This window comes from Eublepharis macularius, chromosome 4 (assembly GCF_028583425.1).
Source record: "Eublepharis macularius isolate TG4126 chromosome 4, MPM_Emac_v1.0, whole genome shotgun sequence".
In the NCBI taxonomy this organism is placed as follows: Eukaryota; Metazoa; Chordata; class Lepidosauria; order Squamata; family Eublepharidae; genus Eublepharis; species Eublepharis macularius.
The window spans coordinates 144,061,497-144,205,675 of NC_072793.1; the positions used below are offsets into that span (position 1 = coordinate 144,061,497).

The following is a 144,179-nucleotide window of genomic DNA, read 5'->3' on the forward strand; positions in this document are numbered from 1 at the left end:
GGGGCCGACAGCAGGGTGACCGGGAGTCGAGGAGGCTCCTCGTCGACGCGTTGGGGCCCGACCTTGGAGACCCAGGGGGCTGCCCCGGCGCTCCCACCTGCCCTGTGCTAACCCGAGGGGCAGGGAGCTGTGGCCCGGGAGATGAGCGGCAAGGCGAGAGGCTCAGCTAGACCCCTTGGCCTCTGCCCGAGCTCCACGCAGCGGTCAGCTTCTGTCTTGCCTCGGAGCTCTTCTGCCTTCTTTCTGTCTTGCCTCGGAGCTCTTCTCCGCTTCCTCGTCGCCGCTCGTCGAACCGCACCGTTCCGTCGCCCGAGCCGAGTGAGCTGGGGCCGGGGCCGAGCCTGGATAAATACCCAGCCAGCGGACCAGAGGGAAGACTGCCTCCCTGTGGTCCGGTGGCTGGCCCCGCCCCGGCCCGCCTCCCGGCCGCCGCGGATTGGCCGGCTGGGATTCAAATCCCATTGGGCTGCTGGCCGCCCGACTACGGTCGGGACAGCCAGCATGCCGGCCGCCGCGCCTGCCCCGTCCCCCGCGCCTCCCGGCAGCAAACCGAGCGCCCGGTAAGTCGGGCGCTCGCGCTTCTCATTCAGCAATTTTACATCGAAGTCTCTATTCCTTCATAGGAGAACAGTAACTTTTGATCAGCAGCAGAATGCACTTGAAGATTAAAACATTCACCCAATTTTTAATGTCAGATTTCTGAACATTTATGCTTTTGTATAGGGAATGACCTGTATGTCTAAAGTAAAGAACAGAAGGGTGTTATCGACACATGAAGGACAAGCAAGTGAATGCCCCCAAGATGGTATAGCTGATGTTATTAGGTCCTGCTGCTTGAATGAATCTGACCTCCATTAATCTGGCCAACCCCTTTTTAAAGCCATTTATAGGAATGTGTTTTGCACATTTATTTGAGAATGACTCCACTGAGCACAGCTGGACAAGTTCCTGAGTAACTGTGCTTAGGGTCAGATTGCATTTCCTGTGGTTATTTACCATGTGGTGGCATTTGGGTATATTTTTGAATTATCCAGTCATCATATAGCAGAAGGCAGAGTCAAAGCATGGTCAGTAGTATTAAGATGACTTTGCCTGTCTTGTCCTAGTGGCACTTAATAATGTGCAGAAGGCAATTTCCTGGTCCTTGTATTCATGATTTTTGTGGTTTACAGTATATGTTACACATCATTATTCCTGTATAGTGCAAGCAGACCTGTGCTCAACTCTGATTGCTGCTTTGTTTCCTCTGCCGTGCTCTCAGCAGAAAAAGAAATTTCAGTCTTTTCATATGGTACGTGAGTATCTCATTAAAATACAGCCCAGGACATTTTATTGACTTTCAAAATATTATTAAAAGTAATGACGAAACAAGAGTAATGCGACTTTACAAAAAAGAAAGAACATCACATTTTGATGAATTAAGCGAATTTTTGTTTTTAGCATGCTGTGTTTGAATAGCTAGACAGAAACCGAGACCACTCAGATTATTTATTAGTAGCGAGAAGGAAAATAAGAACATTTAGTTGCAACAATCAAAGGCTTAGATCCTGTACCTTTGCTCCATGCACACTTCTCTCAAGGTGCTGTGGATGCAGTCCTCCATTGTGGCACTTGCACTAGGCATTTTCTGCTTGTGCAATTCCAGTGTTTTTCATTGCAAGAGGAGGTGAGCTCCACAGAAGACTACCTCCCCAGTGCCAGGAGAGAAACGTGCATAAAACAAAAGTATAAGATCCAAGCTTAAATTGACTTTCACTCCCATTCTAAGCAGAGTCAATAGGCTTAGAAAGGTGTAACTCTGTTTAGGATGGCACTGTGAATACACTGGAAGCCCTCTTGTTACTGTGAACCAAAAAGTTTCTATATACGATATCTAAGCCGGTGTTCTATACCATTTCCATATAAATTTCCTGGCCAATTCTTTATCTTTATCCATTTTAATTTTATTTATACATTTCATTATTTCTTGAATCGTTTCCTGATGAGATAAGCCTTCTCGCTCCCATGCTGGCATATGTGGTGGGATTGTAATGTGGTCAAGGAATATTGGCAAAAGATTATAAGAGTAATGTCTGGTTTATTTCAAGTTAATATAGAGGTTAATAGGGATCTGCTTATCTCCGGAATATTGGGAAATAAAAGAGTAGATGGAAATAAGCAAGATCTATATAAAATTATGATTTTAGCCGGAATGGCTGCAATAGCATTGGGATGGAAGGACAAGCATAAATAGACAATGGAAAAATGGAACAATTATGTCTTTGAACGTGTACAATTGGATATATTTGTACAGATTGCTGATGAGACATGGGAGGATAAGCATCAAAAGATTACAAGTAAATGGTCGTGTTATAGGCACTGGGTGGAAAGGGGGGAAGCCAACCCAAGCATTCAAGCCAGAATGAAGAATCTGTGCACATGGTTAAAGATATGAAGATATAATGGGGTGGGGGTGGGGGGTGGGAGGGAAGTGGTAAAAATGGATGTATACGGTTCAATGTATGATTATGTACATATGTTATAATAATAAAATTTAAAAATTTTTTAAAAAAGAAGGGCTGACAATAAACGCAGTAAAAAAATAAAGTCAATATTGCTACAAAAAAAACAAAAACAAAAAGTTTCTTCTTCTCATTATAAAGAATAAGCAGAGACCTATACAGGGATCTACATCACAGTTTACGTTCTCAGATTTCTTCCACCTTCTCTTTCAACTCTGCGGTTTTCAGTGGAGAACAACTGATTATATGTTCAAGGCTATTTAGGGAAATCAAATTGTAAATAACTGGCTGGCTGCCTCTGCTATGGCTCCATTGTAAAAAGCAGGGTTCAAAGAGAAGACTAATCCCAGTATCTACTACAAAGCCCTGGGAAAATCCAAGAATTCTATGAGTGGTTTTAATATACCCATTACAAAGCAAGAAAGATGGGTGTAAATATCTGTCCTGTTTTATTATTCTTTTGAGATTTCTAGATTGCTCCCATCTCTTTATCTCTCCCGAACTATCCCTTTCTCAGTTCCCTGTCGTTTCTTTGGATCTCCCTCAGTTTTGTTTCTCTCTCCTCCTTTTTACTATTAATACCCATCTTTGAGATCTCTTCCACCTACCCTCAATTTATTATGTCAACAGGACACCCAAATGTTGAGGGGGAAGTTCTCTCTTCCAAAAAGTCAGATGGGATTTTGACCACTCCCCTCACATCACTCTAGTTTCTAGGCTATGCCAGTAAATTGGATTGCCAGACTGGAAACAGCACTGGTATTCATTTACCCATATCATTAGAAAATGAAATCCTCAACTGTTGAACATAGGCAAGGATTTCTATATTTATTTGCATTTTTAACTTCATTTATTCCCCATCTTTCTCCCCAATGGGGTCCCAAAGTGGCTTACATCATTCTCCTCTCCTCCATTCTATCCTCACAACAACCTTGTGAGGTAGGTTAGTTTTAAATTGTATGACTGGCCCAAGGTCACCCAGTGAGCTTCCATGGCAGAGTGGAGGTCCGAACTTGGGTCTCCCTGATCCTAGTCCAACACTCTAACCACTACATTACACTGGGTCTTCTTATGCTTGCATAAGCAGTTCTCCACACCTACCAGAACCCTGACCTGGATAGCCCGGGTGAGCCTGATCTCACCAGATCTCAGAAGCTAAGCAGGGTGCGCCTTCGTTAGTAATTAGATGGGAAACCTCCAACGAAGACCAGGGTTGCAGAGGCAGGCAATGACAAACCACCTCTGTTAGTCTCTTGCCATGTAAACCCCACATGGGTCGCCATAAGTCAACTATGACTTGAGGGCACTCTCTACCACACATCTCCCAGAAGCTTCTCCATTTCTGTCCACATCTACACAGGAGAGTTAATAGGATATTTTGATTATACCAGGACTGAGGAGCTCTGGATTCTCCATTTAGCCATGATAGTTGCTGGACTAGTCACTCACAACCTAAGCTATTTCAACAGGATTGTTGTGAAGATAACAGAGGAGGAGAGAATGATACTTGCTTTCTTGAGCTCCCTGGAAGACAAGAAGAAAAATGTGATTGACCGATAATTTGGGGGCAAGATTCAAGCCGAGTAGCACCATAAAAGACCAACAAGGTTTCCAAGGTATGAGCTTTTAAAAGTGAAAGCTCCCTTTATCAGATAAAAGTTAGGAATGGAGAATCAAATAGAATAGAAGTATATGACCGAGGGAGCTTTGATTCTCAAAAGCTTATACCCTGGAAATCTTGTTGGACTTTAAGGTGCCATTGGACTCTAATCTTGCTCTTTTACTGCTGACCAGGGCTTTTTTTCAGCAGGAATGCGGTGGAACGGAGTTCCGGAACCTCTTGAAAATGGTCACATGGCTGGTGGCCCCGCCCCCTGATCTCCAGACAGAGGGGAGTTTTGATTGCCCTCCGCGCTGTGGCACGGATGGCAATCTAAACTCCCCACTGTCTGGAGATCAGGGGGCGGGGCCACCAGCCATGTGACCATTTTCTCCGAGGTCACCCCACTGAGTTCCACCACCTCTTTTCCCAGAAAAAAAGCCCTGCTGCTGACCAACACAGCTGTCCATCTGAAACTAAGATAATTTTTTTGTGCTGCACCTATATCTGTTTCTGAAGGATCCCCATGTTCTGAGAAATGCAGAGAATTCAGTGTGGAAATATGGGACTCCATCCTTGTGGGTCTGGAGATTCAAGTAATACAGGCTTTATTTTGCCATTCAAATTGCTTTGGTCCAGTAAAGAGCTGCTTCTGTTAACAGAAAAGTGTATTGTCATCTGCTTGTTTGTCAGTTACTTTGTCATCAATTATTTTTGTCTGATTCAGTCACAACAACACATGAAGAGGCACTCTGTTATTCTAAAAAACTAGAAAAAGCAGCTTTCAGCATTATCTCGACAGGAGGAGTTTGTTTAAATATTCTGTTCTTTAAACATCAGGTATTATCATAATTGTACCTAGCATTTCATTCAAGGTTTTCCAAGTGTTGAAACACATGAATAAATAAGACGGAGGAAACTTGCATATCTGAAGATGTATTCCGTGGCTGGCTGCTCAAAAGCAAACCTGCTGCAGCTGCATTTGAAACTCTTTATCTGTAGCATTATCCCACATAACACTATTGATCCATGCCTCAGATCTGTTTTTGTTAGCTAGAAACAGTAAAAAAAAAAGTCCCTGCTAACATGCAAGAATATATGCACATGTAAGAAAATCAGAGCTCTGTGTTTTCTGAGCTAAATTACTAAAGCTTTTGCTGAAGATTAAATAAATCAAAAGGTCTGGCAATAAATTCAAGACCCATCAATACAACTGAGGATTCTTTAAGAGCATTACGCAGGTTGCAAAAATGTGCTGGTTCTCTTATTAGACAGGATTGCCAACGGACTAGAAAAAAGCCAATCCTAGACTGCTTCTGTGTCCTACTAGGCAATTTGAATTGCAGGAATTAGTAGGCAAATCTTGTCAAGTTATGATCACCTGACAATGCCTGCAGATCAAGATTCTGTTAAAGGCACAGAAGTAGGCGCTGATTTAAATTTTTTTTACAAAATTATATTTTGCCTTACTTTCTGAGATTCAAGGTGTGTAACAATCCAAACAAGACAAAAACAACACTCCATTAGCGAGATTAAAAATGCAGTCACATCTTTCAAAACAGTTTACCCTCAACCAAATGCCAAATGTGAACTTCACAACAAAAACAATTCTTCTTCAAACTGGCTGTTCAAAAGATGGTTTAAGGAAATTTTTTTCTGGGAGGTTATCTGGTATGAAGCCTCATCTCTGTTTCAATCATGATGCAATCATGAAGGAAGGTTTGATTAGGTTAGGAGTGTGTCTTGGCCAAAACATCTCAGATGAGGATATGGAGAGGCATGCTGGGACAGAGAACTAAGTAGATATTATTATCGCTTTGGAAATAATGGGAGTGGGGTGGGGACAGAAGTCCTGGCAGTTATCTGAGTCTGGCTCTTCATCTAGCTGGAATTCACAGCTCACTTTTAATGTGGAGAACAAAATAAAAGAAAACTTTACAGCCTTTGTATTAGCAAATTCATTTTAATTTTAGAAAGCACGGCTGATGGAAAATCAATACAAGCTGAATTGCACAAGAGCGTCTTCTACAGTTGCAAATATTTTAGACAAGGTTTGTTCATATTAGACTCCTGAAGAATCCCTTCTGCAATAGACTAGGGTTGTCAACTGCCTGGAGAAAAAATAACCTCTGTCTCTTTAACTGAGGCTTAATGGGATGTTATTTACCAGATGATGTTATTTACCATGCCATGGAAAACTTCAGCTACCTGTTTCCACACTTTAAGCCTCTATTAAAAGGCGAAGATATTTTTTCCCTCCAGGCAGCTGATAATTCTACAATGGACATATTACCTGGTCAGTTGAGGATTTCTCACAGAGATAAATCAATGGCAGAATTTAGCTTTTGAAGGTCCATCTTATCTTAGGAAACGTTTGCCCAGCATGTGTGTATGTATGTATGTGAGCAGGGCCAGTTCCAGGTTTTAGAGCCCTGGGCACAGAGTGCCTAGGGAAGCCCTCCTCCCCTCTGCCCGCAACCAGTTCTGTCTGGCCTTCCTTGTTGCTCACCCACTTCACTCCTACTTGTTTACATGCCCTTCTTCCCACTTGAGTCCTTCTGCCACTCTCGGTCATACCTGCACACACACCTTTTCCATGATGATGCCAGGCAGTGCACAGCTGGGACACCTGATCTTGAACATAGGAAGCTGCCTTATACTGAATCAGACCACTGGTCCCTCAAAGTCAGTACTGTCTACTCAGACTGGCAGCAGCTCTCCAGGGTCTCAGGTAGAGGTCTTGGCATTACCCAAACTGATCCTTTTAAACTGGAGATGTAGAGGGTTGAGCCTGAAATTTTCTGCCTGACAAGCAGAGGCTGTACGACTGAGCCACATTCCCTCCCTCCCAGTGCTACCAAAAGTGCCATTTTCCCTCACCACCCACACACACCCAAATGATGCTAAGCAGTGAATGTGGCAATGAGTGCGTGTAGTGGACAAGGGAAGGGCAGGCATGTGAGATAGAAATCAGCAGCAATCGGCCTAGCAGTAGCCCTGGGTCCTCGCAGCTGCCCTACCTCATGGCACGCCTAAACTGCCTCATGTGCATGTTACCACCTCACTCAATTCACCAGATTGCCACCGGATGCCCAGATACTGCACATCCTGCGGGTCCACACAGCAGACAAGAAGGAGCCCACTTTACTGTAAATAGCCCTCATATATGTGCCAAAATATTGAACTGAAGGCAAAAGAAGCTGCAACAGGGACATTCCCTAAGAAATCACGGCAACTTCCCCTCTTTCCTGCACAACTTTCAAACACTTTCAGGGCTAGGACTAGCTTGAACAAGGAAAAGGCATCAATTGCGCCCAGCAGTGACAGAAACTTATTGAAGGTAGTTTGTACTGATTTGCAGGGGGTGTAGAAAGAAGCAAGACATATTTATCAGCTATTCATGCTGAGCTAGGCTTGGTATTTCCTTCTAGGCTTTTAGACCAAGCACAGAAACAATATAGCATATAAAGGCTGAAGAGAAATTTCACATGATTCATGTATAGTCATTTTAAGAAACAAACAGAAATGAGCCATTTCCTAGTCAGGAAAACAGACTTAGGACTAGTTTGTGCCACTGGCTTCTTCGTCTAAGCTTTTCTCTCCAGCTCTTAACGGGGTTGTTTCGGGGCCTTCCTGCTTCAGTTCCGTGCTCCATATATTGTCCTCTTTACTGTCTGTCCTTAGGTGCCACGTCATGCTTTTTCCTTTTCTCCTCTTTTGCAAGCTTCCGGTAATTGTAGTAATTCATGATGAACAGGAACAACCCAGCCAAGACCATCACTATGCCACATTTAATGAACATGTACTTGTAGTCCCCAAAAGCATCAATAAGAGTTCCTATGAATGTAGAAAGAGAACAGTTCACTTAGAAGCCATGGTATGTTAGAGGTCTGTTACTCAAGTAACAAAAAAATAGAACCAAAATACACATAGGATTGCCAACCTACCGGGGGGGGGGGGCGGGTGTCCTGAAGATCTCCCAGAATTAGAATTGATCTTCAGACTACAGAGATCAGTTCCCCTGGAGAAAACAGCTGCTTTGGAGGGTGTACTCTATGGCATTATACCCTGATAAGATCCCGCCCCTCACCAAACTCTGCCCTCCCTGGACTTCACCCCCCAAATTTCCAAGAATTCCCCAGGCCAGAGTTGGCAGCCCTAATTACACAAAATGCTAGAGTCATGCAACTAGATCTTGAGGTCTAAAGGCTGTTGTTGTTTTTTTAGAAGAGAAGGCACCTCTGCTAGCAGAGTAGAATTTTTCCACCTCTCCACTCCTGCCACATCCAATTTACCCATGTGTAGCCTACCATGAACAACGGCAAAAGAAAGCTGTTGTGAGCATGGAGCTATAGGTTTCCAAACTTAAAAAAAAACCATACCAATTAAAATCAGGGGAGGAAAATCTGTTTCATCAACCCAAGAGTAAAAACCCTTCATTATCATTCAGCGCCTCTTCCAAATTAATGATTTGCAATCACATATCCACATTGTCAAGTGGTCCCAGGAGTATGTTATTTCAAAATACCAAGCTGAAATTTATTGCCCATAATGTTTCTCTGGAGCAAACCTTGAGTAAGGACTGTGGCATATGTTCACAAACTGGCCCTAGAAATGCTACATGGATGACAATTTCTGTTTTTTGTTTTCCTATTTAAACACTAAAAAAACCCCTGTGGAAGCAGAATCAATAAACATACACCAGTTACCCAGTGGGCAGAGAATACCATTGGTTTCACTACTGTATAACATAAAGTGAAAGAAACTTTGGAGGCTGGGCAGGGAATCATCCAACACAAGATGTTGGATCCAGTAATCTCTCAGTGGAAGAGGCATGGACAGTCAGATACAGATTTCTCTCCAATTCTCTTCCCCTATAGCAGCCTCAACCCAGGAAAGATGATGCAGGTCAAAACCAATTGCCATGTAGAGGGGACAAGGGTCAGAAGAATTACCCTTCCTGCGTCTTTTGCAATTTATCCCCTTCTCCCTCCTTAACACAGTTCCCCCCACCCCAACCTATTAGTCCGAATGGATTCTACAATCCCAGGAATCAATTTCTTAGGGTAAAAAGGACTTTTGTGGGGATCCTTGAGCCCACATGATCCTTGAGCCCACAGATGGCTGAAGCCAACCCAAGGAGTACTGGAAAGGAAGAGCCTCTCCCACTAGAAGAAGGCTTCACATTTAATGGAGCAGAATTGCAGAAGTATCCCTTCAGATGCATAGTGGGATATACAAAGAAGGAGGGATCCATGGACTTGAAGCACTGTGATATATTTGCCCAACAAGGCTTTGAGCCAAGATTACTAATATATGGGAACAAAAACATATGCACCTGATTTGAGAAGGTGTTAAATCTTGAAATATAAGGGCAAAAGAAAAGGTAAATCTTCAACTTCTAGGCTGAAATCAAGGCAGCATTTGGGGGGGGGGGGGTTGCGGTGTATGCATTACCACCTTCCAATTAGCATGTCACCAATGTGTTATTTGGCTCCCTAGAACTATTTTCTTCTCAAGATATACTGCCTCTAATGATCTGCTCTGCGACAATCTATTGAATGTGTGGTGAGTAATTATCCCAGCGTCTACTTGTATGAACTAAGAACTTTATGGAATGGGTTCCCACTTTGGGGGCGGGGGGAGATATCATTTCATGTGACCCAACTGAAAAAATATTGTTGTTGCTTCTAGAGCAACCAGGTCTACATTCATGATTTTTATGCAGCCCTATTAACGGAACATCAACCAGAGGCTAATTACTGCAATTCTCACTTTCTGCTAATCAGGATGACCTGGAGGTCTGCAAAATACATTTCACTGAGAGTTTTAATGAGGAGAATACTGGGAAATTCAACAACAGAAGAGTCTTGCCACTTCCCCCTTTGAGAATAAGACAAAGCCATAAAACATCCCAGGAACAATTTACTTAGTTCATTAAAACAAAACCCAGACGTGGGTTATTAAATGCCAAAGAACCAATCAATTTACTGTTTATTAAAATGGAAGAAGGAATGCTGCAGAATTCATATTGCAAACTATTACACAGCACTTTCTGGTCTCATTACCAATCTTTAGCAATTAGCCTAATCTGCTTCATAAAATGGTATATAAACTTGGGAAATGGCTTCTTGGTTAAAGCACTATATATATGATGTTCTGAAAAAAATAAAGATTATCACAACAGGAAGGTAATGTGCAGCTGTTCTTTTTATAGGGGGTGTCAAAAAGGAAAAATGTGGATTGTTCTTGAGAGTAAGAGGGACTGGGTAATAAAATGCTGGCCTGCATTTTTCATTTTTGCAAATCTTATGTAACAGGATATGTTTGGTTCATTTGCCTTCTTTCTTTGGTTTGGGATTAGCCACAGTATTACGCAACAAACAGCTGCATTTTAATGTTTATATAATCCAATTCATAAACCAGTTACAAAGTAGTATTTGGTCTAAAACCATTTTAGTGCTACCAAACTCAATGGGGCTAAATCAAATGAATTCCAAGTGCAGCTGTTTTGCTGTTTTTCAGATCCCAGTCTCAAGATTCAACAGCAAACCTGGACAGTGAAAGGGATAATACTGATTCAGCTTCCCTAAATACACTCTGCGCTCATGCCGGAGGCCACCAGAAGGAGCTGAGCACACCTGCAGCAGCCAGAGGGAGCCGAGAGGACTATGCTCCAGCCCTCAATCCTAGGGAGGCAGCGGAGTGTGTGTGACGTTTGCTCAGACCCCAAGCGGGAACTGGTGGCTGGGGCTGCCATAAGCACTCCTGGCTGGAGTGGGAGGAGGTGGGAGTGCTGGGCACCACTGCTGCATGGCGAGGCGGGCATGTGAAGGGCTGGCTATTGGCTTCCTGGGCTGCCCTCCTCAATGTAGTCCTCAAGTGGTGAGAGGATTCTCTCCCTCGTCTCCCTTGTGGAGAATCGCATCGAGTGGCTATTCTTTCTCACTACACTTCCCATGGAAACTTGTGGGAAACAAACACATGAAGATGACGTGTCAGGCGTCTCGTGTAGTTTCCCTCTAAGGCTGCAATCCTAAGAACACTTTCCTGGGAGTAAGTCCTATTAAGGAGACTTTGGTAGGATTTTGAGCAGGCCATTTTAGGATAGCACTGAAAATAATCCTAGACTAAGGCTGAGCCCACAAAACTTGCTTTTCTTGAATGCACAAGCAGCAGCCTAATTTGATGTTGTATTCTGGCCTCAATACTCATTTCAAGATGCATCATCATCATCATGGGAAAAAATAACCACCATAATAGCTTATTTATGCCATGGGAGAGTTAGAGCATAAAACTGGATAGGGCCGGGACTCTGAGTAATTATGCACCTCCAAGAGGGAGAAAACATAAATCCTAATGTTTATTGGTATGATATGGTTAAATAATGCCAACAAATCATATGCCAGTTTGCATACATCCAATCTGTTGTTGACTGCACTGCAAGAAGTTCTGCAACCCAGCTACAACTTTCTTGCATATTGCAGGGAGAATGGAACTATCATTTTGGAATTCTAGTACTAGCAAATTCTCTGCAACATAATATACAAAGGAAAGCTACATAAGAGTAGGAATTACAACAACTAAAGGACTATTCCCCTACTTTGCACTATAATCTGAATTAAACCTAGAGTTACCAGGCCCATGTTGGGAAATTCCTGGAGATTTGGGGGGGGGGGTAAAACCTGGGAAGGACAGGGTTTGGGGAGGGGAGGGACCTCAGCTGGGTATAATGTCATAGAATCCACCTTCCAAGTCAGCCTTTTTCTCCATGGAACTAATTTTTGTCACCTGGAGATCATTTGTAATTCCGGGAGATCTCCAGCTACCACCTGGAGGCTGGCAACCCTAAACCTCTTCTCACTTTGGCATTAGAACCTCTGAATGGTTAAAGGGCTTTTATTCTGAAAACTAAACAAATACTATATCTAATTTCCACTTTCAAAAGTTCTGTCATACTGACAGAACTCCTGCAGAGCTGTCTTGTAGAGAGCAGATTTTGCTATCAGAGTGGTTTTCTGTTCTTTGAAGATAATGAGCTTTTGACTGAGCAGCTGTATCTCTGAGGAACAAAGAACAGGGATTATACAACAAAAACATGTGTGAATTCCAGAACCTGTGGCAGTCTCCTTCTCTTACCATCCAAGAAGGTTTCATATTTATTTAGAACAGCATAGTAAAGAGAGGCCTGTGAAGCTTCCTATCTAACTGACAACATTAAACAGTGGTTCCTTAATGTGCATTTTCAGATGGTGAGGGCAGTAACTGTAGTATTTCTGGGTCCACCTATAAAGGTTTAACAGGTGTAGTGGCTAAAAAGAACTCTAATATGAAGAAAAGTTAAAACGTCTTGCTCTGCAAATTGCTCTAGAACTAAGGTCATGTGATCTTAGGACAATTCCTCAAGCTACAAGTTCCCCAACAGTGTTTAATACAAGGGAATGTCTCCAAATTATAAATTAAATTGCTACCATAATGGTAACTAAATTAATAAGAATTACAGAAAATTAAAATGGCCACAAATGCTTTCACAAACAACACAGATGACAGCATTATCAATGGACTAGCATGTAGCCATGTAATTTTGTATCTATAAGCTCTATTTATGGCATGGAACCAGTCCTAAATGTAGTTGGGGAAAAAACACTTTTTGCTTTCCCACCATGAAACTGTTTTTTCTAACAACACAAAGTTCAACAACAACAACAACAACACACCCTAGATTCTAAAACGTGTCACTAACAACTTGCAGGCAAAGGGTATTCTAGTACCTAAGATCAAATGTAGCAAAACACCTGATTGAAAAAGCAGCTGTGATTTGATCTCATACTTCAGGTTCTGTAAAATCCATCTTAATTATTATTAAGAACAAAAACAAGAAAATCAGTAAGATTTTGTATTCTGCAATATTCCTTTTAATCCCAGGAAACTGCTGGCATTTTTCCCCACTTTGCTCTGGGAAGTGCAGCTCTTGAATGCTAATCTTAACTGCTATATAGAAACCTTAGTAAGAGGTATATTGACCTAAAGATCTACCGGCAGCCATATTTGCAGACCCATAAGTAGAAGAATAGAAATATTCCTACCTCCAATAGGTGGTCCAAGCAGTATGGTACAACATTCCATTATGGTGACCAGTCCTACGGCACTTGTGAATCGGCTGGCGCCAACAAGGTCCATGAGCGTTTCAAACAACATTGCACAAACCATACCAAAAGCCAAGCCAAAAAAGCCTGAATACACTGCGAGGCCTGAGTAGCTTGTTGCTAAAGGACACAGGAGATGACAGACACCATTGAAAATAATGGAGAAGCTGAAAAAATATTGAATCTTTGGTCTTACCCATCGGCTGTTAGCAATGAGTCCGGTAGCTGGTCTGGCTACCATATCAACAATGGCAAGAATAGAAAGGAGAAAAGCTGCAGAATATTCATCAATTTCAAGGCTCTTTGCATAAGGAGCCAAAAAGACCAATGGGGCAAAAAATCCCAGAAACATGAGCATATTTCCTACCAAATATATCAGGAAACCTCTATGCTTGAAAAGAGAGAGATCAAGGTACTTGTTAAAGTTTTCACAACAGTCTCTGTCCTTCTCCTCCTCTTCCTTGCCAGGCCCAGGCAGCTCAGCTGTTCCCGTTTCTGGCTGTTCTTCTAGAGTTTCGATAGCTGGTTTCTCTTTTTGACTCTTAGTGGGGCCTGTCGCTGCTCCAATGGGCCTGAAGAGAGCTCCAGCCACACAACAGTTCATCAAAATTCCCCCAAGAATAAGAAAGCTCCCCCTCCAGCCAAAGTTGTCAAAAAGCAACTGGTTCAGAGGGGCAAGTATAAACAGCATGACGGGGCTTCCTGCCATGGCAAGACCATTGGCGAGGGGTCGTCTTTTCAGGAAGTACTTTCCAATGATGATCACAGACGGTTGGAGATTAAAGGCAAGGCCAAGCCCTACACCAGAGAGGCAATGAGAAAGTAATGTTAATTCAGAAGGCAACAAGGGTTAATTTTAAACTAATGCGATGAAGTTGCATTAAAGTTAAATGAGATAAGGGCCGTTTCCAGACGGCTTACCTGCCTCCGGAACGTCGCGCCATGTTGCGGGGAAAACGCGAAATATCGCGTTTTCTCACGCGTGTTTTGCGCGATGTCGCGCAAAACTCGCGTGAGAAAACGCGATATTTCACGTTTTCCCCGCAACATGGCGTGACGTTCCGGAGGCAGGTAAGCCATCTGGAAACGGCCAAGAAATTAGTAAAGCAACATTTTGCCACCAAAGCTCCATTTACTGGTACAGATTCAGTGTCCTGGAGTTGTTTCATGCCTTATGTTTTTTACGTGTGTACCTTAGATTTGTTAAGTTTATACCTCAAAAGACATCAATTGTGAATGAGAGAATTAATGGTTACTTTGGAAACATGTGGCCCATGGTACGGTCTGAAGGTACATGATGCAAGAACCTTGTTGAAGGTATGCAGGTCTGAAACTGGTTAGTAGGGATTTGCCAATCAAAATTTCTTAGCCAAAAATATACTCCGAAATTCCTCTTTGGGTCATTCTGTGTATTTATGGAATGAAAAATGGAATTACAGAACTCTAGAATTACAAAAAAATGGGTGGACTAGGGAACCTTTCATGGGATCTGGCGATGTTTTCTTAATATATTCTAAGGTCCCTTGGGATAGCCATAGAGCTTAAATTTTTCTTCACTTTTGGCACAAAGTCACTTACCACCATTTGGTACCTGCCCATCTTATGCTGCAAAACTTCAGCATGATTACCAGGAAGCAAGAGTCATTAAAATCCATCACACTGATTTAACAGGATAACATGGTCAAGATGAGAATGTATGAGCTCGTTCTCTGCTTGTTTGCGTGTGAAGGTACAATTAAGGATTATAGTTGATTAAGGATCATAATTCCCTATGTTCACAGTTACACCCTTCTAAACCCACTGTCTTCAATAGACTAAGAGTCTCCCCACATCGGACATCTTACACAAGAATGTTCAAGCGTAGGAAGACGCAATGCTAGCCAGGAAGTATATTTTAAAAAGACAAAGATTCTGTCAATTTCACCTTTCTACAGAGCTTGCAAATATGGCTCCGGGGGTTGTTAATTTCCTCTTTGCCTTCCTGAGGGCTCTGTCAATTTCACCTCTCCTTCGGGGAGGCAAAGAGGAAATTAACAAACTCTCTGAGTTTTAAACTACGCTTCCGGGCTAACATTGCGTGTCTCTTACACTTGAGTGTTTTTGTGTAAGATGTCTCATGTAGAGAGACTCTACGAATAATATGATTCCACTTGGATTGCACAGTAAAACGCTGAACTCCCTGGCCAAAGTCTAACACTCAATCCACTATATACTAGCTCACATAAATTATTTATGGTTCAAGTAGAAAAGTTTTGCTTTCACAGTTAGTCTAGATTTAACCAGACATTTATTCATCTTGTGCAAAATTTATACACTTCTGAGTTTCTCTAGAATTACAGCTCTCCTGATTAAGAGAGACCTGCAGCTGTAATACCCAAGGAATATTCCACTTCCCTGATGAAATCACTGGCAAATCATTGTCAAAACTCGCTGTTGAATAATCAAGACCAAAATCTCATTTTATAGCAGTGAAACATCTGTTCTGCCTTATCTCCCCCCTTTTATAATCAGAACCACAAAAACTCTCCCAGCTATAGGTGGGTAGCCGTGTTGGTCTGCAGTAGAACAGCAGGGTTTGGGCCCAATGGCACTTTAGAGACCAGTAAGGTTTTCAGGGTATGAGCTTTGGAGAGTCAGAGCTCCCTTCTTCAGATACAAGGGTATTGAAAGTACGTACCGTGAAAATCTTGTTAGTCTCTAAGGTGCCATTGGACTCAAGTCCTGCTCTCTCAGCTATAGTTCCCACAAAAATAGACAGGCAATAGTCATAAAGATGCCTTTCTTTTTATAGGGGTAGCCATGTTAGTCTGCTGCAGCCAAAATAACAAGAGAATCTTCCCTCTGTGTGACTCATGAATTTAAATTTTTGTGACTCTGAGATGGATTGTCCAGGCAAGCCTAATATCAGCAGATCTCAGAAGGTAAGTAGGGTTGGTCTTAGTTAGTAATCAGATGGGAGACCTCCAAGGAAGACCAGGGTGCAGAGGCAGACAATGGCAAACCACCGCTGTTAGACTATTGCCTTGAAAATCCAACAGGGGTGGATATATGACTTGACGTCACTTTCTACCACCACCAAGCTTTTGTGAGCCCACTTTTTCAGATGCAGCTTAATTACAAAAGTCTGCATTCAGTATAAATGGTAAGGGGTTATCTAAATACTTCATAAAGACAGTGGTGCCACCTAGCTAATTCTACAATATCATTCTGGTTCTGCCACTATGCATTAACGCTGGCATGTTTGTTCCATCCGCCCAATTTTTTGAAGCTGCTCTCCAAGGCTATTCTTCTATCTACCATTTGCTGATGTGCTTTGCCTAACTGCAACCCTGCACATGCATTCACACATACATGCACACTGCAAATAATGTCTGTCAAAACATGTCTATAAAGGAAACATGCCCACTGATTTCATGGAATTCATCATCAACAAATCCAGACATCCATAACGATTCTGGAATTTCTGTGCAACAGAGCTAGTGATCCAAGAGGGTAAAAGCACACTTCAGGAAGGTCTAGCTGCAGCTCAGCTCAGGAACAATAAAGAAAGCCAGGGATACTCTAATTGCTGTGTGAGAACATGACACAATAATCAGATAAGAAACAGTCTTAAGGTTGAAATAGACAACTTGCTCAACACTGAGAGAAACGACAAAGACATATATTGGAAACCATAGGTCTTAAACTAATTTGAGTTTGTTAGTTGCATTTAATTGCAGTAATTTGATTCTCATTTTCATCAGAAAGGGAAAAAAGCTAGATCAAAATACCAACCCAAACACAAATAAATAAAACAATACCGCTCTACATGTGCCTAAATGATATTGTCAGGGCTTTTTTTCAGCTGGAACGTGGTGGAACGGAGTTCCAGCACCGCTTGAAAATGGTCACATGGCCGGTGGCCCCGCCCCCTGATCTCCAGACAGAGGGGAGTTTAGATTGCCCTCCGCACCGCTATCTAAACTCCCCTCTGTCTGGAGATCAGGGAGTAGGGCCACTGGCCATGTGACCATTTTCGCTGAGGGCAATTTAAGCTTTAAAAAACTTCCCCTTTGTTCCAGCTGACCTAAAGTGACGTCATTGTGCGGTCCTGAGTTCTACCACTGAGTTCCACCACCTCTTTTCCCAGAAAAAAAGCCCTGGATATGGTAAACATGGCATGCGTGGTAGAGAATTGTGACCTATACAAATAGCAAGATTTAAAAATACAGTGTGATCAGCGAATAGAATTTTAAGCATTTTGGGACCTATCATGGACAAAATAAGCAGTTTATACAGTTCTTAAGCTCTCTCTGTGTACGACTTTCCTTTGTTACCAGCATTTCTTTTGTTTCTTTTCTTTTTTTTGTAATCTGCAGGAGCACAATATAATTTTGGAATATTACAGTGCTAAGAATCTCTGAAGTCCCATTCACTTATTTTGGGCGAACACATGCCTAACCCACTGGCATTAATTGTTCTTAAAAGTGCTTACAATGGATATCAAACAAATCTATGCCTATTTTGGTGCAGTGGTTAAGAGTGCGGGACTCTAATCTGGAGAACCAAGTTTGATTCCCCACTCCTCCTCTTGAAGCCAGCTGGGTGTCCTTGGGTCAGTCACAGCTTCTAGGAGCTCTCTCAGCCCCACCCACCTCACAGGGTGTTTGTTGTGGGGATAATAATAACAACATAATTTGTAAACCGCTCTTTGTTGGCATTAAGTTGTCCTGAAGGGTGGTATATAAATCAAATATTATTATTATTATTTTGAATTTTAAACACTCTGGAACACTTGTCTATGTCAGTATTCACATCAATGCAACTGCATGTGCAATATGGATTATTAATACTTCAGTATTTTTATTTCATTTTTATTTATGTCATTTATAGTCTGCCTTTCTCACTGAGATTCAAGGTGGATTACACAGTATGAGATTAGTGCAGTCAATATCAAGGACATTTCCAATATTATCAATAATATTTATTGATAAATCGTTATTAATATTCCAGAAAGGGGACCCATGAAGACACACTGGGCAGGGAAATCTCATGAGTCCTCCCTGATAGCTTCTATTGTCACATTGATTTCACATCCCCCCATACTGGCTCCCACTTCCCCCCATCCTTGCCAATCTGCAGCCCCCCCCATTTCAAATGTATAGCATGTGTCAGCAACTCTTAGCATATGAGCTTATAAATCATGAATCAGAAATGTATAGATCTTTTTTCTTTTTTTAATTTTCTTCTAGCTCAGTCTAGCAGTGGGTCTTACACATTCAGAAGAAGCAGGGTTCTGCATGAATATCCATATGGTGAGGGGATAGTCAACAGTGGCCAAGGACATGCACGCCAAAAGTCCCAGGTTCGACCTCTAGTTAACGAATCTCAAGTAGCAAACCTGGGAAAAACTTTTCTCTGCCCAAGACCCCAATGCAGTCTTGTAACAGGCAGCTTCATATGGTTAAAGTAATGCATGTGCCCTTCACCTTACATAGCTTAGTTAGAAAAACTGTGGAACAAATGATACTGGGGGGAGCCATAGTACCTTCTAATAATAAACAATGTTGGGGTTCTTTAATGCCATTTTAGTACCCCACATTATAGAGTGGTTCAGACAACCACCATGGAACCCATCCTTGGTCTTGTAAGCCCACATCCAGTATATGAAAATAATCATCTCTGTTTATTATCAGTTCTTCACTTATTAAAATGTCTGTAACACCTTTCCATCTAAATAGTGCGCAAGGCTGTGGACTGCATAAAACAATATGTTAGAATGCAATGAAAGCAATTAGACAAATCAAATAATAAAAAAGCTGTCTAAGTAAGGAACAGGAAAAGGAACTCTGATACATGCCAATTAACCAGCAATTAAAGACTGCAGAGCTAAAAATAGACATAAGGCTGAAGAGCTAAATGGCCTGGCAAAATGAAACTGTTTTAGCCTGTTGCTGAGAACCATAAAGAGTTGTTAGCTGGCAAAGCTCCCAGGGAGAGAGAGTTGATGCTGCAGTATCACCACCACAGAAAAGACCCTGCTCCTCATACTCCTAGACAGAATTTTCTGTGGATGCTAGACTGGGAGCAGGAGCAGGAGAAGCAGCAGAGGGATCAGCCAGTGTTGGGTCCTTCCCAGGTACCTTGGTAATTACCTGAAGATGGCAATCCTTGATGACAACCACGTCAACAGCAAAGAAGTGCCTTCTATCACTATTACCTAATGCAAATGGCCATCAGTTTGTTTGAAATAGCCACATTTGATGACTATTTGACTATGCCACCTCCTGTTCAAGGCAGATTATGGTTAAATAATAAAGTCTTGATAGGGCCAACCCAGCTGTGATGCTCCCCAACGTAATTTTCTTTAGAGTAGGCACATGTGCACTCCATTTGCAATGGAAATACAACATGGGCCCAGCATTTCCCCAACCTGAAGGAAAATGGCATGAAGCAGAAAATCCCCCTTAATCTCAAGCCACAGTTCCAACCTGCTGCTTAAAGTAAGAGTAAAGGAACTGTGTTTATGGAACTTCCAGAGACACATCTGGTTTGGTCCTTACACTTGAGATCCTGAACTTTCGTGGGGTAACCTTGAAGTCCTTAATGACAGTAGGAAGAAGTATGATTCAAATAAAAAATATTTCAACGCCATCCTCTCAGCTGATTGGAATGCCATCACCAAGACAGAGAATAAGCCTACTAGCACCACAGCATGGGTGGTCCATCCTCTTGTCAGCTGAACTTTCCATACCATGCCAAATGGGAGCAGAGGATGGAAGAGTGGTGGAGCTCCCTGAAAGGAGGAGTTACACAAGAATGGCCTTCCTGGGTCTTGGCTGAGTTGGATGCCTGTGATAAAAGGGGAATCAGAATATAATATTTTCCTGTTTCACTAGCCTTCTGATGGTTCTCCTGCTCCGAACTAAAGTCACTCCCCCTTCCTCAAGCTTCCTTCAAGCAAGCAGCCCACCCCTTTCCCTCACGCTTCTGGCTTTGCCTCGGGTGCCCCAGTGCAACCATTTCTGAGACCTCCTGCCCTTCTCACTGCCTGGTTGCAGCACTGATGCCCAAGGCTTCTATCAACCTGAGGAACCATGATAGATTCTTTTGCTGCTTCTTCATGGTCTGAGAGACCACAAACCAGGCCTAAGCTGCCTCCATTGAGGCAACAGCAATTCCCACCTAGACTACAACAATTTTCCTCCAATCCCAGGCCGCATGCTGTTAAACAACCCTGTTTCTGGGTATTATGTGTGTGCAAGAGCAAACATGTGGCAGTGTACTACCTGGAGTATGCAACGAAAGGATCATTACGAGGCAACAGCTGAGTCAGATCTTTTGCAATGAGTATAAAGAATGCTTTTACTATTACCTGTGATAAGTCCTGCGCAAATGTAGAGCTGAAAAATGCTTGTGCAGAAGGCAGCGGAGACCATCCCTATGCCACATAGCAGCCCGCCGAATATGACCACTGGTCGGCTACCAAACCGGCTCACTAAAACACTGCTAATAGGACCTAAAGGGAAAGGGGGGAAATTAATTAATCCTTGTGACAGACGTTTCTGAAAGAAATATTTTTTCAAGACAAATTGGTTAAAACGTTTAATAATGCTTAAGCAGTTGGAAACGTTCTCAAGTTTAACGGATAGAAATATGGCTGCATAGAATCTAGCAAATCTCTTAAGGGCAATACAAAAACATGGTGCATCCATTTATGCATGCATGCATAGTAAAAGCAGGTGTATGTGGGGATTTTTTTGCAGTGACCATAAGATGATCTCCTCTCATCTACATTCCAGAAGAGGTGCAAATTGCACAGCTAGATATGATTTCAATGTAAGCCTGTCCTGCACATTATTTCTTGTACTCAGATAATTTTACCTTTTCCTCTTAATTTTGCATCTATGAAGCAATCGTTTCCAATTGGTAGGCATGTAAAGTGTACAGCCATGCCCAGACTTTTCTGGGGGATCCTAGTGGACTGCACAGTACTTCCTTGCACCATGCAAGAATAAGAATGTCCTCAGGTGCAAGTGAATTTATTACTGCCACCAAAACTGGCTGCCAATGAGAAGAATAGTTAGTGTTAATGTGATCAAACAAAAGCAAGAAAAGCTTTTACTGCTTACAGATTAGTTATGAAATAAGCTTGTGTAGACTACAGCCTTCTTATTTGCAGAATTAGCATCCTTAACGGCAGAGGTTAGCATGGCCAGGCATTTACTGGCTAGGGCCCACAGCCTAGCAAAGGACTGCCCACAAACCAGAAATGCTTGGCCTATCTACTTCCACCAGTCAAGGGAAATTGCCCCCAGAGACTCCTGGGATGTTACAGAGGCCGCTGGGATGATCTCCCAATTGCTTCTCAGAGTGGTGCCTGGAGGAGGCTATAGAACACAATGTTTTCTACCTCCTTTAAACCCTGTGAGTGCTAAGGTCAAAAGGAGTCACATTTTGCCCTCTCTAGAATTCCTTGCAGCAGGAAATAGGAGATTGTCCCACAGATCCCTGTAACATTATAGGGGCATCTGGGGACAGGAGCTCCCATTTCCTGTGGGAGGGGCACTTGAGAAGCCAAGAGAGAATCAGGGAGAAGGAGCAAAAACCCCTCCGACGGTTGGGAGGAACCAGGTGGGTGGCATGTGCCACCTAAAGACAAGGCCTGCCACTGGTTAATTCCCAGATGACTCAGAGGACAAGAGAGGACATTGCTCATAGATCAGTGGGGCTGTTCTGCCCAGTCCCCAAAGACTGCTGTTGTGAAGGTCACTGGCCTTATTTCATGCATTTTTGAGGCCTGCATAGAACTATTATGGAATATGCCTCTTGCAATTTTATGAGTAAGGTTCAAGTCCAGTAGCACCTTAAATGCCATCAAGAGCTTCCTGGGTATAAGCTTTTGAGAGTCAAGCTCCCTTTGTCAGATACAAGTAGGAATGGAAATCTCTGAGTCTTTTTATCCCAGTTAGAAAGTGGGGTGTTGTAAAGAAGATAGAATGTAGAAGTAAATTTGACTCAGTCAGGCTTGGATTGAATAGGAACTATGAATGGTTATCTCATTATCAGAAGTAACTGATTTCATTATCAAAAGCAAACTGATCCCATTATCAGAAGCTACTGATTGCATCTACTCCCCCCTTCCCTCTCCACCTATATATCTGACCAGTTTCTTCTTACCCTCCATGCATTTGAAGAAAAAAACCAGTGTTTCGCTTACCGTAAATGTTGTTCATCTAGGTCTTCCGTGCAGGCACACATGGGACTGCGCATGCGCAGGCCTGCCGATTCCGGAGATTTTCATAGCTCAACATCCATAGGGGGCACTCTCGCCTCTCAGCGTGCATGCGCGGCAACTTTCCCGCCGAAACGGCCCCTAAGAGGCGGAGCGCCCCTCACATACCCTCAGTCCTCTTTCGCCGCCCTACAGCAAGGTAAGTACCAAGAGAGTCAGCGGGGAAGGAGGGAGGGCATGTGTGCCTGCACGGAAGACCTAGATGAACAACAGTTACGGTAAGCAAAACACTGTTTTTCATCTACGGTCTTCCTGTGCAGTCCCACATGGGAAGATTACAAAGCTTAATACCTGGGTGGAGGTGTTGCAGATGCATCACATAAAAATTGAATGTAGAACTGCTGTGCCCACTGCTGTCTCCTTTCTATCTAGGATGTCCAGTGCGTAGTGCTTCACAAAAGTATCTACCGAGGCCCACGTCACCGCTCTGCAGATGTTGTGAAGAGGGACACCCTTGAGAAGAGCCGCTGATGATGCCTGAGACCTGGTGGAATGGGCATGCACCTCCAGAGGACAAGGTAGATTAGCAGCAGTATAACATGTCAATATAGTCTGGACCACCCATCTCGAAATAGTCTGAGATGTCGCCTTCCTACCCTTTTTATGTCCCGCAAAACAAACGAACAAGTTGGAGTCTAATCTAAAGGGCTTTACCTTATCTAAATAAAAAAGGATAGCCCTACGGACATCCAGGGAATGGAGGGCTTTCTCTGCCTCCGAGGCCTGAGCAGGAAAGAAAACCGGTAAGGCCAGTTCCTGTGACAGGTGAAACTGAGACACGACCTTTGGCAAAAAGTCAACCTTGGTTCTAAGAACAACCTTCTTGGGGTGGAGTTTCAAATAAGGAGGCTCGCAGGACAAAGCCGCTAACTCCCCCACCCTCCTAGCCAAGGCGACAGCCACCAGGAAAGCCACTTTCATGGAAAATAACTCAAGGGACACGTGGCCAAAGGCTCGAAAGGTCTAGAGTTAGCACCAATGGCAGGGACCACCGAGGGACAAGGGCCCGTACTGGGGGAAACAGGTTATTCAACCCTTTCAAAAATAATTTTGCAGAATAGTGGGGGGGAAACGACTTTCTGTCTATAGGTGGGTGAAAGGCAGAAATAGCCGCCAGATAAACTTTAACAGAACTGTTAGCTAACCCCTTCTGCTTGACCTCCCACAAAAATTCCAGTATGTCAGAAAGGGAGGAAAGAAAAGGGTCCAAATCCCTCTGCCAACACCAAGCAGAGAATTTGTCCCACTTAAAAGCATAGGACTGTCGAGTGGACAGACAACCATTCATGATTGTCCCTGTGAAGTCTGCTCAGATGATCTGCCATGGAATTCTCTACCCCCAGAATATGCACTGCTTGAAGCCATACTGAATGTTCTATGGCCCACTTCCAAAGTTTCAGTGCTTCAGTGCATAAAGCAACAGACGCCGTGCCACCCTGTTTGTTTATATAGAACATCGCCGTCGTGTTGTCCGTCAGGATCTGGACGGACTTGTTCCACACGACATCTGAAAAGGAGATCAGTGCATATAAAACAGCCCTTAACTCAAGAAGATTAATAAGCTCCTTGTGTTCTGACTTGGACCACACATCATCTGCATAAGACCCTTCACAATGAGCCCCCCAGCCGAATAGTGAGGCATCAGAAGTGACAGATAGGTGAGTTTGTCGATGACCAAATTCTACCCTTTTGAACAGGTTAGAATCATCCAACCACCACTCCAAAGTGGGCACAACCCCCCTAGGGACCGAGAGCCTCTTATTTTGGGAATCACGGCCAGGGAAAAAAGCTGAATTAAATCACAGTTGCAGTGGTCTCATAAACAGTCTAGCCAGTGGGATCACTGCAATTGTGGAGGCCATGCAACCTAAGAGAGTCTGGATAAACTGGACAGATTGGAAACGACACCTCCTAGGTCTATTAACAAGAGTCTTGATGCATGTTCAGCGGGCAAAAAGCCCGCATTCCTGACCCCATCCAAGACTACCCCTATAAATTGGATGGAACGCACAGGGACCAATTTTGACTTTTTTTGATTAACAAAAAGTCCCAAACGGAGACACAGGGTAAGAGTGATGGACACCTGTCTAGAGACATCTGCTGCAGAATCACCAACCAGTAGCCAATCATCTAGATACGGAAATATGCAGCAACCCTGGAGCCTCAAGTGGGCCACCACCACTGCCATGCACTTAGTGAACACCCTCGGGGCAGTGGCCAGTCCAAAAGGTAAGACTGTATTGAAACACCCGCTGATCATAAACAAAATGTAAAAAAAAATTATGTTCAGGGAAGATAGAAATATGAAAGTAAGCGTCCTTCAAGTCAAAGACCGCGAACCAGGAGTGTAGGGGCAATAAGGTCAACACCATCTGCAAAGTGACCATCTTAAATTTTCAAATTTGAATAAACTTGTTCAGGCCCCTAAGGTCTAGAATAGGCCTAAGCCCCTCATCCTTCTTCTCCACCAAAAAGAGGTTGGAGTAAAACCCCAACCCAGCGGAATCACTAGGGACTTCCTCTATCGCCCCTTTCTGTAAAAGAGCAGCAAGCTCTGTCAAGATCTCCATTCACGGAGGTTCTGAAGGAAAGACAGGGAGTCGTAAGTAAGGTAATTCCAAAGATTCAACTTTATAACCAAACTGAACTATAGGAGAAACCCAAACATCAGAACAAACAGAACACCATTCACTCCAGTATGCACTAAGCCTGGCCCCAAATGTGGGGTCAGGGCCCTGTAATTGTCAGAATTGCTTGTGCATCTGGGTTTGGTCCTTAGCTTGCTGTTGTTGGGAACCAGGCTTGGGACATTAGCCTTGCCTCCATCTGGAAAATGCAGACTGTGGGCTCTGGTAACTCCTCTGGGGCTGGTAAGCATACCCTTGATAGGGTTGGTATCGGTGCTGTCTGCCATCCTGAAATGACCTATAATACGGTCTAGAAGAATGTTGTGGAGCCTGATGGAGGACCCCATACGAGCGCGCAGTGAGACGATCAGTCCTCTTTTTTGAAAGATACTCATCGGTCTTCTCCAAAAAGAGTGTGGTTCCTTCAAAGGGTAGGTCTTCCACCCTGTTCCTCATCTCTGTTGGGAGAGCTGTGGTATGAAGCCAAGCATACCGGCATAGAACAACTGCCAAGAGGAGTGACCTAGCAGGGGTGTCTGTCATGCTCCTGCCAGCGTTGATCTGATGCTGGGAAAGGCGGGTAGCTTCTTCCTGTATCACCCTGAGAAGGGTTCTCTTCTCGTCAGGGAGCCTCGGAGGAAAGTTGCCACCTTCTTCCACAAGAAGAGCTGGTAGGCAGCCATCATAGCTGCATAATTCGCCACCTTGATGCCAAACGTGGCCGAAGTGTAGAGCTTCCTCCCCATGGCATCGATTTTCCTGCTGTCCTTGTCAGCAGGAGTAGACATTGATCCCTGTTTGGGCCGCGCTTGCATTTCCTCCATCACCAAAGAGGATGGAGGTGGATGGGTTGCAAGAAACAGATGAGCATCATCCTTGGTACGATAAAGGCTCTCCACTTTCCTGTTAGTGGCTGGAGCTGATGCGGGTCTAGTATTCAACTTGTTCCAGAGACCCGCGAAACCTTCAATCAAGGGAAAGGCCGCAGAGGGTGTAGACCCCGAGTAGATATGTTGTAGGATCTTATCCATAAATTTGGACTCTGTGGATGTAACTTCCAGGTCCAATGCCTTAGCCATACGCTGGAGAAGCTCGTTGTATGCTCTGAAATCATTGGTGGGCGATGCCTCCTCCAAGGGGCCCATTTCTCTCTCAGGCGAATCAGATAAAGGGGATTCGCTGTATCTGGTTCGGTTCCGATGAGACTCGACTTCAGACGGGTGTGGTGTTCGCTTAAACTCGGTATAGGAACCAGCCCTAGGAGAAGGAGATAGAGAGACCCTTCTATACGGGCGGTCCGAAAAATAGGAGCCTTCTCTCTCATAGTATGGGATGGCCGAGTCATCCCCATGCTGGTGTTCCCTGGAACGGCTCCGATAGGAGTAAGGGCTACAACGGCGCTCTGATCTGCTCCGATGGCTCCTAGCAGAGTGTATCGAGCCCAATTCATAAGATGCTGGCCTACCCGATGGAGTGGGGGGCTTATCGATCAGGATCACATCTTCCTCCTGTGTCACTGTTGAGGGGGGGGTCTTAGGAGAAGAACGTTCCGCAGACTCCTTCTGTCTCTTCTCTGGAGGATCGGAACCAACCGCCCCCATCGGAACCGATGGGGGAGCTGAGATCAGACTCTCTAGTACAGCTTTATCATGCTTTGCTGAATGTTTACACTTTTTCTTCTTCTTCTTCAGCTCGGTCGCTGTCTTAGAAGTCGAAGACGGATCCGAAGCTTTTGGATCCGACAAAGTGTCCTGGGAAGATGGCGGGGTCACTTTTGGAACCGAGGGTGTCTGACTCCGAGGGACAGTCCAGTCCAGTGAAGCAGGAGCGATGGATGAAACTGAAGGAGGTCAACTCCGAGAAACCATCAGAACTGAAGGAGCCGGTTCCGACAAACTCCGTGCCGACAGTAACTTTCCAGACCTCGACTACGAACGGCTCGGGGACGGCTGGGAATGCAGAGTCTTGGAACCCGAAGCCTCGGGAACAGGTCGAGAGGAAGAACTGGACGAGGCAGATGGTGGTGCCTTTGCCAGGGGATCCGTCACGGCCAAAGAGAGGCATGCAGACGACCCGCCCGTTCTGCTCTGGCCTTGGAAGTAAACGCGCGGCAATGTTTGCACACCTGGGTATTGTGAGTCTCTCCAAGGCAGTACAAACAATTGGAATGACCGTCTGACCTTGTCATTTTACGATTGCAGGTCTCGCATCGCTTAAACAAGGCTGTTTCCGACATCGCATATCGAAGAGAAGAACTGTAAACCTCAACCATCGGCGGCAAAAGAGAAACTGAGGGTATGTGAGGGGCGCTCCGCCTCTTCAGGGGCCGTTTCGGCGGGAAAGCGGCTGTGCATGTGCGCTGAGAGGCAAGAGCGCCCCCTATGGATATTGAGCTATGAAAATCTCCGGAATCGGCAGGCCTGCACGTGCGCAGTCCCATGTGGATAGAGCATGAATAGAGCATGGTTTCCAGTTCTGAAAAACACCAGGCTAACAAAAGACTCTACAACCCACAATAGCCCTGCAGAGAAGATTAGCATATCAAGCACCAATCCATATGCAATAGAACCTCCTCAGAATACAGTGAAGCATTAGCACTCCATTAGCATTCCACACCCTGGGAAACCCTTACAGGATGACACAACCCAACCCACCTTTCTGAGTAGATATAAATAACCTGCAAACATCTCCTCCACATGGTTGTGTCAGTGTCACAGAGAGATCTCTGTCTTTTGGTGCTACACCTCTGAAGATGCCAGCCACAGCTGCTGGCGAAACGTCAGGAACTACTATGCCAAGACAACGGCAATACAGCCCGGAAAACCCACAACAACCATCGTTCTCCGGCCGTGAAAGCCTTCGACAATACATCTCCTCCACAGTTTGACACTGAGAGATCCCTGTCTTTCGGTGCTACACCTCTGAAGATGCCAGCCACAGCTGCTGGCGAAACATCAGGAACTACAATGCCAAGACTAGGGCAATACAGCCCGGAAAATCCACAACAACCACCGTTCTCTGGCTGTGAAAGCCTTCGACAATATATTAAAATATCCTCCCGCTGATTTGTGAGTGTTGTGACACTTGGCTGTTTATGATATCTTCTGGCCACTTTAGATGGCAGACAGAGGGCAGAAAGGAAAATTAGGAACCTTCATCAGCCTTGCTTACTGCTTCTATCCTGAATCTACACAACTGGATCAAACTTTTGGGTTGTCCTTCATTTTAACCTGTGCTAAATCTCTTCTTTGTTATGTGACAGACTTTTTAAAAGGGAGAGAGAGAGAGGAAGCCCTTTATATTTCTGCTTCTTAATTAAGAGGACTAGGTGAGAATGAAGGTAGGTGAAACAGCTGGCAAGGATCTGGCACAGTCTCATAAAGCTGCCACTTACTTGCCTTGACCTTGCAGAGGAAGCAGCAGAAGTGTTGACAGATTTCCCCTGAAAAAAGCTTCAGAACCAAGGAAAGAGCCTCTGAGGTCTAGTCAACAGCTGCTGAAGGTTTTATCAATACAGCCTGCGGCTTTCAAAAATGAAAAAATGCCACCTGAGAACAGTCATTACCAGCCTGATGTGTGGAGTAGAATGGCCAATTGCCTTGCTTCTTTTAATGGAAAGAAAAGGGGAATGCTCTAGTTCCTCACTGCACCCAAGCCTACTAAGAGTTTGATCCCTGGTTTCAAGAACAGGATGCGAAATTAAACAGCACGCTTTCCTCTCAGTCAAGTCAGTAAGACAACCAATTATACGTCTGCTTCCTCTCAATGACCTTTTAGACTCCACGTATCTTATTAATCATCCAAAAGTGGGTGAAAGTGTTGAGGAAGCAGAGGGAAAACAAAAACCTTTTCTTACGATGGAATGAAATGTCAGGATCAATTTAGACCAGGGATAACCAGAGCCCAGCCCTGTAACACACACACAGCCATAATAAAACAGGGTCCCTCAGAGCATTATTTCCCTCACCAGTACACGAGTGTAATCCGCACACCCAGCACCTATGAGCTGTGTTATGCTGAGAGACAGTGACTGGTTTAAGATTACACAGTGAGTTTCCATAGCCGAGTGGGATTCTGACCCTGGATCTCCCACGTTCTAGTCTGACACTGTCGTTGAACAAAGCCTGCTTCATAGATGCAGAAGAAGGAGGTGGCAGAGCCCTGAGGTGGTAGAATGGACTGCAGCACTTCAGATAGCAGGCAGTGCATTTCTGCTCTGAATACGCTTTTGCACAAAAACAAATGCGAACAGAACATTAGCATAGCATGGAAAAAAGTTCTACCCGCTCTTTGCTTACTGTGCTGGTTTCTCAGTTTGGTGTGTGTGTGTGTGGGGGGGGGGGGTTCCTTCCATAGGGGGAACCTGAGAAAGATGGTTTATAGGTCAATCTGCAAACTAATTCAGATAATGAGCTAGGAATTAAACCCATGTACAGCCTTCCTGCTATAACCTCTGTATCATCAGTAACCCACGCATAAACACTGTACCTTCACAAAGTGCTTTTAAATGCTACACATTTCATCCATTTTCAAAACAGCCTTATTAATAGGACCTCTTCAGTTCTCTGGTGATAACCATTTAACTCAGTTTAACCTCTTTCTCTTTTTAACACATCAAAAAGTCAACTGTTTTCTGAAAGTAAGGCAAAAGAGACTCAAGAATCTTTGGCAAAATCAGAAACTCTCAGTTCACCTTTCTTGCACACCATCACATAAAGAATAGCAGAGGTTTCATATCTGCTAGGAAGAAGTGGGAAAAATGCAGAAATTCTATCAAAGAAATCACAACTGACCTACGAAGAAATAGTGAGCAATAAATATGAGCAATAAATGTGGCTTCTTTTAATGGAAAGAAAAGGGGGAATAGTAAGCAGAGATAATGAGCAATAAATGTGTGGCTGACTGGTGTTTTTTCACGTGGCCAAGGACTGTTAATCAGGACAGACTGGCTCTAACTTATGTGGCCCAGTACACTAAAGGGCCACTAGTGGACAGGAGCAAGCCCAGTTGAGCCCTGGTAGTGTTGGAAGTAAGCTCAGGCCTGGAAAGGAGCAATGGGCAATGGTATGCCTATCATCACCAGCATTCACTGACCCAATGTGCCTTTGTTTCTGATTCCGAATAACATATCCAAGTCAGCTATCTTTGAAGCTCAGAGAAATAGCATTTTTTGTCATAGGAACAATTCTCATACTCCTGACTATAAACTTGAGGCTGCCAAGTCAAAGGTCTTCCCTTTGCAACTTTGCACAAACTCAGGATCTTGTTAGACTGTGCTGTAACCCCATGCAAAGTAGTTACATGTGTTTCGTTTGTGCACCAGTTATATACAGCCATTGCAGAACTTGTGCTGGCATTCAAACTAAGCATGCACAGATGTTTTGCATGGCTTGCAGCAAAGATTAAATGAGATGCCCACATCACATCTAAGCATCCAGAGAATCATCTCTGAGTATTAAGAACTTGCTCTAAACGTGAGTTTCCTAATCTGTCCAGTGGATTTACTTGTTGTATCACCAAACATTAAAGGAAACAGTGACTTAGCAAAAGCAATTGGGAGCAGTTCTTTCACATCCTAAGATGAACTAATCTTGCTTATTCACTGATCTCTCACAAACATTTGGCTTGGTTCTCTGTATATTTGGAGGAGGAAGTGAAGACTTATCTTCTAACTTCTCCATCTATATAGGGCAGGCAGACTGCTTATCATGGGTGTCAAGTCTGGGCATCTGCCTCTATCTTCCCACTCTGTGTAGCTTGTCAGCTAATGGAAAAAAGAGTTCCTCTATCTCTCCCCCACCCCCCAGCAGCATAAGCAGGCTAATTTGCACTTCCAATCTATCACAGGGTGGACAAGTCATCGCTTTTCCTCTGCCTCTACCTGGCCCCCAGTCTGCAAACAAATACAATTGCCTATCCTTGAGGAGTGGGGGACAGCCTTTCCCTCTCACAGCCTGACCTGCCTTGTTCCTAGTGGGTACAACTACAGCTAGGATAACAGAATAACTCAGGTGAACAAGACCCACGTTCTTGTTCACCCCAATCCACCCCTTGGAAAGACTAGTATCTGCCCAAAAAGACCCACGTAAATCAGAAAGCCATCCCTAAGCCAGTGCGATGATGAAATGATTGGTGGAAAGTTGAAGTAGTATACACAGAAATGCCAACAGTAGGAGGATGAGTTAAATGTTCGGACTGGAGGACATCTATGTCATACACAATACTGGGAATAATTTTGTTCACATTTAGATATTTTCCTGCATTTCAAGTTATAATAATAATAACAACAACAACAATGTGCTTACATACTGCCCTTCTGGACAGATTAGTACCACAGTCAGAGCAGTGAACAAAGTCAGTATTATCATTATCCGCATAATACAGCTGTGGAGCTGGAGCTGAGAGGAGTGGCTTGCCTAAGGCCACCTGCAGAGTCCATGGCAGTAGTGGGAGTTGAACTAGCAGAGTGCTCATTCAAAGCCCAGCCACTTAACCACTGTGCTACAGTTTGAGGCATGGTTCAGACTGGATTGCAAATGTAAAGCTCTAACTATATACTCTCCATTGAGAGGATTATTGTCTGTATCTATGTATATACAATGAATCCATGTTCCAATAGCACAAAGTTGCTTCTACCAGTGGAGAATGGGTTGCTTTCAGCCTCTTCCTACACACCCCACATGGCACGCAGTGCTATTCCTGAAGATTCCCAACCCCTGAGGCTAGTGAGCTACACAGCAGGATGCCGAAGCAGGAAAGTTCCATTCTGCAAATGGAGTTTCTCTTCTGCACTATAAGATCCAATCCATCCCTTGGAAAGACTAGTATCTGCCCAAAACGACTATTAAGAAGATATACTGGTAGTAGCAGAAAGGAATTAAAACAGGATGCCTGGGACTAAGTAGTAATTTATTTATGACCTTTTCCAATACTTGTGAATGTGCTTTGTTTCTCAATTTCTTTACACCCAAACTGTTATTTAATATGCATGACACAGGACTAATCAGAGAGCTCACTTGATTGCAGCCGACTAAACTAGATGCTATGGTTTCCATGGATGGACTCATGGATGAGTCCATTTTACAGATGAATTTGGTGTGGAAGGTCCAGGCAATTTTGCCCCCCCCCCCACACACACACCTTTTCAAGTGCCAGATCAGCTGTGGGAGGGGAAATAAGCCTGGTCCTGCTGTGGCTGTGCCACAGGCCCAATTAGGGTTGCCAGCCTCCAGGTAGTGGCTGGAGATCTCCCAGAATTACAACTGGTCTCCAGGCCACAGAGATCAGTTCACCTGGAGAAAATGGCTACTTTGGGGGGTGGATTCTATGGAATTATGCCATGCCAAGGTCCTTTCCCTCCCCAAACCCCACTTTCTCCAGGTTTCACTCTCATGATCTCCAGGAATTTCCCAACTTGGAGCTGGCAACCTTAGGCCCAATCAGGATTGTGCCCTCACGACATTTTTTAAACAGTCAAATTCATTTCGGTCCTGTAGATACTGTAATGACTAGTTTGGTCATAGATCACAGGATAAAATAGCACTTAATGTTAGGTATTATCACACTGCATACCCATTTTTAAGTAAATTAAATCTATTAATATGTGTGTATGGGTAAACAAACCCTTTGTTAGCTGGATTATGTAATGAAGCTGAAATGGCTCCTACTTATTTTTAAGGTTTTTTTATTCCCACCTAAAATGTTTTCAGAGACATATGGTTAACATATTTACTAAAGATTTCAGTATCATATATATGAGGGTTAGCTTATTTTCTGTATGTAATTTCCTTTGTATACAAGGCCATATGGAGAAACTCCAGTGTGAACTAGGTTGTAAATGGATTCTGTTGGCAGCTATTTCCTGGATCACGGCAGTATTTTTTCCAACATTTATCATGAAGAAAACAACTGATGGTAATGAAGAAAACAACTGCTGTTAAATATCACGATGATATCGATATACAGTTCAGCTGACACTGAGGTGTCTTCACATGCTCCTCCCAATGTGTGAAGAAACTTCTCTGGAAAGCAAACTATAAATTGATTGCGGATACAGACCAACTAGGAAATGGATGATGGACTTGGTAAACATTATCTATGTGCAATGTGGTTCTTGTCAAGATATCTGTGGAAGCCTACAATGGGGTGGGGGAATGAGAGAGGCTTCTGAGGTAAACTGCCCTTTGGACTATCCACCCCCACGTGGTCCCTCCTTTTATTTTTTTAAACCCCAGGTGTCTACAATCAGAAAAAGGGGGGGCATAAGCTTTGATTAACTGGTTGATAGCATATTACGTTTTTGCTAACTAAAGGGCTCTCATTTGAACCCTACTAGAATAATGTACTTAATTGTAAGGTAAGTATAAACAGTCCTATTTCACAGCTATTTTGACTTGAGAGACAAGACACAGAGGGTTATGAACAACGAAGATTTAATTACAAAAAATTAGGTGTGTAACAAAGTAAAGGTTTTGTATGGAATACTTCAGTATACAATGTTCCACCGGCTTTCAACTGTACACCTATAGATTGTATATTTTCCTAATGGGAGTTAACACATTGAAACCTGACCTTCAGTGAACATACACAAACACTGAGGGGAGATTAGATTCCCCTTTCTCCAGATCTACACCCTTTCTCAAGGGTGTAGATCTACCTTTTCACCTCACAGTCTCTAGCTCTCAGAAACTGTCCAGGTAGATTTGATACTTTTGGCTTTAATCAGGGTGCTCATATATCACCTAAAAATAAGCTTTCTTCCCTAAGCCTAACCAAAAGCCAGATTAAAAACCCTGGCTAAACTGACGCTCTTGTCCAGAGTCACAATATCCTAGCTAAGAGGAAAAGTTTCTGTTCCCCCTTCTTAACTGAGGCTGGTTCCCCCTTCCTATCCAGGGGAGTTCCATGAGCTCAGATGGGCTGACAATCACTTGGATTTGCATGAGGCCAAAATCACAAGGATTGGTTCAGAGGCTGGAGGATAAGAGGGAATTTAGGGATAATTGCCACCGCATCTATATAAGATCCCACATAAAAAGGAAATCAGGTGAACCAGGCCAAAGTGCTGGTTACCATTTCAAAGATGTTCTTGGTAGCTATGATTCTAAAGAACATTAATATTCATTTCATGAAGGAAATAATAGGACGAGGAAACCTTAAATTTCCAAATATCTAGCTAAGTATTGTTCAACCAGACCATTGCTGTGGCCTGTTTTCAATGCTTTCCTCCCTTTTCTTCAGTAGTCTGACTTCTCTTTCAATAGACTGAGCTGAAGTAAATCACATATATATAAATCACATCAGTTTAGTGCCTGCTCTGTTCAATGCATTTTATCACAGCTGTGTGACAAAATTCCATTCATTGTTTGGTGATACATGAAAGGCCATGTCACAAAGTTAGATTTTTGGTGGCAGGCAAATATACACTAACCTGACTCAATACTAACTTGAAAATGGACTCATCTGTTACGGTGTCCAATTAATTTTCACCTTAATATCAGTTTTAACATTTTCAAAATTGACCTTTAATAATATATTTTCATGTGGCATCAAAGAGAGAATAAACATTATTTCCTCCTTTAAAAAGAACTAGAAAGAGTGTTTTAGCTGAAACCAATGACACTGAAACCAATGAAAATGCCTTCCACCTTCAGTCCTCTTCTACTGATGCCACACGATCCCTAGTGGCTCAGAGACTAAAGGCTCATCCAGTCTATTGTCTTATTTTTAACAATGAACAATCAAATGCTTCTTGGAAGCTCACCAACCAGGCATGAAGGAAAGGGTTTATTTCCTAATGACTGGCCTTTAGAAGTATACTACCCTGAAGTTCAATCTAGTCACTACTGATAACAGCAATGGATATACCTGTACTCCATAAATTTGTCTAATCTTCCTGTAAAGCCATATAAGCCACTGGTCACCAAATCATTTGACAGCATGATCTGTAAATGAATTTTATATGGTGTGTGACTATTTCCTTCTGTCCTGAATCCTTATATAAAAGATGTTCCAATCATTTGATTATTTTGGTTGCCCTCTTCTGAACCTGTTCCAGCACACTCTGATTGTACTGTTGCCTGGAGCAGCACTAAATATTACTAACAGAGGCCTCCTTTCAGGATTTTATTTTTTCTGTTAGGTTGCCTTTTACAGAGTTTCTTTCAGTGCCTTCTTTTTTCCAATGTTGTTCATCCTTCCACATTTCTCAATATGTATATATAGACACATCAGGCTTTGTTTAAATTTGGTATGATTTATTTTTAGCCACTAAACCTATCTTCCAAAAGAGAAAAACCAGGCTAGTTCTTATGAAAGTAGAAAATCTGAATGTATTTTAGACAGGGTGTCCTCAAAGCACAGTACATGGATGACAAGGAACAATCCATTGTTTTAAATGTTATTCTGAAGGACGCAGCTTGCATAGTTGCAATGTTCATAAGTATTAGTTTGACTCTGCCAAGTAAACCAAAACATGATGGATAGGTTAAAAAAAGAGATGTACCAAACAAAATTAACTTTGGATGATTCCTTGATTATACTGTACCATAATATAACATGACTGCCATTTTCTGTGACTATTTTTATGCCTTTCCTGATAACACTGGCCATTTCCATTTTGTTAGGGACGATTAAACTTTAAAGAACTGGTGCACCATGAACCAGCCAGGGCACGATTTCCCCCTCTCCTTCCTGCTTTTTTAGAGGCGGGGGGGGGGGGGCTTCAAAAATTATTTTGTATGTTCAGAAAGGTCATAATTACTGTTTTCACTAAATTGGGAGTATTGTTCCAATAGTTATTAAAAGTTTTGTGGTGTTTCTGATGCTAGCTGGAGGGTAGGTTTCAGAAGATGGTGCTGAGGGACTGCTGCTCAACCACTTGGCCCCACAAGGCTCCATCTTACAACCTATGCTTTTCAACATCTACATGAAATCACTGGGATTTGGGCTGGATTGTCACCAATATGCAGATGACACTCAGCTCTACCTTATACTTCTGGCCGATCCCAGGGAGGCTACAGAAACCCTGAATTGGTGCCTGGTGGGCAGTTTTGGAGTGGATGTGGGCTAATAACCTGAAACTTAAACCTGACCAGACAGAAGAGCTACTGATAAGTGGATGGTCTGCCAGGGATTTAAGGTGTCACTTGTTCTGGATTGGGTTGCACTCCCCTTGAAGAAATGGGTCCTTTGGGGGTGCTCCTGGACTCAGGCCTACTGCTGGATAAGCCGTTGTCAGCTGGATCAGGAATGCCTTTTATCAGCTTCATCTCATTAGCTAGCTGTGGCCTTTCCTGGGCAGAAAATAATGGTGGGCAGAAAATAATGGTGCATGGTCTGCCCAGGAAATGGTGGCCTGCCCAGGAAATGGTGCCCTTTCCTGGGCAGAAAATAATGGTGCATGGTCTGGTGTAACCTAGATTAAATCACTTCAAAGGCATTCTACTTGTGGCAGTCTTTGAAAAATATTCAAAAACATCAGTTTCTGGGCACAATTCAAGATGCTGCTGTTGACCTTTAAAGCCCTATGTGACCTGGGACCTGCATACCTGAAGAATCTTATGAACCTACATGACTGGTGACTGCTATGGTCATCCTCTGGGGCCATGCTTTGGATGCCCGAACCTTCTGAGATTAGGTGAGTGGCAACCCAGGAAAGGGCCTTCTCAGCATCAAAACACGAGATGTACAAGCATGTGTTGGATCCTGCAAGGATCCCTTGGAATTGTAGTTAAAAAAAACAGCTGCTCAATATGAAGACGAACTTTCTCTCTCACTCCCCTCTCTTTCTCTTTCAAACATCCTCCAGGAGCTCAAGATGGGTGGCAGGGGGGGAGGGGGGCAACGTAACAAGAGGCAGGAAAAAAGCCGAGGTGTTTTGCGAGCAAGAGAGAAACCAAGTCCCTCCTATTCTTCTTCTCCCGGCAGGGTCCTGTTATATCCTCCCCACCCCATATCTGAGCTCATTTCATTTCATTTATTCAATTTTTTGTGCGCTCTCCCCATGGTGGGCTCAGAGCTCTTAAGGGAAAACCAGCTGATTGGATTTTTGAAAGAGAATCTCTTTTAAAGATTGGCTAAGGCACAATGACTGGATCAAGATTACCCAGTAAGTTGCGTGATCACACGGAAACTTGAACACTGGTTTCCCTGACCTAGTTTAATATACTACAAACTATGCTACACATGAATCATAAAAGAAATCTCATGAATCTTTCTTTCTTTACTGAGATATTAGGATCACCCTAATCTAGTATTTTTGGTTTTGTATCTTAGCCTTCTCCCAACAAGAACTTTGTTGTAGCTTTGGAAACCTCTGGAGTGGGTTAGGATGAAAGACTGTCAGGATGAAAGACAGTCAGGACTGCTTCCACCGTTATAAAAGGGTGATGCACACTGCCTCAGGTGGCAGATTTTGGAATATTATTAAATGGCAGCAAACTGTCAACTGAGTAATTGGGTTTTTTTTTACCACTATATGTGGTAACTATCTTCTTTAAGCACCAAAATGTCTTGGGAGATCTCAGAAGAAAACGACTTCCCTAATGTTACACTAAACCTCAGCTTTGTAGCCAAGTGGGGAACTGAACCTATGTTTCCAACATTCAAAGCAGCTCTTGGTACGCTGCTTTACCCTCATCAAGTGGCAGCTGCTATTAGGACATGTATAGGAGTGATCAGTTCTGAGGTCAGCCACATTAATGTTTAGTAGAATGCCCAGCAGGCAGTCCCAGAATCATGCTTATTTCTGTGGATTCCTTTTGCACTCTATTTAATTAACTATAATGACTGAAACTAATTAGCAAGAGCATTTGAATGAGCAACACATAAGTAACACATATGACACCAGCATTGAAAAGTTAATGAGATACTGCCATCATTTCACTACCAGCACACTAACCAATAAATGTGGAGTAAAACAGGAATAAAAGCCATCTTTTCCTCAAAATATGAATGGAAATGTTACATGTGGGACTCACAATACCTAATTTTGAGGAGCTAATTTCTCTGAATCTATGATTTAGGTGATTAAAGGCTCTTTGGCTTTGAATGGAAATGCCAACCTGCCATTTTTACCCTTTATGTTAAAGAGGGAAAATTAAAAGAGGTGAATTGCCTGAGCTCCAATCAACTACAAACGTGAACTTGCCTTTCAGTTTCCAAGATAAGTGTCATGCAGATGAAATCTCATACAGGTTAATCAGGCATTAGGTGTCTGCATCCCTATCTGCTTCTTTCCTCTTTCTCATAGGTGAAAGCTACTGAAAAGCAATAGAGAAAATGACCAGACTGTCCCAGCAATGCCAAGTGCCTCCATCAAAGTCTAAAAGGAGGGGGAGCAGCTTGAGGATTGCTTTTGTTGACAATAATGTTTCTCCTGAATTGGGCAAGTCAAGTTCACATCTTTTAACAAATGAGAATTTTTTTAAGGGCCCTTTGTTTGTCCCAAGGAACTCCAGGGCTGCAGGTGTGAGGCCAATGAGAAAGCAAACTCTGGGTGTGCAAATTATTATATATAATATAAAGGCTTATATTCAGAATGTAATGGAAATTGCCTGCCTCCCACTGCAGCCTACTACACCGCTGAAATAATGTTTCGGGGGTCAGTGGATGCTCATGAACAGCTCAGGGCACATTGATGGTGTGCAATACCCCCTCCAATGGCAGAAGTGTTCATCCATCATCAGAAACATGATACATGTGAGTTCATACACACATAATAGCCATAGGTACCACCATTGCATGGATCAAAAACATTGCAGCAACCCCACAAGTCACCTGACACCTCATAGCTCCTACAGGAAGTGAGGGGGACCAGAACAGGAGATTTAAAAATGGGACATAGAGAAGACATGGGAACTGTGACGGGGACAGCAGAGATAGGACAGGAGAGGATGAAAAGCAGCAACCAAGTAAGGGGAGGGTAATGATGTGGTAAATACAAGTATGATGTGGCAAATGCAAATATGTAACACATAAAGAGGGGGTGAGACCAGCAAAGGCAAAGATGAGAGAAGCAAAGACAGCATGGGGTGGGGGAGGCTGGAAAATGGAGGAGGAATAGGCTTTCCTCTTTACCCTTTCTTGTTGGTCCATTGCTTTATGCATATATGTATATTATATCACAATCCTGAACAGTCCTGCAAACTCAATGAAGGCTGTAAGTCTGCTTAAGATTGCACTATACAGCATAAGTTTCATTGTAAGAAACGGGGATTATTGAGAAGTAGCATCAATAGGCAAGCCAGACTTCCTCCCAGCACCCTGTTCTCCACCAGTGTGTCCAAGAGTAGCAGAGGAAAAATAGGGGGAAATGAGGACAGCATGCTGGCATACAACAATACTTCCAACAGTGAAGTCATTACATTGGGAGGATGCTCTAGGCAATGTTGACATAGTGAGCCAAGAAGCATGTCTATGTCTTGCTGTTTGTATCTGTCATGTCACTACTGATGTAAAAGATCTATTTGACAGGTCCTTGGATGATGCAAGAGCAGAGAAACAACCTACGACACCTCACCAGATGTGTTATGATTGGACACTGGGGGATGCTGTGGGAGGATATAAGCCAGCAGTGTCTTGTGCTGGAGTGGAGCTTGTTCCATTAGGTGCTTGGCGAAGCACTTTGACACTGAGAACAAGATTCTGTATATAAGTCACTGTAAATAAACTGTACATACACTTGAATGCTATAAGTGTGTGAAAGCCTTATTTATAGCTCAGCTACAGTTCAAACCACACTGCGCCAACAGGGTTATGGGCCCAGAACCACGTGGCGGGCGTTGCAGGTTGGAGGAACTGTGAGCCGTGAAGTCCTGTGTGGCTTGGAGCTGGAGGCTGTGGACGGTGAAGTCCAGGAGTGACTGTTCTGCGTTGGTGGTGAGGAGTGCCCGGCAAGCTGTCCTCGCAGGGAAGCAGTGCAGAGTAGGAGGAGAAGGAAGATATTCTCCCGGGGCCAGTCCAGATAACAGAGATGGCTCAAGTCCAAACAGCCCTGCCGGTGGAGAAACTTATGGGTGAGAATTACCAGGTGTGGTCCCTCCGTATGTAGCATTATTTGAAGAGGGAAGGTCTTTGGGTCTGTGTTGACAACCCTCCAGACATCCCCACGCTGGCAGAGGTGGCAAGAGATGAGAGAGCGTTGGCTGCAATCGTGTTGAGTATAGCCGACTGCCAGCTAAACCATATAGCACACGAAACCACAGCTCAAGCGGCTTGGAAGGCACTCAAGGCCGTGCACCTGCGAGATTCGGCAGGAGTCCTGATAGCCTTGACGAGAGCCCTGTACCGGAGGGCAGCCTGGAGAACCAGTGCAAGACCACATAGCCGCATTGACGCAAAGCTTCAGGGACCTGGAGCTACGAGGGAAGATTTTCTCTGAACAAGACCGTGTGTATATTTTGCTCTCTAGCCTTGCACCATATTACGAGGTTCTTCTAACTACACTAGAGATGGTGAAAACTGATGATTGAACTTGGAGTTATGTTGTAGCAAAATTGCTGGACACAGAGAGAAGGCCAAAAGACAAGCCGTTATCTGAGTCTGGGCATGCAGCCAAGTCTGGGAATGCAGCCAAGTCTACAGTGTGTTCTGAGGGGGCCGACAGCAAGCTTCAAACAGACTACAAGTAAGCTGTACAGTCGTCTCCAGTCGTGTTGGCAACAAGGAAGTGCTGGACCTGTGGAAGCGAATCCCATTTCCGCAGAGAATGCCCACGTCGAAGGAAAGGAAGAAAGCCGGTAACCAGCAACAGCCGGGGTGATACCAGGAGCGGTGAAGCAAGGCTTGTGGTGTCTGCTGTTGCCAGGGAGTCCTGAGTCTTGGACTTGGGGGCATCGCAGATTATTTGTCAGGAGGAATCCATGTTGGAGGAAGCCCACAAGTCATCACTGCCTCACGTCAGGCTAGCTGACGGAAGGTGTGCCAAGGTGACTTGCCAGGGGCAGCTAACTTTTTCTTCCCTAGGTTATACCTTCTGAGACGTTTTATGTGTGCCTTCATTAGAAAGCAATCTGTCAAGTGTGTGTGCTCTAACAAAAGCAGGGTTTAGCGTTTCTTTTTCCCAGAATGCGGTACAATCTCTAAAGGGGGAAAGAATCTGCTGCAAGGTAAATTGCATAACAATGTATATTCAGTTGAGAATAGCCAGGCAGGAGCACAAGTTGTGTCCAACAGGTGTGACCATGAGGGGTGTGTGCATCTTTTACATCGCCGGCTTGGTCACATTGGGTTTGAAGCATTGAGAAAAACATTGGCTCTGTTACCAGGGGAGAGTGTGAAACCGTGTAAGCATTTTCTAGACTGTCAGGTCTGCAAACAAGTGAAAAGTAATGCTTATCCTGTGGCTAAGTCAAGTAGCCAGGTGTCAAACAAGCCCTTAGATTTGGTCCATATGGATCTGATAGGGCCATATCCTCAGAGTCATTCAGGAAAATGTTTTGCTTTGCTTATTTGTGATGATAAAAGTTGTTTTCTCTGGGCATATGTGCTGACGCACAAATCAGACACGTTTCAAACAGTAAAATACTGGTGCAAAAGAGCTGAATTACAGCTAGGTGAAAAAGTACATGCCATTCAAACTGACATGGGTGGAGAGTTCCAAACAAATGAATTACCTGAATGGTTAAATAAAAAGGGCATTGTTCACAGAATGGCAAACCCAGGGGTCCCAAGTGAGAATGGTGTGGTGGAACGCAGTGGTGGAAAAATTCAAACAATCATGAAAGCCATGCTGACAGATGCCAATTTGCCAGTGACTTATTGGGCTGAAGCTTTAGGGGCAGCCTGTTATGTCAGCAACAGGGTCTGGAGTAGGGCAATAAACAATATTCCCTACAAAGTGCTGTACAAGAAAGATCCAAAGCTTGGGTTTCTAAGAGTGTTTGGGGTTAAAGCATGGATAAATGTGCCTCTCAAGCAAAGGAGAAAAGGATCTGCTAGAGCAGTTCAGCACGTGTTTGTAGGTTATCAGTCTGGTATGAAATCCTACAGATTTGTTACATCTGACTGGAAGGTTTGTTTTAGTAGATCCGCTACATTTAATGAAAACAGCAGTTGGGCAAGACTCCATGGTTTGGAGGAGCACTCACAAGTGTTTTTGCCTCTAACAGAGCACAAAGAGGCTCAAAGTGACACAAGTCAGCCACAGAGTGTGATTTCTGAACAGGAGGTTAAAAGGGAGGTAAAGTCTCCTGGAGCTCAGTCTCAGAGTCCTGGTGTTCGAGTTCCAAGGGTGTCAGAACACTCCACGAAAGGAGTGCCTCCTGTGAAATATGGCTTTGAGCCAAATCAGCCGCAAGTGAATTTTGTATGGGTGCCAGAGCTGGCCAACTTTCAAGAGGTTTTGCGGCTTGATGGGTCTGAGAGAGAGGCTTGGTTTGCTGCTATGCAACAGGAATATGAGTCTCTCACAAATCAGCAAGATTTGATTAAATGGAATAGATTGAATTTGTCATGGTTGGGAAGAATTGCAGTAGTTAAGATGAATGTGCTGCCAAGAGTGATGTTTTTGTTACAAACAATACCAATTATTCAGGACTCTAAGCAGTTTGAAAAATGGCAGAGGAAAATATCGGACTTTGTCTGGGCAGGCAAGAAGCCTCGAGTGAAAATGAAAGTATTACAGGACGCAAAAGAGAGAGGTGGAATGCAACTGCCCAATCTAAGACTTTACTATGATGCAATTTGTTTGGTGTGGTTGAAAGACTGGATGACGCTGAAAAATTGCAAATTACTGGCCTTAGAGGGATATAAAAAAATATTCGGATGGCATGCATATCTGTGGTATGACAAAGTAAAAGCAGACTCTATGTTTTTACACCATTACATTCGGAGAAGCCTCTTCACAATTTGGAAGAAGTATAGAGATTACCTACAAGAAGGAATTCCCTCCTGGGTGGTTCCTTACGAAGTAATAGATCCGAGAACTGTCAATAATGAACAACAGTGCTTAATGTACAAGGAGATAACACGAATAGAATTTTCTAAACTAAGAATAAAGACGCAAGATGAGTTGTCTCCAAGCTACGATTGGTTTCAATATAGACAGATTAGAGATCTTTATAACTCGGACTGTGCGAAAGGAGGGGTAAGAATGGAGAATTCGGAATTAGAGGAGGTAATTCTACAAGAGGATAAAAAGGAAATCTCTAAGACATATAAAGTGTTGTTAAAATGGTACACAGAAGATGAGACAGTTAAAGTGCAAATGGTGACGTGGGCTATAAACTTTAATAATGAAATAACAATGGAGGCGTGGGAATACTTGTGGAAAAATACGTTGAAGATCACGACATGCACCAATATTAAAGAGAACGTCTACAAAATGATTTATCGTTGGTATTTGACACCAAAGAAAATTGCGCTAGGGAATTTGAACATGTCTAATAAATGCTGGAAATGTAAAAAGCATGAAGGATCTTTGTACCACATGTGGTGGACCTGTGAGGTAGCTAGGCAGTACTGGGGGGAAATAATAAGAGTGATAAGTGAGATTTTACAATTTCAAGTTAATAAGAACCCAGAACTCCTGCTACTGAACTTGGGAATGGAGGATATTCCAGCACAATACAGGACATTGTTATTTTACATGACAGCAGCGGCTAGACTTTTGTATGCGCAAAAGTGGAAAGTACAAGAAGTGCCAACTATCGAGGACTGGATTTACAAATTGCTGTACATGGCAGAAATGGACAAAATGACAAGGAAACTGAGAGACCTTGATCCAGGACAGTTCAACATGGATTGGGAAAAGTTGAAGCAATATTTGGTGAAAAAATGGGAGGTGGGAGGAGAACTGTGTCAGTTTGAAAATTACTGAAATACAACAAAAGAAGAGGGAAGTGACTTTACCGGGGGGAGGAAAGTTAAATGAGAAATTCTAAGCAACTATTTTATTTGACTACTATATATAGTATCAAGTAATAGAGGTGTTATTATAAGAATTATAAGGATAGAAACTAACTAATTTTATTTCTGGTAGATAATTGTATAGTGGAGAAATTATATAACTAAAACAGAATGAATATAAGAAAGGCGGAAAGAAATACATAGTAACATACAGAATATAAGTTAAATTGATTGATTTATGCCGAATGTATATTGAGTTTATAGAAGTACTTAGAAATATGTAGAGTATGGGTCAAATTGATTGATTATTTCTGGCAGACAACACATATAGAGTACAAGTTAAACTGATTGACTTAGATTGAATGTATACAATGTTTATAGAAGTACTTAAAGTTATGTAGAATAAGGGACAAATTGTTTGTCCCATATTGACGAGACTAGAATGAATAAGATAGAATATAGAGTACAAAAATTAGACAAATGATTGTTATTACTAAAGAATATATGCCAGGAATGTAATACTTAGTTGATAAATCAAGTGGGAAAGGGAATAGAGATAGCACTGTGTTATAATAGATAAGCTTAGAAGAGAGGGAAAGTATACGTTTAATAGAATAAAATAAGTTTGAAATGAGTAGGGGGAAAAATGGGTAAGGGGTTGGAAAACTGTTGGAAGTCAACAAAAGGGGGGGAAAGGGAGGGGGTTAGAACTGGAATATTTAAAGGAAATTGATTGTAATGGATATTACAGTGATTTCTAATCCAATAAAAAAAATTTAAAAAAATCATCAAGTGTTTTCTCTATCTGAAATGCCAGATGGGAAGAGCCCAGTGGGCTGCAAATGGTTGTATAAAGTTAAATACAGTCCTAATGGAGAGTTTAAGCGCAAGGCTCGCCTTGTGGCCAAGGGATACTCTCAAATACACGGGCAGGATTATGATCTGGTGTTTTCTCCAACCATGAGGGGGGAAACCTTTAGAGCAGCTCTTTGCAAAGCAAGTGCAGAGGGTTTGTCGGTCTTTCATTTCGACATTGAAACTGCCTTTCTGCATGCAGACTTGGAGGAAGAAGTCTACATGGAACAGATTCCAGGGTTTGAATCTAAGCAACAAAGTCGAATTAAAATTGCATACGTCCATTTATGGGTTAAAACAGGCAGCATGGTGCTGGAATTTGTGTCTATCAAAAACACTGGCTAGCCTTGGATTTAAGCAGGCAAAGGCTGATCCATGTTTATATACAAAGGAGAATGGTGGTAAACAGTGTTACCTGCTTTGCTATGTGGATGACCTCTGTTTTCTGTGTGGGTCACCTGAGGAATTGGCTGAATTCCAGCAAGCCATAACCAGAGTGTTTAAAACCAGGTTTTTGGGACCTATTTCAAACTACCTAGGTATGCAAATGACCAAAAACAGCTCAGGGTGTTTTGAGCTGAGTCAGAGCAATAAAGTGAAGCAATTGCTGAAGCAGTATGGGATGGCAGAGGCACGAGAAGTACAAACCCCCATGTCTGCTGGGTGTCTCAAGGAGCCAAGAAACACTCCTTTAGAAAACAAAACTAAGTACCAGTCTCTAGTTGGGTCACTGCTGTACTTGTCCTGCTGGAGCCGCCCTGATCTGGGCTATGTGGTGCAGTGGCTGTGTAGGCAGCGTACAGATCCCTGTGAAAGAGACTGGCAGGCAGCAAAAAGGGTGCTGCGCTATCTGAAGGGTACTTCAGACTATAAGCTGGTGTTGGATACTACAAAAGGTACTGAAGTGTTAGCCTTTAGTGATGAATCATGGGGAGATGATGAGGGGAGATCTACCTCTGGTTATCTTATCCAAGTTCTGGGAGCACTGGTGTTCTGGAAGTCTCAGAGGCAAACGTTAGTCGCAACTAGTTCGTGTGAAGCCGAATATGCCTCGCTAAGCGACTGTGTATTACAACTGGAGTGGGTAATAAAGTTGTTGGAAGATCTTAATATGCAGTGTCCATTACAAGTGGAAATAAAATGTGACAGTTCTGCTGCAGAGCAATTGGCACAGCACCAAAGCATCCGTGCCAGGAGCAAACATATTGTGATCCATTATCAAAATGTGCGTGATGCTATTCACAGAGGTATGATATGTTTGTCTCATTTTAAATCAAATGAGAATGTTGCAGATTTGTTAACCAAAGGACAAAGCCAGGAAATGTTGGTTAAATGCAGAGAAGTGTTGGGTATATATGCCTCTTGTCTCAAGGAGGAGTGTTGACATAGTGAGCCAAGAAGCATGTCTATGTCTTGCTGTTTGTATCTGTCATGTCACTACTGATGTAAAAGATCTATTTGACAGGTCCTTGGATGATGCAAGAGCAGAGAAACAACCTACGACACCTCACCAGATGTGTTATGATTGGACACTGGGGGATGCTGTGGGAGGATATAAGCCAGCAGTGTCTTGTGCTGGAGTGGAGCTTGTTCCATTAGGTGCTTGGTGAAGCACTTTGACACTGAGAACAAGATTCTGTATATAAGTCACTGTAAATAAACTGTACATACACTTGAATGCTGTAAGTGTGTGAAAGCCTTATTTATAGCTCAGCTACAGTTCAAACCACGCTGCGCCAACAGGCAAATCCTAGAGTGTCACCCCCCCCATGTAATGACATCACTTACCATTTTGCCAGAAGTGAATTTGTATACCCCCAGCACCTCAAGGGAGGGAGTGCTGTTCCCCAGTTCCTCGAGGGTGGGGGGGTGCTAGCTGTGTCTGGCACATCTAACTATGAATGTGGATTCACATACCTACCACCTAATAACCTTATCATCAACCTGTAGCTACAACACTTGTTAAAAGAGAAGCCATAATGTTTCACATAAGCAGGCAGCTGTATCAATAGGGAGCAAAATGTCATCAAGATATATTTATTTTTTATTCCACTTAGACAAGAACTATTGAAAAGTCACATAGGTGGGCTGTTCTCCAATGACTCATTCCTCTGTCTGACCCTCTCAGTTCAAAGCTGTGTGGCCCAAACCACTGTTCCTGCACATTCATCTTCTTAACTCAAAGCACCAGTACGGTGGCACCAGACCTCACTGCAGATCAAATAATTGTACCCCTTTCCAAAGGTTTCATTAGCAAACACCACATTCAATATAAGGAAACTGAACATAAATCTGCAACACATTTCTAAATGGTGACAGAGATAAATAATCAGAAATTGGATTAACTTTCACAGGTATGTAACAACCCTGGTTTTCCTTCTAGGTCTCCCAACCTTACTTAGCTTCCGAGAACTGACAAGGGAGGGCTAGCCTGGGCCAGGTCGTACATGTGAGAAACATAGAACTAGAAGGTACACCAATGGTCATCTAGTCCAGCCACATGTACAATGCAGGAAATTCACAGCTATCCTCCCCTCTTACATCCCTCAGTGACACTTTCCTATACCTCACCTCTCTTAATAACATCTGGTCTATGAACAGAAGAAGGCCAAAAACCTCCAGGACCCTTGGCCAATCTGGCCTGGAGGAAAATTCCTTTCTGACCCCAAAGTTGTGATCAGCATTACCCTGGCCATATAAGAAAGGGCAACAAGAGCCAAGCACTGGCTCACCTCTTCATGCACTCTCTCTTGATCTGTGTACATTCATATTAAGTCAGAGAATCATCATAGCTATCAGGTGACCATCTAGCCTATTCTTAAATACCTCCAAGGAAAGAGAGCCCACCATCTCCCAAGGAATCCTGTTCCACTGAGGAACAGCTGAACTGCCAGGAAATTCTTCCTAATGCTTAGCCAAAAAGTTTTTTGACTTAATTTTAACCTGTTGTTTCAACTCTGTTCCATCCTCTATGTGACAGCCTTCAAAGAGGGCCTTGAAGAGGACTGTCATATCACCTCTCAGTCACCTCCTCTCCAGACTAAACATACCCAGCTCCTTTAACCTTTCCTCATAAGATCTGGTCTCCAGAGCCCTCGCTATCTTCATTACCGTCCTTCGGACACAATTACAAGCTTCTGATTTACTGCTCAGATGTGACAGAAATTTCATATGATAGCTGCAACCATTCTATGAAGCTGGGATGGGCAACTTAGTTTGTGGGATGACTTTACAGTCAACTTTAAACAGTTAACCTAAAACAGCCTTGTTTCCTATATTCTATTTCTAGTTTATATTAATCTTTTTTAGTTAAGTCTATCAAAACTCTGTGACTCTCAACCAATGACCTGAAAACAATAAAAGACAAAATGACAGAACAGCGTGATAAAATGTAAGAATGCCAGGATCTCTCATGTGAAGTGATATTGCTCATATTACTATTAACCAAAACCCATTTAGGAGGGGGAAATGCTTATATATAATGTCATTTATGGAGCTTTCTGGGACCTGAAGCTCAGCCCCTGGACTTACCAGGAGGAGGGGACGGGAGGCAGTTGGGGGACAGGTACCCAGCCATTCCAACGGGCACCCAGGACCATAACAGACCAACAACTGAAGGGGGGTGGAATAAGGGCAAAATAAGTCCCATTGATTTCAATCAGAGAATGTTGTTTAACTCTCTCCTGCTGGAATCAGCAGGACAGTCATGTGCTTTATATTGGCTAGACCATACCCTAATTTGTTTTAAGATGGAAAAAATCCAGAACCTTCAACTCCAAACAAAAAATGCTTGTTACCAGTTCTACTGAAATTATCTGAAGAACAGGTTTCTATAGCAGGAAAAATGTTTCCCTAAATTTTCAACTGATAGGCTAATTCCCTCAACCGGTTTGAGAAAATTTAAATTGACGCATTCTTTAAATAAAATGAATACTCACATTTTACAAGCATTAATTGTTTCACCTTGAATGTCAGTGAAAGTTGGGTCTTTAAATGCTAAACTGGATCCTAAGGCCCTTCTTTTGATGGTCTGAAGAATGAGACACATTATTTTTAATGCTTTATTTATGCCTCAGTTAGAATGGGCTTTCTGTACCTGCCACTGTAATTTATAGTAGTAGCTGAATAATAAAAAATAGCCGTAAAGTTCTGGGTGAAAATATTCAAGGTCAATTGTCAACTTTTCAGCTTCCTGGGTGCAGTACAACGACCTACGGCTCACTATTTGAGCAGATGCTCTTCTGCTGAGAGATTGCAAGCTCTGGAAGAGGATGCTTGATTCTTTAAAAACAAACGGATAAGACCTCCTTCAAACAATTTCAAAGGATAAATAATAAATGACAGTGATAAACATCCCCAGACTTAAAAAGACAGAAATCATACAAGAAAATTCTAGTTTCAATCAGAAGGCAAGTCTGATCACTTCATCTCTTCAGGTGTTGTTGCTTAGAAATATAACTAAGCAAGTCCAACCTCAGTTTCCTATAACTGTATTTCTTAATATATTAAGATGGGTAGCCATGTTAGTCTGTCTGCAGCAGTGGAAAAGAGCAAGAGTCCGGTAGCACCTATAAGACTAACAAAATTTGTGGTAGGGTATGAGTTTTCATGAATCACAGCTCACTCCTTCAGTATTTCTTAACCTTTTAATAAGAATTTAAGAGTTTTGTACTGATCAGTCTTTATGAACAAATATTTTATGTCTAGCAAATTTGTGCAGTTTGTTGGTAGTAAGTCCCACTGAAGCTGGACACAATTTGGGTAAGTACATGTAGGATCATTCTGCATTTTTTTTTAAAAAAATGTTGTATTTATATTTATTTAAAACATTTAACAGTTGCTCTTCTATCTTACAAAGCTCAAAATAGTTTACAATGTAAATAAGCACAAAAATAAACAAAACCACAAGTTAAAAACTACCAAAAAATAAAAGCTAACTAGTTGACCGCTATCCTGAATAAAACCATCTCCAGCTGTCTCCTAGAGATCAAGAGCGAGGGAACCAGGAGGAGCACCTTGCTGGGAGGCTGTTTCATAATCATGGGGCAGCTACTGAAAAGGCCCTCTCATGTACCCACCAACTGAGCTTCTTTGATTGATGGGGCAGTCAGGAGGAGCAGCTCCCGGTGATTTTAATTCCTGGGTAGGAACATATGGGAGAAGACAGTCCTTCAGATACCCCAATCCCAAGCCATGGAGGGCCTTAAAGGCCAAAAACAATGTCTTGAATTAAGCTTGGAAGTGGTCAGTAGTCAGAGTGATTGCTGCACTACTGGGGTCACATGCTCCTGGCAGCTAGCCCCAACCAACAGTCTAGCGGTAGCATTCTGCACTAGCTGTAGCTTCCAAACACACTTCAAGGGTAGCCCTGTTCTGGCCTCTGGGTCTGCTGTCTCCTTGAGAACTAGGACTTAAGCGGAGAAGCAGGCAAGGTCAGGATCTAGCATGGAAGGGTGATGGTCTTGGTTTATCCAGCAAGGCTGTTTTCCCAGGCCTTGTTTTAAGGAGGCTGGAGGCAGTTGGGGCCAGCTGCATTGCCAGTAGGTGCTTGAGTTCCTGAGGCTGCTCTATACACCAGCCAGGATCCTGCAAGCAATCATCCTCAGTGCACTGCTCTGCCTGCATCATAGGCTTGCATACAGCTAGTCTGGCACTTAATCTCCTCCGTGCCACTTCAGCCAGAGCCTTCTGCCATCAGTGTTCCTGCAGACTGGGAGCAGGTCCTAGAGAGCTACTGACCCAGGTTCAAATCCTGTCTTGAGGAGGTCTGGAGACTATCTAAGGCCTGATGGCGAGATTTCCCTCACAGGCCACCCCTCTGACCGATGAGACATTGTCTGCAGGCACCTCTGTAGAACTGGTCCATTCCTGGTCACTCTGGCCCTCCTCCGTCATTGACCATGGCTCCTCTGGCTTCTCCACAGGTATTCAAAGTCAGAGTCATTGAGTGGGTTGGGTTGTGGCTAGGGATGTGCACCTGAAAAAAGGTTTAGGATAACCCAAATCCTGAAGCAGCAAGCAGCGTTGGGTTTCAGGTTAAACATTTCAGTATGCGCTGTAAAGATTTGGGAATCTTTATGAAGCACACTGAAGCTCAAAGTAACCCTTTTTGTGTAGCTTGCAAGTGGCAAGAAAAGGGTGGCTTTAAACTTCCTGCCCACCGCTTGCTTCCCTCAATGGGAGCTTGCAAGCAGCACGAAAAGGGGTGCTTTAAGTTTCAATTGCCCTACTGCTTGCTTCTCCTGATGGGAAATCTGAAACACACATCCCTAGTCATGACAAGCTCGAAGTAGAGTGCACAGCAATAGTCCAGTTTAGATGTAACTAAGATATGGATCACTGTGGCCAGATCTGACAGAACCAGGAACAGGTGCAGCTGATGCACCAGGTAAAGCAAGGCAAAAGCACTCCAAACTACCCAGTACTTTTAAATACAGTCCAACCTAGTACTTTTGTATTTTGCTATATAAATCTAGTGGCATTGGACATCTAGTGGCATGCACATTCTTATCACAAACACTGTTTATCAAGTTGAAAACTGTAGTTAAATCTTTGCTTGCAATCCTAGTTTGAATAGAGGGTCTCCCATCCTGGGAGAGGCACTCTTATATGCAATACAACATGGCACTCTTACATGGTCATACAATAAAATATATCCAGGAAATCTGGCATTACACTAAAATCCCTCATCTGAAAATCCAAAAATTCATGGTGTAATCTTATATTGAATTACACCAGTCTAAATCCATTTTGATTTCAACTGGCTTAGACTGGAGTACCTCTGCATAGCATTGCACTATCAAATTCTGTGATAGCGACAATTAATGCAAAATTAAACCTTTTTATATATTTACATATATATTTCTATATTTACACAGATCTCTTCTACATTTTTCAGACTTGATTTGCAGTGCTACATATTTTGTTATTTTCTTTGTAACTGTGAAGACTAGAAACATAGCCTTATAGATGGAATGGGGAGGAAGCTCAAGGAACATGTGATTAACAGACAGTGCAATCCTATGCAGAGTTACACCGGTCTAAGCCCATTGAAGTCAATGGCCTTAGACTGGAGTAACTCTCCATAGGATTGCACTGTTACAGTCCTAGGCAAAAGTACTCCCATCTAAATCCATTGATATCAGTGCTTAGGGCTACACTGACTTTCTCACTGCAAAAGTATATTTAATTTATAGTCTCTGATTAGTCACATGATTTTGCTGGACTTGTATGTGATGAAAATTAAATGGATTGGAAAACTCAAGTTTTTACATTAAGGCTGCAGTCCTAAGAACATTTTCCTGGGAGTAGGTTTAATTGAATAAAATAGCAGTTATTTCCAAGTAGACCTACTTAGGCTTGTGCTCTTAAAGTAGAAATGTATATGTAAATAATAAAGTTGCAGCTTTGCATTTTCGTTTATATGCCAAAGGGAAATCCACTTACCAATTATTAGACATCCCCATCTTCTCTCTTTAAATTATGTAGAATTAAAGATATGTCACATTATATGATGTTCAGACAAGACACATGTCTTGTCTGAACATGTCTAAAGGTGAAGAGATGGAACATGCTCAATATTGCATCAGTATTTCAATGAACTGAAGACAACAAACAGCAAATCACTGTTTACATAGAACAAATCTTTTGATCCTGCCCTTTGAGTGCAAATAACTTTGACTTCTTTATTGATTTACGTTTGGATACTATACTTTCAGCACAATCCTGTGCAAATTATTCCAGTTTAAGCCTATTTAAATAAATCGTCTTAGACTGCAGTAACTAGGCATAGGATCGCACGTCTAAAGTTCTAAGATATTAAATCATGACCTGCATTGGGATGGTGCAATAATTCTACATCTGCAATGGGTGGCTGTTTGTATTTCCCTGTGATAAGCACCAAGCCTCTGTGAGTATTTTTGTGCCCAATTTTCAAGCAGTTGAATTTTCATTGTCAAAGCTGCTGTTTGGGGAGAGAACACAATTGTGAAAAATCCCTACCTTCTACTCTTTCATGCATTACTTCTATTCACTGCAGTTGTTCCCAGGAGTCATTTCGAGGGGGAACGCACAGGAACACAGTTCCAGCAGTTCCCCAAAGAGGTTACATGTCAGGTGGCCCCACCCACCTGACTCTCAGCCATTTTGGGCCCGTTTTGCCCTGCATTGGGGCCTAAATGGCCTGGATCAGGCCTCTGATGGGTGGTGGATCACTCTCCCGCTCATCAGCGGCCCAATCTTGACCATTTTGGGCCTCTTTTCAGCCATTTTCAGCCCCTTTTTGCCATTTTGGGCCCAATTTCGGCCCTGAATGGCCAGGATTGGGTCCAAAACAGCCAGAATAGGTGATGTCAGGGGGTGTGGCATATGCAAATCAGTTATACTAATGACACACTTCTGGTGATGGCAAGAGGCGTGGCATATGCTAATGAGTTATGCTAATAAGTTCCTGCAGCTCTTTTTCTAAGAAATGACTCCTGGTTGTTCCCCCTGATTTGCTGCCAGTGTATGGACGGGGGCAGGAACTTCCTAAATGTGTTGTCATTTCTCTGTGTCGCATTCTTTTCATGAGATGCACATGAGCCCATTTGCCTTGGCAATAAGACGTTTTCTCTGTCCCTCCCACATCAGCTCTCTTTTATTTAAAAAAATTGTCAAAAGGGGGATTCATTTTGTGGGATAGAAAATATTCCTCCCCTATTTCAGATTTAGGTGGCAAAATGAAGTGAAATCACTTTTTGTTAATTTTAGTTTATTACATTTATATTCCTCTCGCAAACAAGCTCAGGGCGGCTAACAACATATATTATACAACCATATACATATCTAAAAACCATAAAAACAATATAAAACAACTAACACCATGATCGACTCAGGCTATAATAATAGCCTTGAGATTATAGTTATGTAGTCAGATGAGTCAACTGATTTTGTTCCTGGATTTTTAAAAAACACTTTAATATATACATCCAACCACTACGAAGCCCATATTGCCATTAATTATTTGGGATCCTGAAGCAGGTGCAACATAACTAAAAAGTTTGCTTGCTTTGCAGTGGACATCACTGAGTAAGTTTCCGAGATTAATATTATGTTCTCATATTTCAGTAAGTTGAAAGAAAATGCAGGATTTATGCATTAGACTGACTTACATAAACCAAAAATGCAGGGAGCCATGAATTATGTCACGTACAATGTAGTACAACATTTGATAATGCACATTATGTCATATGCTGCTTGGACTAGTGGAGGCTTGAGCAGGTGATATTCTTCTTGAATGAACTCATCTGGAAGAAAACTAATGCCACCACAAGCAATGATTAAAGTGGTTTACATTAAGATGTTCTTAACAAGCCTGTTCTCTGTGCCTCCTCCCTATCAGAGGTGAGGTGGGTAGAGACTAGAGACAGGGCTTTTCAGTGGAGGCGCTTTGCCTTCCCCTTGAGGCTCCTTTGTGTCAACTGTATTTTAGCCAGGATTTTAATTAAGGGGTCGATCTTTTTATATCATTTTAAAAGTCTGCTTCTAGCCTGAGAACTGTTTTATGAGACTTCTTTTAAGTTGCTAAATGTTTTACACTGTTTTTATGATCTGGCTGGATTTTTAGTTTATAGCTGTTATGAGTTGTATGACATGTGGGAGAGCTTCTGGGCCAAAGAAAACAAAAAAGGTGAGTGCTGCCCCCCCCCTCCCACCGCAAGGGCAAGGGGACCTTGGCAACCCTAGCTTTGGAGAGCGGAATCTACGGCACAATATCCCTGAGCTCCCTCCCCTCCCAAACTCCCTCCCCCCAAATCCAGGAATTTCCAAAGCCACAGCTGGCAACCCTAAGCACAGGGCTGTATTATAGGGAGGGGATCTCAGATGATCCACTAAAGAGTTAGGAACCATAGACCTCACCACTATATTGTATTGGATTCCTAATGCTCTATCTTTGTGAACTTGTATCTATTTACCCTATGGCATTGTTTATGGAAATGTTCTTGATATTGACTGTACTAATCTTACTAACCCGCTTTGAGTCTCAGTGAGAAAGATGGACTATAAATGACATAAACAAACAAACAAAATCCTAAGAGAGGCAGCGGAATAGGTGCAGGGCAGAGGCAACAAGGTGGGTCTGCAAAGGGAGCTAAGGAACAGACAGGAGGACTGAGAGCCAGCAGTATCTCACTGAGGAGAAAAGGCCTCCTTTGCTGGTGAGATCTCCTTAGGAGAAAGGATTTTCTCAAGACTCAATTAAGGGAGGTATGCATTGGGAGTAGGCAGGAGGTGATACGCTGACTGGAGAGTAGCTCCTGGCTCTGAGGTCTTTACAGTACCACAGCTAATTACTTTGCTATTTCACTTCTGATATGTTACATTCTATACCAAAAATGTGTAACAGTTGAACTAACATCCAAATATTGCATGATATTAAACTCAGGCATTCTAATGTATTTGTTTTACAGAACAGTTATTTTTTTTATATTGAAAATGTTTATAATTATAGGGAGAAAAATATAGCCAAACACTACTTTGGGGGTTAGACTGCAGAACTGCTGAAAAACAATATTGCGAGTGCAGCGAGCTACAGGGTGGCCGGCAGCGTGAACAAGAGCAGGCCCATAGAAGAAAGTAGGAACAGGAACTGAGTGGATGCCTAACCTTCACTGCCCACTTAGCAAGTGAATGCTTTGCCTGACAGGAAAGAGATCATTCATGGAAACAGAAGTCCTTCCCTACCACTCTCTGCCCCACCTGGGCTTTAAACTCTTATCATTAGATCAACTTAAATAACTCTGTGTTAAAGCACAGATTCAAATCACGGGTTTGGGGTCAATGTGCTCAGGGTAAGAAGGAGTTTTCCACTTTTATATGTTCTACACACTCAATAGCCCTAAGCATTTATAGTTATATTATCCTGGGCTTTTGCTTTTAACCCAAATTACTGAAGAGTGTTGGAACAATTTCTTTAATCAAACATGCGTTGGTATAATCAAACATTAACTAGATGATCTCAAATAAACTGGTACCCAGTCATCTTACCAAGGTCTTTTGAATCAATCAAAATACCTAAATGAAACTAAAGTGGATTTTAAATATCATGGACTTCAACATGAATGTGCTGAAGCACAACTATATGCTTAATAAATGGGCTCTGAGTCTTCACCAAAATACTGTTTAATATAGTGATCTGGTGAAGACTCAGGCCCAATTTAAATGTGACACTGGCACAGTAAAAACCTTCTACATGTAACACTGCACAGGTCTAACACCTCATTTAAACCTTGCTACAACCAATGCAAAGCAGCTACATGTGTTTAGTTTGCACACCAGAGATCCACAGACCTCGTGGATATTTGCTAGCATGCAAACTAAGCATTTGTAGCTGCTTTACACAGGCTGTAGCAATTTAAATGAGACACCAACTGCATGCAGTTAAACATGCAAGTTCTTTGCCTGTGCATGACATTTAAATCTATATGGTGTAAGCAATATCTTTACTGAAGACTTGGGAGATGGTGGGCCTTCTTTGGAGGTTTTTAAGCAGAGGCTAGATGGCCATCTGACAGCAATGCTTCTGTGAACCTAGGCAGATCATGAGAGAGAAGGTAGGAAGGGTTACATCAGTGCTTAGTTTTCATGGCCCTTTCTTACACACACAGGGTACAGTTGATCGCCACTTTGGGGTCAGGAAGCAATTTTCTCCAAGCCAGTTTGGCCAGGAATTCTGGAGGGTTTTTGCCACCTTCTGGGCATGAAGCAGGAGTCACTGGGTGTACGGAGGGCAAGTAGTTGTGAATTTCCTGCATTGTGCAGGGGGTCAGACTAGATGACTCTGGACGTCCCTTCCAGCTCTATGATTCTATCCAAGGATTCATAAACACATCCTATGCTCCACAAAGTGATACACAAAGTCACCTTTTGGTAAGATCCACATTACAATGATTTTGTGAATGAGTCTAACATGAGCCGCTTCCACACATCCTTAAAGAGCACGAGTGGCTTTTCCACTTCATTCCACAAGTCTTCATTAACAAAACAGGTGCAGGCGTTTACCAACCAGTTTTTAGGCATTTCTTCCACAAACACACTTTCTTCAGTCTTTCCTTTTGGTGCAGCTTGATGGAACGCCTTTCCTTCGTTCCTGGGCATGTGAATGGCAAAAGCGCTCTGAGGAAACCTCCAACCGACACCCGGCTCCTTCTCCCAAACTCTCAGCATGCGATCACGCATGTGCAGAGCTAAGAAAAAAATTGAAAGGGAGGCGAGCGAGGGTGATGGAAGAGGCCAAACTCTCCTCCAAACCCGCTTTTTCTAGGAGCTGCTTGTGAACACAAAGCGCAAGGCAAGCGCTTTGGGGGGAGTGTGTGTGAATGCTGAGTTCTCAAAGCGACTCAGGAAAACACACACAATAAGCGGGATGAGGGCAGGAAAAAGCGGCTGTGTGGAAATGGCCCATATGTTAAGCAACTCCTTTTTTTAGTTTACCAAAAGCAAGTTGCAGAGTATCATTCCCAATCTGGAACTCACATTAGGGACCGACGCCCGACTTACCGGGCGAAGGCTTTGCAGCCGGCGGCGCGGGGGAGGGAATGGCTGCAACGTCCCAGCTTCTGCTTCCCGGCGGGCCCCTCAGTATGGGCGGCCAATCAGTTTAAACCGCGGCCGCCCAATCAGGACCGCCGGGGAGCGGCTGCCGTGGGGGCGGGGCCAACCGCCGGACCTGGAGGGCGAGGTTCTCCCTCTGGTCCGGTGGCTCTGCATTTAAGCAGACCCGGCCCCGCCTTCCCGGCAGTCGGCGCCGGGACGCGAAAGGGAGAAGAGCGCGGACGAAGAGAGGAAGAAAGAAGACGAGCCAAGCCACACGTCGATCGGCTCCCTGACTTTCGTCGGGTGGGAGCGTCGCCGCCGGAGGTCGGGTCTAGCTGAGCCCGAACCTCGGCGCGACGAAGAGCAGAACCCAGCGGCTGGACTCGCGGCGTCTCCTTGATCGTCCGTCGTGCGGCTCCCTGACCCGGGTCAGGTGGGAGCGCTGCTGCCAGAGGTCGAGTTTGGGCTGAGCCCGCACCTCGGCGCGGCGAAGAGGGGAGCAGCGACGAGCAGCGGCAGTGGGGCCTTGTGGTTTCTGGGCCGGCGGGGGAAATTCTAACCCCCTCTCCCCTTGTTTTCCTCGCTCCCCGTCCCTTTGCGGGCCAGCAGCTGCTGCTGTCCGGCGCCCTCGCCCTCCCTCATACGGGACGGTTGTGGGGAGTGGCCAAGGGTGCTGTGGGCTTCCCCCCCTTTTTTCCCCAGATATCACCGGGTGGCTTGGGGGCCTATCTATTATTGGGGTTCGGCCCGATGGCACCCACTCAGAAGGGAAAGGGGGCTAGGCCCAAGGCCAGGACCGGGTCGGCTCCTTCGGGGAGGGCTAAAAAGCCTCGAGCCCCGCAGCAGGGGAGCCGCAAGCCTGCCGCAAGGCAGCCGGCGTCTGGTGGGAAATCCCCAGGGGCACTGAGGGGGAAGGCCAGGAGTTCTCCCAGGGGGCCGCAACAACCAACTGGACGGCGGGGCTCTCCCCCCCTGCCTGCCGGTGGGAAAGGTGGAGGGGGCCAGAGGGCAGGCGCCCGCAGCAGGGCAGAGAAGCTGAGCGGGGGCCGGCCTGGGGGCAGCAATCCAGAACCATCCCCCAGCTCTCTCCAGGATATTGGCCGGGCCCTGGAGCTGCTAACAGCAAGGGTGGAGCAGCTGGGGAACTCCGGGCACGGGCCCATGGAGGTCCACAAGGAGGCTGGTGGTAGGGCAGCTAAACGCAAGGCCAGCGGGGGTCGCCGGACAGCTCGATCGCCAAGTTCGAGCTCCACTGACTCCAGTCCAGATCGGCCGCCTGCTGGCAAGAGGAAGAAGGCACCCAAGAGGAAGGCTCGACGGCGTAGACGGCGAGAGGAGTCAGACAGCGGGGGATCGTCAGGTGAGTCCTCATCCTCGGGCGAGGAGACTCCCGGGGAGGGTTACTGGGAAACGGCGGCCTCAGTCCCAGGCCTCCCAGGGTGGGCTCTGCGTAGAAGGGCCGGGGGTGCCACCTGCGAGGACGCACGGGCGGTTTGGGATGCAAGTCCAGAACATACCACCCCCCCTCCCTAAGTTATTTACCGATGACGAGGACCCTCCAGGCATTCACCTGGCCCGCAAGGTCAGGGAGCGAATTCTGGATGGCTATTATGTTGACGTCTTCTCCTTGCTCAGGCCTGAGGCCGAGGACGGGAGAAGCGGCCCCCCATCCAGGAAAGAAAAAAAGGGGACCAAGAAAGACGTGGCTGAGCGTTCATTTAATAACTGGCTGGAGGGATTTACAGTTTATATGGGGGTGGTGCAGGCTGCTTACCCGGACAGGGGATGGCATCTTTCCAACCACCTGGGTAATGTCCTTCGGGCCCGAGCGCTGGCGGGGGATGGGGCGGCCCTGGATTACGACGAGGCCTTCCGTAAAAGGGCCTCCCACAACCCCAGAGCCAGGTGGGACCTGATCAGCCAAAAACTGTGGCTGTGGCTGGTCGGCCCCCACATGAGGGGAAAAGGGGAGGGCTCCAGGTCCGGGCGGTGGTTCGCCCGCCGGGAAAAATCCCGCTGGTTGTGCTGGGAGTTCAATCAGGGGAAATGTCAGCGGCAGAAATGCCGCTATGAGCACTGCTGCGATTCGTGCGGGGGCTCCCACCCCCACTCGACATGCTCCCGGGGCCCACTTTCCCCCACCCCCTTTCGTGGCGGCCGAGCCTCCAACAGCGGCTCCCATAAGGACGGAGGTCCCGGCGCCAACACCGCCTCAGCCAGCAGTGGCAGCAAGTAGCCCCAGCGCCGGGGACTTGGGCCTGGCATTCACCCCCGTGCGCGCCGAGCCGCTACGCCTGCTCCTTGCTCGCTACCCCAACAGGCAGGCCGCCGACTACCTCCTCCAGGGCTTTACAGCTGGCTTTAGGATACCTTGCATGGGGCCACGTATAGCAACCACCTCCGGCAACCTTAAGTCGGCCAGGGAGTTGCCGGAGGTGGTGGCGGCCAAAACAGCAAAGGAGGTGGCAGCGGGCCGGGTGGCGGGCCCCTTCCCTACCCCTCCTCTGCCGAACCTAAGGGTTTCCCCTCTGGGGGTGGTCCCTAAGAAGGCCCCGGGGGAGTTCAGACTGATTCACCATCTCTCCTACCCTCGTGGCTCCTCGGTGAACGACGCCATCCCGCAAGAGCTATGCTCGGTGAAATACGCCTCCTTTGATCACGCCGTCCGGTTGGTCCGTTCGTGCGGCCCGGGGGCACTCATGGCCAAGTGTGATGTGGAATCGGCCTTCAGGCTGCTGCCGGTCCACCCTCGGGATTTCTGCTTGCTGGGGTTCAAGTTTCAGGGGCACTGGTACGTGGATAAGGCTATGCCAATGGGGTGCTCGGTGGCCTGTGCTGCGTTCGAGACCCTTAGCACTTTCATTGAATGGGCAGCCAAGGATCGCATGGGTTCCCCCCACATTACCCATTATTTAGATGATTTTCTGATAATGGCCCCCCCCCGGGACCCCCGCTTGCTCCGAGCGGCTGCGCTGTTTCCAGTCGCTGGCCCAGGAGTTGGGCGTTCCCTTGGCGCGGGACAAAACTGAGGGCCCAGCCACTAGATTAACGTACCTGGGCATCGAGCTGGACTCAGTGGCGGGCGTCTCCCGTCTCCCCCAAGACAAGCTGGCCCGTTTAACAGCACTCATCTCCCAGCTTCTAGTCCGCCAGAAGTGCACCTTAAGGGAATTGCAGGCCATCATTGGGCACCTTAACTTTGCCTGCAAGGTGGTCTCCCCGGGGCGGGCCTTCTGTGCCCGCCTTTCCTGGGCGTGCAGGGGGGCCTCTTCCCCTCACCATCACATCCGCTTAACATGGGGGATCAAGGAGGACCTGCGGGTATGGCTGGAGTTTTTGTCAAACTTTAACGGTGTGTCACTATGGCAGGAACACCTCGCCCCTGGCTCGGACCTGCAGGTTCGCTCAGATGCGGCGGGAAGCCTGGGGTTCGGGGTATACTTCAAGGGCAGGTGGTGCGCTCAGCGCTGGCCCCCATCCTGGGTCACGGCGGGCATTCTCAAGGACCTCACGTTCCTGGAGCTCTTCCCCCTATTGGTTGCCGTAACAATCTGGAAGGGGGAGTTCCAGGACAAACGAGTCCTGTTTTGGTGCGACAATCAGGCCTCGGTCAGAGTGATCAACAAGCAGTCATCTCGCTCTGAGCGGGTCATGCATCTGGTGCGGCGTTTTGTGTTGGTCTGCCTTGCCTCTAACATCTCTTTTTCAGCACGTCACGTGGCAGGGGTAGATAATGGCATAGCAGATGCGCTGTCTCGCTTCCAGATGGAGAGGTTCTTCGCGCTGGCTCCCGAGGCTCATCGGACACCCGACCCATTCCCGGTGGAACTGTGGACGGTTGGAGGGACATCATCTGGGAAGGAGTCAGCAGCTCCATAGCGCCATCAACTCTGCAGGCCTATTCGACGGCGGCGCAAAAATACCTCTCCTTTGCCACAAGGGCGGGGGGCCAGCCCCCGTGGCCGGCATCGCAGGAACTGGTGTTGCAGTACCTGGCCCACTTGCGGGGCCGGGGGGTTGCCCCCAGGACCATGCAGCGGGACTTGGCCGCTATCTCCTTTTTCAGCAAGGCCCAGGGGTTCCCCGATCCCTGCTCTAGCTTTGCCGCACGCCGGGCGGTGGCGGGGTGGGGGCGGGTCGCCCCCCCTCCCCGACCAGCGCAGGCCCATCACCCTGCCCATCCTGGATGCGTTACTGCGGGAACTGACAGGCCTGTGCTGGTCCCCATTCGAAACCCGGCTATTCCGAGCAGCCTTTGCACTAGCATTCTTCGGGGCCCTCCGGGTCGGCGAGCTGGTTGCCAGCTCCCGCACGGACTCCTCTGGCAGGGCTCTCGCGCTGGCCAACGTGGCCCTGTCCCGGCAGAGGGTTACCCTAACCATTCGCAGGTCTAAAACTGATCAGCTTGGCCGGGGAACGTCCATTTCCCTGCGGGCCTCTCCACATGGGGTGGCTTGCCCAGTCTCCACGGTGCGGGAGTACCTCGAGGTGCGCCCGCACCCGGCTGGCCCTTTTCTGATACATTTGAACGGGGACCCCCTCACCCGCTACCAGTTCGCCTCTGTTCTCCGCGCCTGCCTCCAGGCTGCTGGGCTCCCCGCCCAGGAGTTCGCCACACACTCTTTCCGCATCGGGGCAGCCACGCTGGCAGCAGAGCTGGGCATCCCGCCTCCCCTAATCCAGCCCATCGGCCGGTGGAGGTCCAGGGCCTTCCGGTTATACATCCGCCCTACACACGTCCTGCATTACTGATTGCGTGGTGTTTCCCCTCTCTTCATTCCTCAGGCAAGCGGAGGACGGTCTGGATCTGCGGCCACAGCATCGTGCACTGGGCCGGTCAGTACGCGGCGGGTTCCGGATGGGGAGGCAACCTCGGCCTGGACCGGCACATCAACATTCTGTGGCTCGGCCAGCGCGGCATGCGCTGGGAGTCGCTTGTCCCAGTCATCGAACTCCAGGTCCAGAGGCGTGGCCCACCAGACGCACTCATCATCCAGCTCGGCGAGAATGACCTGGTCCAGCGGGGTTGCCTGGACTTGAAGCTCTCCATGTGCAAGGATTTGGACTACCTCTTCTCCATCCTTCCTGGGACTTATTTTCTGTGGTCCGACTTGCTCCAAAGGCGTGTGTGGCGAGGGGCCCAAAACCCAGAGAAGATCGATGGCGGCAGGCAGTGGCTTGCCCGGGCCGTGGGGCACCACGTCTCCGCGGCAGGGGGGTGCCTCGTCTTGCACCCGGACATTTGCTTTCGCCAGGAGGCCTTGTATCGGCCGGACGGAGTCCACCTGTCCAGCTGCAGCCATGACATCTGGCTCCAGGACCTGAGGGATGCTTTGCTGGGGTGGCTTGGTTGTTAGGAGCCTTGGCGGGAGCCACTCGTGGCTCTTGTGGCGGGTAGCATTGGATCGGATCTCTCTCCGGGGGACCAGGGCCACGGCCCTGGTACCCTGTTCAGGGGATTCCCATACGGAATCTTGGGAGTGAGGTGAGTGGCAGACCCGGACGGGGGTTGCGAGGTGCTCACTCCCAGGTGGCAGGCGAATCAGGCAGGGGTATACACCCATCTGATTCCCCTATAATGTCACTCCTTGGTGCCCCCTCCTTCAGCGGGGGTCCTGAAGGGGGGGAGGGCTCAGTGGCTGGCAGGCGGGCCAGCCTTTGCTTGAGATCCGATCCATATGCTTGCCAACGCTCCTTGTTTGTTTGTTTCTGTTCATAATAAAGTTGTGGCCTAATTTCCTCCAGCCCTTGTTGGTTTGAGTTCTTTGCGTGCCGTCCTTCCACCGGGCCTAAGCATAGGCTGCAAAGTTGCCGTAGACATCATCTTATAGGTAAAGAAGTAGCTTATGGATGCTATTAGCCATTCTTGGGACACTTCATCACTTTGACAGTTGAAAAGCAACAGCCATTTCTATAAATTCTGGATCCAAAACTCCAGCATTCTAAGAATGAAAATTATGCGCTCTTGCAAATAAGCCATTTGAATGCTTTACATCACTTTTGGTACTTTCAAAGGCTGGCATCACTGTTAATTCATGTAGTTTTATTTGTGAAAAGAGCTTTACAAATGCTTATTTCCACCATCCTCATGATAGCTCTGTAATCATTCTTACTTCCCACACAGAGAATGAATACTAAACATAATCAAAAAGAGTCCAGTAGCACCTTTAAGACTAACCAATTTTATTTTATTGTAGCATAAGCTTTCGAGAATCAAGTTCTCTTCATCAGATGCCTGATCCGAACTGGTCAAATACAGAAGAGGAGGGGAGGGGAAAGAACGGGACATATATCACAAGGGGACAGAATGCAATTAGTGTGAAGGCAATCAAAACATTCCTTTGCTTGTAAATGTAAACATCTCCTTTTGGTGTGGAGTCAGTTTGCCGCAGTGAAGGTATACAATTCCTATGTAGTATAAGCCCTCGATAACCACAGCTCTCCCTGCCAGCTGCATCTGACAAAGAGAACTGTGGTCCCCGAAAGCCCACACGCACTCAGGCTAAGATAATTGACAAACAAAGCCCACACCAGGCGTCCCCCACACCAGGCGTGGGAGAACACTTCAATCTACCAGGACATTCCACCGAAGACTTAAAAGTCGCTGTGGTTCAACAGAAACCCTTCAAAAACAAAATCCAACGGGAGGCTGCTGAATTGGAATTCATATGCAAATTTGACTCTGTCAAGCTGGGACTGAATAGAGACTATGAATGGTTATCACATTATCACAGGTAACAGATTTCCTTTACAGAGGCGTGGTCTGGGGGAGCCCAGACACGCCTGGTGTGGGCTTTGTTTGTCAATTATCTCAGCCTGAGTGTGTGTGGGCTTTCGGGGACCACAGTTCTCTTTGTCAGATCCAGCTGGCAGGGAGAGCTGTGGTTATCGAGGGCTTATACTACATAGGAATTGTATACCTTCACTGCGGCAAACTGACTCCACACCAAAAGGAGATGTTTACATTTACAAGCAAAGGAATGTTTTGATTGCCTTCACACTAATTGCATTCTGTCCCCTTGTGATATATGTCCCGTTCTTTCCCCTCCCCTCCTCTTCTGTATTTGACCAGTTCGGATCAGGCATCTGATGAAGAGAACTTGATTCTCGAAAGCTTATGCTACAATAAAATAAAATTGGTTAGTCTTAAAGGTGCTACTGGACTCTTTTTGATTTTGCTACTACAGACTAACACGGCTAACTCCTCTGGATACTAAACATAACTTGTCCTGAACTGAAGGAAGCACACAAACTCTTAATACATATTTCAATGACATCCACCAGTTATTCATAAATTGAGGATTTTGCACACAGAAGTGCAAAATTATTGTAAAAAATTCAAAATAATCTTTGTAACGTAACACTTGAAAAAGATCGAGAGACAGAGCACAATCTACATTATCACCACTATTATCCAAAAGCTATACTTTTTATTTAAATAAATATGCATGTATGCTTAGCTATTTACACAAAGATGTGGGAAAGTACACTAAGAGTACCGTGGAAATCATCTTTTGAACCTATTACCTTTTTCTTTCTTATTGCTATCTAACATTCTGTACAGCCCAGTTGTTTGCTATCCTACCAGCATAGTTTCAACAACAAAACTAACCTCTGAATCCTATCTGATTATCCAAGGGTAGCTTTCAAGAACTTAAAAGGCAGATTTGAATACTATTTGCTTGTGTGATTATTGGCTTCGGTATTCAAACCTAATTCAAAGCACATTTACTTTAAAGTAATTTCTGACTCTTTCCACAGCCAGTTCACGTAGAAGTGTGTTTAGGACTGCAGTCTTAATAGGGGTAAGTGCATTCCACTCCCAAGAGCAAGCATAGCCAAGCAGAATTTGTTTTACTTACCTCCACCATAGGTAGCAGCCAACATAATTGAAGACACCCATGCAATCTCACTATATGAGGTGCCAAAGAAATCCTGGATTTCTTTGTAGAAGATTGCTATGCCTTTAGGGAAAGCATATGAAAATCCAATGGATATGAATGCTCCAAATACCACCTCCCATCCCCATCCACCATCTGGAGGGGTATAGGTTAGACCTGTGGCTGCTGGAGGTAGCATTTCAGGACTAAAAAGTATTTCTGAAAGTATTTCTCTGGAAGCCCTGAAAGACAAAGTGTACACCCCAAATCAGTTTGCATCACATTCCCATAGGTAGTTCACTCAGTCTTTCACACACTTTATACTTCCTTTTTCGCATTCTCATTAATCTCTTTATTCAGCATTAAGATTTTTTAAAGTCTGTAGCTCCTGCAATGAACATAATAGATACTTCTAGCGATGTTAAAATAAACATGTATGTTGTAAACACATCTAGTTTATTTCAGTGGATCCAAATACTGATAGTATACTTTTAATATATCTTTGTGTGTTACATTCGGGATAGATGTAATCAAGTTTGATTATCACAAAGAAAATTTATAGTGTTACACTGTGAGTCATTCTCATGACATATTGTTTTATTAAAATACCTTGCCAACCTCTGAGGATATTTGTGGTTGCAACCTTAAATGATGGCGATCTACTGACCTATGCAATATATGAAATCCTTATCCAGACACTGAAGTTTGCCATATGAGCAACACACATGTAAATCAATGGCAAAACTCTGGTTGTTCCACATATCCAGATTGCTTTTCATGTACCTCATATTAAACTTTGCTTTAACATAAATTACAGAAGCCAATTCTAAATTCCTGATAGTAGCTTAGTGGTTGGTACCCCTTTTTTTAACCACAAGATCTCCAGTAATTAACGTCAGAGGTGGTTATTACTTAAGACCCAGAGTCTGTGTCAAAACCAGTTCTGTGTCTCTAGGCAACTGCTCTTGAACAAAGGTGATTGACTACAGATGTAAATAAGACAGCAATCCAATACAATCAATTAATCTAATTTTCCCAAGGGTTTCTTCTATTCTTGTTTGGTTTTTGCATATCATCATCTAAAGGTTCATGCAAATGTCACCAGAGGGTCACCAGTATTGTAAAATTTACTACAAATATTCTCTATCAAGCAAATAATGTTTTGCAATAAATAAATGTGAGACCAACTGAAATGGCAGTTATCTGCACTTAATGGTTCTTAGATTCATGTAACTGATATTTTGGCAAACAGCGTTTGAGCTAAGAGGACTTCTATATGTTCGAACATTATTATTACTTAGAGAAGACAAGTATGTTCTCTCCCTCACTCACTCACGCGCACACTTTCTCTCACACACACACACATTCACACACCTCCTACCCCAAAGAATGCAGATTCTATTTAGAAATATAAGCATTAATTATGGATAGTATATCTAAAATGTGTGAGCGCAATCTGTTATCTGTAACTCTGAGTTATGTTAAATAGTATATGGAACGCACAGGAAATACACAAAGAGAGGGCCATGTTATGCCATGCTGCACAATGGACTGCTTTCACAAATCAAAAAAAATTATTCTGAATGGGCTAATGATCTGAACAATTTGCTTGTTCTCCCCCTCCCCCCCGCCTTTATGTAAAAGCAATGTTGGGGCAGGTGGCTATCCTTAACATGATGTTTGTATGCTACATAGGACATAAAGAATACATACCTACAGCAAAGCTGCAGAACAGAACTTTCTTTTCTGTAACATATAGAATGCACACAGAGCATCAGCATGCACATCTGCAACTCATACAAGACACTAGTCTGCACCACAAAGGTTGCATCCAGAACATTTGTAACATATACAACAAATTTGGCATGGGGCAGAACATGCAACTGACACAAAGCTGCACAAAAATAACACATTGTATGGAACACACATGCATGGTACATAGGAGAAAATAGATATACATATGAAACAAAGAACGTGTAAAAGCTGAGAACACACACTGTAAGAATCACACAGACAGCAGGAAGGACATTGGATATATATGTACAACACTCTCCTATTCTTACACAGTCACAGTTGAAGTAATGATGGAGATAACAGTATATTTTAAAGGGAAATTACAGCCTTGCAGAGCTCAACTCCAACTTGAACAGCAATGGAGAGCCAAGGCAGTTTAACCCTTATATCCCCACACACTTTCACTAACTGGAACAAGCCTCATGGTTCTATTATTACCCATTTAAAGGGGAAAGAAGGTGCTCTCTTTCTCAATCTAAAGGGTTACAAGAACATTAAGAGCCTTTCAGAGGTGGAAAGTTTTAAAAATGGCTCTTCACACCTCAGTCTGGGGAGTCCCAATCATGAACCTCTCAGCCGCTCTCTTGTGTATATAATACAAACTACATATCACATGTACGTTGACTGTAATCCTACGCAGAACTGCATACTTCTAAGTTCGCTGAAATCAACATAACCCTGCTTAGAACTACACCTGCAACTTTTTCTGTTTAACAGATCTGGTAATCGTAATTGCTAAAGTATCAAAACACTGTTAATTCTAATATATAGGTTTGTAGAACACATCTTCACTGCCCAACTTTCACATCCATACTTGGCAATGGGGAATACCATAGTTTGGATTATCTTGATCTTGGTTCCCAGAGAGACATCTTTATCTTTAAGGATCTTATCTAGCTCCCTCACAGTTGCTCTTCTGAGTCTCAATCTTCTTCTGATTTCTTCACTGCAGTCTCCCTGTTGGTTGATGATTGAGCCAAGGAATAGAAAATCTTGAGAAAATTCAATTTCCTCATAGTCAACTTTAAAATTGTGTAATTCCTCAGTAGTCATTACTTTTGTCTTCTTGATGTTCAGTTGCAATCCTGCTTTGGTGTTTTCTCCTTTAATCTTCATCAGTAGTCAGTTCAGGTCTTCAGTATTTTCTGCTATTCATTTGAAATGTGTGATGGAGGAGAGTTTTGTGGATACCATGGACAGCCAAAAAGACAAATAAGTAGGTAGTAGATCAAATCAAGCCTGAATTCTCCCTAGTAGCTAAAATGACAAGACTAAGGCTATCATACTTTGGTCACATCATGACTCAAAGACAAGATTCTCTGGAAAAGTCAATAATGCTAGGAAAAGTGGAAGATCTAAAATGAGATGGCTTGACTCAATAAAGGAAGCCACATCCTCCAGTTTGCAGGATCTGAGCAAATCTGTTAATGATAGGACATTTTGGAGATTTTTCATTCATAGAGTCGCTGTACGTCGGAGGCAACTTGATGGCACATAACACACACACAGAACACATTGAAAAAATATAGATTTGAGGTATGGGAAAAAAGTGTTTCCCAATTCGTGGAAAATGTGTAATTTGTGGTCAAATTTCCAATTTTTTAAAACTGGACATATTAGCCAACAGGTCACATAGTGATGGTTTTTCTTATGAAATTATTGCAAAATAAGCAAACATTGACAAATGTTGATATAAAGGCTGCATGCTGAACAGATTTTCCACTTTGATAATACATATTACATAAGACACAATAGCATTAAGATGTTAGCAAGTGGACTGCAAAAAAGAGAACATTAAAAGTTCAAAAACAAGCTGTGCATATATACATAAGAACTGCAGATGTTACACAGAAATTCTGCATATACAGCATGCACTACAGCACATACTGTGCATCAGACTGACACAATGCACATCAAAGCATAAACATATAGACACAAGTCTCATGACCGTACGCAAAACACAAAATGAACACACTACATATAACACGTTAGGAAAAGCACATACACTTATGACACACTATTTGCAAAAAAGATGTCTTTGTGTAGCACTCATGGCGAATACTGCTAAACAAGCTCACATGCCTGCACCATAAAAACAGCATACAGCACATTTGCATGCAATGAATATTTAGCTGTGTATGTAAAAGATTTTCCAGCTCAGAGAGAACTGTATAAAGTGATGTTCAAAAGAATAATGAAAACAAGTACATCACCATTTACAATACAATTAAAAGAGAGTAAAAAGCAGAAGGGAAAACCTAGTGCGAAGGACACGATTAGTTACAGCTGCTCCTCAACAAGGGAACAGCCAGTTTTTAATTAATTTATTTATTTATTGTCCACCTTTCTCACTGAGACTCCATATGGATTACACAGTGTGTGTCAGCACAGCCAATATCAAAAACATTTTAATAAATATATAATAGGGTATACACATGGAAATTTACAAAGATTTTAAAACCAGCAGAAATCCTGTGGGACGCTGGGACTAGTGATAATTGAAAGATCTGTTAAGGCAGTTAGTGAGAGGGGGAGAAAAAAGTTTTGGAGCTGCTGAGGAGTAGCAGGAGATAGCAGCCGACTGTTGAAATCGGTTAATTTTTATTGTAATTAAATTTACAGTTAAAAGTGTGTGGTTTATAGATGTACCTTTTAAAAGCTATATGTGTATGAGCATATGCATGCAACTAATTCACTCCTGTGTTACACATCTTGTAAATAAAAGTTATTCTTTCTCTTTTCACCCTGGCTGGCTTGAAGTTGTTGGCTGAAAGAAATAAACACACACTCGAAAATCAAGCATTCTGGTCATCACAAATGGGCCTGATTTATTAAAGGTGGCAACATACAGAATAAACAAACACTGAATTCCCTTTCCTCAGTGGCCCTGGCAATAGTTGGGTGAGGCTAAGAAATATAGGGAGATGATGGAGCCTCTGGGAAGAGGAGAGAAAAGACCTGGTGTTTGGACTTGGCTCTCTACTTGAAAAATAAGAGGTTAAACAGTTGTTGCTGCCCTTAACTGTCTGTGAAGCCCCCAAACTTGAGAAATGAGTTTAAAGGTGGGTCCAGTAGCACCTTAAAGACCAACCAAGATTTCCAGCTTTCAAGTATCAAAGCTCCCTTCTGAAAAGCGAGCTGTGACTCTCAAAAGCTCATATCCTACCACAAATGTTAGTCTTCTAGGCGCTACTGGACTCCTCTCTTTTCTACTGCTACAAACACTGCTTCTCATCTTGATCCAAAGCTCCCTTTGTCAGATGCTACTAGGAACTGAGATTCCTGAGCCTTTTATAGCCTAAGGAAAACCTGATTTCCTATGCACAGATCATTATAATAGTTAACTCAACAATGGTCCCAAAGAAATCTTGGGGCAGAGGTTTCAACTGTCAGAAATGTGCAAGGAAGGGCCATGAAAGTTCAGTTAAAAGAGAGTTCCAGAGGGATGATGCCACCACTGAGAAAGCCCTGTTGTGTACTATTTCAGATTTTATGGAGTTTAAAAAAAAAGAGAGAGAGCAAGCAATCAGTCTTTTCTCGGTAATCTCTAGGTGCAGGAGGCACCCAGGGAGAACTTATGCAGCCCCCGGTCATTTGGCATGCCTAGAACACACATACCTTCATGCACATACAAGTCCTTCAGAATTTCGCAGAGAAGAAAGCGGGCAGCCTGGTTTACGTGCATGAACAGGATAGCAAGAGAGACAAATCAGGACGCCGCTTGAAAGCCTAGTCCCTTGTCAACCAATTCTTTTTTTTACAAAAAACCAGCTTCTGAATATACACTACCTCACAATCGGAAAAGTATAGTTTAACCGCCGTTGCCATATGTTCGGAGATGTTACTGTCAAAGGAAACCCTCACCGCTGAAGCGCGAAATACAGAAGTTCCAGTTCCCAGGAAATAACGCGCAACCCTTCTCTCTCTCTCTCTCTCTCTCTCTCTCTCTTCCAGCACACGAACTCGCACGCCCAGAGAGGACACACTCACGCTTCACGCGTGTCACTACCACCACCATCACTCCCCAGCTTGTCTCTCTCTTCCGTCGCCCTCCCTGCAACTCCCAAGAGCGTTTGGCGCGCTTTTCTGCGCCACAAGCAGAGGGGGCTCCGGCCGGGCACCTACCAGTGGAAGCGCGCGGCTCTCCTGGCTGGGTCGCCTGGGTGTCCCAGCAGGTTCCTCCGCTCTCGCAGCGCCAGGGAAGGAGGGGCCGGAGCGGGAAGCGGGACTGGTTGGGGCCCCTCGGCCTGCCCAGTGACGCGCGACGGTTGGGGGGAACCCGCAGGAGACCTTTTCGCTTCAGCTCCGCCCCCCTCTTGGTTTCCCCATTGGCCGCCGCTGTTGGGATCAGATGACGGATGTGGCCTTCGGGGCGCTGAACAGAAGCCGGTCCGTGCGCCTGGTGCCTGGGCTGGATGAACTTTAGACCGCAAAGGGGAGTTTGGGAGGGGAAGAAGGCCGGCGCCTCTCTGTAACGCCAGGCCCGGGCAGTTTCTCCAAGATAAGAGCGCAGCTGCTTTACTCTCGAGTATGCTTGTTTCGTGCGTAATCGGAAAAGAGGTCTCTTTGGGGCCACTGACACCTCGTGTGTTATACGAAGTAGGCGCCCGGCCTTGCCCCCACGTTCATTTACACTTTTCACCACACTTTTTCACTAGTTGGAACTCAGAACGGTTTACAACGACGACTCATTTTATCCTCACAACCACCGCCAGAGATGCTAACTCAAGGTCCCCCAGCCAGCTCCCCAAGTGGGGATTTGAACCAGGATCCCCCAGACCATTGGCCTCAAGGTGATAGCCTTGATTTTTTAAAAATCTAGCCTGAAGAGCTCTGGAGATCTCTAAAACTCTGTTGTGTTTTTAGGGGTATTCCCTGATTTTGTTCCAGCCAGTCTGGGTTCTTGAGATTTGAACCAGTACAATACACAAACTTAAGTTCCTGCTGTATATAATATGCATGGACTTTTTCTCACTGTTGGATTAGCTGAGCATCCTCAAAAAGTTGGAACCTGGCTGGCTGAGAACCACTATAATGCATTGTAAATGAATCATGTTTCATGTGTCATTTCACAGAGGAGATCTACACTTCAAAAATTGTCTTTCCTAAATACAACGGGGTGGAACAAGATGTCTTCCAAGGAGCCTTCCTCCAACTTAACTGCCTCAGGTTAGCAGCTATACTAATTAAATAAAATACTATCAGACTTAGGTATATTTCTAAAGTAATAACCTGTTTTGCATACCTGGAAGTTTTATTTCACAGGTTCATTATACCACATTGTTTTGAAGGACATGTTTTACAAAGTTACAGTTCTATACTCATTTAAAAGTAAGTTGCATTGAACAAAGTGAGGCCCTTTTCTGAGCAACTGTACATAAGATCAGACTACACATTTGTTGACCATTAACATATGTCAGGGCTAGGGTATTCAAATGTGTCAGCAGCCCACTGAACAACTTGCAGCATGATCTTAACATTTACTTGAAAGAAAATCCATCTGATTTCTGTAAAATTTAGGGGAAGAGAGCCACGGCTCAGTGGGAAAGCATGTGCTTTACATTAGACAGTTCACGGCTGAATCCCTGGCAGCTCTAGTTAAAAGTAGCAGGTAATCTAAAAGACCTCAGAAAACCTGGAGTGCCACTGCCCATGACAGCAGAGAGTACTGAATTTAGTGATTTCCACATGGGGACAGGCTTGTGCAGTTGTCTTGTTGGTGCTGCAGCTGCTGATACAGCACAGGAGCAATCGGGCTTCCCCATGACAGGCATCGCTGCAATTTTCCTGCATCAAGCACACCTCCACCTAAGACACTCGGGCTTTTAAAAAAAAATTTAAGAAGTCAGCAATTGAATATCACTATATCTATATATCATTATTAAAATATATGTAGCAGGTTCTCTGAGTTCCCAACTGCCAAAAGGGAGGTTGGTTTATCAGATGGTTCATCCCAGTAAATCATCTGCCCGCTTCACTTGATTGATAGCAGCTATACCAGTTTCCACCACCATTTTTGGGTAAACATACCAAGGAAGTCAGTCAAACTCAAAGACATTGTAGCTCTACCTTGATCAGAAAAGAGTTTTATCTTCCACTTACTGTTTAAGTAAATGGTTTTAACCTAAAATACAAAAACTAAGGATTTATGATATATTTGCAGCCTGTTGAGGACTAGGGGTTGCTTATTAAACTGGGTTGAATGAGTATCAGCTTACTCTAGTTTTATAAACATTTTATCTATCTCTAGCTATATCTATAAATCAGTAATTGGTACTATTAGGCTAAAGAGCTGAATGACTTATGAAGAAGAAATCCAACTGGCAGTGCAATCTTAAGCAGAGTTAAAGCCTTCTGTTGACATCAGTGGGCTTACTAAAGTGTACTTCTGTTTAGGATTACTCTGTGGGGTACCAAGTTAAACCTTTACCAGCTTCCAAGCTACAGCTATCGGACTCACTAAAGAGGTAATGTACACTTGGCTGAGAAGATAACAGAGGTGAAATTAGTTAGAATATACCCAAAGTAGAGTTCACAGGGGTAAATTGGTTAATAAATGTAACACAAAGAACTCAGATCTGAAGAAAAACAAAAGAGCAGAATGGATCTAGCTAGTATATTAGAAAGAGCTTCTCTGCAGATACAGAAAATAGCAAAAGACATTCATTTGAGATTGCAAGTTGTTCTTGGTGGCAGATACAGTATAGAAACCAGAAGATAGGACATTCTAACAGTTAATGGGTTTAATAAATTATCATGAAATTACATTTCTACCATATAAGAGCCTTGCTGAATCACACCTGACCTCAGCCTAATCCAGCATCCTGCTTCCAGTGGTGGCCAGCCAGAAATCCCTGAAAAGTCACAGGTAGTCTGTTTCCTCTGCTTGTTGGTATTCAAAAGTATGTCTCTGGCCATGCCTCCACCCTTTCTTACTACCATTAAATCATTAAATTTTCTCTATTTTGTGTTGAGTGTCTTTGCATGTATATTGGTCAAAGCATGGCAGAAATAATTCTTTACAGTGACAAACAAAAACAATACCCTAGGAAAGTATATTACATTTGGTGAAGGTGTTTCGTTACTTCATTGTGATAATTTTTTCTTAGAAAATTCCTGTTCTAAGACCAACACCATAGGGCAGCCCTGAGCTCCAACGGGATGTTGACAGCAGTGTGTCCTTTGGTGTGCCTGGTGTGTCTACTAGCCAATCTTTCAACTTTTGCAGTCAGTTTACTCTTGGGTTCAACCTTGACATGTGCCTGTACTCTTGGTCAGACCCAGTCCCCAGCTGCTGACCACAGAGGCTCCCACTGAGTATTTCTTATTTGATAGTTTCAAGTAAGTAGCCATGTTGGTCTGCAGTAGAACAGCAGTATTTGAGACAAGTGGCACCTTACAGACCAAAAGCTTTCAAAGGTCAACGCTCCCTTCTTCAAGTACAGGGAGGAGCGGAGATCCCTGATCTGGTGGCTAGATATTTGGTGGCTAGCATTGTAAAAGAAGCAGCTAATTTGCGTGCCGTGTTCCTCCGGTTTCCAAATTCCTTGTTTTCTTCTGGAATGTATTTATGCCTATTAAGCCACACTCAACACTCAATGAAACTCAGCTACTTATTTTCAGCACTATCACTACAGCTGTTAACGTGTTTTTTCCCATTTCGAAAATGGTAGGTGTTGGCATACTATGCGTATCAAAAAAGAAGGTACAAATGACCCTCTGAGTACTTTAGGTGCACACACAACAAAAAGCTCTTCTTAACAACCCCACTTCTCTTATTACAGCTCAGATTGTTCATCAAGGTTGAAAGGTCATGTATACCACAATAGACTGCATTATTGAACTGAACTTGTATAACTCTTATGCAAATAACTGGATTCTGGGAGCTTTTATCATATGCCGTGCTGCTCTAGTGCACAGATCACCACCTTCTTGATGGTGCCCATTACATCATGTAACCCTGCCCAAAGAGGTGTCCTTGGATGGTATTAAATGGCAGAATGGAGAAATAGCTAACACATTTGTGGAAGTACCACATGTTCTATAACTTATAAGACTGCAAGTATGGGATATAAGAAATTAGAATCCTCCTTTATTCACTGAAACGTCTTGTATGAACAGTTAAGTATATCCCAAATACGGATTTTAAAAAGAAAAAGAATTCTTGGAAAATACTGCCAATATCAAGAAACAAATATATCAAGTGTTATATATTTTTAAATCGTTTAGGATGTTAAGATTATACGTGCAATACGTTTTATCATGGGCCATGAAAAAATTACAAGAACTCTATTTCTTATCTGCATTTGGCTTGCATATTTCTTCAACTGCATTTGGCTTGCATAAACATTTATGGAGCCAAAGATATGTTCACTTTCCTTGAAATACAACAAAAATATTAGCACCAGGTTCAAAGAAAAAAAATAAGAAAACCTGTATTATATGTAGAGCTTCTGAGAAAGCAGGTTTATTTTTTATTTATTCAAAACATTTCTATGGCACCTTTCCACCTAACTTGTGGTACCAAATGCAATGACCAATCAAAGCAATGTTATAATCAGATAAATATATAAAAAAAACATTTTAAACAAACACATAGACACAGATACACAAACAGGGAGGAGGGCCAGTGAAAGTTTGTGAGGGAATGCCAAACAAAACAAAAATGTCTTCACCAGCAGATGAAAGACAATAGAGGGAGACATACGAATCTCCCAGGAGAAGGAGTTCCAGAGTTCAGGTACCACAACCAAGAGGGCAGTTTCTCAGGTTGCCACCCATTTAGCCCCTCATGGCAGGGGCCCCATCTGAAGTTAACCAGAATGCTTGGGTAGGTTCATATTTGACAGTCTACAGTAGAATTTTTTTTAAAAAGGTTTCTCACCTCCTCCATAGGTTGTGGCACACATGATAGAAGATATCCATGCAATCTGGCCATAGGATATGTTGTAAGCAGCCTGAAGTTCTTTGTAGTAGATTGTGAAAGCCTTAGGGAAGGCATAAGCAAAACCAACAGAGATGGAAGCTCCAAAGACCACAGCCCACCCCCACCCTCCATCAGGAGGGATGTAGCCCAAGTCTGTGTTGCATGGTGGAGACATGGCTGAGATACAGTTCAAGGCAACCCGGGGGGCCTAGAGAGAGAGAAAGTATTACTGCAGCACTCTGCGGCCTTAATCCCAGTACTTTATAGAACTTGTATATTTCATGCAATCATATAAAACGGGTACTTTGCACGTAGTAAAAGTCAGTCAGTCTTTCTATAGGTTTAAAGATAAATGTTTGACACAAATAGTTCACTTGGGAGATAAATGTTTTACACAAACAGTTCACTAGGGAGATAAATGTTTGACCCATACAGTTCACTTGAAAGATAAATGTCAATGCCTAACAAATTTTTCAAAAAAGGTCAAGCAAATTGCACCGCTTTTTAGGAATTAGAGATTGGGCCTGAACCATGGACTGACTGTTTACCTGGTGAAGTCAAGGGTGAATATGACCATGATATCCCACAAACTGAGGGGCCCAGCTAAAATGGTCTACTCATGAAAGCTCACAGATCCTTCTGTAGTCCAAAATGTGCTTGGGGATTTTAGAATTCCAAACTCAAGCCATATTGAGGTTTGGAATCAAGCTCCTTGAAGCTATTGATAAGATTGCTCCTTGCCAACCCCTCCCTCCCTTGCAGCAGAAACCAAACAAACTGAAACTGAATCCAGACAAGACAGAAGTGATGCTGGTTGGAAAGGCAGAGATCTTAAAGGACATTGTGCTTTTGACCTTTGATTCTGTTTGAATTGTCTGCTTGGTACAAAATGGCGTCTTTCTGCAGATTGGGCTGTCCCGTACCAGAACAAAATGTTAAAATGCTGCTGCCCAAACAAAACAGTGTTCTCATTGGCTCCTCACATCATGTGACTGTGTTCTGGGATGAGGAAGGCCAATTCTTGAGACGAGTCTCTCACCCCATTTCCAAATCATCATGAACATGAGCCCCAGTTGTAAAGAAGGGAAATTAAAAAAGTAAACACAAGTAGTGATCAGTGGGAAGTGTGGATTGCCATCAGGGAACGGGACGGATGTTGTGCTTAAAGGGTCGAATCCATGAACATCACAGTGTTGTGACTCCCCCCTAATTAAAAAAAAGGACAGGTGGATATTCAGTTGCTTGGGGCTTGTTTCAGGCTTCTCCTAATGCCAAAGAGTCATATGATAAAAATGTAGTTTGTGGACACAATTTGCAAGATTATGAATTTGCAATCTTGATTTCACAATACAGTCGAATAACAAATGACATTGCAGCATTACGACTCTTCCCTCATGTAAAAATAATAATAAAGAGGGCTCTGTGAAGAGCTGGGGAAGGAGAGAGCGGTTTCCATTTGGTGGCTAACCAATCAGTGCCCAGGGAAAGGAAAGGGAGGAGGGGGAGAAACCATACCGGAGTAAGAATTCTGCACACACACAAGACACATCAGTGGAGATTCAACAGCAGTTTCAAAAAAAGTCACTATATGTGCAGGGGGGAAAGTCAGGGAAAATTGGATTCTGTACCTCATGCCTCCTCTTCCCATGTGGAGATCAAGAGAAGCAGAATGAAATCTGACCGTGCAGAATGGCCCTCAGTGAGCTTTATGGCTGACTGAGGAATTGCACCCAGGATCTCTCTGATCCAAATCCACCATATATATAACTTTTTATTCCAATGACTCTCACATTGTTGGATCCAACCAGGTTTTTCACTTGCTCCTACCCAATTCCCCTCCTTACCACATCCCTCAATCCCACATGATTTTTGTACATGCAGGTCCCATGATCCCCAGCATAAATTTTTTGGTGGTCAAAGAGCTGTTCTCATTCTTCTTTCACCAGCTGAAAACCTGGCAAGATCCAACCCTTTGCTTGCAAGCAGATCTCAAAAAGGGTTCCCACCCTTTGAAATTCCAGAATACATAAAGACAACACTCAGACAGTGTTTACTTTTTAGGCATCAGTCCCATTGTATTTTCTTTATTCTTTAGAAAACAGTAGAAACCACTGAGTCCATAGAAGGAAAGGATTGCAACTGGGAAATGGGATGGAAGCAAAATCTTCTCCCTCACCTTTATCTATTTAAAATATCTATATCCCTTCCCAGGCCATGGTAACCCAGGCATATTTTGTTTCCTTGTCAACACCCATGAAACATTGTTTTGCAGTAAAGAAAATGAATGGGCTGCAACTGAAAGACACAATTAATATAGGAATAAAATCCTGCTCTTGGTCCCAGATTTGAAGTCCGATTTCAAATGTGGGGGAAGGTAGGTACTGTCTGGGCTTCCCCAATATCACATTTTATTGTCTGTAAGGTACAAGGAGTGATCATTTTACAGAAAAAAGTGAACCATCTATAGGTACCCTTCAAAACTTGTTCACAAGCTTCATCTTCAGGGACTCCTTTCCATATGGACATGTCTTATTCACACGGGGCACTGAGCCAAGCCTATTGGGCCTCGGATTTGTCCTGCGTGAACTGGGTGTACATCATAGTATAGTCCCATTACTCTGTTGCTGATGCACATTGCAAGGGATGATCAGTTGAGGTAAGTAAGCTATAGGGGCTGGTGGCTCAGTCACGGAACCTCTGCTTTGCTTGCAGAAAGTCCTAGTTTCAAACACTGGCACCTCCAAATGGAAGGACTGAGTAGTAGGTGATGTGAAAGACCTCTACCCTGGACCCTTTAGAGCCACTGCTAGTCATAGTAGGCAGTATTGACCTTGACAGACCATTGGTCTGATTCAGTATAAGACAACTTCAGAGTTCACATTCCAAGGAATCTTGCCTACCATTTGTGATTTTTTAAATTGAGGGATCTCAATGCTTCCTAGAAAGAACACCGCTTGCATACCACTGCTGTAGAAGGCAGCAGTGTTCAAGAAGCACCTCTGCACAGGAAGCACCTCTCTTGACCAGAAACCAGAAGCCTGGGAACTGTGGTATGAAAGGCAGACAGACATTTCACTATGGAGCTCCTCTTTAAAAGCTCCATGTTTCTACCTTTTGCAATCGGTTTTTTCTAAAAGAGGATCTATCTTTTCTTCTCCAGCCCCTTGACTGAAAAGGGAGGACTTCTGGTTTACCACCTTGAGGACTGCATGTCTCAGAGTCCACGTGAAAAGCATGAAGAGGGGAGGGGTTCCCATCTGCCACTTCATTTTTAAATCAATAATAAATCACTAATTGCCTTACCTTAAAACACTGTTCCAGGGAGCTGGCCTTGTGGTCCTTGTTTCTCCCCCCTCAAGAGAAAGTGAAGCTTAACCTCCGCTTAGGGTGAATGCTTCATTGTATTTTTCTGACAGGGTGGTGAGAAGTTCCCTGGTTCCATATGATCCCTTCTTACGAGGCTAATTCCATTGCATAAGAAACAGCTGCTCTACGGTGTCTGAATAACGTACACCCGTCTTCATAGAGGAACACAGTTAAAATCTTGAGAGGGGGGAGGCTTGGGCTCTCCAGAAGCAGGAGCGAAAAATCTCCTGAAATGTTCCTGCGATATTAATTCAACAGCGCTTCTGAAGTTTGGGAGCAGGCTGCGTATCCATGTGCCAGACCTCAGATTTCATCCAGAACCAGCAGGGCCTATTGCATCACTAACATTCTTACCATATTCTTTAATCATTAAATACAAACCTGAGCCAAAAAAAAATCACCTTACCTTCAAAGGGGAGCGCTGTAGTCCCTCCTTTCCTATAAAAATTCATATTGATGGCAAAGGTTGTTTACAGATGTAGGAAGATCTAGGACAGCTGGAAAATGTCTTTGCAATATTTCCTTGCACTCTGTACACAGATTCCATAACAAGGTGCAAATGTAGTATAAAATACCTGTCCTGATCCAGTCATCAAGGAAGGGTCAAATCATTCTGAAGGCTGGGGAAAGGTGGTGGGAACAGTGAAGGAGTAGGGGAGGTTCCCCCTTTAAATACCAGCGTCAGTCACCTTTTCGTTAGCCTTGCTCAGGTCCCTTCAACAACACCATGAAACAAAGAGAAGGCACGGGCTAGAGATTAGGAAAAACTTCTTCATGTTAAGAGTAATTCTGCGATGGAATTGGCTGTCTAGGAACGTGGTGGGTTCTTCTTCACTGGCAGTCTTCAAGGAGCGGCTGGATGATAGCATTACCAGACGGGGTCCAAAGAAATACGGGTTCCCAAGGAGGAGGGGGCCAACACTCTAAATAAGTGAGTGTGCATGCTCCCCCTTACAGCTTGATGATTTCACTTCCCCAGTGACATCATCACGCCACCCCACTTCCAGGTGGGTGGCCCGGCCAGCCACTCGGGGGTAGCACCGCAGAGGATGCTGGGTGGATGGACAGCCACTCCCAGGCCATGCTGGTGCCTGGGTAGGCATTCACTCCTTGGCCTCTCTGCACAGCTGCAGGCCAGCTGGGCACCCAGGCTGGCCGGCTGGCCGCTTCTTCAGGCTGTCAGTGGCACTGCATGGCCACAGGAGGCCACCCAGGCATCCAGGCTGACTGGCCACTTCTCTGGGCCAGCAGCCGGACCTGTGGCCAGAGGAGGGAGGGGGAAAGGGGAGAAGCCAGGTACCCAGTTTTGGGGAAAAGTTTTCCTCACACAGTCCTCCAAATTACCGGACACCTGGCAACCTTACTAGATGAATACTTGTCAGGGATGCTTTAGGCTGTTTCTGCATGGGGCAGGGGGTTAGACTAGATGGTCTGTAAGGCCCCTTCCAACTCTATGATTCTATGAAAGGGTAAACATTTTCCTTGCATGCAAAGAAGCAGCATGGAAAGCATCAAAGTCAATTTCTGCCAGTTGAGGTGCTCCAAAGCTACAAAAGCAGCAAAAAAAAGAAAATTGCTACCCTAAATCTCTGTTTGATTGAAGTTCTTGTAGTGTGATTTACAGCAAAATGTTGGAAGCATCATTCCATAAAGTAATCCATACTCCACTGATTGCTATGCTAGCATGAGATTTCATAGAAGGCAGGCAACCAAGATGCAAGAGATGGCTCACTGTTCATGGTCAAGACTGTATCATTGAAATCTTTAGCTTGGATCCAAGTGTTCAGTTGAGGGCACAGGGTAAGTCCACAAAACTAGACAAATGGGCCATTGCTTCAGGAAAGCAAATTGCTTCAAGAAAGCAAAATTAGATACTTTTTCAGAAGCATGCTAATTACACATTTTATTTTATTTAGATGTTCATAGCCTACTTTTCTCCACAATGGAGATGCAAAGTAGCTTACAATATCATTCACCCTGCCTTCCTGTATTATCACACTGACCCTTTGAGGGCATGCTGAGAGTGTGGGACTGGTCCAAATTCATCCAGTGTGCTTACATGGCAGAGTGGGAATTTGAACCCAGGCCTCCCAGCCCTTAGTCCGATGCTCTAGACACTTAAGCACACTGGTGGCTCTTGTTTTTTAAACCAAGCGCGAATATAAATATGGCATGAAATGCAGGGAACACACTGCTCTTTTGTTTGAAAGTAATCCCTAGAAAGGTGAATATTTATTAATTAATCCAGGGCATTTGGTGAATACATACCCCTAGCCTCTCCTAGTAAACCTAAGTAGAACAGAACACGAGGACTTGATCCTCTCAATCTTGCCTCCTCATACCTCTACCTTTCCCTGCGTTTCTCATACTTTAGGTTGGACTTCTTCAAGGCAGGGATATGTCTGGTTCTTGTCACTCTGGAAAATGTCATATGAGTCACAGATGATGCATTTTTAGAAGACCTTACTGGAAGAGAGTTGAGTAAGGTCAGATCACATGGTTCGTGTGTATGCCATGATAACAGATAGGGCTATTACTTCTAGCAACAGATATAAATACTCACCTTAAAGAGGTCACTGGCACAAAAGGAATGAATGACCTAGGGTATAACAAGAACTGTAAAATGTCTCTGTCACAAGGAGTATTTTTTGCATACAGTTTCTCAGATTTAGAGAATCTATTATTTACATGAACTTTAGCTTGCTAACGTGGAGCCCATTTTGCACGCTGGCAAGCTAGACACTATTTCCTGTAAACCAGACAGACATGCAACCATCTTAAAAGGGAACTGCAATACTTAGCCTTAAAAATGCCATTCTCAGCTAAAAAGTATGCTGACCAGCAGCAAAGTTAACCATGCAGGGTGGCAAAGAACTAAAAGCTAAAAAGCTGCAGTGATCCCATTGCAGCAAGTAATCACCAATCACATAGCATCTGATCAAAGCCTTTTGTCTGTGTAAGTATAAATCTGCAACTCTTATTTTGAAACTCTGTCTTTCCTTGGAAAGTTGTAACCAAATAAATTGTTTGTCATTTTATGAAACTAGAATGTTTTCTTTGGATGACACAACACTAAGTTTAAACCTTCAATGTTGATGAGTTTGCAGAGCGGCCAAGGTGGAGTAAAGCAGTTCTCATAGCAATTCTTTATATAGGAATCCTAACTTGACTCACCTTCTGTCCACACTGCTCTCAGAGTGAAAGTCAACTGGATCCGTTCCATAATGCTCCTGATTCATTACATTGGCAGGTCAACCATTCACTGTAAAAAGCCCTGTAAAATGATCACCATCCAGAACTTCATTGACAACAAAATACAAATACAAAAATATTTGTCTCTGAAGCACTAGTGAATGGAAATTTTGCACTTCTGCAACATGAAAGCCAGTATGGTAGAGTTTGGAGCATCAGACTAGAACTCGGAAAAGAACTCACTGAAGTGCTTTGGGCATGTCAATCTCTCAGCCTAATCAGCCTCATACAGCTGTGGATAGAAAAAAATACAAGGGGGAAACTCATCTCCTGAACTTCCTGGAGGAATGAGATAAACATACAATAGCTGATCCCCCCTTTCTACTCTGCCCAGTGACTCTTGAGTTAATGATAATCTTGTCTGTAATCAGTTTTGGCTTAGATGTTAAGCCCTAAGAAGGAGGAGACTGCAAGAAACAGACTCCATCCTCTGACTTCTTTTTAAAAAATTTAAAGTGTGCATGATGGGGAGAACATTGTCTCATCTAGTGACTGGTCCTTACTGCATGGTCAAGATGAAATCATAGCTGCTGAAACAATTCCTATCAGAGGGGTTTTCGATTACTGCCCTCAGAAAGTGACCAGACCCTGAAAAATTTGTCCTCCTTTCTTTGATCTGCCGTATCACCAGACTGCTCACGCACCACCTGTCATTTGACACACTTATCACCTCTAAAAATTGTGTGGCACTAACCCTGAGAGTCTGAAAGCACTTATGCTACAAGATAATAGTGAGCTACAGGCAGGGCTTTTTTTCTGGGAAAAGAGGTGGTGGAACTCAGTGGGTTGCCCTCAGAGAAAATGGCCACATGGCTGGTGGCCCCGCCCCCTGATTTCCAGACAGAGGGGAGTTGAGATTGCCCTCCACGCCGCTCAGCGGTGTGGAGGGTAATCTCAACTCCCCTCTGTCTGGAGATCAGGGGGCGGGGCCACCAGCCATGTGACCATTTTCAAGAGGTTCCGGAACTCCGTTCCCCTGCGTTCCCCCTGAAAAAAAGCCCTGGCTACAGGCAGATTTCCCACGTGTCATTATGCAAACCTAAAATGCAAAGAACTGAACAAGATTATCTTACTAGTCAGTTCTTAGCTGCACACCGTCTACCATTTAACCCACTGGAGTGAATTAAAATGGAGACATGTTCCTGCCCCCCACAAATTCACAATCACCTGAATTCTCAGTAAGTCATGTTGCCTGTACTTTGTACTTACACAAGACCAGCGCCTGCTTTACATTACTGAATGGCATGACAAAATTATAAACCCACTTTATTTAACAAGGATAGTTTCTTAGAACACCATTTCCTGTAGTTGGCTTAGTTCCTCTAAACAGTGGTAAACTAGTAGGCAAATCCTATGCTGGAAGTAGGAAAGTAGTTGAAAATACAACTGCCAGCATTATAACACCCCTATGTATATCTATGGTGTGGTCTCATATGGAATACTGTATGCAGTTTCAGTCGCCATATCTCAAATTAAACACTAGAGAGCCAGAAAAGGCACAGAAGGCAACCAAGATGATTAAAGGAGTGGAGCACCTTATCTCTGGAGACTAAACTATGACTTTTCAGTTTGGAAAAAAAGATGCCTGAGGGGGGAAATGATCATGATTTATTAAATTGCGCATGGGGCAGATAGAGTGGATAGACAGAACTTTTTTTCTCCCCAAATATGGAACTCAAGGGCAGTCACTTTACATGATGGGCAACAGATTCAGGGTACACAAAAGGGAATACTTCTTTACTCAATGAGTGAGTAAATGTAGTGAGTAAAATGTAGAGTTCACTGGCAGAGGAGGTAGTGATGGTCCCAAGCGTATATGGCTTTGAAAGTAACTAGATACTTTCAGGTAGGATAAGGTCCATCGGTGGCTACTGGTCATGGTGACTAGATGGAGCCTCCACAATCAGAGACAGTAAACCTTGGAATACTAGAGTAGGAGGCAGCATCAGAGGAAGGCCTTGGCTTCTGTGCCCTGGTGTTGGTCCTCTAGAATAAGTGCTTGGTCAGTGTAAGAGACAAGATTCTGGACTAGATGGTGTGATCTAACAGGACTCTTACGTTTTTATGTACACAAATTTATAAATGCACCATTTCCTATAATGATGATAAATCCAAGTATGATAAAACAAGAGCTTTGTCAGCTTTAAACAAAAGCCAGTTGTTGTTCCAGCATAAACTTTCATGGAGTAGAATTCATTTTGTCAGTAAACTTTAGCTCTTGAGCATTTATGCTGGAATAAATTTTGTTAATCTTCATGATGCTGCTGGACTCCGCTTATTGCCGCAATACACTGGCACAGCTACTTCTCTGCAAAACAGGACAGCATGGATAAACAAAAAAACCCTTTAGTATAATTTATGGATAATTAATATTGCAGTTTAGGAGTATGGGAGATGTTTTACACGGATTTTAATATTTATAATTAAAACATTTACAACTCACTGCTCTTCCCCAACCCAGAGGCACAAAACAGCACAAGAAACCTATGGAGTATTTTCCTTTTCTTATTTAAAAGTTTTGTTAAAGAATTGTTATGAATGAAGCTTCATTTCCTCCCATTCAGCATTTAGTGACGCAACTAAGATTACTTCAGGTTCTTAGATATGTGCAAAATTATTTTATAACTTTTTAACTGCACTGTATGATCTCATAACATAGAATCCATTATAAAAATGTACTGCGTTTTATTGCAGTCAGTTAATTCACCTTACAGAATTATATATTAATTTGTGCCAAATATCATAGTTCTGTCAAAATGTCAACTACATTTTGGCCAACATTGTCCTAGTTTCAAGATTTTGGCTATATTCATACACCAGGCTTAAAACATGGCGGCTTTCCCTCCCTCATTTCATATGAGAATGTAAAAAGAAATTAGATAGAACAATTTGATTTTAAAACTACATTCCTTCTCTCTATAACCTACACTGTTACCAAAACGGTAAACAAGGGGCTAGATGACACTTCATTCATATGGGAAGACTCCCTTTGAATGATTGCCAACTTCAAGTTGGGAAAGGCTGCCACAATTGTATGTCCTATGACATATAACATGTATTCATAAAAGGATAAGAACCCTGCCAGAAAAAGAGGTAGCAACTCCAACATAAAGCCAATTTCCACAAGTACACTTTCACCGTTTGCTGCAATGAAGGGGACAGAGATGCAGCAGCCAAACACACTAAACCAGTTCTCAGAACTTATACCCATTTTTCAGCCTTAGCATAAACTTAAAATTGAACGTGTCAATCCAAAATGCTTTTATAGGTTAGGATGTAAAATTCAATACTGAATTTAAGACATATGCTCTAGCATTCCACTCCGTTAGTGTATTACAAGATACAGACAATTGAGAAGGAACTTCCAATAATGCTTGGAGAGGTATCAGTGGCTGCTCTTCAGTAGAATGAGCAAGCACCCTTTTGCTTCAAAGGGTCAAGGCTAAAGCTTCTTTCCTCCCAGAATGCAATACTGTAGATTTCTATTTGCATAAATATTTAGTATCTGAGAACTAAACTACATATGACACTTGGTCTCCAGAACGTTTTCTTCCAATTTAATTTCCCCCCGAAGAAACTGCAAGAAGCAATAATCTCAAACAAATGACAGTACAAAGAGAGGAAATGCTCGGCTATTTTCTTGAAGGCAGCATTTTCTATCAAAAACATTGTCTAAACTTTTTTGCACCCTTTTTCACTTCCAACAACTTCTTTGAATGAAAGGAAAAAAATCCATGTGACTGACACATGGATGAAAGTATGGAGCAGCTCACATGAACATTAGAAGTTAGCCATCTTCTATCCCCTGCCTAGAGCTGTGCTTCTGGTGAACAAGTTATTGGAATCATTCCCCTCTGCACAACACTCCAAACCCTTCACAAGCGAGCTGAGAGGCAGCCAATACCAGACTTTAGTAAAGGGACAATTTTGTATGTTTACATTTGTCAGTACTAGGCCAGACACTTGAAAGTTTTGTTGTAAAATTTATAGAAGCATCAACTATATTAAGATATAGCACTAAGAATGTGCATGGAGACCACTCGTTATGGTCTTCAGTTGATCTAAAAGTGAACACTTTGTAGGAAAAGAATGTATTTAGTAAGGTACACAGAAGCTGGAATATAAGATGCAATCTTTATTTTAACATTGATGAACTCTGATGAAGGTATGTTGTGTGTACGCTGTGTTTTAAGAACCCTTGTAGTGCAAAATTTTACCATTTCTTGGACCCTGTTATCCCCCCCCTCTTTTTTCTGTACCTCTCTGTTTTGAATATATATATATATATATATATATATATATATATATATATATATATATATATATATATATATATATATACACACACACACACACACACACACACACACACACACACACATAAAAAGAAAGTTGTGTTGTAAAAGTAAGGGAAAAAACCACAAGCAAACACCAGCCATCAGTCAACTATATCTGAACAGGTTTATTATAAGAAAATTAACATGACATTAAGTAAAAATGCAAAATTGTGCAATTATGGCAAAATGTTTAAAAATCCACACATTTGCCCTCAGAGGACTACAGTACTTCTTACTAACATACCTGAGCACTGAACATCTGATGCCATTTTTAAATAGATTTCAGAACACAGGGAGTTCTCTTGGATATTATGCAAAGCACATGCATGGCACACACAACACAACCAGCGATGGTAGGTTAGGGGAGCAACCCACTAGGCTCTATTGCTGCACCATCACTAGGAGGCTCCATCAGGCTTGCGCAAACTGTGGACCACGTGCACAAGCAGTGCTCAGCTAACTGGGTCTTCAAAATGGAGCAAAACCTGGAATTAAGAACTGGGATCTTTTTCCAGCCGTGTTTCCTTACCTCCCTCCCCCTACAATGCATTAAAATGGAAGATAGATGACTCAACAAGATAGGCAAAGTAAGAAGGGCAGAATGGGAAGAGGAAAATCAAACTTGGCCCTGTGTAGGTTAGCACAATTACAGTAACTGTGGAGCAGGCTTGCATTATCTGTTCTCACACTGTACAGGGCTGCTTTTGAAAAATACGATTCTAAAAAACAAGATTTATACTGGGAAAAATTCTCACTGGATAAATTAAAAGCATGTAAAGAACTAAAATATTCTTGGTTAATATTACTGCTTAAATAATTACTCATGCATAAGACTCAGTGTATTTCCACCCCACCATGGCAAAAGTTTTGAGAGTTAGCTTTCAAGCATGTTACAGTCATACCTCCCCGCCACCTCCCCCCAGTGTAAATGGTTAGACAAAAAAATCTTTGTTTAGTGCAGATTTTTAAAAATGAAAGTTAAGAACAACCTACTGCAGAAATACCTACCGCATATTGTACTTCGGTACATCACGTGACAGGGTCATTTGCTAATAAACTAATTTCTTAAATTCAAGTCAGATTGACATTTCTACTAAATAAATAGAGAAGATTGTCAAAAAGCAGCAATAAGTTCTGTAAAAATTTTCAACTGAACTTTTTGAAAGGTACATAACACTTTTTGCAAAAAAAATCTAATGCGACATTGTAAGGAAGGGTGCTTCAGAAAGTTTGCAGCTAAGAGTCTTACGAGAGCTAGTACAGCCACAAAAGGAGTAAGAAATAAAGTTAACACATGAAAGCAACTGGATATACCTTTTAACAGCATCCTCAAGAAAGGCTAAGAAATCAGAACTTAATATCATTTAAAGTTTAGTCTCAACAACTATACTTAAGATGTCAAAACCTTAACCTCTGGTTCAAAAGTACCAGAACTCTCATCCAAGGAAGCATGTTGACTGTGCAATTTTGATTCACCTCCTCTTCACAAGCACTTCTGAAGCAAGGGTTGAACACATTACTTGCCTTTCACCTGTGCTCTTAAGAGACACTGCCACATATCCAAGTACCCATGGACTTCAGGGAACAGGACTTTCTCACTCCCCCTCCACTAGCTGCAACCCACTGAGGCCCCAAAAATGTTGCTGAGTGTTACTAGACCCTCAGGATCAGTGGGGGAAGGACAATGTAAGAGTCTGCAGCAGGAGAGTGGAAGAGGCAGAAATTGCCATCTGTTCTGTCAGAGGAAATGCATGGTTGGATACATGCCACTGAGGGGAAGTGTGCCACTCCTAAGGGACCAAAACAGAAACCTAAGGTAGCTTCAGTAAGCTGTACCTAGCTGTAGCTAGGACAACTTCAGATAGCTGTACCTCCAGCTATCTGAAGAAGCTCAAGACAAAGAGCTATTCTCTGAATCTCTGGAAGATGAGGTATGTAATAGAAAGAGACTTTTCTATGCTTTTCATAATTTCACAGTTGTGTGTTCAATATATTGTGCAAGATTTAAAGTCAAGTAGATTCATATTTACACAAAAGAAAAGCTGACTGGGGGATCAGAAGCTGAAAATTTATTGACCCACCATTATTCAAGATTTAATCTTTTTAACCAAGGTTTGAGTGACTAAATTATCAATTAAAAGTAATATCCATCCTTGAGAACATGGCCAGCAAACTGAACTAATGAGCGCAGGATATGCTTCATTCTTCAACAACTGTGCTCCGTAACTTGTTACCCCTAGCAAAGAACCACTAATAGGAGATCTACCTTTAACCCTGATGTTCAATTTGATCTGTCATGCTAAAACTACTTGGAGATTTAAAGAGATCTTAAATTCTCATTCCATCACTTCAGATATATAATAGCCACAGAGAAAATGGATTTTTATTCTAAACCAAAAATTATTTTTAATTGCAGACTTCTAAAAGTGGCTATTGGATCACCAAGAAAGCTCAGTAGTGCAAACTTTCACATTACTCCACAAACAACTGGAAGGCAGGATGCCAGGCAATGGACAGAAGGATTGAGGGCACTGGCAGATATCCAGAACTGCTTCCATATTAGGTTGATTGGAGGCAAATATTGTTTCATGACGATTCAGCCACTGCAAATGAAATACATGCCAAGAACAGCAACAATGAGGAACTCAAAGTCTTCTAAGTTGTCTAGTACCCACCCCCAAGCCCTCAGTCAAATCCCACTTGGCCAGCCTGTTTTGGCTGTCCAACAGCATTCAGCACTACACTGTCGAACTTCTCACAAGATGGACAAAAAAGTGCATTTAGCGCTTAGCCTTCTAACAGATGGAAAGACTCCCCCAAAGCAACAGCCACTAAGACTACTTAACCTATCCTACATAAAAGCTAACTCCACAAGAAGTTCAAAATGGAGGTTCACACACAAAGCAGCAAGGTACATGCTTAAGACTAGACACAGTAATACTAATTGACTACCATAAAGTTGGCAGTCTAAGTTGACCCATTTCAGACTTACAAGTATTAAAAATGTACTAGCACCATTGGGTTTAAGCCCTTCATGGGGTGACCAGCAAGTTCAACTGCATTTGAAGCTTCGTATTTAATTGGCAGAAGATGGCTGTATTTTATGCCACTGGAAGATTAAGAAACCCCACACAAAAACTAAACCCACAGAAGGGAAGCAACGCAGCCACCTGACACACACCTTTTTTAAAAAAATGGTAGCTTGTGTACTGTTGCAAGCTCATTTCTCCAAAAGCTAACACAATGCATAAATACAATAAATGTTTCAGTACCTTTATACACACGGAAGAGGTATAAAGACTGGGTATTTGCCTACTTAGTGTCACTGAATTTAAAATAGCAAACTACTGATATTGCCTCAGATTTTACCCGTATTTTAAATAAGAAGTTACTTCAAACTTGTTCTCTTCACTTTAGCTATTAACATTAGGTTTGCTTTCACAGTAGTGCATAGTTACCCCAATCCATCTACTCTTGCTTTTAGTCGAACTGTCACTCTAGAACATGATCAAATGACTAGCAGAGAAAATGCTGATAATTGCACTTTGTAACCCACTCCTTACTCTGCAGGAAAGCATCCATTAGGAAACTAAACCACTAATTCCCTTCTCCCCACTGCAATCTTTAAAGAGCACCCATCCCCATGTAAAAAAAGCCATCAATTTCAGCTCACATTAAATACTGACAGAATTGGATTGGTTTTTTGGATTGTTTTTTCTTTTAAAAACAGATTTTTCTGCTATCATTAAATACCAAAGTTACTAAGGCATTTTACCAATGGAAATGGAGGGTGAGGAAATCAAATAACTTTCTGAAGACACTGTGGATATAATTTAGCAACAGCACATTCAAAATGACGTCCAAGATCCCAGAGCTTATCTGGAGTCTCATACACCTTCTGCCACTGGTCATTAACTTCATCGTACTGATAGAGAGAATTCTTCCTGCTGGTTCTGAAGACATGTTCTTCAACAGTGACTTGAGTTGCTCGGACAAACAAATGGAGTTTATTTTTGAGGATGACAAGTTTAATGTATGGATTAATGGACTGGTCGCACGGGAAGTCTCTCTTTCGAGTCCACTTATTCAATTCAATGTCATAGGCCTCTACGGTAAACATACGCTGATGGTTTCCACAGGTTCCAGCAATGTAGTAGATGGAGTTGTTGTAGATAGCTGCCAAACCCTGGATCCTAGGCACAGTCATGGGAGTTAAGAAGCCCCAATAATCTTTTCGAGGATCATAGCAAAGGAAAAATTCTCCTAAGGACAGAAAGAAATAATGAGATATAAGGCATTACTGAGCAAACTCCATTACGAGACCTCTGGCCTTCAACTGCCCAAAAGGTGCTTCATTGATGCTTCTGTACCAAATCATATATTACTACAAAGTAGTCCTGTACAGTGGTGGTAAAACTTTTCAGGCCTAGGGCCCAACAAATTGCAAGCATATGACAAAAAGTCACGTGATAGAATGAGAGTGACGGAACAAGGGGGAGCCAGAGTTATAATTTTGCCACTATCAAGGCTAGGACTGTGGTCAGCAAACCAACAAAGCTAGGGACAGGGAATGCATGTTGAGCACCAGGTGGTACACTGTAGTAAGCAACAAGCCAAGGGTCAGAGCTCTGAAGAAATCCTCTCACCATGTGATCTTGCTTGGCCATTCTGCTGCTCCTCTCCATGAGTGTGCAAAGACGCAGGAGTGCTCTTATTCTCCATGTGTGTGCACTAGCAACACATCCTCCAAAGGGGCAGGGGTGGCTCTGTAGCAGCTCACAACTCTCACAGTAGGACTCTGCAATCTACCTGATGGTCCTGACCAATGTCTTGAAGACCACTATCCTAGCACACTTGCATACTTCTGCTTTTATTCTCAAACACACAGTCATAGACCAAGGAGATAAGGCAACAACTTGCTCGTTAGTATACAACTCAATCATATCAGGAGCCTTAACATTGAAAGTACTGGAGAAGTTATCACAGTCAGTAACTCATGTCATGGAAAAGAACTTCTGTATAGAAACCCAAGTCATTTTAACAACTGAATTTTCGTACTGCTATCATTTCACAGAATATGAAGAATGAAACTGTTCTGAAAGGCATTTTTACAAAATAAACAGGATTCCTACTTCAGTATCCGAAAATTTCTTATTCTTGAATTGTTTATTGCATTATGCTGTTTGTTCTGCATTTTTTCCTAATTTTGTTATTCAGTTGTTTCACAGTGTTCATTTGTATGACACTGTTACTGCATCGTTCACATGTATTCTATTGTTTATATTACATTGCCTTCTTGGTCTGTAATTTGCTTTAAGATTCAATGAGAAAGGCAGACTATAAATGAAATAAAGATATTAGCTGGGCAAAATCAACAGCTGCCTATACATGTGCATTCTGTGCCCCCCTCTTTATGGAACGGTCTACCTGAAGAGGTCAGGAAAACTCCCATTCTCCTGGCTTTTCGCAAAATATGCAAAACTGAATTATTCAGGAGGGCTTTTTTTTAGTCAGAAGGACTATAAGATAAGGAAGCAGTCTCAAAGAGTTGTGTCAGTAAAGGGATAAGAAGTGACTACAGACTTTATTAAGTATGATAATCTACAGAGTTTACTAGTATTGCTGCAAGTACGATCCTACAGGGTAGTTCCTATGTCATTTAATATGTCAGAACTGCTTATGGTCTTTTTCAGTATTTCTTCAACTCTATTAGATATCCATCGAATTTAAATCATTGAAAATTTGCATTTATATACCATTACATTGTTTATTGAAATGTTTTTGAAATTAACTCTTTTGACTCTCCCTCCGTAATCCACCTTGAGTCTCAGTGAGAAAGGTGGACTATACATGACAAATAATAAGTAAATAAAAATATAATAATTAAGTTGCAACTGACTTATGGTGACCCCTCATAAGGTTTTCAAGGCAAGAGATGAGCAAAGGAGGTTTATCACTGCCTTCCTCCGCAAAGCAACTCTAGTCATCAATCCAAATACTAACTATGGGGGACCTAGTTTACCTTCCGACAAGCTAAGGCTAATCAGGGCTATTCAGGCTGCTCTGATTGCTTTACCTGCTATCTGAATGTCACCTTTTTACTTTCAAAAATAGCCTGGCTTAAAATGAAATATGAACTTAATACAAAGATGGTTTCTTAAGACCCTCTTATTTTCTTGTTACCCCCTTATAAAAAACCTCTGGTTTCTTATTGCCCTCTTATAAAAATTCTTTACAAATAAAGCAACCAATGAGGAAAACATCCTCAAGCAGCAGTCATAAAACATTATGGTTTGATACTAGGAGGACCAAAGACAGGCATTTCTTAATTGATCTGCCCAGTAACTATTATTAAACTTTGGTTCTAACTGAGATTCACTTTTGCAGGAAGTGGGCACAGCCGGGCAGTTATGTGACAAAGGAGAAGTGGCAGACTAAAATGCAAATTAACATGGGAAAGATGGGACACTTGATTTCAATCACTGCCTGTGATGGCAGTAGGTTGCAACAGGTACCTAATCTGGGACCATAAGCACTAATGTATATAAAGTTAAGGAATATACTGTTTGTCATTTTCTAAAACAGTAAAAATATCAAATACAATGTTTAGGGAAATTGAAATTTTAACATAACCTCACTGGGACAAAGAACTTATTTGTACTACTTCGCATTGCCAAGAATATGACTACTGGTCACTGGGGAGGGGCAGCACACAACAAAAGAGTCTTGAGCGTCTGTACCCACATCCTGTTTAAAATGGGCTGCTATCAGGGTATATAAAAATCAATGATTTTTTTCTTAATTATTTAAATTGGATTTTGTTTGATAAAATGCTTTTTGAGGAAAAATCTATCTAAACAGTTTTCTATTTAAGATATTATAGCCCAAAAGTTTTCATCATGAAATAATTTTTAATTCTGTAGAATGAAACTGTACATCCATGCTATGTTTAAAAACTTATTGTAAATGAATTTCATTAATTAATTCATTAGGTGCCCAAAGTCACGTTCTTCTGGAGGTTTCTGGAAGATTATTTTGGGTTATTTTTCTATCTACAGATATCATCCCAGATGGTTGGTTTTGCAGTTCTCAAAATAGTTTGTGCTGAAGAGAGAACATGCCTCTTCCTAGCAGCAAAGATGTTTTTAAACAAACATACAGAGCTGAGAAAGAAACCTCAATCCTATTGTTCCTCTGCAAATCTATGTACACAGAAACTACCCTTTACCTATTAAGTGCTAACTTTCAAAAACTTCAATAATGGAAGTTTGTTTGGGGTGGAACAGATCAGGACAAGGAGGAGTTAAAAGCTAAGTATGAGGAGGGAGGGGCAAGCAGTACAAACAAAAGAGAAATTTTTTGAGCAGAATACTCCAGAAATCTTGAGATCCAGAAGTCTTGAGATGCAGTCAAAAGTTTTTTAAAAGATATTTTAATAATAATAATAATATAATAATAATATTTGATTTATATACCGCCCTTCAGGACAACTTAACACCTTGGCCAATTCCAGACGACTAACCTGAAGGCGCTGCATGCCGCCATGTTCCGGATCGCGACGGGGAAAACGCGAAATATCACGTTTTCTCACGCGAGTTTGGTGCGACGTCGCGCCAAACTCGCGCGAGAAAACGCGATATTTCGCGTTTTCCCCGTCGCGATCCGGAACATGGCGGCATGCAGCGCCTTCAGGTTAGTCGTCTGGAATCGGCCCTACTCAGAGCGGTTTACAAAGTGTGTTATTATTATCCTCACAACAACAAACATGAGGTGGGTGGGGCTGAGAGAGCTCCCAGAAGCTGTGACTGACCCAAGGTCACCCAGCTGGCTTCAAGTGGAGGGGTGGGGAATCAAACCTGGTTCTCCAGATTAGAGTCCCGCACTCTTAACCACTTGTTTAACCATGTTAGCTAACAAACATGGATGTTTAAGCAAATACAAGAATACATGTTATAAAATGTAACAAAGCAAAGTAAATGGTTATTGTTAATGATTATTTTTCTCCTTCCAATAAAATATAGCAGAAAAGTTGTCCAAATATGAATGACTAGCAACAAAGCCCGTTGTGTGAAAAAAATACAATGGGCTCTAGAAAACTGTTGTTGGTATTTTTTTCATTTTTCCATATTAGTATTATGTTCTTCTTCCCCTCAGTGCCCTCCTGCTCTGGCCTGAGGGACATTGAGAAGCGCCTGCTCCCTGCCGGAACAGGGCCTGGTGAATTGACGGCCTGAGCACTCCTCCCAGTGGCAAGCAGTCACTTCGCAGCAGCCTGGAGGCCAGAGTGGGAGAGTGCTGAGGGGAGGTATGGAGAGGAGTACTTAGGCTATTGATCCAGCTGTCCCCCTCCCAGCAGCAAGTGGGCGCCTCGCAGTGGCCTCAAAGCCAGAGTCTTTGGTAATGCAACCACGCGAGGATAAAAAATTAGTTGTCGCCAATATGCCTTGCGTTTTATATAGTAGGAAGGATTAACCTATTAAGCTGGAGACAGTTAACATCTCAATTTCATAATTATCTGTTTCAAATGGCAAAACAATAATTTATTTTCTGACAGACGTGGAAATCTAATCTGAGAAGATACTGTTCAAAAATGAAACTTTTGCCTGAATTGTAAATATTAAGGTTATAACAACCAGCAAGAATGCGCCTTTATGTCTTACTGACTAGTCATTTAATCAAATCTACTTTGACTACTACATAGGTAATCCTGCTACATATGGAACATTAGCACACAAGCATAATGCTTGCCTGAGCTACAGATCCATGCTAACATTGCACATTCAGGGGCTAATGGTCCAACTTAAATGAAACATAAGCATCAAATTGAAACCAGCCAATTATACAGCATCATAACTGACAGATGTTTCCCTCATAGTTCTTTCTTCACAAAGCAGCCTTGTATAAGAGTTTTAAGAGATAATACAAAATTCAGATTTCATTTTAAACCAGACTGTTTTTAAAAGAGAAATAATAGCCGGAACTTAAAGCTATAAAGGATCTGGTTCAAGTAACCCTTCTATGCAGGAAAAAAAATCTGGAAAAAAAAATGTTATTCATCCTGGGTTGGATAAGGCCGTTGTAGTTTCATGTACGTCCCCCCTCCCCCGTCACTTCAGTATGCTCCAAATCTTTATGGCATACCGAAGCAACTTAGAAACCTGAATCGGATCTCACGTTTTTCTGAAGTGGGAAACCCAAATATTTTTTGGGTGCACACCCCTAGTTACGATTTCATCCAATTATCTCTACAGGCCAAATCAAAATCAAAGCTAGAATTCTTATATGTCTCCTCTTGGATGGCAGAAGGAATACTGCAATCATCAATCTGATATGGAACTAACACGTAATGCATGTGATGCCATGGCTAGGGACAGTGAAATTCTGTTGAAATACAACCCATTATCTTCTGGTGTGCTAAAACTTATTTCAAGGAATTTAGACTAGAGTAACTTTCCACAGAATTGTGTCAACAGTCATTAATACCTTTGCTTCTTCCCGTTAAACAATGTAACGGAAGAACATGCTATATTATCCTTAAAGTGGTGTGAGTATTTTTCCAATAAAAATAGTTTCCATATAAAGCTGTGGATTTCTTTACATATTTAAACCATACAAGAATTATTTTTTCCAAATCAAGTATTTTAGTTGAAATATTTGTTCCTATTGCAGCATATACATTAACATGGGATAGTTGGTTGTTGTGGGTTTTCCGGGCTGTATTGCCGTGGTCTTGGCATTGTAGTTCCTGACGTTTCGCCAGCGGCTGTGGCTGGCATCTTCAGAGGTGTAGCATCTTTTGGTGCTACACCTCTGAAGATGCCAGCCACAGCCGCTGGCGAAACGTCAGGAACTACAATGCCAAGACCACAGCAATACAGCCCGGAAAACCCACAACAACCATCGTTCTCCGGCCGTGAAAGCCTTCGACAATAACATGGGATAGTTTAAAAGTTTTGTTTACTAAATACACATGGAAAAAAAGTCTGTGAAATCATATTAAGGTTCATGGAAAATTTCCCTATTCCTATTTTCCCAGAAAACTTACATAATCGCTAAACGGGTTTCCTCACATACTCTTGTACGTGCATGTGACTGCCTCTAAAGTTGTCTCAAAGTAGGAACAGTTCCAAATACATATCGCTTTAAAAAAAAAACCCTGTACCCTTCATTTATCTGTCCTATTTAATTTTGATATTTTAGAAGGAAAAGGTTTTAAAATTCCCAATTACATGGGGAGGTGAGCTAGCAAGATCTGTGATGGACTAGCAACGTTCTCTGTACTTATCTGCAACACCCATTTAACCAAATCCATCATTATGTTGGCTTCAGCCCTTGAGCTGCATACAGCACGGCAGCCATGCATTACAGCTTCCTGATGTGCACTTCCTGATAAACATATCAATTTGTTTTACAACCTTAAGGTTTTTTGGCAGCATTAATGTTGCAAAACAGAAGGTTTCACAGTCATAAGCAAAGAAAATACATATGGCCAAGATCACCAACTTTGACATCCCCTTTCTATGGCCTTGCAACAAGTAAAGAACGTATGTTCTGACTAGTCACTAGGGCACATTTCAATTACTCTGAGTCTGACTGCTAACTATAAATTTTTCAACTATATATTTCAGCCCCACTGACGTGTAAAGCCATCTTACCCTGTAAAACATAGATATTGTCTTTATATTCCACTGCATTATGAAATTCCATTGCTACAGGCATTGCAGACACAGCTGTCCAACAGTTCTCTCGGCTGTCATAGCACTCCACAGATTTCAGCGAGTTACGCCCATCTCCTTCATAAACTCGACCACCGATTGCGTAGAGTTTACCACAGCAGTGAACCAGTTTGCAGCCTATCCTGGCACGTAGCAGTGGGGCCTTAGGGATCCATCTATTGCCCGAATGATCGTACATCCAAAAGTCACTCTCTGCTCTGTGGTCTATGGAGACCTCACTGCTGCTTGGTCTGTACCCCCCAGCAATGTAAATGTCATTGTCAGGAGAAACAAGAATCCCCACCTCCCGCAAATCATTGGGTGGTTTGCATAGCTTGAACACTCTCCCTGTGACGGAATCTAAACAAGGCACTGTTTGCTTCTTTCCTGAGTGTTTATGGGCAGCATCAAAGCAGATGATCATCTCAGAAGCAGTCATTCCAAGCCTCTGGGTATAGCCATTGGCACTATTTTGTCCTTTCTGTACAGAGTTTTGGGCTATAGCCTGTGCAAACATGGGAGGGATTTTCTCTACAAATGCTGCGTCCAAGAGGGGCATGCGGATGCATTTGGCAAATATTTCTGGCAAATGGGCTTCTCGTTTGTTGGGCTCATGTTCAAACCATCTTATAATGCTTTCATAGACATGTTCTTCTTTGTCAACGTTTAAATCGTTGCTGTCCAATATGCTTACGAGTTGGTCTTTTCTCAGCTGGAGAAATTCTTGTTCTTTGGTGACACTCAGGAACTTTTTACGAATGTAATCTTGTGATCTAACTTTCAATTCCTGATGTCCATAGTGATCAGCAAAAATAAACACTCCAATGGAGTTCTGGGGGTCCAAATGACTGATCATGTATTTAGCACATTGGTCCTGGATAGAAGGAATCTGGAATATACTAGCTGCAGTGAACAAAGCTTGGACATTGGCCTCTGTCAGTGTTACTCTGGAGGTATATGCATAGTTCAGTACTAAATGCATGGACTCTTCTTCAACACCAACAATCCGTACTTCTTTCTGGGTACTCTCAGTAAGGCCACTAGTGAACATTGATCTAGAAAAGAAAAACAAGCATGCACACATTTGTAAGAAAGTATAGTTAATGTGCCTACAGTAAAACCTAAGCTCTTTTTGTTTCCAAGGCTGTATCTGCTTTGTGGTATACAAGGTATATAACAGATTACTGGCTCTGTAACATCCAAACAACATTCTGACTTTAAGGGATCTTGTATTGAGTATCTAATACATTATCTAATTTTGCACACAAACAGGACACAACTGCAGTACAAAGTAACCAAGGTGCCTTTTGCAATCACTGGTAAGAATTATGTGCTGTCTTATGCAGCTATTCCCAACAGCCTGTGCTACTGTGGTAGGACTCAAGCCCTGAGTTGTTTAAGGTTAATGTTACATTGCCACAATGGACAAATGCAATATAACATTAAAAAACAATGAAACCACACATGACCAAAGCAACCACTCATTTGGGGGGGGGGGAGTTTATAGTTGTTGCTAGCAGTTGTTTTGGGTCCTCACTGGGGAGTTAAGCAGTATATATAGCTAAACAAATACAATTTAAGGCAATGGTTCTCAAACTTTTCAGGGCAGGATCTATTTCTGAATTGACTTTTTGGGACCCACCTGCAAAGTAACTCCATATTCCTATCCCTGTACACAATTTAAAACACAGTTAATTAACAAAGTTTATATTCTACTTTTCATGCTTAGGAGCATCATTGAACCCCAAAGCTCTGTATGTGGCCATTTTGCAATTATACAGAAACAAATTCTTAATTTTGTCATTAGGACTCCAAAAGCTTTCTCCCTCAGCTCACCCTGTTTCACCTCCTCCCTTATGAGCCACCTGCAAAAGAACCATTTTGGGATCCTGTTCTAACCACTACTTTAACAGATTTTAATCATTCCAGGAGGGAAACTCAGTACAATTACACACTGGAACAAGTTAAATGAGTTTTGATACAATATAAAACTACTCATTGGCTTGAAAGGCACCTTTGTTTTTAGTTTTCCTCGTATTAGTATACACTAGATTTAGTTCAACCTGTTTGTGTCATGAAGCGCCAGTATGCTGAGTGGACTTTCTGAAATGATTATTTTTACAGAAACGGAAAGGAGATGCAATTCTGCTTTGTAAACACACACACACACAGCTAGCCATGTGAGAGCTTTAGGAAGGAAATCAAAGGATCCAACACTGAACCTGTAACTTCAAAGACTGGAGCGGTATTTCTGGGGGTACTACAAGGGGCAGCAGTGGGCACAAGGAGGCAGGGAAGCTGTGTTCCATGGACTGAAATTCCATGGACAGATACAACTAAGGGATCTAATATTTTTATTATTTATTGAGCACCTTAACAACCTAGCCATCATATGAATATTATTTCTTTTAACAAGAAATAATCCCGACGCAGATTATAACCCCGTGGCACATAGTGGTAAACTGCAGTACTGCAACTGAAGCTCTGCTCACGACCTGAGTTCGATCCCAGAGGAAGCTGGGTTCAGGTAGCCAGCTCAAGGCGGACAGCCTTCCATCCTTCCGAGGTTGGTAAAATGAGTACCCAGTTTCCTGGGGGTAAAGTGTAGACGACTGGGGGAGGAAATGGCAAACCACCTCGTAAAAAAGTCTGCAAAGAAAACGTCGTGCTGCGACATCCCCCCATGGGTCAGTAATGACTCAGTGCTTGCACAGGGGACTACCTTTACATTTTAATCCCGACACCACATTCAACCTAGATCTATATGTACTGGCAACATCTAAGCACAAACCATATTTTTGCCATGTATCTAATGACCAATCCAAGGTTATAAATTCCCCTTCAGTCTTACTTTCCCAGATGCAAAGCGAGAATAAAGGACTTTTTCAGTGGCTCCCGCCAAGTTACATTCTAAAGGCTGTAAAGAACATCACATATTAAGTTTAACACTGTAAGAAATTAATCGGAATTTTGTTTATTTATACATATGGTCAGCACAATACCAAGCAGTTAACAGAATATCTTAAATGCTTGGATAGTAAGGTTGGAAAAACTCATTGGCTTGGATCCAGTGTAATTTCTACTGAATGATGGGAACAGTTTTAATCGAACAGGACTTTCCCATCTCCCCTGTCTCTCTGTAGCCTGAAATCCTCCCCACAATGCCACTCCTGGGGAAAACACTGTGGAACAGCATGAAGGCTGACTCTGGGGTTTGCGGTGTATGGGGTGGAACTGGTGAAAATGGCCCCTCCATTTGTGGAAACATATCACTGAATTTTACTCAGAGTTTAAATGATAAAAGAGTTTGATAATTAAGAAGTAGACCCCATTACCAAATTAGCTCTTAAACCAGTAAGTGTCAACTTATTCCTATACAGAGCAACAGCTAGAAAAAAGAATGTTTGGAATAAACCTAAACAAAAGTCTTGTGGCACCTTGAAATCTACAAAGTTTTTATCCTAGCATAAGGTTTTGTCAACTAGAACCTACCTACCTAGTTTATAAAAATTTTATGCTAGGAAAAAACCTTACTAGTCTTTAAGGTCCCATAAGACTCCTGTTTTAAGTTTATTCTCAACGAATGTTTTAGGCAGTAAAGTAGTTAACTAGCAACAGAACATGATATACCTGAAGTAAGGGCTGATTGCAGCAAGAACATTCCGATGACAGGAAAAAGTTTTTCCATGATCCACTTCCACCACAATATCTGTCAGCTGACCTTCATCATACATTGTTTTAAGCTGCTGGAGAATGCTACAGGCATGGAAGGGATCCATCCCACCACTGACAGTGCTTGAAGCAGGAGTTCCATTCAGCACTTGGGGAAACTTGCTCTGTTCTGGTGAAACATCAACACAAAAGGTCTCAGTACAGAGCAAAAGATAACCGATAGTCTTGTATGTATTACCATGGGTTAAAAAACAAATTTGGGGTTGCAAACACTGGAAGCTATTTCTTAAGCCGCAAGAGCAATACAGCTATAGATATTAGGATGACTTTGAAAGGTCTGCCATGAATTACACCACATGGTAGGTTTTAAGAGCGTGGATTCCAGCAATTTCTTTCCCACCAACTACCCACTTGCTAATACCAAAAGAAAAAAAGTCTTGATTTCTTCAAGATCGTACAATTAACATTTTCTTTTAAATATATTTGCTCTTAACTATAACCTATTTTTGCATAAAATCAATGAACAAAAATATAAATGTTATATATCATGAAACAAGAACACTGAGTCAGACCATTCCTCCATCAATGCCACTATTGTCATGTCTACTCCAACTGGCAGAGGCTCAGCAAAGTCTCAGGCAGAGGCCTTTTGCATTTTATGCTACCTGATCCTTTTAACTGAAGATGACAGAGATTGAACCTGGGACCTTCTGCACACAAAACAGATGGACTACAGCCTCCACTCCATGGCAATCTGGCTAACCTCCTTGCAAAGTATTTGAAGCCATCCTGGTCCTGATGTAGAGTGGCATGTATCCAACAAAAGGTCAGCAGAGTTCATCTCCAAGTAAGGGCATTCCATTCACGAAAGGGTCATAGAACACATGGTACCACTAGATTCTTGCACAATCCTAAGTGTGATTCTTGCACAATTGTAAATGTGTACTATGCCCCACTTTGACAATGCATTCTTTACCAGCATTATTAAATTATAAATTAAAATTCTTGCACAAACGTAGGTTTAGACTAACAGTCTATTGCTATTAGTATTATGTTACACAAGCAGAAATAGTTTTCCTGGCTCAACAGCTTATTGCAACTACCTGGCAGACTTTCTCCAAGCTCCCTACCTACCTGCTGGCACATGGTGCAGTGGCGGAGATCTTAGAACGGAAAGCCCATTCTGTGCTTCTGCTTCAAACTTCCACCATTAGCCAGCTGATCATGCTTAGAGCAGAAAACACTTCAATTGGCCAGTGCGGGCAGAGATTACAGTGCATGTTGAGATTCAAAGGCATTCCAAGAAGAATCCTTCCATAATTACTTCATATGAATTTTACAAGCAGTATACTGAAGTGACACTACTTTCATCTAGCTACTATGGCATGATGAAAACTATACTTAGACTTGGGAATTCATGACTCAAATATCTACTTGATCACAAAGGGGATGGCCATGGCTAGTTTATATTGCTCTGCCTAAACTGGGGGTGTTATGGAGAATCAACACCATTCTGACCTCCTTCGAAAAGGGCAGTATAAAAATAATGAAGAACTTCTTAGGCCTAGACCTAAAATGAAATGTATATAAATTGTATCTGCCAATACATGATTACGAAAGATTCCAAAGAAAACAGGTTTACTTCACTGAGATTACATTTGAAATCTATCGGTACTTTCATCTATTGCTGATGGCTGAAAATGTCCCAATTGTCTTATTTTTCCTTAAAAGAAGTTGTAGCAAACTTGAAAGCATGTGACATATTACAAAAAAAGGTAATGCAGTAAATCATATACATCAAACTCCTCAACTTAACTGATGCCTAGGGCCTATATCCAAATGCATGTTGATTTTGATCAGGAAGGGATTTGTAGCAGTCTCCAATGTTATATGCTATCTTTACACACCTTTGCCTACCACTAGCACAACTACTGATTGCGCTGATCAGCACCCTGCCCCCCTCCACCTAAGGAACTCTTTATAGTTCCCAATTCCTCACTATCAAAGGCCACTTTCACCCATGATACTACTTACCCTTCAAAACCTTCTCATATGTTGCCTTCATGACCTGCCTGTGATCTTTCTGGAATGATCTAGAGGCCACAATTTGACAACAAAATGGACAAAATGGCACTGGGCAAAATGGATCACTGGTATAACCAGATGACAGCAAAAGAACACCTCCACTCACATCCTGCCATCCAAATCTTTTTTTTACACTGTCCAGACATGACAGCTCCTCATTCATAGACTTTTTCCTGTTGCAAATCACATATTCATTTTGTCAAACCTGCACTGCTAATTTAAAGGGACTGATGGCAAGCATGGGCAGGGAGGCAGGAGACAGTTTAGTAATTTATACACAATATGGCACAGATGCTGGAAGCCATATTTGGGTCTCCAATGGTTTGATAATAACCAGGCCTTACTTTCTATAGCCCTACACTATACAGTTTGTGGCTTTCACTTCTTTTAGCCATTGCAACACTCAACAAGTCACTATCTTGTGGACTCATCAGTTTAATCACTAGGTTAGAAGCAAGACTGAAGCTTCTTCATCTTCTATTCTGAATACCAAATCAAAGCTCTTTGAATGTGTATCTCAATATATTGAAATAAATGTTTAATCCTTAGATATAAGCATCTAATCCCCTAAAGTTGCAATTATTTGCATTTTAGCTTCATCTCTTAAGGTATACTCAAGCCCAGTCCAGTACTCTACAACAAGGAACAATTCCTTAGGGAGTAAGTAGATTGGTATTGATGCACCAATATGGGATATGCTGGTGGATGAGGGTGGTTTGTTATTTTGTATTTATCTGCAAAGCTGCTTAACATTTGCTTAACACTTGTAAAAGCAAAACCTGCCCAAAAGACATGTAAAGCAGCCCATATTGTGTTACTTATAGTAAGATTTAATATCCCTGGTATAATTATATTTAATCCAATTATCTTTAAAATATGCCTGAAGTACTCATACCATGCAACAAGAAAAGGAACAAAGCCTAAAAAGCATATAAGGAGTGCCTAATTAGGTGACAATTAAGCAACATTTCAAGTACAAAACCTGTTTTGTTAGAGCAAAGAAAACAAGCAGGGATTCTAACACAGAGAAGACGAGGCATCTGAAATGTAGAAATCATGTTCCAATCCTGACCAAACAGGAAGTGGCCACACTGCTTCAAGAGAAAAACAAGGGGGTGGGGGACAGGAAATGATAAATTGCCACACTGGCTACAATGTACATGGCACAATCTCCAATTAAGCACAACTTGGCTCCTAGTGGAATACCTCCCAATATTTAAATGACAGTACAGGCCATCAGAGTAGTCAGGGAACAGCAAATTTTGTGATGTCCTTGGTAGCCAGTCATCATTTATGCTTATCAGGACTCTGCCCAGTCACCAATAAGAAGGGATCTTGACTCTAATGTCATGTACAGCTTTGAAGAGACTCTGAACACCTCAAAGATGAGTATGAAGTCATAGACAACTCCTCCATCTGTCCACTGTCAAGAGATCGCCAAACTCATCAATAGTGAAAGGATCCCTTGCCTTAGCAAGTGTATTTATGCATCTTTGACAATATCTTCCTTTACACACAGATAAGGTCAAGGAGTACCCCAAGAAGTGACACTGGCCTTTGTTTAAGCTCAAGATGTAAACAAATTCATAAACATGTAGTACAACATATGGAAGAAAGTACACTATTACAGAAGAAATTTAATGAATGAATATTAAAAACACTATGCACACAGAAGGATATTCATGCAAGAAATTTCAAAAATAAAATAATAAACATCATATAGACTGAAGACTGTAAAGTTAAGGGTGAAATAAAACAAGGGCCCTTCAGCACTTTAAAGACTAACAAAATTTACTTCAGCATACATTTTCACAAATCTGAGCATACTTCACAAGATGCTCTGACTCACCAAAGTTTAAGTCAGAATAAACTGTGTTATTATTTAAGGTGCCCCTGGACTTGTTATATTTTGCCAATAAAACTAACATAGCTATGCATCTAAAGTGAAGTGTGCAAGAAGAAGGGTCCAGAGTTTTAGCCGGAAGGCATAGTATACAACCACCAGCAGCTGGACTTAAGTATATTTGGTTGTGGACGGCACTTGAGTAGGAGATCACCTGGGAAACCCCTTAGATACGCCACTCTGAGTTACAATGATAGAGGGAAAAAAGCAGAAGAATGTCAATTTAATATACATACCGTAAACATAAAAGCACCATACTGAAAGAACTAAGAAACAAACACATTCCCACACAGAATGATTAGGTTTTCACCCTCCCCACTTCAAAACCCTCCTAGATGCCCCCCACAACGCCCCCCCCCGTGTTCTTTCATGGAACCAGCCCAGCACCGCCCCGTCCCTTGGGCTATCGCGGGGCTCCTACAGCCAGGCCTCGAAAGCCCCCGGCAGATAGACGTGGACCCAGCTCGCCCTACGGGCCACCCCTTTATCAGGCCCCGACCCAGCAGCGCCCACCTCCCATGGCAGCCATGCTGTGAGGCGGGCGGGGGGAGGCAGGCCCAGGTGAGGCTGTCACTAGCGGGGGCCGCCACAGCTTCCCCTTTTGGCCCCGTCTCCGTCGAGCGCGGATCACACCGCCGCCAGCGCGGCCTCGGTAGGCTCCGCGGAGAACGCCCCGCCACGCTCGCGAGCGCGGACGGGGAGGTACGACGCTCTCCAAGTGCTCTCTGGGAAATGTAGTTTTTTCTGCCCTCCGCCCCTGCACGCTTCAACGGGCTTTTCTCCCTAACTGCCTACTGGAAGTTATAGTTCGGTGAGGGAGCCGTTTCTTTCCCCCTCACTGCGGGTTAAGTGAGAATGTACTGGCCGAGGATGGTGAGGTCTGACAGTGCGAGGGGAGCAGGACACAGCGCTGGGTCTCAACGGATTCCCCGTCGCCTTAGCAACCGCCTGGCTGGAGGAGAGACTGGCCACAGCCGAAGTGGCTCCTTTCTCCCAGGCGAAGGCACAAGAGGAAGTCTGGCTGCTGCCCGCCCCCCGCTATATGCCACTCTGCACCCACATGAACACACGTGAAACTGCTGTGTATTGACCGCTGATCTTTAAGGTCCGCCTGGGGCTGTCTAGTGTCTCCGGCAGAGGTCCTTCACATCACCTACTGCCCCCTGGTCCTTTTAAGCTGGAGACGCCCGCAATTGAATCTGGAATCATTTGCGTGTCAAGCAGAGGCTCTGTTGCTAAACCACAGTAACTCCCCAACTCTACCCAGTTGTTTTTCCACCTGGCCTACTGTTCCCTGCATGATGGACAGCAGGGTGGCAGTCTCTTAGAAAGACAAAAGCTGTCAGCAGTAATTAGATGTTTCCCCCTCCTAGAAGTTGTAGCTTGGTAAGTGACCCATTTCTCTCATCTCATTCCATATCACTCAGCAATATTCTGTTTTGCACTGTGTGTTTGTGTGCATGTGGCTAATTTGGAATGTTCCAGAAATATTTGATCAGTGAGGTACAGTGGTCATAGTGTCGTACTAGGATGTGGGATAGCCAGATTCAAATCCCCACTCTACCACAGAAACTTGCTGGGTGACCTTGGACCAACCTGCCTCCTCTCGCTGTATCTCAGCCTAACCCTACCATACATGGTTGCGCTGATAAAATGGAAGAGGTGACAACCAAGTTGAGATGGGTAAAACAGTGAAAACTATCCCCGTTACGAAGAATTTCAGTGTAGTGGTGAGGGAGGTTTTGGGAAAAGGTTAGAGTAACAAGAGGGGGAAGGACAGCGTGAACAAGACCAAACAGGTCTAAAGTTTATTCAGAAACACATACACTGAACTGAATATAAAAAATCAAAAGAGGTGTGGAAGTCAAGTTTTAATTAGTACATGCCAAGAAAACCCTTTTTTAGACAACCAAGATTCAGGTTTAATAGCACTTTAAAGACCAACTAGATTTCTAGAGAACTCTGAATCTAAACCTCATACCCTGGAAATCTAGATGGTCTTTAAGGTGCTATTGGACCCAAATCTTGCTCTTCTACTACAGACCAACAGAGCTACCCACCTGAAATCCTTTTCAGATAGACTCCATTACACTCTCGATAACCTATTACACACAATTCCACAGCTTTTTGCAGTAATTCTGTAACTATCTTAGATTCAGGAATGTTTCAGTTCTAGGACTTTGTCCTTCCTGCTATTCTAAATCTTCCCAAACTCTCCTCTCTCTCCACCACTGTCTCCAACTCTCAAAGCCTAAGTGACACTATATAGGTCAGATCTTAACCTATCTTCCAAAACACTGCTCCCATTGACTGATTCAGAACACCACTCTTCTTGGCTCCTGTTTTTTCTGGGGTCATTTTCATCTACCTGTTGCCCTGAGCTTCTTGGAGGAAAGGGAAGATAAAAATGTATGTAATAAATAAATACATTTTTATTTTTGTCATTAAGTCCCTCCCCCCACACACACCCTTAGTGTATTTGTGAAACAAAGTTCCATCAGGACTATTTCTATTATTTTAGTATTTTTTCCCTTTCATTTAACTTGTTTTTCTTTCCTCTCACCACAATTCCCCAAGCTATTTCTTATAAGACAGAAGACATTTATTTATGTATAGTTCAATGTTATCTCTCTCCCTCTCCCTCTCTCTAATAATGACTGGGCATTTCACACTCTTTTTTGTTTAGATCTCTGCTCAAATATAAAGTTCACTATGTGCCTTTGAGTTAGCGGCTGTCTTTCACTTTCGCTAGATCAAGGGGAGGATAAATTGTGGAATTCTCTGCCATGGGATGTAGTGATGCCAATAGTTTAGTTGGCTTTAAAGAGGATTAGACAAATTCAGGGGTGATATATCTCATTTGACAATGGCTGTTACTCACAATGACTAAATAGCAGCAGCAACCCTCTGAATACCAGCACTGGGCAGCAACAATGGGGAGGCTTTGGCCTCTGTCCCTGTTTGTAGGCCTTTGGGGATCGTCTGGTTGGCCTCTGCGTGAAATAGGATACTGGATTAGATGAACTGTTGCTCTGATCCAGTATGACTGTTCTTAAGTTCCTAAATTAATGCTGCTGCACATCATACATTGTAGATAGAGTGTGAATGTCACATAAGTCAAAATATTAAATATGTCCACTAAAATGGTCTTGGCACCCTAAATAGTTTCACAGATACGACACATAATAAATAACAAACCTCGGGGCAAGGGCTCATGGAAGCACCACAAGCCATCAGAAATAGGGTCACCAACCTTCTAGAATTGCCCTGAGCATCAGAAGATCCAGTGTGCTTTATTAGTTAGACCAGGAGAGGATTCTCTGCTCAGCCTGGAGCTCATTGGTTGATTTGGGGCCCACCTCTGTCAGTCAACTTTACCTATCTTGCACAAACTTAAAATAAGGAAGGAGGAGCTGGGTGTGCTGCTCTGAGTTCCTTGGAAGAAAGATAGGATAAAAAACATTATAGATATTTTGGAATACAAGGGCAGCAGATTATTCTGTTTCAAGAAGTAGCGAAACAGTTACTTAACAAATTGTAATTTTGTTTTTTCTATCATATTCCTAGATTTTTTAAAAATAAAAATGAATTGTTTATCACTGTTGGATCCAATCATGCGAAAACAAAATCAACAAGTGCATTGTATAAATGGAAATAATAGCTAGGTTATATGTAGCAAAGATTAACACTGAGGATTTGCAGAGTTATTTACCCTTTTTAAAAAATAACTATAGCAAACCCTAAGGTTGGCTCCTTATTTCTGAACTTAAACATTGACCGTTGAAGGTGTCACAGAAGTAAAATTTAGGACGGCAACAGTGTGGCTCTGCTTCCACTTTAAGAGAACAGCTTCACCCTCTTTTGGCAATTATCATCAATGCCCAGGCTGCTTTTGATAATAATACCACATAACACAGGAGTGATAGCGACTCTGATGAAAGAGCTGTAAAAGAAAATAGAACCTCACTTCTGCAAATCGATTCTGCAGGTTTCCAATTTCCTCATTCAGTCTTGCTATGGGCTGTGAAATTGACCAGAGCTGTATAAAAATGAAAGTGGAGGAAGAATATCTACAACTCCTGCCTTGTAGCAAATGACATTCTTGTATATTTGTCCTTTTCAGCCAGTGTGGCTTGCTTACCTGAAGCCCTAACTGTGCAATATTTCCAGCTCCAGAGGCTGGCTGGATTAGAGTACAAAATGAAGCAATGAAATGGTGAGTGTTATCTAATATTGGTGTGGATAATTTAATCTGATCTTTCAGAAAGGAAACTTTTTCTAATGTCTCCCCCTTGGATAGTGGAAAAATTGCCACAAAAGCATGCACTCGCACATAAAAATGAGCATTGTTTTGCTGCTTTGTTTATTTTCTTCTGCAGCTGCCCAATTTTCCCATGTCATGCCTTATCTTATTACCTTTAATTTACCATATGTTACAACTCAGCATAGTTAGAATGAATTAGCTCATTCTAACTAGTCAAAGGCACACCAGATTCACTAGCAGAGATATACCAGTGTTACACTGCATTTCCAGGATGAGTAAAGTGGGTCTGCACTAGTCATTAATCTGGATCTACCATGATTTGTTCATGGTATTTCTACAGACAATCCAGATGATGTCATAGTTAACCCATTGCATTCCACTATCTTCTGTGATTTTTCTGCCTTTTGGATCTTTTTTATGATAATGATTTTTACCTTAACATGCAAATCCTGTGCCAGACTACCCCATCTGGACAAAGTAGTGTGAGTCTTCAGCCTAATTAGTTACTTGTTGTTGACTTTCACCACCAGCTGGTATTTTCAGGACATTCGTGAATCGGTTGTAAATTATCAGATTTTGTTTGGGAGTGGGTAAGGTTGAATGCTATTTTGTGTGTGTGTTTTTAAAGTCATTATCATTATTTTTAAAAAATCAACACCCTAGGTCTGCTGGTCACATGGCTCCAATTTTGTGACTATGGCTTAAAGTTTTGTGAAGATAAGAATAGCCAAGGCCTCTTTGGGTCTACCTCTTCCCTCCCCAACAGAGACTCCTCCTGAGCCCAGGTCTCTTGAAGCATGGCAATATCAAATAAAATTAGATGCTGTTTAAAGGAAGCCTCAGTTCTCTTGGATGACCAGCCAGCATTATTCCAAGTTAGGAGTTTAATATTTCTGTGAGGCAACAGTTGTCCATTGAAGAGATTTATGGGTTTCTCTGCTCTTAGTGAATAATCTAAGACAACTGTGGCCATGTCAAGCATCACTTGGAGAGATAGGCTGGGATATATTTGATAGAATGAAAGGCTTCAATTGGAGCTGGTCATTATTTTGTAATTATACCATTACAATAATTTTTATAATTATATTTATGTTATTTATAGCCTGCCTTTCTCACTGAGACTCAAGGAAAATTACTCAATTATTTTTTTTAAAAAAAACATGAACGATGCTTTTTGCTTATTACAAAGTAAACAGTAGTACATATGTGTGGTAGGAGAGATAAAGACAGCAAAGAAAGAACAGGAAGTAGTTACGTAGGGTGAAAACAAAAGAACAATAAAAATAAAGAGGGCCTTTACAAAGATAGAGTGGGCCTTTCTGAAAGAACGCTTCTGAGCAATAAGTAGGAGCTTGTGCAGAGGGGCAGGGCTGTGGCTCAGAGGAAGAACCTCTGCCTTGCATGCAGATGGTCCCAGGTTCAATCTCAGGCATCTAAAAAGTACCAGGCAGTAGGTGATATGAAAGATCTTTTTCTAAGATCCTGGAGAGCCGCTGCCTGCTGAAGACAATACTGACCTTGATGGAACCTTGATGTAGCAGCAGAAAAGATCAAGAATCCTGTAGCACCTCTAAGACTATAAATCTGTGGTAGAGTTGGGTATGAACTTTCGTGAGTCACAGCTCACTTCTTCAGATGCCCAGTATCTGAGTCACTAAAAGTGACTCAAAGTCACTAATTCTCAATACGTCTTTTCAAAGGGCATGCAGTGAAAAAAGTGCTAAGTGCTAATAATAAATATCATAAATACATGAAATGCAAGCAAATAAGTACAATCAATACAATCAATAAATAACAATGCTCCAAATTTTTACATATCAAAGGTAGCCAATTGGCTCATAATAAGTCCTAAGTACATTCTGTGCCGACCACAATGTAATTCTTCATATGTAGACCTCTGTGCAATCAATTGTTAGTTGAAAGTCAGGTGTTTTCATCTCCAGTTTTCAAATGACTCTCCTCCATTATGGAGTGACTAGGTGAATAGCCAAAGCAGCAGTGATTATTGAACAATTCATTCAATGAAGAGGTCACACTTTCTCCCTGGGGAGCTGGCTCGAATGGCTTGCCCACCCGACAAAGCACTAGCCACGTTTGTTTCGCAGATATTGCTTTTTCGAGGGCAACAGTATCTAAATGAAATAGAGACGATTCTAATAACAATCACCATCTTATTGCTACGTAATTCAATTTTAAGGTACCAAATAATATACTTACTTTCATCTGAATGTTCATACAAATACCAGATATACTTGGTTTAGTATAGACGGATACCGTTTCTGTGAGGACATGGGGCACTGCCTTTCCTTTATATCACGTTACATTTAAAGTGTCTACATTCTCCAAAAGCTCAGAAAGACCAAAAGTAACATGAGAGTTCCCATTCTGCATTGAGACCAGTTGGTGACAATGACTCTAAATTAAAGATCCAGTAGGTCTCATGTTGGAGCAATCTTTTTGGTGAAATTCTCCCTTCCTTATCACAGACCACTTTCAGAACTGTAAACCTAAGATCTTGCTCATTATGTTGAAACTGCTGAAAATGAGCAGTTAATGGTGCTTCTGTCACTTGCCTCCTAATCTTAGATTGGTGTTATTGAATTCAAATTCTAATAGCTGTGCTGGTACTCCCTATATAAATTTTCTTACAAGGGCACTCAGTAAGGTATACTACCCCCTGAGTGTTGCATGTAGAGAATGCCCTCAGATCCAGGGCTTTTTTTCAGCAGGAACGGGGTGGAACGGAGTTCCAGAACCTCTTGAAAACAATCACATGGCAGGTGGCCCCGCCCCCTGATCTCCAGACAGAGGGGAGTTTAGATTTCCCTCCATACCGCCAAGTGGCATGGAGGGCAATCTAAACTCCCCTCTGTCTGGCCACCAGCCATGTGACCATTTTCTCCGAGGGCAACCCACTGAGTTCCACCACCTCTTCCCCCCCGCCAAAAGCCCTGCTCAGTGAATCTATATCCCTCTTTGGGTATTGGAGGGTAACAATATTCCCTGAGATAACTAAAGTGCATACGCTGCAATGTCTGCAGCTGAAATGTCCTCCGGGACTTTCTCTCCGCTTATCTCAATGTTTAATGTCTGCATAGACCAATATATCCCTCAAGCTGTTGATCTTTTTAAAACCCACCACAAGTATAAGATAAAGGCTGTGGGGTGGTATTAATTGAGTATTGAGTAATGAGTATTGAGGATTACAAAACTTAAGTTTTGAGACAGTTACAGGACAGGGAGAGTTATAGAAAAGTCAAGGAAGACCCCAGCTTTCATGTAGCTCACCTGATTAAGATTGTTCTGGGTGAGGCCATGATTGCTGGAGACATTTCACCCATGTTACACAAAGCTCTGTTGAATAAGTATCCTAAAATGCCCACGTTCTATGTGTTACCTAAAATTCATAAGGGGGGGTTTCCCCTAAAAGAAGACTAATCATAGCCAGCACCAACTCTTTGTTGGAACCCTTAGCCCAATTGTTGGGTGGGCAGTTACAACTGGCAGTTATTCGATCCCCTGCCTTTTTGAAAGACATGATGCAATTTATTAAAGAAATTGAATCTTTAAGAACTCCAGAGGGTGTCCTATTGATGACACTAGATGTGGTATCATTGTACACTTTTATTCCTCATAAAGGAGTAAGGCTAGTAATTGAAGAGGCATTGGTGACACGTGAAAACCCTCCCCCCCCCTTTCTGTTGTTACTAGCAGATTTAGTAATGGAAAAGAATTTTTCTGCTATAGATCTGATTATTTAATCCAAACAAAAGGAGTGGCAATGGGCTGCACAGCCGCTCCTTCCATTGTCATATATGCATAAACTGGAAACGCAAAGCATATTAAATAATAATATCAACCCTTTTTTAAGTATTATATTGTATTATCGGCGCTTTATAGACAATGTGTTTTTGGTTCTGACAAATCCAGCTTTGTCTGGTGAATTACCCAGTTGGATGAACAACTTGGATCCTAACATCAAATTTACAGGAGCATCCAGTATGAGACAAATTAATTTTTTAGACGGGCTAGTATACAAATCCACTGAAAATAGTTTAGCAGTCCATCCATTTCGTAAAATCACAGACTGTAATTCCTATTTAAATTTTACATCCCATCACCCATCGAAATTGCAAAACAACATTCCGTATGGGCAGTTTCTCTACTGCAGGGTTAGATTATATTAAAGAAAGTGAGAATTTGGTGAGAAATTTCTTACAAAGAGGCTACCCGAGAAGAGTTATGGACTATGAGCCAATTGTGACGGAAGAAGTAGAGAAAAACAAAGCTGATCCCAAAAGTGAACATTTCAAAATAATAAATGCATCCTTATATGGGAGAAATAAGACAGTGCCTTCTGAAGATCTTGCAGCACTTCTGCTGCAGATGACAAAAGGGATAGTAAAACACTAGACAGCAGGGCAGTATTCTCTAACACACTTAAAGGAAATATTGGAGAGATGTTGGCCAAGCCCACATTTGATCTTCCTGAGCAGCATGAAAAGAGAGGTCAGACTACACTACAATTTGTTCCTGAAGAACAGGAGAAGGGCCAAGCTCAACTAAGGAAACAACCACACCGAACCAGAAGAGATGGCAACACACCCGTGCGCAACATGAAGTGTCCCAGAAAGATGAGGTTGTTGAATTGCTTCTGGGCAAAAAGAACCAAGCGGGCAAAATGCTGGGCTAATTAGAGTTAGTGTCCATTGGAGGGAAGAGGACGCTCTTGGGAGCTGCTGAGAGAGAAGAGTTTGAGATAGACATGGGCACAAACCAAAAAAATTTAACGAACCAATGGTTCGTGGTTTGGTGCCGACAACGATCCCGAGGTTGCGAACCGCAACGAACATTTTCTGTTGCCGAACTGGTTCGCAGGGCACAGAACGGCCCCCATGGCACTTAGAGAGCCCATATTCCCGGGGAGTGTTTTGCAAGCTCTCCTACAGCCATCACCCAAGTTTGGACAAGATTGCAAAAGGGATCTTGGAGTTATACCCTCTCCAATCCAAGGCCTCCAGGAAACTCCCTCAAAAATCCAAGCTCAATTATACTCTCAGTCTCTCCCCAAAGGCTAGCAAGTGGCAAGCAAGAGCTCTGTCCCACTCCACTGCTTGCTGAAAGTGAAACCCAGCCTGGGAGCTCACGGCTATTTATAAGCACAGGTCCCATTGAGCAACACAGGAGATCTGTGTTTGGCCATCAGAGCTACCTATCAGGGTTTGCAGGGATGAGATTGGAGTGCCCATGGCTACAGAACACCCCCTTCCCCCTCCCTCCCCTGGGTGTCTTCTCCCAACTTGTAACTACTTTGCAGCTCCGTGGAAGGAAGACCTGCCAATCAAGGTAAGCTGGGCTTCCATTTGGGTTTCCAGGGCGACAGAAGGAGCGCAGACAGAGTTCAGGCATTCCCCCAGCTCCGTTGCCAGGGGAATTAATTGCTGGCGCCTGACTGTCTGGCTTCCCAAACCGCGGCCGAATGCACCGAACCAGGCCTCTCCCGAATGCTGGTTCGTTGGCCATGGACAATCACGAACCGCCGGATCGCGATTGCGCGATTGCCATATTCGTGGGTTTTTGAAGTTCATAATGTGGTTCGTGCCCATCTCTAGTTTGAGATGCTGCTAAGAGGTAGCAGAAATATAGCTGTCTGTAAATCTGTTCAGTTACATTGAAACATTCTCAGTTTAACTCCAATTTTTGTATTAGTTTAAAATCTGTTCACGCCTATGTTCTGTCTTGTAAATAAAGTTTATTTTTGTTTTGTTTAACTCTGGCTGGCTTGAAATCGTTGGCTGAGGGGAAAAAATACCACACACACACACACACACACAAACGCTCTGGTCACGTTAAATAGGCCTAGTTTAAATGGTGTGAACAATAACCCACAACAGAAAGGTCTACAGACTATCCATTTGCAATTAATTCGACAATCACTTCTGTAGAAAAAAAGTGCCAAGTGCCTAGTTTAAATGGTGGCAGCATATACGTGGGGAAAGTAACCTCTAAGTTCCCTTTTCCACAATAGCTCTGGGTGAGGGGAGGTACATACTGGGAACTGGCTATTTATCTGCTGGAGTGTCTGGAAGAGGAGAGAGGGGACCCTGTGAGGATTTAGGTCAGGGCTTTCTGTCTGCTATTGTGGAGGCTAGACAGGTGGCATGTGGTGGTGACCCAATCTTTACCTGCCTGTGTTGCAAGGAGTTAAAAGGCTTGTGTGTGAGGGATCACTGTTATCATAGGGAGTCTGTTGAACAAAACTCAGCTTGGCTGTATTTAGAATACCGAGAGTGTACTATTGCTGCCTCAGCAAAGGATGATAGCAATGTCAGATGCTTAAGTAATAGTTCTCAGAGACTTGGGATATGTTTATGGCTGGTGGGAGTCAAGAATTTGCTCAGGCAGAACGACTGCTGCCAAGGAGCTCCTTTCAGCTGCCCTCTGCTGCTACCCTGGGAAACACAGCCATGATGTATGAAACAGTAATATTTACCTTCCTGAAACCATGAAAACCAAGGACAAACTATGAATCAAAGAGATGCTGAATTGGAATCTTTCCAGTATTATGCCCTGAAGCTAGTCAAGAGGAAGAATGGCCCTGCCAGTGTGAAATGCACAAACACTATGATATGAAAATCTTTTGGTCAATTATCCTATACTCTGAGTAATCTTTCAACCACATGGTCTCAGCAGCTCTGTAGCAAACAGTAAGGGAAGGGGCAGCACAGATGTGAAGGCTGCTGCAGCCGTGTCAGCTAGCCATCAACACAAAAGTGGTGCTATTGGTTCATTACCTATGGACATTCTGCAGGGGGAACTAACACCACACAACACTCCACAAGGCATAGCAAGCGTGCCGGAGTCCACAGAAACCCCAGCAATACCCACCAATCAGACAACTGCAACTAATGATGCCCCTGTGTATGGCACACACAGGGACAGCAAATCACTGCTTGTCGGTCTGGCCACTGCCCCTTGATGTCCCCACCCCACCCTGAGAACTAGCAGACTGGGAGAGAAGAGCTGGCAACAGTGCAACCATGAGAGAGGCACATGGCTTGAGTACCCCCCTTGCCCATAGGGGATGAGCAACTGTGCAGTGGACAAGACACCCATTCCTTCCCAGGCAAGGAAGGACTGGCAGCAAAATTGCTGCCCACTCATAGTCACAGCCATCCCTTCTCTGAGCCACATACACACATCCCCTGAAAAAGTAAAAATAGAAAGATAAGAAAAGACAGCGGCCAGGTGAAAACCTATAGCCCCCTCATCCAAGACTATCATCCAACCAGTAGGCCAAGAGGAGATGAGCCAACAAGAAGTTAACACTCGCTACAGCCATGACGTCACCACCAGCCACATGGGGTCAGGCAAAGACAATTTCACAGAGAGGTATGGCTCAATGGAAAAGCACTGGGGTCCTGGTTCAATCCCCCCCATGGGGAGGGGCAAAAGGCAGGCAAAAGCCTTGGAGTCTGGCCTCTACCAGAGCCAGGGCCTTTTCGGTCCTGGCTCCGGCCTGGTGGAACTCTCTGTCTGAGGAAACTAGGGCCTGGTGGGATTTGTTATCTTTCGGCCGGGCCTGCAAGACGGAGATGTTCCGCCAGGCATTTGGTGGGGGCTAGACTGTCCTCTCTCCGGCCATACCACTGAAGACCATCCACCACCCATGCAGGAGCTCATAAGTGTGGCACAGGGCATGATGTAAGAGCCAAGCCCTGCACCTAAAATGCTGTATTTTAATATTTATATCCGCCAATTGAGAAATTTTATTGTATATGGAATAATGTTTTAATGTTTATTTATAATGTTTTTATTGTATGCTGTTACACCGCCCTGAGACCGTCTGATGGGGAGGGCAGTCTAGAAATGCAACAAATAATAAATAAATAAATAAATAATGCCTTCAGAAACTACAGAAGGTGGAATGGGGAAGCCATTCCTCCTCCTGACCACCCTGGATATTTTTTTTTAAAAGTGCAATAACAGATGAGATCTTATCCTCTGAGCTCATGAGTGCTTGTTTAGTTGGGTTTTTTTTAAACAAAGGCAATGGTATCTGCTATGTTGTAGCAAACCTCTACCATTTCTTAGGTCAGTGTTTATAACCTCTGCTTCTCCTCCCCCCACATATATGCATAAGGCAGAGCACCTTCAAAGGAGAGGGGTAAATTTTGCTTGCACCCTTTGGAAGGGAGGCAGCTGCAGATTTGGGGGAACAGAGATCAGGCCAGCTTTCACAACAGAAAAGCGCCTCCATGGAGTAAGGGGAAATATTTTGCTTGTACGTTCTGGAAGTCAAGCTGCTGCAGACTGGGGGTGGAAATGCAAGCATCTTTTCCATTTCTTGAAATCATTACACCCTCCCTACCCAGTGAAAGGCAGAAACAAACCATGTGAGACATGAGATGCCTCTGATGAGGAACCATCTGATATCTGTCTCTCTCTTGATGTTTTGAATTTCTGGATTTCATGAAAACTGCTCTGAACCATGGCATTCTCCCCAGAATGGCAAGAAGTAGAATGGAGACATGAGAAACCTAGCCTTTAAACTGTTGAGGAGAAAAGATAGCAGAAGCTTTGGACCATTTACCATTGACAAACAATCTTTCTAAAGTACAGTGTATCGTTTACTGCATCAGGGCTGTCCCTAGGCTACTCATTCATTAAGTTCAGGTCATTGATACCTAAATTTAATAAGCCTACATCATATTTAAGGTGTCCATGCAATAACTGTTCAGTTAATTTTACTTTTTCCCTGGAATAATCCTTGGGTTGGTCCTGCTCATTATTGCTATTTATGTTGATTAGAGGAAAAGGGAAAAGAAGTGAGGTGACTAGAGGAAGTTGCCCTTGAAAACAGATTAATCTTATCACACTGAGCACAAGAGTATGTTACATCAGAATCGACCCAAGAATGGCAGGGGGTAATTAATGGGGCAGATACCAGATTGCCATTTCTGATTATCTCATGCTGGCCAGTGGATTCAGTCTTGCTGAGGCAGGCTGGTGGAAACAAGACCCCTGATGGGCAGCAGTGCTGTTAATGTCAAAAAGGCCCTACTCATAGCAGCAGGAACCATTTGATTGGAACCATCTGTTGTGTTGGGATGGACAGATTTTCTTTCTTTCTTTCTTTCTTTCTTTCTTTTTCTTTCTTACACCCCCCCCCATTTTCCCACACACTTGTACATACATTCAAACATGCACACCCATATGTCCTGGCAATGTTTAATCTACACTCACCTAAACCTACACCCAATAGACAGGACAAATAAGTTCTATGGCCTAAATCTAATAATGGCACTTGGTTCTTCTCTCAAGATGTCGCAACAGCTATGAAATACCTGCACAAGGATTTCAATCAACTGATTTTCTTCAAAGTCATCATTTTGAAGCAGAATGTGCATTTACAGAGGAACCAATTTACACTGGTTTGAGAGTCGTAGCATACAGACTAACACTAGACTCCTAAACATGCATTCTCAGAAGATAGATTGAGTTTGATAGGGTTCACTCTCTACTAAGAGTGCTTAAGATTCCAGCCTATGGCTTTCCTGGGAGTAAGCCCCATTACAGAATGGGATTTACTTCTCAGCAGATCTGCTTAGGATTGTTCCCGAAGTTCCTTTTGCTGGTGTATCTTGAAGATGCACTGGTGTAAGGACCCCTACATGATCTTGATGTCACCACAGGCCCAGGTTGCAGCAGCATTACAAAAGTCATTTATCATGGGTCAAAAATTGGGCAATGTTGGGCATAGGACTGGGGTAATGGCTCAGTGATAGACCATCTGTTTTGCATGCATAAGATCCCAGGTTTAATCCTCATTATTTCTCTCATCTCTCCTGAGAGCCTGGAGAGTTACACCCAGTCAGAGTAGACATTATTGACCATGAGAGACAGCTAATAGGAGCTGACAAAATGTTTGATGACGCTGACAGTTGAAAACAGAACAGCAGTTAGATGAGAGAGAGCAGATGAATCAGAAAAGAAGGGTTTTGAGCTTGTGAAAGTAGCCTAAAGCTGACTTCTGAGAACTGATATTTTGTAATTATCAACCTGAACCTGTGAAGAGAGGTTAAGATTGGAGGCAGGGTGTAAGGGGTCATAAGGTCTGACTCAGATTACAGTAGCTTCATGTATTCGTGTGATAGAGGACATCAGTTTTATTTCCCAAATGAACTATAGAGGTAGATCATTGAGGGGCTGGATTATCCTGTCCTGTTTTCCCAGTGTATCTCCCTGTTAAGGGTGTTGCTGTTTCCAGTGTCTGATGGATAAGGGGATTCTTTCAGTCCCTCATGTGAAAAGATCAATAGAATACAGTCATTACAGTGTTTCAGCCAGATGCACCAAAGTGATTCATATAATTAAGGGTGCTGTACTGTGTTTGTGCTTTCAGATCCTGTTTTATATGGGGCATAATGGTGTCACTGAGGTGTGCCAACATTGGTGAGTATGGATTAGTTCCTTCTATGTATGGCTGTCATCGGGCAGTGTTGTTATGGACACCAGTGGTGTCTATGCTCATTGCTGCCTTCAAATGATATTCCCACCCCCCCCTCTCAGTTTCTCTTCTGGAAGAGCTTAAGTTACCAGCTAAGCTATGCCAATGTTATGCTGGAGTTAGAACAGATTGCTAGCATAGTGTAACCATAGGATAACTGTAACCAATGTTCCTTGGACTTCTGTTAGGAGACCAGCACAAACGATGTATTTAAACTTTCTGTGGAAACAGCTGGATGCAAAATGAGAAACCCACAGAACTGCATTCCTACACATCTTTGTAATTAAACTGCATAAGAAAGGAAGGAAGAAATCTCAGTCCTCTCATTGGTGAGTTGGTAGTAGATGAAGGATCTCCTCACTGACTTTAAATAGAGGCAGGGGGAGCATTGTGTGACCTAGCAATGTAATTTAGCTGCCTATCACTTACTATTGGGCCAACTAGAAGTGGCCATCTAATGACTAAAACATGATGCTGCAGTCCCCAGAAAACAGCCATGCCGTAGTATGTTATTACATTTGGTTCACTTATACATGTCTGTAAATTTCTGCAAAAAATCTACTTCATGTGGAAGGAGACTAAATCCATCCAGGAACTTGTTACTATTTTTATAGCCAGACTACAAGTTTGTGCACTAGGCAGTAGGCACTGTACAGCTGCTGTTCAAAAAAAGGGTACTTGCATCTTTAGAAAAGGGGACATTGATTTCTGATCTTTCAGATGAAAAGGTAATTTTTTCCTAAATGAGGCACTTAATCATGCCCATTCGTTTGACAAATGGGTTTTCTTTATCCAGAGGCTGTTACTGCTCTTTCTAGCTTTTAACATGCTGTTGATTTCATGCCAACAGAATAGAATGATTCTGAGTAATTTTATGGAAGGAAAACACCCAATCACTTCTTGAAAAGAAAGAAGAGGAAACTAACAGTCTTTGATGTGAGGCAGACATGACAAGCTCCAGTCAAAGCCTTCTGTGAGGAAATGACTTTTTCCATCTGCCTGAAGTATTTCAAGGATCCAGTGACCATTGCAGAGTGGCACAATTTCTGCCAAGCCTGCCTGAGCTACAACTAGAAGAAGTCAGAGGCAGGGGCTGTCAGGGCTTGCTGCAGCCACTGCTGGGCAGGGCACCAGCACGCCTGGCCCTGACATCAAAGGGGTGTCAGGGATACTGCAGGACCCTGCTCTATGGAAGGAGGAGTGGTATACATCACCCAGACGCTTGCTCAGGCTTGCTCAGGCTTGCTCAGGCTTGCTCAGGCTTGCTCAGGCTTGCTCAGGCTTGCTCAGGCTTGCTCAGGCTTGCTCAGGCTTGCTCAGGCTTGCTCAGGCTTGCTCAGGCTTGCTCAGGCTTGCTCAGGCTTGCTCAGGCTTGCTCTACTCCATCACTCCTACTCAACCCACCACACCCTGTGGATGGACTTTCCTTATATCCTACTCCTCATCCCAGGCTCCACCTGCCAGGCCACACCCCTCTTTTGCCTTCCAGCATTGTCCTGGGCTGCCTCAAGCAGTTGCAGCTGGGGGAGCTAATTTGGCTGCGTTGGCTAGCTACAGCTGTGTATGGTTGGCTGGCTGTCAAGCCTCTTGGCTGAGCTGATTGCTGAAGGCAGGCCCAGCTGTGTCTCCTTGGCTGGCTGCCCCGCTTCTCCCACAGAGTGCCTCAGGCAGCTGCACCTGGAGTTGTTTTGTTCCTGGCATCCCCTAGGCCAGGTTATTGCCTTCTAGCTGGGCTGCAGGCTGGGGTGTGGCTCTGAGCTGCTATGGTTGCTTCTCCTCCCTGGCTGGTAAGGTTTCTGTTTGGTCAGCTGCTGACTGTCCCCACTGCCTTTTCCCTCTTCCTCTGCTCTAGCCCCCTCTGGGTTTACCCCACTCTTCCTGCCTGGCCTCCTAGACTCCCACTGGAGGGTGGGATTAGCTGGCCTCCACCTGCCCCTTCTAACCCTCTGAGGCTTGGGTGCTTCTTTCCCTCCCTCCTGTGTATGTAGGTTCTGGCCCTGAGAGCCTGCTGGGGCAACTTGGCTGCTGTCTCCCATCCCCTCTTCCCAGCAAGTCCAGGGGCTGCACCTCAGACCCCGGACAGGGGCATTCTTAGAACTGTTGCCTGTTTAATGCTCATGGCCTGCTAGACCAGCATAGATTAGGGGTCTTGATGTATGCAGACCACCTCTGTTAGTCTTTTTAAATAAATAAATATTTTTATATTTTAAAACAAATAGAAAGTACAGAAAAGAAAAAGGGAAAGGAGACAAAAATTTAAGATTTGAAGGAAAAATTTTGATACACATAAGGACTGTCAAAATGCAATAAACAATTTACAATTAAAACGCAGTTTTCAAATGTACCACATAATCATACTTGGGAATACTTCCTCTCTTCATCTTAATGAATCTCACTACTTAATGAACTATATAATCAAGCTGATTTAAAATAAAGAAATTATTTAACATTATTGTTATAAAATATTTGAGATTAACAGGAATGATGTATTGACTCTTAATAATTTTACAACAACATGTATATATTTTATGATTGCTGCTTCAGAAGAAACAAATGATCCTTTTAAAAGATGGGTATACTAATAAACTTAACATACATGTAAAAATAATTACATAAAGATTAAAAATGTATAAGGTAAGAATTTATAATAATGATTATGTTAATTATATTTTTTCTTTTTTAATTATACTTTAAAATTATTATTTTCTAAACAACAAAGAGGATACAGGGGGGAAAGGAAAAACAGATTTTTATTTTTATTTTTTTTGTACATCCATCACATGTGGTAAAAGGTGCCTTCTACTTCTTTACACTTCCAACACAACCCTCTGTATTTCTTATCCACTTTTGCTATATCTTTTGCATACCACCAATAGAACATCTTGTACCAGTTTTCTCTTGATGTTTGGTTTACAGTAAATTTTATACCTGTCATCCATAAATTTTCCCACTTTTGGAATGTTATCACTTCACCAAAATTCTGAATCCATTTTGACATACACATTTTAACTTGTTCTGCTTCTGTGTCATATTGAAGTAGAAGTTTATACATTTGCTCAAATATGTGGTCTTTCCACTGAATGATTATCTTTTCAAAATCCGTTAGATCTCTTAATTGGCCTCTATGATCTTTAACCACTTCATTTAGTCTGGAAACTGCCTGAAGATATAACATCCATTGTATTTTCTTACCTTCTTCATTAATTGATTGACAAGCTTTTATTTTTCCTTGAGAGTTTATCGTATCTTTATAGGTTATGAAATTATTAGCTTTCCTCATATGTTTATCACAGAAGGCATCTAATGGTGACATTACTGGTGGTGATATCGGTGGGCTAATCCTTATTCTCACAGAATCCCACATTAGAGCAGACTGTCTCTAATGACATGACTTGTGTGTTGTATTCTTGGCCTTTTCTTAAGCCAAAGGTAATTATGTAGCCCCTCTGTCAAGTCTGCCACATCTAGCTTTATTAACTATTATTTGGATTCTGGGTCCAATCTGTAATCCAGACCAGGCGTGCAGCTTGATAATATAACTTAATATTTGATATGCCTAGGCCTCCTCTTCTTTTTTCATCTTGTAACACCTTAAATCTGATTCTTGTTTTTTCCCATGAATTTATTTATTTGTTTTTGCTAATTTCTCAATGTCTTTTCTTGTCTGTTAATTGGAATCATTTGAAATAAAAAATTAAATGTTGACAAAGTTAATTTTTATTGTGGAAATTCTTCCTAGCCAAGATAATTTTAATTTAGACCATCTTTCAAGATCTCTTTGTATTCTCTTCCAGAGTGCTTCACAGTTGTCTTTAAAGAATGTGTCTTTTTGTCCTGTCAAATTAATGCCCAAGTATTTCACTTGATTTGTTGCTATCTCATATCCTGTCATTTCTTTGATTTTTTTCCTCTTCTTGTTTTGTTAAATATTTAGAAATTATTTTGGTTTTTTTCTTATTAACTTTAAATCCTCAAAAAGAGCCAAATTTTGTAAGATGTTCTATGACACAGTGTAGTGACTCATGTAGATTCAGAATTGTCAGGGCCACATCATCAGCATAACTTTTCAATTTGAATTCTTCGCCGTCAACACAAACCTTTAATTTTAGAATTTTGTTTCACCTTTGATGCGAAAACATCCATAGCTAAAATAAATAGTTGTGATAGTGGACACTCTTGTCTGGTCCCTTGATTATGTTAATTATATTGATCAATTAAGTAACATATATAACTGTAACTGAAACTATATCAAAGATCGAAGACAAACTTAATTCCCATAACATCATGCAAATCAAAACCATTAAAAATAGTCTATATCACTTATCTATAACAGGTGTTTATCTTTATCTATAACAGGTGTAAGAAGTTTCCCATTTTCGTTCAAATTCCTTGATCGGTCTTTTATTTATATAATTCATTAATTTAGAAATTATAACATATACTGCCATTTTATCTTTCCGATTTTCTTTAGCTGGACATTTCTCCACTTTCCATTTGGTTGCCATTACTCTTCTTGCTGCTGTCAACATATACTTGAACAATTCATGTAATGTTCTTTCTACATTATCTTGCAAGATTCCCAACAGCATTGATTTCAATGGACTTAGACTGGAGTAACTCTGCCTAGGATTTCACTCTAAAGCACTTAATTTGTTTAGGCTTATCTCTTCTTTCCAGGCCTTCCAATATATGATCAAAACACCTCAGAGTCAAATCTTGGATCAGGACTGGAACCATTTATTGGATCACTGCATGTTGAAAACCTGAGGTTAATACCCACTTTTCCCCCAAGGATCTAATTTAGGAGGGCTAGGAAAATTATCTGCTTGAGGGGGAAAGCACAAATTAGATGGAAAATCCATAACTTTTTTAAAACTGCAAAGCAACTCCAAGTGGCTATAAATTTGACCACAAAGGTGATGTAGGAATGAAATTAAATTCTCTGCATCAGAGACTTGAATTCTTGACTTTCTAAGTGCCCTAACTACTGCCACTCATACCTGTCAGTGGAGTAGTTAGGTTCGCCATTACTATTCATTTTAGTATCTATGTGCAGAGAGTGAGTGAGAGAGAGAGATTTGATGTAGATCACATGTGGAGCTGCTGCTCCCACAGTATATTGTAGTTTCAAAAATTACTTTTCAGAGTGGATATTTTTTTGATACACTCAGTGCCATTTCCTACAAAACCAAAGCTTTGTTAACCTGCATTCATGGTGAACGAATGTTGCTGGTTAACTGAACATTCTGGTTATCAAAGCTATTACCTGGTGGTCATGGGCTTTGTGAGTCCTTTGCCTGGCTGGAACCATTGGCCAGCAGCAGGGCCAAGTGGGGAGTGACAGAATGAGCTGAGACTCCTGGGTGGGTCCGGGGCATCGTTGTCACCCACCTGAAGCTGCTGCTGCTGCTGCTGACCAGTAGCCCAGCACAGTGATGGCATGCTGCCCAAATGGAAAAGTGACTAATTCTGGGACTCTGCATGGGACTTGCAATCACTCTGCTGCTGGCTGGACTGTGAGTCTTTGAATCTATCTATACGAGGCATCTTACACGGGGACACTCAAGTGTAGGAAGGCACAATGTTAGGTGGGAAGGGTAGTTTTAAAAGACAGAGCTGGCGGAGATTGCTCCTCAGAGGGTTTGTTAATTTCATCTTCACCTTCCCAAACAGGAGGTGAAATTGACAGTACCTTCAGGGAAGTGTAGAGAGACTCTCAGGCATGTAAGATAATAAAAAGTTGGATCTAGACTGAATTTTCTTCTAACAGAAGAGTAGGGGTGTTATGAGCTTGGGCTTAGTGAGGCCTAGTGGCTCTGGGGAAGCCTGCATTAAAGTTACTGCAGAGCCTACATTTCGCATGTTCCCTTTGGCCCCTATGATTGGGTAAGAGGGGATTCTGAGGGGGAAATTGCACCAATAGGAAAGTAGGGAGATGGTGCCTGAGAGGAGGGATAAAAGGCCTCACCACAGTGGGAGTGTGTTTGCTCCTAGGGAGCAGAGCTGAGGAGAGGCTGCAGCAGATGGAGGGATCCCTCATCCAGAAGGAGTGAGAGAGTTGGAAGCCAGTCACCAGGAGACAGTTAAGAACAGTCTAGTTAGACGGGTTAGGGTGTTATAGTTTTATGTATTGTCGAAGGCTTTCACGGCTGGAGAACGATGGTTGTTGTGGGTTTTCCGGGCTGTATTGCCGTGGTCTTGGCATTGTAGTTCCTGACGTTTCGCCAGCAGCTGTGGCTGGCATCTTCAGAGGTGTAGCACCAAAAGACAGAGATCTCTCAGTGTCACAGATTGTAGTTCCTGACGTTTCGCCAGCAGCTGTGGCTGGCATCTTCAGAGGTGTAGCACCAAAAGACAGAGATCTCACAGTGTCACAGTTGTGACACTGAGCCCTGTGACACTGAGAGATCTCTGTCTTTTGGTGCTACACCTCTGAAGATGCCAGCCACAGCTGCTGGCGAAACGTCAGGAACTACAATGCCAAGACCACGGCAATACAGCCCGGAAAACCCACAACAACCATGTTATAGTTTTGTTTGTTTACCAACCTTTCTATTCTACTTACTTTGCCAAGTTGCTAATAAACTTTGTAAATAAAGTTCTTTATCATTTTGCCTGGGTCCTCACGCCTCATTTGGTAACACAATAAATCAATCCTACTGGGAAAAAGTAAACAGAAGGCTTTGGTTGGGTGCTCTGGGCCCTTCTGAGAAAACTTGTACCAGAGTAGTGGCAGCCTACAGATAGCTTCTCTGTGCCTCAACCAGCTGTGACGGGGGGGGGGGGGTAATTTCTACCAATTCCCCCTTCCTGTTGCTGACCCTCAATTTGCCTCTCATGGTGTTCTGAGGGTCTCTTGTCCCCCAGGAACAGCATATTGGGGAGACGAGTAGGCTGCTGCAGGAGGGGGAATATTTTGATCCACCGATAGAAGTACCTCATGTGAACAGAAAATTTAGGCTGGATCCAACCATGAGTTTTCTGGTTAACTGAGTGCCCGAAAATAAAGGTTTTATTGTAACATTTTATAAGCAGAAAACACCACTTTTCAGTATTACTTTTCTTTTATTCTGGATTGGCATCATTAGCATAGATGCATATAGAGTAATTAGCAGTCTGAAAAATTAATCCTATTATTCCAGTTTTCCCTGTATCAAAATCCTTGTATATCACTTTACTTTCAGCTCTTTGAATGTGTTCGTTATGCTGAAGATCTTGAACTCCCCTTTTGGTAGAATCCTTTCATTTGCTTTAGGATGGAATGCTCTCATATCATTTATGCTTGTATTTTTTATGCTAATGAGCAAAGAGATTTAGTGCTACTTGCTTTTGTTCCTCACTGAGCAAATCCAAGAGGGGGTGGTCCCAAACAAAATGAAATGAAGCCGAAGAACAGGACCACGTACAAGAGTTTAATTTTCTTGCTATCAAAACTCAAATATAAGGCACAACGAAAAGCCAAAATCAATTTTCTTGCTTTCAGAACACAATTGTAAGGCACATAATAAGCCAAAATCAACTGAGGAGTTATGAAGAATTCCCAAACTCCCGGCTGGAGGTGGCAACGGGGTTGCGGGCTTGGAAATTAGGCCCCGTTTTGCGCATTCGGTTTCGTTTTCTCGGCCACGTCGGACGCTCCTCTCCGCAGGTCCAGGAGGAAGCGCCCGAGCACCCTGACCGGGCGGCTGATCTGCGAAGATTAGCCCCCAGGACTCTCAGTGAGGGAGGCAGGGTCCGGGATGCTGCGGGAAGAGCCCCCCGAAAATCAACGCGGGGGGTAAATTGCCCGTTTGTCCCTATGGAGGCTGGCAGACGTGCGCGGCGCCTCGAGTGCTGCCGGGCCATGGAAAACGGCAAAGAGCAGAACTAGGCGGAAGCCTGTAAGTAAGCGAATCCCTTCTGTTATTACAAGCGCACGTGAAGGAGTGGTGGGATCTGAAGCTAAGAAGGCTAGTTCTTCCCCCTCGCTGAGTTTCAGAATCCGGCTGGCGGTCCCCCCCCCCTAAAATGGCAGCGAAAAAACAGAGTCCCGCTCTGGGCAAGTCAATTTCGGCTGCCCTGCAGGGGAAAGGAGAGTCGCTCGAGGAATTGGTGCGGAGGTCGGTTATCGAAGCCATAAAACCCTTTGTTGACAAGCTGAACGAAACAGATCAAAGGGTGGGCTTAATTGAGAGCAAAGTGAAAACCATTAAGGAAGCAGCGGGGGGGGCAGAGAAGTCTGCTCGGGAAAGTGCGTCACTCGTGAAGGCTACGAATAAAGAGTTAAAGCTGGTGGAGAACCAGCTGATCGGGCTACAAGTGGAACGAACACAGACAATTTTGCGCCTCCAGAACGTGAAAGAGGAGGAAAATGAGGATTTATGGGGTCTGGTCTCGGAACTATTGGCGACACCTGCAAAGGCAACTAAAGAAGAGGTTAAAAGTGCCATTTTGGAAGTCCACCGGGCTTCTTCAAAATATGCAACGAAGCGTCAGCTGCCTCGCGAGATCATCATCGATTTTTCATCTAAAAGGATCCGAGACACTATCCTATACAACTCATACAACGCGGATCTGGACTTTTTGGGTAACAAAGTCAAGATACTGAAAGACGTCCCATTTTTAGTTCGGAAAAGACGATTTAAGTATAAAAAGCTCGCAGCTCTTCTGAGGGAACGTGGAATAAAGTACAAATGGCTATTTCCGGAAGGTATCTGGTTCAGTTACAAAGATCAAGCTTACAAGATATTATCAGAAGATCAACTAAGGGATTTTGAGGACAAAAATCCGGAATTTCAGCGAGACACCAAGCAAGAAGAAAAGGAGAAGTCTGAGGGGGGGGGGAGGAAACGAGCACTGCGGCTGCAGTTGCTCAGAGAGAACTGCGTCCGGGACCCAGGAGGGGGAGGAAAACTTAATTTGAATTTGAATTGTAATTTGCATTTTGTAAGGTCAACCACTCCATCAATATTATACAAAGCTTTAATTTTTTAATAATGGCAGTATGAAGGGAAAGCATTCTGTGTAGTGTAGTTGTTATATGTTGTTGTTTTTTTTTTCTTTCCTTCCCTTATTCCCCTTCCTTTCCTTTGTATTGTTAGTTAATGTAGTTAATAAAAAGAATAATAAAAAAATTTTTTAAAAAAAGAAATTAGGCCCCGTTTCGCACAATGTGCTTTGTCATAAGCCACATGTAAATCTAAAATGAACAAAAGAATACATCATTTGAAATAGCCAGTGTGCCAAACAGTCTTACATAGTTACAAGGTTACAAGGTCTCTCACTTACAAAGAGAGAAAAACTCACCAATTATAGTCTGCTATTGCTACTTTTCTCTTTTACATAGAAGCCACATGTAAATCTAAAGGAATACATTATTTGAAATAGCCAGTGTGCCAAACAGTGTTACATAGTTACAAAGTGTCTCATTTCCAGAAGCCAAAGTTACTTTAACCACACATGTAAATTACATTCAAACTGCCCTTGCTGGTATATACAGCCATGCAGAAATCATAGCAAATGTTTTTACAGAGAGAAAAGCTCACCAATTATAGTCTATTGATACTTTTCTCTTTTGCATAGATGCATTTCCCAAAAGCCAGGTTACTTTAACAGCACATGCAAATTACATTTAAACAGACCTTGCAGATACAAACATTACAGAAAAAAACTCACCAATTATAGTCTGCTAATGCTACTTTTCTCTTAGAAGCTTCTGTTCCTGAATGATTTTACTTCATGGGGTGGGGTAGTGCTGACTACATCCACTATTTAAAGTTATATTCATTATTAAAGATAAAAACCCAGTGCCTTCAATTTAAAGGGGCCAGGCTGTGATGTTATAAAAAGTATAGCTGTGGAATACCAATTGGTGTCTATTAGCCCCAAAATGGAGAAAAATCCACCTTAGGATTCAGCTCATGCGGTGCAAGGCTATTTAGTCGGACAATCCACTGCGCTTCCAACTGTAGCAACATTCTGTGCGTGTTAACAGATTGTTTAGGGTCCACTGTCTGGAGCACAGAAAAAACAAATTCTCGCTCATGGGTATGGAATTGATCAAAATGCTGGCTTAGGGGTGCTTCCAGAGATTTGGTTCTGATTCGGGACATGTGTTCTTGGATTCGCAGTTTGAGCTGTCTAGTGGTACTCCCTACGTAAAGTAACCCACATAAGCAACGTATAACATAAACAACCTGTGAAGTAGCACATGTTGAAAAACTTTTGCTGTAGAGATTCTTGCCTGTAATGGGATTAATTATATCTGTGAGACTAACTGAGAGGTCACATATGTTACAGTGACCACATTTAAAGTGTCCCACTGGCAAATTGCCAGATGTGGTTTTTTGTTTGAAATCTTAGCCCTACTAATGGTGGGGCGGCACACCCTGGAATGAATTTCAATATGTGCCAGTTTTCCCTGATGACTCTGATGATCTCGAGAGCCAAAGTAGAAAACTCCATGGACCATGTAATTCTATCCTCATCAGACCTAGTAGTTGGAGCTAGCAAACTGTCCCTGGAAATCAGATAAGATTTTAATCTAGCTTTCCTGACCACTTCCTGGGGGTAACCTTGTTGTGTAAATGCCCTCTCTACTCGAGAAGATTCCCTACTGTAAACCTCAAAGGAGGTAGAATTATGTTTTAATCTTAAGAATTGGCCATACGGGATATTCTTGATAAGGCTTTTGGAATGATGAGAGGTATAATGCAAATAAGCAAACCTATCGGTAGGCTTTCTATAAGGTTTCACACCTAGGTTCCCTTCTATTCTATTGTAAATGCATACATCCAAAAAATGGATTTCATCAGGGCTATAGTGCCAGGAAAACTTAATGTTAACATCCACTGAATTCATCCATGTGGCTAACCCCTCAGCATTACTGCCATCTCTCAAAATAATGGCCACGTCATCAATGTACCTGCCATAGTAGAGAATTTCCTCAAAAAAGGAGTTTTGTTGTGGATTCAGAAAGAATTTATCCTCTAATTCTGCCATGTATAAATTGGCTATACTGGGAGCCGCCGGGCAACCCATCGCGACTCCCTTGCATTGGAGAAAAAATTGATCCCTGAAACGAAAATAATTCTTTTCAAGTATTATGTCCACGAGTTGGAGGACAAAAGAAATGGGAGGGTTGTCCATGGGTCCACGGGTCCACGGTTATTCCAGTTTTCCCTGTATCAAAATCCTTGTATATCACTTTACTTTCAGCTCTTTGAGTGTGTTCTTTATGCTGAAGATCTTGAACTCCCCTTTTGGTAGAATCCTTTCATTTGCTTTAGGATGGAATGCTCTCATATCATTTATGCTTGTACTTTTTATGCTAATGAGCAAAGAGATTTAGTGCTACTTGCTTTTGTTCCTCACTGGACAATGAGTAGTCTTCCAAATCTAAAATGGCAGGGTAGAATGGCCATAAGCCAGTGACATCTGGGTGATATTCTGCATGTCCTTTAAAAAAAAAATTAAAAGGTCAGCACAGTGTGTGTTTAAATGGTGGCTCTAAATGTTATCCCCAAATGCCTGTTTCCAGCAAAGATGCAGAAGGGAAATAACACAATTTACTAACTAGAAGGATGCCAACCTCATTAATTATAACAACATTTCTATGGCTTTATCCTTTAGTACAGTAATCTTTTACTTAGCTAGAATCACAGTGTGCACATCTCACATTCTCATGTAAATGCAGTCATATAAAAATATCATTTCCATATATTCTAGACTATTAATGGAGAAAATGTTTTTGATGCTTCTCAGGCCATTGTTCTAATTTGAGAGCCATGTGCACTCAGTGATGTCAAGTGATACTTGTGACTATTATTTTCTACCAATGAAATGAATTAATCCAGTGGGATAGCTACACATACATGAGAGCTCTTATGCCCAGGTTGTGTTGCTGGATTGAGGGACATATGCAAACAGCAAAAACTATTTGAAACTGTGTTGAAGCAGGACAGAAGGAGGGAAACAGAGTACATAAGAGTCAAAAGGAGCATGCCAGCCAAAGTCATTGTGTTAACAGGCAAAACTTTTCTGAATGTTGAACAGCCTTCATGTCATAAACAACCATCATTTTCATATAGATTCAAGTGGATAGCCATATTGGTCTGTAGTAGAAGATTTGGGTCCAGTAGCATCTTAAAGACAAACTAGATTTCCAGGGTATGTGCTCTTCCAGGGTATCTTTAAGATGCTACTGGACCCAAATCTTGTTCATTTTCACTTAGATACTTAATGGGTTGCAGTCAGCCATGCAAATGAAATTCTGCATGTAGAAACCTAAATTTCAAATCTTTTCCCTGATGCTAATTTTCGGTGTCCAAGCAATTTGTTTGTGTGGAGGAACATGAAATCTATGAGCCCTCACTAATAGAACGAAGTCACAAATTTCAAACACATCACCTCATCATCTACTCTTTGTGAGAAGTAGTTAGAAAGTTAACAAGTCTAAGTCCAGGGCCCTGGGAGATACTATCCCCAGACATTCATTTTAAAAGGCATCCTGTTAAATAGAGATTCTATCTGAAATGTTGAAAAGTTACTATTCAAGTTATCTATGACCTCACTCCCTGACATTTTGTAGTTGGCTCCACCTTTTTGGCAGCCATTTTGTCATTGGCTCTGTCTCCTGCACCAGCCATTTTGTGGTTGCACCACCACCCTGTGACAGAATTTCAAAGGTGCCTGCTGGTTCAAAAAAGGTTAGGTACCTAAGCATTAACCACTAGAAGCTGTGATAAATAATTTTTACTGTAATTATTTTTACTGTGGTTTAGTTAAGTCCTTATTTTATTTTTCATTTATAATGCTAATAACTGATACTGTAAGCTAGCCAAATAAGCCTTGTACTAATCGTGCATATATATCATACATATCTGAATGGATTTCCCCTGTTATCCTTGTTCTTTTATAAACATCGTCCTCTAGAGGAAAACATGTGGGGTTATTGGCATACAAGCTTAATTTTTGTAACAGCTAGTTTTGCCTTTTGAGGGTTGCCCAAGAGATCAGGGACTTGCAAGAGTCACCACTGATTGTACTAAAAAAAGAGGCAGTTGGCAAGGTCTTTCATATGAGGACATAGCCAGTGACCCAGCAAGACAGATCTGGTGACTATGGAGAAGTGCTAAGCTCTAGTTACTCAGTCTTCCTTTTAGGGAGGATCTCCAAGGGTGACTTTTATGAATTTTTAAAGTACCACTTTGCAGCTAAGAGGTCAGGTACTGAATCAAGGAATTTCATATCCCTTAATTGATGGGATTTGTTGGGGAGGTGGGAGGGGTTAATTGAACCTATGATTAGAATCTCTCATTGTTTAAATTGCTGTGCCAAGATCAAAATATCTTATTTAGACACCCTCTGACAGGAAGGCCCACTAAGATTATTCCGACTATAGTTTAGCGGCCTCTCTTGCACTCTTCTTTTGAGAAGATACTTCTGTACATAATTCTCACAAAATAAACTATGTAATCTGTAGTTCATCTTACTCTAACATGAGTTGGATCCAACCACCATTTCTGCTGGTCAGAAAGGAAGGAGGCATCCTCTTTGATTACTTAAAAAGGCTATGCCGAGGATCGTGGGACCTGCATGTACAAAAGGTGTGTGGAATGAGGTCTATAATATGGGCAGGAATTGGGTGAGATTGAGTGGAAAAGCTGGCTGGATCCTGCCCCATTTCTAGAAAAGTAGAATTGGAGCATAGTACAAATGACCTGGTCAGGGGTCTCCAACCTTATTGAGTCCATGGGCCACTTTGGAATTTTGAGAAAGGGCAGTGACAGTGAGCACCACTACAAAACAGATCCTGTGGCAGTGGTGGGGCCAATGTTGGCAGGTTCCAAGCCAAGTATCTTTTTATGATGGATGTACCTGAATCCGTATAGGTGCTACATGTAGATTCAAAGGTGATACCTCCTGGGCTCTTCTGAAGAACCTCCTGCACTGAAGAGGAAAAGAAGAGCTAAGATGCTGTTTGGTTTCAGTTTCCAAGTAAAAGGCGAGGATGCTGAGCCCAGAGACATAAGAAAATCTGTGTCTGTGGCCAAGCCACAAGTCTATAACGTATCTGCCTGCTCTGAATTCAGCATTTTACTAACCAGTCAGCTAAGTAGGGAACAACCTCAAACTCCTTGGTTTTTTTTCCCCCTATTCCATTCAAGAACCTTTGGATAGACTCAAGAAGCAAATAAGTACCAGGAAATACATCACTTAGTGCTACTTTGGGAATCACTAACTGTGACTCTTTCTAACAATAAACCTCTCTTCCTAGGTTCAGCTAGCAGGTACAGAAAGAGAGCCAGCAGTTTCAGATTTGCCACAGCCAGGGCTTTTTTTCAGCTGGAACGCGGTGGAACAGAGTTCCAGCACCTCTTGAAAATGGTCACATGGCCGGTGACCTCGCCCCCTGATCTCCAGACAGAGGGGAGTTTAGATCACCCTCCGTGCCACGGTGCAAAGGGCAATCTAAACTCCCCTCTGTCTGGAGATCAGGGGGCGGGGCCACTGGCCATGTGACCATTTTCGCCGATTTAATCTTTAAAAAACTCCCCCCTTGTTCCAGATGACCCAAAGTGATGTCATTGTGCAGTCCTGAGTTCCACCACCTCTTTTCCCAGAAAAAAAGCCGTGGCCACAGCTGCATATATTTTAGATGCTAGTACTTTTTTTTCCAAAAGCCATGGAAGATAGAAAGTTTTTTTAAAAAATCAAAAATGCATTTTGTCACTTCTAGTGTGTGTTTATGTATGGCAGAGAAAGTGCTGTAGAAATGTACTCCATAATAATGACACATTTGAGAATAACGTTAACCAGTTAAGTTACCAGTTTAGGCTGCTTCTTCCAGGCAATCTGGACATTATTGCTAAGCTCAAGTCCATGGCATATTTCCCTCTATATTCTCAAAATAGCCTTCACACTAGCTTTGAACTTTTAGCACTAGCCATTTAAAGTGATACACTCGGGTGGGGGTTGGGTTATGATAGGAAATAGGCTCAGAGTACAGTCTGAAGACACAAGAGGCAGCAACTATCCTAAAGCTAAGCAGCTCTTGACTTTTGGAAACCTCAGTACTGCCTTGTGTTTCATGGAAGTTAGGGTTGCCAGCTTCCAAGTGGGCCCTGGAGATCTCACAGAATTACAACTGAACTCCAGATTACCGAAATCAGTTCCTCTGCAGAAAATGGCTGCCTTGAAACTTGGGGTCAGTGGGACTATGCAGAGCCATCCATCCACCCTCAAAAGAGGCTGGACAAGCAGATTTGACATGATATAATTTATTTATTTGGAATACTTTTATCTTGTTGAGTGAGAACTCAAATCAGCTTACAATATGGAAAAACAACAGAACATAAATTCAACAAATGTACCTGGCAACAATAAACTAATCCACAGGGGAGGAAAAAGGAACAGAGCAGATGGTAAAAAGTCTGCCCCTGATTGGAACACACTCTCTCTAGGCACTTCTTTCCTTCCAAGAAGCAGCTCCCTTCAAGTTTCTAGGGCTGCTCATTCCCAGCTGGAGATCTCATCTGCAAGCCTCTCAAAATATTCAGGCAAGTTTTCATATTCATTCCCATAGGAAATCAGTTTAATCCTTCTATGCAGCATATTTTCTTGGAGCTTCTTGAATTCGTCCACAAGCATAAAATGCTCCAATTCAGAGTACTATTTCACAGCTTCTGGGAAGAGGGCTTGGAATGTGGTACTGTCCACAGTCTGACCACAGGTCAGAAATAAGAATGATTTTTTTGTTCAACTCCTGATTCTTTCACATAACATCTGAGTTCATTGTCGTGACTTCTGTGTAGTCCCACATGAGAACTGCGCATGTGCAAGCCAGCTGCAGATGTTCCAAAGGTCCTAAAGGTACGAGATGCTCATCTAGCCTTTTTGCATGCTTTCCCCCTCAGGCATGGCTATAAAAGGCGGGGTGAGCAGCTCCCTCCCTCAGTCTTCTTTAGCCACCACTGAAGAAGGACATGTTCTTCACTCTGCTCCTCAGTTCCACTGATAGATGCGAGTTTGGGCCTTTGGCTTCATGGCATCAAAGGCTCTCTTCAGGAAATGTTCGTGTTGTGGAACCAAGGTGGCCCTATCAGATGGGAATGACAAATGCCTTCTTTATCCAGGTGAGGGCCGTGGCACTTTGCAGTGGTAGCTAGAGGCATGTTTGCTGATCTGTCAGTTTCCAGTATAATGTGATTCTTGTGTGTCCCTTGTGTGTCTGTACTGTGGTATCCAGGAAGTTTATTTCTTGTGTAGAGAAATGTACACACGAAAGTCTGCCCCAACTACATCAAGCAATCCATTGTGTATAGCCAAGCCCTATGTTATAGTCCCATCTGCTCCAACCCCTCAGACAGAGATGCTCAGTTGAAGGGATCTACAATAGGCATTTTTGCAACTACATCATCCCCCTAACATGGCGAGAAAGATGATTGGAAAGGCCAGAATGATACCCAGGGACAGCTTGCTACAAGACAAGCCTGAAGAAAATAACAACAGAACACTGCTGGTGGTTGCCTGCAGCTCACAACTCAAACCAGTTCAATGCATTATTAATGACCTAAAACTCATGCTGGATTGTGACACTTCCCTCACACAGGCACTGGGGGCCCAACCTTTTCTTGCTTACAGACAGCCTGTTAACCTAAAATAACTACTCACCTGCAATGATAAATTACTTAACAGTAATACGGACTCTGGTACCAAGGCCTGTAACAAACCAAGATGGCAACTTTGCTCTCATATAGATCCTAGCAACACCATCGTTGGACCCAACAACATCAGCCATACCATCTTGGGTTCATACTCCTGCTCATCCTCTAATGTGATTTATGTTAACATGTGTCAGCAATGCCCTTCTACCCTCTGCATTGGACAAACTGGCCAGTCCCTTCGACAAAGAATTAATAGAGGTAAGTCTGACATCAGAAACCACAACGTTCAAAAACTAGTGGGGGGACATTTTAACCTTCCAGGACATTTGGTTGCTGACCTAAAAGTATCCTGCAGAGGAATTTCAAAGAGAGATTAGAAAGAGAGACTGCTGAATTGCAACTCATAATGAAGCTCAGGACAATGCATCCACCTGGATTGAATCCAGACCTAGGCTTCTTGTCTCATTACCAATGCTGATTTCTCCACACTTACTACCTCTCCGCATATCCCACCTAATCCAACTATGCCTGCTATTGTCACTCACTGACGATTGTCATTTACCTGCTATTGTCATTCAGCATCTGAAATCACTGTCCAAGATACAAGAACAGATGGACTCACATTCTAGCTATATCTGAAGAAGTGAGCTGTGACTCACGAAAGCTCATACCCTACCACAAATTTTATTAGTCTTATAGGTGCTACTGGACTCTTGTTGTTTTCTGCTGCTACAGACAGACTAACACGGCTACCCATCTTTATCTATCTCTAAGGGGGAGGAGTTCTAACTTCTATTCCACATATATAGCTACTAAACAGATTAATGTACTATTACCATACATGTAAAAGAGGGGAAACATCCTTTTACTACTTTGATGGATCATAGAGAAATAATAATAATTACAACATTAGATTTATATACCGCCCTTCAGGATGACTTAACACCCACTCAGAGCGGTTTACAAAGTATACTATTATTCCCACCACAACAAACACCCTGTGAGGTGGGTGGGGCTGAGAGAGCTAGAAGCTGTGACTGACCCCCTCCCCCATTCATAATATTAACAAAGATTTGCTGCTTCTACTATTAAGTAAATTATAAATTGTCACACAGGATAGGGATGAGAAGGAGTTGAGACCAAGGCTTGAAAATAAAGAGGGAAGAGCTGATCATGAAAGGAAGAGAGCAAAATGAAGGAGGAGGAGAAAAGTGTGGAAAAGGGAGACAAATTAAGGAACAGCATCACAAGATCTGGATGGGCAGACTACACTATCGAAATAGGGGTCAGGGGACTAAAAGACGAGGAAAACAGACTGCTGGAGACAACAAACTTGTTAGCAGGCTGCAGCCTAGCAATTACTGTAGCAGCCATCAGCTGTGCTGGCTGGTCTTGTTTTGCTCCAGTGCTGGCTTGGTTGATGGGTTTAGCAGGATCTGATAGGCAAGGGTTTGCCTCAGGCTGACAGTAAACTCTGCAGAAAGGCACAGCAAGCCGATGGTCAGAGCTACTTCTCTTTGTTCTCTGAGCTTTCCTGTGCCCCTAGTGGCAGGGATTGAAATGCATTCACTGAATGCAGCATGACTGGTTTCAGAGGTCTTCAAGAGCTGATGAGCCCCGGGAATTTCATCCATACAGGCTCCCTCACTTGGTGGTTCATGTGTATGTGTGTGTTTTTTTTTTCCTGAGGTAGTCCCACACAGAATGTTTTACAGTAATCTGACTTGGATGTGATCGAATCACGGATCACTGTGGCCAAATCATGTTTTTGAGAAACAGCTGTAGTTGATTAATCACCTGGAACTGATAAAAGGCACAACATGCTATAGAGGAGACTTGCGCTTCCAACCATAGGCCAGGATCCAGTAGTACCCCCAAGCTACAAACCTCCTCCTTCAGGAGGAGCACAACACTTTCCAGGACAGGCTGACTCCACAGACCCCAGGACCTTCTTCATTGACCAACAACATCTCGATCTTGTCTGGACTGAGCTTCAGTTTATTGTCCCTCATCCATCCCATTAACCTTCTCTAAGCACTTAGTCAGGACTTCCATAGACCCACCTGGTTTAGCTGTTAAGGAGAAATAGAGCTGGGTGTTATCTGCATATTGATGACATCTCACTCTGTATCCCTGAATGACTTCTCCCAGTGGTTCACATTCATGGGAGACAAGACTGAACCTCCAAGCAATCTTCCAGCAGCATCTTCTGGAATCAGTTGGTGAAATAAGAACAGAACCACTGAAGAACAGTGCCCCTACTCCTGTCCCAGCTAGCCTCTCCAGAAGGATACCATGGTTGGTGGTATCAAAAGTTGCTGAAAGTTCCAGGAGGATGCAGTCCCCTGTCACTATCATGGTGAAGGACATCCATTAATGCCATTTCTATCCAAAAGACAGGCCTGAATCTATATTGGAATGGGGCTAGAAGATAATCCATTTCCTCCAAGACTGCCTGAAACTGCATAGCCACCACCTGCTCAAGCACATCACTCAAGAATGGAATATTAGCTGCCATGCAGTAGGTAGTTGTTTCAGTCATTTGGGTTCAAGGATTCCTTTTCAGGAGCGGTGTCACAACTGCCTCTCTCAAAGTGGGTGGAACTACACACTCCTGCAGAGGGGCACTTATTACCTCCTGGACCAAATCAACCAATCCAGCCCAGCATGATACTATTAGCCATGAGAGGTAAGGGTCAGGACCAGATGAAGTGGGGGGGGGGGGTTCCTGAAAAGGGAAAGATGGATTTTCAGCTTCAGCACGTGTACCAGATTAATCTGAGGTCTAGTATGTATGTTCTAAAGCTGTCATATGTGCACACTGCCCCTTTCAGAAGAAATGGTGATTGTGTATCAAGAGGATTATGTGTAGTGTTTGTCCCATACACACAGCCAAACATAACAAATGGGCTATAACCTCTGTACAATCCAATAGTCTATCCTGTAGCTAAACAGGTGTTCAGCTGGGTAGAAGTCTGTTGTATTTTGCTTTGTAAAATCTTAAGCATTCACCTGATGCTAGGCTTATCTCCCCCCCCCCCCCTTTTTTTTCTATCTGAAGAGGAATTGCTGGATTAGTTCCACTATGTAAGTTCAATGCATAACTAAGCATACCTAGTATGACTTGAGGATATCCACTCAGTAGGGAGGTTAGAAACCTAACAGCAGAACAAGAATACAAGGAACTCCCCTGTGACTATAGTGCACCCATGTGTGAAATCCCAAACTGTCATTTCAGCAGCATGTGAGCAGCTGACTGGTTTTTAGCAGGTGAAGAAGATGGAATGAGCTGCAGTTATGGAAGAAGAGTTTTCAACAATACAATCACTAGTTGGAATTGTTTCTCAGTAATTCCCCCTCCTACCTGGGATACAGGGTCAATAAACTTTGTCCCATTTGAGATTAATGGAATGATCACTGCCTGGTTATACCTTATAAGGACTCTTAAAGGCATTTGTTCAAACTGGACAAAAAGTCATTGCCTGAGAAAGAACAAAGCATACTGAAACATCTTCAGAGCATAGCATAAATGTATTCACCTCTTTTGGTGATCACCATATACTTAAGGTAGGAGGAATTTCTTAGTAGAAATGTGGGGCACAGTCTGCCTGACACTTAGTCCCTTCTACCTGTGCCTCATATTTTGCATAGTTCAAGAAGACAAGTGGGTGTGGTAATGTCAGCGTGTTCATGGAACTGAAGGTAGAATCAGATGTCAACTTGTCTTGTTGCTGTACCGACTACCCAACGTGATATCTTCAAGATTGAGTCCAACATGACATTGGTTATTTCACAATAGTAATCGTTCACTTTTTGGATTTTCTTGTCCACAGCCGAATGTCCAAGCAGTGAATGATTACAGTAGCACAACATCCAATGATGTTTATGATCTTACACTATGCTAAACCTTTACATGCTGTGTTTCCCAGTTAGTATTGTACCCAACAATGTATAGATCCAACCCCAAAATATTCTATTCTCACGGGACTTTTGAGGCACCTTAAAGACTAACCAATTTTTATTCCAGCATAAGCTTTTATGGACTGGAGCCTAATTACTCAAATGCAAGATATAATTTTTTTTAGATTTAGAAATATTAGAATTACACCATTCTAAGTCCCTTGAAGTCAATGGGCTTAGAAGAGTGTAACTCTACTTAGGATTGTACTGCTGGAAAACAACAACCCAGACCAGAGGGTGATACAGCAACTTTGCTAAAGATAATCAGGTTTGGGTTTGGTCAGTAATTAGGTGGAGACTTAGCTGCCATGAAGGAAGAAAGGTGAGATATAAATGTAATAATAAATCAGCCAGGACCATCTGGAATCCCTATTTCAATGTAAATAGTCCCATGATTCAAGTATCAGGTTACAGCCTGTTGGGCTTAGGCTCCATTGTTTTTAACAACTGTTCCTAATGAAAATACTATAGCGTTGCCAACTCCAGGTTGAGAAATTCCTGGAGATCTGGGGAGAGAGGGCAGGTTTGGTGGTGGGAGGGACTATAGAAGCCACTCTCCAAAGCAGCCATACCATTATCTAGGTGGTACCTAAAGATCTCCTTGAATTACAATTGATCTCCAGACATCAGAGATCAGTTGCCTTGGAGATGGCTGCTTTGGAGGGTTGATGATGGTATGGCATTGCACCTTGCTGAGATCACTCCTGTCTCCAAACCTTGTTCTTCCCAGATTCCACCCCCAAAATCTCCAGGAATTTCCCAACCACAATTGACAACCCTAAGGGAAATTGATCTTTGTAGTATGGAGGTCAGTTGGAATTTTGGGAGATTTCCAGACCCAATCTGGAGGTTAGTGAGCCTAAAATACCAAGGTCTCCTAAAGTCTCCAGTTTACATTTGTGCTACCTGCAACACCAATGGAATTGATCATGAATGTAAAATGTGAATAATGATGAAAATGCCATTTTAAGGGTTTTGTTGCTTTCCAGGTTTTTAAGTGGGTTAAGCAGAAAGCTCTTGAAATCTGTAGGCGTTAAAATAAGCTAGGAAGCATTTTAAAAGCTACGGGGAAGGCATTAAGGAAAGAAGAGGGGGAACCGCATCTAGAGTCAAAATAGTGGAAATGCATCTTAGAAGCACTGGGAATTGTTTAAAAACAGCCTTTGATTAGGAAAGAAACAAAAATGCTAATCTGAGATTTGAGAGGAATGCTTGAAAAGTAACTCACAAATAGCATGAATTATTCAGGACCAGGTTATTGTTTCTTGTGTATTATTTTGCATATGATTGAAGTTTTAGGCCTGATGCAAATATACCCATTCCACTTAGTGCTGCAGTGCTTCTCCTAATGCGAGTTTTAAATTCTCTTTAGTTCTGAATACCTAGGATGACTTACTATTAATATGCTTGATCTGGAAACAGTTCCAGGTATGCTCTTATTACACTTGCTTTGATTTATACAGGTGTCATGTGAGTTTAGAACGGAAGCCTATCATTGTATTTAAAGTGAGTAAATCTAGCAACAGGAAAAACAACTGATGGTGGACAGAATCTAATTAGTAACCTCGGAGCCTTCCATTCCTCAAACCCTTCATTTTAAGTCTGATAGGGCTATGGCTTTGGGGGAGGGACTTGCTATATATTCAAGCTACTTTATGGCAGCTTTACAATAGTTTTGCAGCACGGCAGTTCAGTCAGAGTAACGCTGCTCTTCAGTCAGCTGCTGATTTCATTGCAAGGATTTAGGAGGGAATCAGGCCTGAAAGACAAAATGGGGGAAGAGGGATAAATGTTTTGTTATTTCCTACACACGTGAATATTTATGGTAAGTTAATAGCCTCTAGTTATACACAGAAACAATTGTTTTTAATACTGTTCTCACAGTAGGCTGGGGATTGGGTGTCAGACTCAGTCTCTCTATACAGGACATCTCACATGAGTAGGATCAAGTGAAAGATCTTACACTTGTTCTCCCATTGTGGTTAAACATTCACCACTAGGGAAACAGAGTACTCTTGAATATAAGACCACACCGAAAGTGAGTCTCTTTAGCATCCCCATGTAAGATGTCTTGTGTAGAGAGACTCTCAGTTCTCAACAAGTAGAGGAGAAGCCATTCAGTCAGTCTCTCTCTCTCTCTCACTCACTCACTCACTCACTCACTCACACACACACACACACACACACACACACACACACACACACACACACGGACATTTTTTTCAAATTTGGTTGAGTTCTAATAACTATAGCTGACAAGGGAAATTTTAGTTCAGCTTTCGATTAATTTATAACTGCATTCAGATTCCCATTAAAACAAGAAGACAATCCAAACCAAAATAAAGCGCTTCTGGTTATTTTGTTCAGTGGTGTTTTAACACATAAAGTATGGGCCATAGGACAAATCAGGAATTTAATTTAGAAGATACAAGCAACTGTTCTACCTGGCAAAAATTCTTTTTTAAAAAATAAACCACAGATATACATGAGCTTAATTGTAAGAGAAAAAAGTTATTAAAAAAATCTATTCCTGTCAATTTCTTATTCTTCTGGCAGGATCAAAGGCAATTCTTTGTTAATAGAAGGGACATGTTCCGTAGGACCGTGATTCCAGTCAGGATGCCTTTGTAGCCTATGGACACATGAAGTTGCCTTATACCAAATGAGCCTATTGCTCCATCAGGCCCAGTATTGTTTATTGTGGCTGCCAGTGGCTCTCTAAGGTTTCAAGCAGGCAGTGACTCTTCTCCATCCCTGTACCTGAGATGCCAAAGATAAGAGACATTCTGCATGCAAAGCCATTGCTCTCCTCAAATGTAGGCTTGAAGCAAAAAAAAAGTCTGCCTCCACAGAGAGCAGCCAAAAGACAAATGCCCTTGGCTTTATTTAAAGCGTTTGTTTACTGCTTTTACTAAGCTTGACATAATCTACATTAAATAATCCAAATTTTAAAAATATCATATGGCATATAAAACACAATTAGCAATGGATCTCCACAGAAATATTCCACAACCTTCTAAGAAAAAAAATCAAGGTAATCATCTGCATCTTATTTGTCAAAGTCCATGAAAAAGAGAAGCTCTTTGTTATCCCTCCAGGATAGACTTGTATTTATACGTAGATGGGTCGCCAATACCAGCTCTAGAACTCACCTATCAGCTCAGCCAGACCCTCTGCTGGGCGAGGATGATCAGTCCTCAGATCCCAACACAAGCTAAACAAAACAAGGGTAGTCTCCACCTGCAACTAGATACCAACGTGGGGAACAATGTCTCCATATCTAAGGCTTCTGTCATAAGGTTGGTGATAGATCACATACCTGGCCAGGCAAAGATGGGTCAAAATTGGCTCAGCTGCCTCATTTTAGTAACACATGCAAGGCTGACTTCATCTTCCAACCCTAAATTGTAGAAGAGGGTATGTTTTATTTTTTACTCACCT

At 42.8% G+C, this 144,179-nt stretch overlaps 2 protein-coding genes across 5 annotated transcripts; both read right to left on the minus strand.

The window, feature by feature from the left end:
- Nucleotides 1-6,037: 6,037 nt before the first annotated feature.
- LOC129328354 (monocarboxylate transporter 2-like) lies at nt 6,038-76,219 on the minus strand. Of its 4 annotated transcripts, none has more exons than XM_054977360.1 (6): nt 71,228-71,282; nt 67,022-67,054; nt 65,291-65,550; nt 20,602-20,745; nt 13,188-14,045; nt 6,038-7,938 (listed from the first exon to the last, which is right to left on the minus strand). In XM_054977360.1, the coding sequence occupies exons 3-6, from the start codon at nt 65,505-65,507 to the stop codon at nt 7,769-7,771; spliced, it is 1,389 nt and encodes a 462-aa protein (XP_054833335.1). In that variant the 5' UTR covers nt 65,508-65,550; nt 67,022-67,054; nt 71,228-71,282; the 3' UTR covers nt 6,038-7,768. The 4 variants fall into 4 exon arrangements, with proteins under 4 accessions (XP_054833335.1, XP_054833336.1, XP_054833337.1 ...); XM_054977361.1 differs by lacking the exon at nt 71,228-71,282 and adding an exon at nt 70,892-71,003; XM_054977362.1 differs by lacking the exon at nt 67,022-67,054 and having other exon boundaries at nt 71,228-71,276.
- A 10,869-nt stretch (nt 76,220-87,088) lies between these two features.
- On the minus strand, nt 87,089-106,009 carry KBTBD8 (kelch repeat and BTB domain containing 8). Its single transcript, XM_054978605.1, has 4 exons — nt 105,872-106,009; nt 101,329-101,539; nt 97,639-98,753; nt 87,089-91,246 (listed from the first exon to the last, which is right to left on the minus strand). Exons 1-4 carry the CDS (start codon nt 105,885-105,887, stop codon nt 90,783-90,785), a joined length of 1,806 nt encoding a protein of 601 aa, XP_054834580.1. The 5' UTR covers nt 105,888-106,009; the 3' UTR covers nt 87,089-90,782.
- Between the last annotated feature and the right edge of the window lie 38,170 nt (nt 106,010-144,179).

Excerpts from the sequence above, each read along its gene's own strand:
- LOC129328354 (XM_054977363.1), bottom strand. The coding sequence starts at position 76,203 with ATGTCTCCACCATGCAACACAGACTTGGGCTACATCCCTCCTGATGGA. Across the intron at positions 14,046-20,601 it reads TTGCGCAGGACTTATCACAG|GGCTTGGCCTTGCCTTTAAT; the intron begins GTAATAGTAAAA and ends TCTCTGGTGTAG. Across the intron at positions 7,939-13,187 it reads GCTTGGACCACCTATTGGAG|GAACTCTTATTGATGCTTTT; the intron begins GTAGGAATATTT and ends CTACATTCATAG.
- KBTBD8 (XM_054978605.1), bottom strand. Across the intron at positions 98,754-101,328 it reads GCAATCAGCCCTTACTTCAG|ATCAATGTTCACTAGTGGCC; the intron begins GTATATCATGTT and ends TTTCTTTTCTAG. Across the intron at positions 91,247-97,638 it reads CAATATCTATGTTTTACAGG|GAGAATTTTTCCTTTGCTAT; the intron begins GTAAGATGGCTT and ends TTCTGTCCTTAG.